Source organism: Cryptomeria japonica, chromosome 5, assembly GCF_030272615.1.
Source record: "Cryptomeria japonica chromosome 5, Sugi_1.0, whole genome shotgun sequence".
Taxonomy (NCBI): domain Eukaryota; kingdom Viridiplantae; phylum Streptophyta; class Pinopsida; order Cupressales; family Cupressaceae; genus Cryptomeria; species Cryptomeria japonica.
The window spans coordinates 648936286-649080464 of NC_081409.1; positions in this window are offsets into that span (position 1 = coordinate 648936286).

A 144179-nucleotide genomic window follows, 5' to 3' on the forward strand; every position below is an offset into this window, starting at 1 on the left:
TGAATTCAACCACAAAACCCTAGCCTAACAACAACAAAGATCCACCATAACATATGAAGATTACCTAAGACAATGCAAATCAAAAGAAATCACAAAGATTAATGTCCAATAGGGTTTGGATCTCCATTCTTCCTATCTCCATTGATCTTGCTGGATATATTTGCTCTCAGATTTTATGTGCACAAGAGCTCAACAAAGAATGAAATGTGGTTGCAAGTAGGATCACATATGCCAAGTAGTCAATTGATCAAGTAGTTAGAATGATCCATTAGGGTTGATAATGAAGGAAGCATCTCCTTCTATAGAAGATACTATATGAAATGGAGGGATAAGATTGAGAGGTGTAAAAGGAGGTCGGCTATGATTAGAGGGTAGATAAAAGAAATAATAAAATAATGAAATGGGTAGGTAGTGTATGAATTAAGAGATGAATGACATGTGTCATGGGTAGAAAGGGTTAATGAATTAATTAAATAAATAAAGATTTATTTAATTAATAGAAGAAGTGGGATCAATTAAATAAATAAAATAAATAAATGTATTTATTTAAATAAGAAATAAGGCTAGCAGAGGATAAATGAATTAATTAAATAAATAAAGATTTATTTAATTAATAGATGAATTAGGCTAAAATAATTAAATAAATAAAATATTTATTTAATTAGACATGACAATTTTAGGTGTCTACATTTTACCCCTCTTTGAGACAATGCGACTTATCACGTTGTTTCAAAGAATATAAGATGAATTGATACAGAGTTGCCCCAAGATGGGAATGATATGCCCCCTCGAGAGATTGGATGAAAAAAAAATGTCTGAAAAGATCGCAGACAATCTCTCGATAAGAAAGAAATGCTAGAATGGACTGACTAGGTAGAATAGAGTGACAGAGTCACGGGATAAAGAAGATCGAATCGGAAAACGAGGGCTAGGGCTAGGGTAGTCTATAAGATAGACCACGAGGGAAAATACATCCTCATTATCATCTACACATTCACGAGAGTAGAGTGTAGAGTGAAAATAGAGCAGGAGCAGTCAGCAGCGATGTCAATGGCTCATAGATTCGATCGCATTCGCCGATTTCAGAGGCTAGCAGAGGCAGGAGAGCCGGTAAGTACCACAAAACCTCCTCATACTTTATTGCATTTACTGTTCTCATTAATGCATGCTAGGCAGAGTAATAAATGCACTTATAATAGGGTCCAAAAATATGTCAAAAATGCCCAGGCGCATCTGTGTTGGTGCCAAGCGCGTCCATGCTCGCTAGGCGCGTCTGTGTTTGTGCGAGGTGCGTCTATGTTGAAAAACACGTCTATGTCAAATGCGGCTGCGTCTTTGCTATGTAGGCACGTCTATGCCAAAAAGGCATGTCTGTGTCACCCAGGTGCGTCTGTGCAAAGCATAGGCATGTCTGTGTGTTTCAGGCACGTTTGTGTAAAACAGGCGCATTTATGCAGTCTTCAAGCGCGTTTATGTTAGGAAAGTGCATTTGTGTCCAAAAAAATGTAAATTTGTGTCTTCTAGGTCAAATCGACAGTTCTGTGATGAACATACACTGTCAATTGGATAAGATACTGAGAGGATACACTCAAGCAGATCCTCTAGGGATGACTAGGATAACAAATAGGGCTAGGATTGACAATTCTATGATAGAACATACATTGCCAATTAGGAAACTACTCAAGAGGATTCACTCAAGTAGAGGCCCTAGGATAAGATAGATCAAGGCACTTTGTGATGAACAGTGAGTACCAAGATATAGTACTTTGTGATGAATAGGGAGTACTAAAATATGAACAACACTTTGTGATGAACAGTGAGTGCAAATGTGAGCAGCACTTAGTGATGAATAGGGAGTGCAAATGTGAGCAGCACTTAGTGATGAATAGGGAGTGCAAATGTGAGTAGCACTTTGTGATGAACAGGGAGTGCATAACACATAGTACTTTGTGATGAACAGGGAGTACCACTAGAATAAATAGCAACACTTTGTGATGAATAGTGAGTGTCACTAGGATAGATAGCAACACTTTGTGATGAACAGTGAGTGTCACTAGAATAGAATGCCATATGCACGTAGATAAAAAGTAGCATTTTGTGATTAACAGTGAACGCCACTATGACTAACATGATTGATTTGCTTGACTGTAAGAGTATTTGCCTATGCTGGAGTCACGAGAGAGATTCCTGTTGACATAGAGATTGTGACCTGAGCTGACCTTTGAGGACCGAGTGGTTATTGAGGCTATGGGTCTAAGACATATTCTGTATGTGCCTGAGTTTCGGGCGAACATGGGACTGCTAACTGCACTGGCGGAGAGATGGCACTCTGAGACTTGTACTTTTCATTTGTCGATGGGGGAGATGACAGTCACCTTGGAGGATGTATACAGGATACTGAGGATACCGATCGATGGGGAGCTAATTCCCTACGATCGAGATGGAGACAGGGAGGCTCTGAGATGAGTGTTATGGGACCCGGGACTGGAGATGAGGGCAGGACATGTGGCTTGGGACACCATGATAGCTATAGGATTAGTGTTGCCAGTAGTGATAGGAGGAGTGATCAGTGGGTTCTTGTGTCCTAATAGAGTGACACGAGGGTTGGTTGTGGGTTGGGGAGGTGCATTGGAGACATTGGTGACACAACACACCAGATATGCCTGGGGATCATGTGTGCTAGCACACCTGTATTACGAGCTGCATTAGTTTGTGTACCATGGGTCGATGGGATTAGGCTGCAGGGTCACATTGTTATAGGTGTGGGCCTATGAGCATCTGCCAGTGACGAGACCGATACATTTAAGGGGTAGAGGTCATGAACGTAGTTTCATACACTTGTACGACATGATCACTTCGCAGCCATGGATTGGCAGGTTAGAGCACTGGCGATGGGTGATTGATGACATTGATATGGTGATATGGAGGCCATACCTGGGATGTGAGCAGTGGGAGGATAATGCAGTAGAGCTGCCCTACACCTTCCGAAGAAGGTATCTGATTGGGCGGATGCTCTATGTACTAGAGAGGCAACTAGTGGACAGGGTGGGCAGGCAGTTTGACAGGATCCAGCGGATGCCATAGAGTTCAGGCATGTATGCATGGACTGTCAGAGATCAAGCATAGTTTGAGCCTTTATTATCATATGATCAGGCTATTACATAGCTAGTGGAGATGATGCCCTTACCCTAGGATATGTGGTTAGAGATTGAGAATGCCAGCATGGATGCCAAGTATACAACATACTGGGCCGAGCATCCATTCCCATGCCTGATGGATCTAGGAGAGATACTAGATGGAGATGGTGGTGGGGATGGTGATGATGATGGAGATGATGGTGGCAGAGGTCGATGGAGGAGGAGGGGGATAGTTGGAGAGAGGAGGGTGGCACCGCGGAGAGAGGGTGGAGAGGATAGGTAGGCTCAGGTGGTGAGGGGTCATGGTGGATTACTGCTACAGGTGCCAGTAGCATAGGGTCCCAGACAAGTGTAGGTATAGGGATAGATACAGGGATAGGCACTAGTATAGGCACCAGTATAGGCACAGGAACAGGGGCAAGCACCCGTACAAGGGGAGCCACAGGCAAAGCCACAGGGGGTTGAGGTAGAGGAGGATGAGCTGACATAGCTGAGGGAGATCTACCAGGGATAGGCAGATGAGATCCAGGACCTGGAGAGGGAGAGGGATAGGCTTAGGAGGCAGCTCAAAGATATTAAGGGGGAGCGGGATCAGGCCATTCAGTGCTACATAGAGGCTAAGACAGCACTGAGGGCTAGGAGGTAGGTGATAGAGGACACAGGGGCCAGATATGCCTACGTCTTGCGGGCAGGAGAGGAGATTGCCTACTGGTGGGATCTCTATTATGGTGTGGTGCCAGCGGATCAGTGGGCGAGGAGCTTCCATATACCATCATAGACAGTGACAGCTATGGGAGGGAGCCGGAGGAGACAAGCATCTAGTGGTGGGGTTATCGGTCCTCCACCACCACCAGATAGAGGGGATAGGAGGGATGATCCTGGGGCGGGTCCTTCGAGGGCTCAGATTCCATCGAGGCTAGGTGGCTCTGAGGGAGGGAGTTCATCATAGCCGTAGAGGGCTCCCTATGTATGAGTATTGTATCATTTTTGTATGATGATGTAGACACCTTCGGGTGATTGTAGCCATATGTATTTTGACATCATTGTATCATGACACTTTATATATATATATGAGATGATTCATCTTTATGGTAGCTATATGCATGTGTACCTATGTGATGAGATGTTCTTATGTGATGCTTATGATATGGATGCAAATATGTATATGATGCAATGCAATATTTTTGTTCTTTTATGTTTTTATATGTCATGCTAATGCAAATGTGAATGTATGTAATGTAGATGAATATGATAATGCAAATGTAAATTGTGCTAACATGTGTTGTGTGTAGGATGTGATGCAATTGTGATATCTATATGTATGTATAAAATGCTTATATGTGGTAATGCAGGTGCAACTACATGAAATGCAAATGTTTTTGGTGTGTCATTATACTCAATCATGTGATAGCAGGCTACACGGACTCGAGAAGGATGATGGAAGGCAATCAAGAAAGGGGGATGGAAGATAGAAGATATGAAAGTGAAAGAGCTTCTTGTGCATTATCATCATTGAGCTTTATTATGGCAAGTAGGTTATGACAATCTAGGCATATGTTCGACCCAAAAAGTCATTGTACTTGTTTGCATGGAGATAAAACAGTCACCAACAAGGAATGCCCCAGTTCACACTAGACTCTCAGTGTCCTCATATCCTTGGACAAGTCATAGCATTACTAAGAGACAATCCACAGATAGCAAATAAAAATAGGTGACGATACCCCATCCTTGCCTTTCTAGTCAAAGACATCCTGGAGATAAAATCTCTAATCAGAGACATCCTTAAAAAGCTAAAAGACATGTCACCAAAAGATAAAATCAAAAGAAAACCAAGACTCGACACCAACATCCACTGTAGTCCTCAAGTTTAGTGTCTCTTGTCACTTGTATAAGTCTTATCTGATTGTGGTCACAATGTTACTTTCACAAAAAGGATAGATAGCACTGAACCATATGTTGTCTGAGTCTGTTGAAAGATTTGATTTTGTTGAAGCCCATTGTTGCTGCCGTGTTTCATCTGAAACTGACTGAATCCATGAAACTGATACTTTATTGTGAAGAGGATGGAACTTTATTGCGGATTGGTGATGCAAATGCTTCATTATTGTGGATTGTGCACAAATAGATTGAAGAAAGTTGTAAGAAACTATACTCCTTGAAAGTGTACGCCATAGATAGGATCTGATTTATTATGGATGGAAAGGGAGGTCAAAAGAGAGGTTTATTATGAATGGCTAACCAATCTTGGGTAGATCAATAACAAGCCATGATGGGAATGGGTAAGTTTATTATGAACAAATAGGTTGTGAGTGTGTGCAAAGTGAAAGGATGAAAGTGAATCTTGAAGGAGGGATGAGCAATGTCTCTATGCATGGCGTTGGTGACCCAGTTTTCACCATGGTACTTGCCCAGGGCGCCACTGAAGTGGTTTTCACTATTGGATGAAATTATTTCTCTTTACTTTTTTGATCTTTTGATATTTTTTGTTTTTGTTTTTTTTTGTTTTATAATTTTTTTTTGTATTTTTGTATTTTTGAATTTTTTTTATTTTTTTGTATTTTTGAAATTTTTGATTTTTTTTGTATTTTTGAATTAGGATATTCCAAAGAGCTATGTGTAGAACCTACAAAGGTGCATGCTATTAATAGGATCCTCCAAAGGTTCACCTTCTGTAGTTGAGAGCTGATATGCCCCAGATCCATATGTTGTCGTAATGATGTAAGGACCAAGCCAATTTGGTTCGAACTTGCCCTTCTTCTCTCTGCCTTGCTGATTTTTGGGGTTTTCTCTGAGAACCAAATCACCTACCTCAAATGTGTGAGGCTTGAGCTTGTGATTGTAGTTGCAACTCATTCATTGTTGGTAATCCTTGAGATGATTAAAAGCAGTTTGTCTTCATTCATCCAGTAGTTCAAGCTCTTGTAAGCGAGAGACCCTATAGTCTTCATCACCGATGATGTTTTGCAAAGAGACCCATAAAGAGGGTAGCTCGACCTCAATAAGCAAGATAGCTTCAGCACCATAGACAAGTGAATAGGGTGTAGACCCTGTAGGTGTGTGGACACTTGTGCGGTAGGCCCAAAGTGCAGGATTAAGTTGGATATGCCAATTACGGCCAGCATTGTCGACTGTCTTCTTTAGGATTTTAAGGATTGTTTTATTAGACGCCTCAGCTTGGCCATTACCTTGGGGGTAATATGGTGTGGAGAAATGATGGGAAATATGGAAGCGGTCACAGAGTTCATGAACATCCTAATTTTTGAAGGGATGCCCGTTATCAGTGATAATGGAAACAGGAATACCGTATCGGCAAATGATATAGTTGAGGATGAACGTAGCAATCTATTTTCCAGTGACTTGTGTGAGAGGCACAGCTTCAATCCATTTTGTGAAATACTCTGTGGCAGTGATAATGAGTTTATGACCATTGGAAGAAGGAGGGTGAATCCTGCCTACGAGATCGAGTCCCCACTGACAAAAGGGCCAAGGAGATGCAATTGGTTGAAGTTCTTGTGCTGGCGCATGTATGAGGTCTCCATGAATTTGACATTGCTTACATTTCCTGACAAACTAATATGAGTCCTTTTCTATATTGGGCCAGTAATATCTAGTCCTGATGAGTTTCTTGGCCAAGGTAGGACCACTAGCATGTGGACCACATATCCCTTCATGTACTTCACGTAACACAATCTGAGCTTCATTGCTTTCTAAACATCTAAGAAGAGTGCCATCTAGACCTCACTGGTATAGGATATTAGCTAAAATGACATATCGAGAGAATTGGCGAATGAAAGTGCGACGTTGGTTATTTGATAGATTAGGAGGTAGGGTATTGTCATGAAGGTATGTGAAAATGGAACCATATAATTGGGACTCAGGACTAACAACACATATCATCTCAGTAGGAATGATCTCATATGAAGGGACCAAAAGGTTATCCACCAAGAACTCATAGTGGGTCTCATTTGGAGGTAGATCAATCAGTGAAGCAATTGTAGCCATGGCATCTACGACACGATTCTGCTCTCTTGGTATCTGCTTAAAATCTATCTTTGTGAAGTGTTGTTTCAGGTCATCCACCATTTGTTTATAAGGCATTAATTTTTTATCTTTTGTTTGGTAATCATCAGTTGCTTGATGAATGGCAAGTTGAGATTCCTCAAAAACATGAAGTTCCTGGATCTTCCATTGAACTGTGATCCGTAATCCAGTTGTTAATGCCTCATATTCTGCTATATTGTTAGTGCAAGGAAATGATAAGCGATATGATTTTGGTATAGAATCCCCTTGAGGAGTTATAAAGAGGATGCCAGCTCCTGCCCCATGCTGTGTGTATGAGTCGTCGAAGTACAGTTGCCATGGCTTCGCATGTGACATTGTTAAAATGGATTCATCTGGAAATTCTAAATTTAAAGGAACATCATCTATCATAGGGGCATCTGCTAATTGATCTGCAATGGCTTGTCCTTTTATTGCTTTTCTGTCCACATACTCCTTGTCGAATTCACTCAGGATCATTACCCATTTGGCTAGTCGCCCAGTAAGTGTCACTTTATTTAGAAGGTATTTCAACAGATCTATCCTTGCAACCAGCTTAGTCTTATGAGTGAGCATGTAATGTCATAATTTCTATGAAGAAAAGACCAAGACGAGACATGCACGCTCAATTGGTGTGTAGTTTAGCTCATATCCCACCAATGTGCGACTGATATAGTACACTGCTTTTTCTTTGCCCTCGGCAATTTGTTGTGCTAAGAGCACCCCCAGTGCTGTTGGAGTAGCAGATATGTATAGTAACAAAGGCTGATCTGGAACTGGTGGCATAAAAACTGGTGGATTCAAAAGATAATCTTTGAGTGTTTGGAAAGCCTGTTGATAGTTATCATCCCATTTCAATTTGATGTTTTTATGAAGCAAGTGCTGAAAAGGATTACACTTATCTGCAAGTTGCACTATGAATCTTCGTATGGATTGGAGTTTGCCTTGTAAAGACCGAAGTTGACTGATATTTCTTGGTGGTTGCATCTCCAAGATGGCCTTGACTTTTGTTGGATCAGCTTTGATTCCTCTTTTGGATACAATGAATCCTAGGAGCTTCCTGGAGGTTACTCCAAAGACACATTTCTTGGGGTTTAATCTTACTTTGTATTTTTCCAACTGATCAAAGATGACTGAAAGTATATCCAAATGTGTATTTCTGTCTATTGATTTTCCGAAGAGGTCATCAACATAATCTTCCATAGTTATGTGCATGAGATCATGAAAGATAGTAGTCATGGCTCTTTGATCTGTAGCACCTGCATTTTTTAGCCTGAAGGGCATGACATTCTAGCAAAAAGTTCCCCAAGGGCAAGTGAATGATGTTTTGTGTTGATCCTCAGGCATGATCCTTATTTGATTATAACCAGAGAATCCATCCATCAATGATAACATTTCATGACCTGCTGTGAGATCAACAATCAAGTCAATATTTGGTAATGGGAAGTCATCCTTTGGACAAGCTTTGTTGATGTCTCTGAAATCTGTACATATTCTGATGTTGCGATCTAGTTTACTAATAGGTACTAAGTTGGAGATCCATTCAGGATAATCAATTGGGCGTATGAATCTGACATCCAATAATTTCTCAAGTTCTACTTTGACTAGTAATGCCACTTGTGGATGCATCTTTCTTAATTTCTGTTTCACTGGTTTTGCCCCTAGTTTAACTGTCAAATGATGCATTACCAAATCCGGATCTAATCTAGGCATATTAGCGTATGACCATGCAAAGTTGATTTGTCATTCTTTGAAGAAACTTATGAATTTTGACCTTTCTGACTCCATCAATGATTGAGCCAAGAATATGTTGTGTGGAACCTCTTCTGTACCAATGTTTGTTTTGATAGTTTCTTCTACCAACATGGATGACTTTTCCTCATATGATGCTGGGAGAATGTCGAGCCTTCCATCTTCGAGTGCCTCAGAGAGGTTTTCGCCCTCAAATACGTCCTTTCTTTTTACTTTTTTGGGGTCAGACAGCGCCACAGTGTGGTTTTCGCCATAAGACCCTTGGTTTGTTCTTATTTTCACAATTTTGTGACTGGAAGGTCTGACACCCTCACCAAAATATGCCATGCTATTAATTTTTATAGTGTATCCCGCTTTATGGTCCCCAAGGGGAAGATCATCTCCTATGCTAAGATAGTCAATAACAGCTTCATCATTTTGCAATGTGTCAAACTGTGCAGGTCCTTCATGATCCCAGTCAATGAGTTGGTGGTGAACAAGGGGAAGGCCTTTAATGTCTTCGAAGTTGGCGGGGCTAAGAGTGAAGATGCAGTTATATTCAGGTATATCAAGGTAATTATCGAGGTCATCGATGGCACTCTCCTCATCAATCTCGATCGCGAGCGAATCCAAATTATCATCACTAGTAGCGCATTCTGGGACAGGTGTTCTCATCCTATGTGATTTCAACCTAGGACCTTGAGACAAGGACTATGTGGAATCCTCATGGGTTGTTTCTTGACCAACTTTGAACTTTTTATAAAATTCCTCTTGTTCTGTGGGTTCATCTGGCTCTCTGAATGTCTTGGTGAGCTTGTAGTCACTGGAGGATTTATCTGAACCCCATTCCCATTCGTTGGAGTCTATGGAATAGTGATCCTCCTGTTGAATTTTGGCAGCTTTGATTTGTAAGGCTTCTTCTATCCTTTGAGTGTGGACCTTGGAAGTCAAGAAATCAAGTCCCTTTGAGTGTTCCTTTTTGAATGTCAATTCAGGTTGTAAAGGTTCAATGATGCCTTCCTTTCGTAACCCAAGAGGGCTTTTTCCATCATACCCAGATTTTTGTAGAATCTTGAAGCCTTTGCCATATTTCTCACATGGTAGACTGATGTGATCTTGTGTGTCATCTTCAATGTCTTTGTAAAGCATTTGTATAAGTCTTCCTCTTCCAGTTCACCCCATCTTTGAAAGGTAGTAGGGTCCCATTTGAGTACCATGATGGATACTTGCTTGTTTGGATGTGGTCTTCCATATTCTTTTGGGGAACTCATGACTTGTTGTAAGTACATGGTCTGATTTAAAGTGTATTCCCCCACGCCCTTGTCTTGGAATTTTCCTTTAAGCTCACCTTGTTTTGATGTCGAAGGTCTTAATGACTTAGGATCAATGTATGCCGAAGAAGGAACAGCTTCGTGATTACTGGGAATGATGGTCTCAGTTTTTGATCTCAGGTTATTGCAGTATATGAACAGATTAGGATCACCATTAACTGTTACCTCTACTCCATTGTGAGGAAACTTAATGCATTGGTGATATGTAGATGGGATTGCCCTCATTTCATGAATCCAAGGACATCCTAGAAATATGTTATAACTGAGATCTAGATCTAGGACTTGACAAACCACATCCTTCATAACTGGCCCCACTTTGAGAGGTAAGGTGACTGTGCCCTTGGATGAATGCTCTTCATCATCATATGCCTTGATGGTGATTTGATTTGTAGAATTCACAACTTTATCTGAATATCCCAATTGTTTAATTGTGCTCAATGTACAAATGTTTAGACCTGCTCCTCCATCTATCAGGACTCATTTTATTCGATGTTTGTGTATGAAGGCTTCAATGTGTAGTGGTGCATTATGTGGCTGACTTACGGAGGCGTCACCGGCTTCTATGAATGTAAGGGAGTGTGGAATGGAAAGGTATCCCACCATGGCTTGAAACTAGTTCACATTTAGATCAGTAGGAACGACAGTGTATCTCAAGATTTTGTCAAGAATAGCTTTATGTGCGGGGGATATGCGTAAGAGCTCAAGGATGGAAATGAGTGTGGGTGTCTTCCCTAACTGTTCTATAAGGTCATACTCAGGTTTAGTTGATGAGGAAGCAGTGTTTTTGGTCGGAGCACCTTGCAAAGTGATTTTACCTCGATGAGTTGTGACATGACATTTAGAGGTAGGTTCAGTTGAAGATCTAACACCTTTTAGGACAATCTTGGGTCTCTGGGTAGAATTCTCAAGGGTTTTGTCCTTGATGATAATAGTAGAGACATAATTGTCCATCGAGATGTGATTGATAGTTGAATCATAGTTGTAGGATGCTCTAGTATAGTTAGTTTGATCCTTCGTGGCTTTAGCTTTTCCCTTGTCATGCTTTGGGAACGGTTCCCTAAACATCTCATGTTCTTGGTTGGATGAGTGTCCTTCAATCTCAATGTCACCTCTATCAATGAGATCTTGTATGATGTTCTTCAGTCTATGACAATTTCCTATCTTAAGACCCTTGCTCTTATGAAATTCACAATACTCATCATCATTCCACCAATTTGGTTTAACCTTTGGTTCATATGGAGGAAAATCTGGAACTGTGATTACCTTGTTTGCCACTAGCTTCTTGAAGACTAGCTCAAGAGGTTCTCCCAATGGAGTGTACTTCCTTCATGATTTAGAAGTTGTTTGAGTATTCACCTGATTGTTTGTAGAGCTTGATCCAGAAAAAATGAATTTGGGTCGCACTGTATTGGCATCAACAACACCATCATTGACTGTGTTCTCATTTTTATTCCAAAATCTCAGCTTGTCTTTTCCCTTAAAGTCATCTTTGTTTTCCTTGAATATCTTAATGACTCCTTGTTCAATTAGGACCTTCTTTATTGCTAAGCCTTTTTCAATGACGTCCTTGAAGGTGGACAAACAAGCTTTTCTTAGATCATAGCCAATGTCTTTGTTAACATTCTGTGTGAACATCTCTACCATTTGCTTTTGTGGAATTTCACAAGAGCATTTTCTGGCTAGATTTCTCTATCTTTGTAAAAATGATGCAAAAAATTCTCCATCCCTTTGCTTGGTGTTGCACAAAGTAGTGACTGATATGTCTGTCTCTATGTTGTAGGAGAAATGTTGGATAAATGCCTCTGCTAAGTCACCCCATGACTTAATACCAGGTGGAAGTTGGGGTGAACCATTCCATAGCTTGATCACCTAGGCTTTGTGGGAATAATCTCATCAAATATGTCTCTTCTGCTGCTACCTCAATGCAAGCTATGAAAAACTATCTTATGTGTTCCTTAGGATCCCCTTTTCCTCTGTACTTATCAAACTTAGGTGTCACAAAGTGTGTAGGAATGGAGGCATTGGAATGCTTTTGTCAAATGGATAGGGACATATGTCTCTCATTGTGTATGTTGGCTTTGGTGTATTTATGTCCTCAATTTTCTTTTGTAAGTCCCTGATTTGTTGCTCCAAATTTCTCTTAGGTGGAGATCGACTTCTTGGACCATACCCCATGCTTGAGGCACCAATTGGAGGAGAACCATGTTGCATATATGGATGATATTGATCATACACATGTTCATATGGAGGAGGTCTATAGTGATGATGTGTATATGGACCACTTCACATAGAGTCATGTTGAGGAACGAAATATCTACTTTGTCCATGTATACCATACTCTACAGGCATGTCATGTTCTAATGTGTTGCCCCCAAATTTGACACAGGGTTTCCTTGTGTCCAAATTTTGAGCATGCCTTTGAATTTCCAATTGCTTTGGTGGTTGATCCTTAGCATTGATATGTGATTGAGCAATTTTCTCTGCATAAGACTTCCATAATGGTCTGCGAAGGTGAGTATCATATGCTTGACCATGTATATGTGGGACCTCTGGTTTTTGAAGCAAAGATGATGGTGATTCAGGTACCATATGTGGTCCTCTATTGCCTCCACTATTAGGCCTTCTTTGATCCATGTTGGAGTGAGTTTGTTGCAAAGGTTGAGTTTCCATTATTTGAGACATGTCAAAATCATGAGGTATCTTGGCTCCACTTTGTGCCATCATTTGTAAGAAGTATTGTCCATCGCTCCTCATTATTTTCTCAACCAATCGATTGAAATGGGGATTCATAATGGATTCTTCCACATCTACTAAATGTACTGACAAGTTGTCCATATTGTCATTGTGTGTATCATTGTTGTTTGTAGTGTCCATGTTCTCAACATTTGGAATGTTTCTATAGGCATCCATGTTAGGTAATGTGTTATGTTCAGTATTGAAAAAGACATCATTGTCATACTCATAGACACTCATGTTTGTAGACTCTTGAGCCTCTTTAGTTTCTCTTGTAGATTTTTGAAGATAGGTTTCAACCATGAACTAGGTATTGACCAAGATGTGTGAGACTAGATGAAAATGGAAAGAGTATGGAAGACCAAGAGTTGGATGGGATGTAAATGAATCTGAAGTGTACTCGCAATGTCCAAAGTGTAAGACCAAGTATGTATGTAGTAGAGTAGGTGTGACTTCCAAAGAGAGGATAGTTTTTCTTGATGAGGTAAGTTGACCTTGACTCTAAGTAAGACCAAATGAGACCCAAAGGTGATAGACCTTGATGAGGGACCACTTAGCAAAGTGTTGTTGTATGTAGTGTGTTGACAAAGTATGATGAGGACAAGCAAGTGACCTTTTGACTCAAGTTTAGACAAATGTGAATGTAATGTGAGATGTGAAGCAATAATGGAATTTGTGAGACCCAAAGACAGGTTGAATGTTAAATGAAACCTAGAGAAATAACCTAGGAAGCTCAAGAATTCCAAAACTGACTGTGTTTGCTTGTTGGACTGTAACAGTTTTTTTTGTTTCAATTTTGATCACAGACATGATTTCCTAACAGAGACACGGTTCTGTTCGACACAGATGTGCTTCTGAGATTTTTGCAAAGTGCACTGTTGATTCTAGAAACACAGACGCATTTTTGCTGTTCACAGACACGGTTATACAACATAGATGCTATTATGTCAGACACAGATGCGTTTTTGCAAAATTTGTGCAATTTTTTCCAATGTGTGAAGTCGTTTTGTTGTGACCAAATCTGACTATTTGACTATTTTGCATGACAATAGGACATAGTGTTGATGAAGACCCAATGTTTGTAAGTGTCTAGACTCCAAAATGACTCCAAAAAAGCGTGTTGTTTGATGTAAAAATGTTTTGCATGCACTTGAAGACACAAAAGACACAATGTTTTGTTGTTTGGTCTTGACTGTTTTGAATGTTCAAAATAAGTCAAGCACAATTCTTATGGCTGGCCAAGACAATAGTTATTGATCCCACATGAGGTTTTACCCCCGAGGCTACGCTATTCAAAGCAGATACTTAGATGCTTGACCTCACTGGCTCCACCCTCGGCACTCACTTCTCAGGTCAGCCAAGCATCAGTCCCCATGAAAACTCCCCGTGGTAAACTTTGTATCTCTACTAAGAACTGTATGTGTATGGGTTGCTACCAGAGGTCTGACCTCCTGCCTCAACAACTAGAAGGATTTGGGCTTCTAAAACAAAAAGGTGCTAGTAAGGGCATCCACTCGTGTGGCCATACATGTGGCACTTTTAGCTCTGTAAATACAGAAGGCTCCCAGCCAGTTGGGGTTACACCCTACAACTGATCAAATAAATTTGATCAAACAGGTTTATGGGGAGACATAGTGTCGGTATGAACTAATTAGCACATGTTATTCATAGTTTTCACCATGAATATAGTTATTTATAGTGGTTTGGAAGAAGATGACTTTTCTTTTGCTACCACTTGGGTCATTCTCTTCTCACTAATAGTCCTAATGACCACACAGGAAGACAAGCCCTCTAAAGATTAAACAAAAAGAGCCTATTGCTCAAGACACAAAAGACAATGATTCAATTTTAGTGCACCAATTGAAGTGTTTGCTAGTCTATGAAAATAAGACACACAATAAAAATCCAAAAACCCTTGCCAAGGACCTGCAACAAAGAGGTTAGTAGTTTGGATTGTTTCAAATAATCACCCCTTCCTGCAAGCACACAAGTTAGGTAAATTTTAAACCCAAAAGACTTTGTGAAAATAGGGGCTTTCGACAAAACGTTTTGCTTTCAAGACAAGTTGCACCGATTTCGTTAGCTGGATCTGAAAATGTTAGCTCAAAATAAACCAGATCTAAAACCTTAAATGCAAAACCCAAAATCAAATCAATAAACCCCCCAAAAAAGTGAAACCGATGCACACAGATGCGGTTACCTTCGACATAGACATGGTTTTGTGAGACACAGACGTGGCTCCAGAACCCAGACGCAACTTCTGGACACAGATGCGTCTAAAAACACCTCAGACGTGATTGCAGAACACAAACACGATTTTTAAAATCTACAAAATAAAATACTATCGATAACATAGACGCGGTTCCAGATGTCGCAGACACGCCAGAAAATCAAAAACGCAATACAAAAGTACGCAAACGCGAAAATATCAAAATGTTGTCGAAAATGTCAGATCTGCAACTTCAAAACACAAAATCTACAACAAGGACATTAAATACGAAAAGGGACAAAAGTCCCACTGGGCATGCCAAAATGTATATGGTGAAAATGGATAACAATATTAAAAGGCTAAATGAATTCAACCACAAAACCTTAGCCTAACAACAACAAAGATCCACCATAACATATGAAGATTACCTAAGATAATGCAAATCAAATGAAATCACAAAGATTATACCATCACATGTCCAATAGGGTTTGGATCTCCATTCTTCCTATCTCCATTGATCTTGCTTGATATATTTGCTCTTAGATTTTATGTGCACAAGAGCTCAACAAAGAACGAAATGTGGTTGCAAGTAGGATCGCATATGCCAAGTAGTCAATTGATCAAGTAGTTAGAATGATCCATTAGGGTTGATAATGAAGGAAGCATCTCCTTATATAGAAGATACTATATGAAATGGAGGGATAAGATTGAGAGGTGTAAAAGGAGGTCGGCTATGATTAGAGGGTAGGTAAAAGAAATAATAAAATAATGAAAGGGGTAGGTAGTTTATGAATTAAGAGATGAATGACATGTGTCATGGATAGAAAAGGTTAATGAATTAATTAAATAAATAAAGATTTATTTAATTAATAAAAGAAGTGGGATCAATTAAATAAATAAAATATTTATTCAATTTAGGAAAAAAGGGTAATTTAAATAAATAAATGTATTTATTTAAATGAGAAATAAGGCTAGCAGAGGATAAATGAATTAATTAAATAAATAAAGATTTATTTAATTAATAGATGAATTAGGCTAAAATAATTAAATAAATAAAATATTTATTTAATTAGACATGACAATTTTAGGTGTCTACAAGGACAAACTGGAGAAGTTCAAAAAGTTCAAAGGAGGAAATAGGAGAAACTGTCTTGTTGTAGTTGATGAATGTGTCACTGATGATGAATCAGAAGATGAAGAAAGTGAAAACATAGTGTTTGTAGCCGTTAAGGAAGATGTGTCAGACAAGAAGGCTCTTGTCTCCCGCTTTGATAATTCTAATGAGTGTATTATTGACAGTGGTTGTTCTCACCACGTGATTGGTGACCAAAGAAAGTTTCTGTCTCTGGAAGAGTATGATGGAGGTGTAGTCTAATTTGGTAATGATGCATCATGTATGGTAAAAGGCGAAGGGTCCATCTCTCTAAATGGAAAAAGAAGTGTTGATAATGTGTATTGGGTAGAAGGTCTCAGGCATAACCTTTTGAGTGTTGCTTAGCTGAATGATAAAGGGCTCACTCTGGAATTCAAAGATGGAGTATGCAAAATAAAAGGAAAGAGTGGTGAACTGATGGCCACCGGTATGTAGACCAAAGGTAACTTATTTCAGTTAAATACAAATATCAGTCAATGTCTAATGGCTAAGTTTGATGATAGTTGGATATGGCATAGGAGACTCTGCCATGTAAATTTTGATAATATTGTGAAGGCTAGTAAGATCAAGAAAATTAGAGGATTGTCTGTGCTGAACAAACCAGAGAATCCTTTGTGCAGAGAATGTCAACTGGGGAAAATGTCTTCCTCAACTTTTGAAGGTAAATCTTTCACAGTAGATAATTTATTTGATCTTGTGCATACTGATTTGTGTGGTCCTATGAAAACTAGGAGTGTTTAGGGAGATAGGTACTTTATGATTCTTACTGATGATTGCTCAAGAATGATGTGGGTCACATTCTTGAAAGACAAGTCTGAAGCTTTTGGAATGTTCAAAGCCTTCAGAGCACTAGTTGAAAAGGAAAGCGGTAAGAGGATCAAATGCCTTAGAACCAATCAAGGAGGTGAGTTCACCTCTGGATAATTCAATAAGTACTGTGAAGAAAATGGCATCAAGAGGCAACTGTCTGCCCCCCGAACTGCATAGCAGAATGACCTAGCAAAAAGGAACAACCAAACTGTAGTTGAAGTAGCCAGAACAATGCTGATTCAAGGGAAGGTTGCTCACACTTTTTGGAGAGAAGCGGTGAGCACTGTAGTCTACACCATGAACCGAGTATTCATCAAGAAAGGTAAGGATAAAACTCCTTATGAGTATTAGACTAGTAAGACTCTAGTAGTAAGATACTTTAGAGTGTTTGGTAGCAAGTGTTATATCAAGAGAAGTGAATACCAAAGCAAGTTTGATGCAAAATGTGATGAAGGAATATTCCTAAGGTATTCCACCAAGAGAAAAGCTCTTAAGTGTTTTAACAATAGGACTCAGAGAATTGTTGAAAGTATCAATGTTAGAGTTGATGAAACCTCTGAGAAACCTAAGGAAACTGATAGTGAGCAAGGAGTAGATGAACCGGTTGTAACCTTCTGGGAACTCATTGCAAAATAACCAAGTACCAGTAACAGTGCTCCTATACCAGTAGATGTTGATGAAGATGAGGATGAAGAGGAAAAGTAAGAGAAATAAGCCAAGATCATTCCTAAGTATGTAAAGCTACATCATGATCCAAAGAAGATCATAGGAGATAAGGATGCAGGAATTCTTACAAGAAGAAAGGTTAGAAAAATTATTGCATGATTTTTGAATTTGAGCCCAAAACATTTAAAGAGGCACACAAAGATGAAGACTGGATTAAGGCTATAGAAGAGGAACTTGACCAGATAGAAAAGAATGGTACATGGTCTTTGGTACCTAGACCTGACCATAAAAATGTTATTGGCACCAAATGGGCTTTTAGAAACAAGCTGAATGAAGATGGCACAGTGGTAAGGAACAAAGAAAGATTGGTATGTAAGGGATATGCTCAAGAAGAAGGAGAAGACTATGGAAAAACCTTGCTCCAGTAGCTAGATTGGAAGGAGTTCAAATGCTTCTTGCATATGCAACCTTCAAGGGATTCAAAGTGTATTAGATGGATGTGAAATCTGTATTCCTAAATGGAATACTTGAAGAGGAAGTGTATATAGAGCAACCAAATCAGTTTGCCCTATCAAAAGACAGTGATATGGTGTGTAGGCTACATAAAGCCTTGTATGGATTGAAGCAAGCACCTAGAGCATGGTATGAATGTTTACACTCTCATCTTGTGAAGATTAGAATTGAAATAACAAGTGAAGATAGCAATATCTATCTGAAGTTAGAAGGAGATCAGATTCTAATCTATGAAGTGTTTGTTGATGACATAATTTTTGGTGGAAATGACAAGATGAGCCATGCGTTTGTAGATGAAATGAAGAAGGAATTTGAGATGTCACTAATCAGAGAGATTAAGTTCTTCATTGGACTACATATTCAATATATGAAAGATTGTATATTTATCACTCAGTCCAAGTATGTCAAAGAGGTGTTGAAGACCTTTGGCATGGAAGACAGTAAACAAATTGGTACATCGATGATGACCGGTTGTAAATTGTCAAAAGAAGATGACTCGGCGTTGGTGAATGAGAAGGAATATCGGTCAATGATTGGTAAGTTTCACTATGTAGTACACAGCAGATCGGACATTGCACATGCAGTGGGCATTGCTACATGTTTTCAGAAAAGTCCAAGAGAAACCCACTTGGTAGCAGTCAAGTGAATTCTTAGATATCTGAAGGGAACTATAGATTATGGATTATGGTATCCATATAGTAATGATTTCAATCTCAAAGTGTTTACTGATGTCAATTGGGCTGGTAATGTGGATGACCGGTGGTGCATTCTTTCTTGGTGGTAGACTAGTCTCATGGATGAGTAAGAAGCAAAGTTGTATCTCTTAGTCTACAGCAAAAGCATAATATGTAGCAGCATTTATGAACTACACTCAGATAATTTGGATGAAGCATATATTAAGTGGTTTCAAAGTCCTTGTATCTAAACCGGTGAGTATATTTTGTGACAACACAAATGCAATTAATATTTCTAAGAATCCGGTATTCCAAGCACTTCAAGCTCAAGTATCATTTCTTGAGGGAGAAAGTTCAGGACAAAGAGGTTGTATTGGAACATGTTTCCAGTAAGGAGTTGTTAGCAGATATATTCACCAAGCCTCTACCGAAGGCTACATTTACCTATTTAAGAGGTGAATTAGGGGTGTTGCCCCTTCAAGAGGTGAACTAAAGGTATGTGCTCCACATCAGTCAGGTATTGCATTGTCAAATCTTTCCAGCATTGATGTGTTGAAGGATGCTACTCCTTAGGGGGAGCAACATAGTAGATAATGGATGTTTGTGCCTCCACTTTGGCATTGTTGTCAAAGAGGGAGAAGATGTGAAGTAGAGAAGATATATGTAGTTTTGAAGACATAATATGGAAGAGATTGGGGAGAAGATGTGAAGCAGAGAGATATCTTTGTATATTACCATCAATGCCAAAGGGGGAGATTGTTGGCATATATGTAGAGTTTGATGACATAATATTGTATATTGTCATTGATGTCAATATGCTGAAGTATGAACTAGTATATTGAAGTAATCAAACTAGCAGGTGAACCAGTATGATGGTATGAAGTGAACCGGTATGATGGTATGAACTGGTATATGCGAAAAGGTGAACCGATATGTTGGTATATTGAACCGGTATATGCAAAGTTTGTATCGGGGTTTCATTTGGTATGAATACCGGTTGGTAGTCTCAACTTCAAGGTTTCTGGTTGATGCATTTCAAGTCTATGTGATTCGATCGATGACATCCTGTGATGGGTTAGCATTGAAATGAAGATCAGATCATGTTGCCACATTAGCCTTATGCGTGTGAAGAATTTCCTTGAGGATCTTGCATGAAGAAGATTGATTCTATCTACCTCGAGAATGTGCAAAGTCTTAGTAAATGGTGGAGAGCGCATGATGGGTTATTAGCTTCCAGAAGAAGCAAAGAACAAACGATGCAGAATGTCTTGAGATTTGTTCAAGATCATCTTACTCTATGTAATGTGATTTAACAATCAGGATTGGACTAACTGTATTGTTAACATAGATGCTTAGGGTTTTAGGTTTTGGCTACCGACCTAGTTGTTGTCTATAAGGTCGATGATGATTTGCATTGTGAAGTTGGCAAATGTTATGTGTGTATCCAAGTGAAGAGATACTTGTTTCTTGCCAAACCAGAGCAGTGAGTAGACATCTACAGAGTGTGATTGTAGATGAAAAGGAATTAAAGTGGATCTACCTTGGCATTGAGTGCTATTATCATATCAATGTATTACTTGTTGACTTCTAACCATTTCAGCAGTTGGAAATCCCTTTGTCAACTAGCTTTAATAGGATTTTTGTAAATCCATTAATAGGGTGACTCAAAATCATTGAGTTCTTTAAATCCTCTGACAAGGTAACCTTTAACAGGGTTTTAACCTCTAACCGAGTATTTAGCCATCCCTTAATCGGGTGATCCCTAGCAGGATTGGTTCCTAGCAGAACCTGTTGTAAAGTCCTTAACTGGACTAGGTTCCTAACAGAGCGGACTTTAGAAGAGTTCAAGAACAATTTTTGGGTATTCAACCCCACCGTGGTTTTTCCCAGTTGGTTTTCCACATGAAAAATAAGTGTGTCATGTGTGATGCTTTTTCATGTGATGATTAGTGTTTTATGTTAAGCGGTAAAGCATGTTGATCCAGTGGTCATTATATTTTTGATGATGTATTACCTGTTTAAGCATATGGGTGAAGTGGAAATGAGATATTAGGTTTTGTGATGATCTAGATGTTACTAGTTTATGTCTTTCATAGTCTCACTATGTTTTACCAGTAGTGTCCTGATTTAGATCGGTGATATTGTTTACCAGTTAGTGTAGTCTTTGCAGTTTAAGTTGTTAAAGAAGCTTTGTCTATACTAATTCACCCCCCCTCTGAGTATCTGTTGAGTATTTAATGTTCATCATTATTCATCAGAAGGTAGATATCCTTGTTCTTATTTTCTTAAGATATAAACATCAACCTATGTTGACATCTTAAGGGGGGGCACCCACACTGCTCCTTTGTACCATACTTCTCTCATACATTGTACAGTGGGACATTCTTGGAACTAGAGGGTGACCTCTTAGAGAAAGATGTCATCACTTTTCTTGTACAGTGGGACATTCTTGGAACCAAAGGGAAGCCTCTTAGAGAAAGATGTCGTTACTTTTCTCTTGTATAGTGGGTCATTCTCAGAACTAGAGCATAGACTCTTAGAGCGAGATATCTTCACTTCATCTTTTCTTGTACAATGGATAATTCTCAGAACCAGAGCACAAACTCTTAGAGCGAGATGATGCCACTTTTCTCTTATGCCAAGTGATTTTCAGAACCAGAGCATAGACTCTTAGAGTGAGATATCATGCCTTTCTTGACACTTGTACTATACATTTTATACAGGTTTTAGCGTACTCAGGCATAGACTCCTATGAGGTGCTTGGAACCTTACTTGCACACACACACTTGAGGTTGAGTAGAACTAATGGTGTTCTCACTCTCCTCCCTTACATGGATCACCCAAATAGGCTCTAGGGGCTATATTTCCATGTCCTTCTCTCCATGGATCACCTAGTTTTAGGGGCGCGATGTCCATGGTTTCTCTCTTGTTCACCTTTCTTCTCATGGATCACCAAAGTGTGTATTCATGTCCTCTCTCTCCTTTTTCTCATGAACCCATAGTTTTGCTATTGATGGTTCATGGATGATGTCATCTTTGCTCTTTTATGTGATCGCTTGTGTTTATGTGATGGCATTAGTCTTTGTGTCCTAATTAGTTGTTGAGACATTTGACTATTGAGGTCTCTTCAACTAGTTGGTTTGTCATCTTATGTCTTATTTTTGTCGGGTATCTTTTGTGCTTTGTTTTTATTTTGTGTGTCTTATTCCCTTTTGTTTTGTGTGCTCTTTGATATGTTTGAGTGAGTTAAGATCTTAGGATTGGGGGCTTCTATTCCTCAAGATTAGTGATGACTTATACTCCTTGTAGTATTTCTATGCATCTCTCATCTTCATCTCTATTTCTTCTACTTTACCAGTAGTAGTGGCATAAGCCATACTCCTGCTAAAGTGGGGGCTAAATGTAGTGTCAAAAAATTGTGATCCTAGCAATTTTAACCATATTTGAGGTCCTCACCTTGGTGACGAAATCCTCCTTCTGAACTGAGACCTCTTTTAGCATTTTCACCCGTTGACCCCTTTCCTGTTTGAGCCTTGAGATAGCCTCAGGATTTTGTTTGGGCCCCATGATATGGAAGGATAGGGGCGTGGTGCTCCTATCCCCCCTAGGATGCCCCTATCCCACCCTCTTAGGGTGGCCCCAAGATAGGTCCCCCAGTCCTATCTGCACTATGGCATCCCAAATCTCCTCGATGTTGGCCTTTGGTGAGATGAATTAATCTTCTGAGGTGTTATTACTATTTAAAAATGGGTTTTCCTTTCCCATAAGTTGGATATTATTTTTGAAATTTTGAATTAGACTTGTTGTCAGTTGGTTCAGCTCTGTGTTAAGTCTTAGGGCTTTTAGGGTTTTAATTTCAAATTCTCCAATATTTTTGCAAAAAATTGAAAGCCCCTGGTTTCTAATTCCTCGTTACTTTATCCACTTAAGTAATGGGTCTCAGGTTCGTAAGAAGTGTCCCCCCTTGTCATTTGCCTAGGCAGTCTTGTGAATTAATCATAAATTTTTACGCTTTTTACTTATTTTCCTCCTAGTGTTGTCGGGCCCATTAAGTCGTGCACATTTTTCAGGAAAATCTATGGCTTTCGCTATTTCGCAAGGCAAAGTTGTGCGTGGTTTAAAACCCATGAAATGGCGAAAAGGAATTGTGTTCAAAACAGCTAAAAGGGTCTCACATAAAAGATGGTCATCTTTGATTTCATCCGACAGTTCACTCTATTTCGCAAGATAAAAGGGCTCGACAGTTAAACTTTGCGAAATGGTGAAATGATGTGGCATTCCAAGCAGATAGTCGAGCTGGTCTAGAAGGCGAGTAAGATGATGGCATGTGGCAGAAAATGCAACAGTCAGCGAGGCAGGTCTAAGAGTTTAAAAGAAGGCAGGTCCCAGAAGTGAGTCATGCCACGGGATAAAAGGTGTTCTGACAGATACAAGTGGCAAAAATGCAGAGGAACCTAATGTTTGTCTCTCAGCAAATGAAATATTGACATGTCAGCTTGGAAAATGACTAGATGCCAGCTGTTTGGAGTTGAGTCAGAGGGCCCACATTTGCCGGAGTCAGTTCAGAATGTAAAGATCGATCAAGTCTCATTTGATCGAATGGCCTGCGCTATTTCACAAAGGTAAAGTGCTCGCACTTTAAGCCCTGTGAAATGGCGATAAGGTTGTGCGTTCCCAAAGGCAAATAAAATAGGAAGTTAAAGGAAGATCAACTTTGTCTTGATCTAACGGCTAGCGTTATTTCGTGAAGCAAAATTGTCAAGAAGTTAGGCCTTGCAAAATAGTGAAAAGAGAAAATACATAGGCGTTGTGACCCATTGGAGTGAAAATTTTGACTTCTTTCATGAATTAAATTGTGAAGGGATGGCCAAAGCATGTGGAGTCAATGTCACAGTTAAGAGCCCAGCTGCCATATATGATCTCATATCAATTAAACCAAGGTATCATTATAAAGAGTATTTGCAAAGAAGCAGTTGTAGAGTGGTTTTTCTTCAGTTGCAGAGCTAATTCCTTCGAGTAAAAGTAGGTTTTTCTATACTCTTGTTCGGCCATCATTTTTAACTGTGTGTGCTTTAAATTGAGGTTTTGATTTGTTGTAGAACAATTGAGGGTGATTGCTAGATTTCTTGTTTAGTTTTAAGAGATGCAACCTAAGAAGGAATTCTCAGGGAAGGTCAATTACCAAGAGAGGGCCATTTGTGATGATTTCCTTGAACAGTTGACATTGTCAACTAATGTGGCTTCCAAAATGAAAGAATTGGTGCCAAGAGCTCCTCGCTTGAAAATAGGAGAAGGTTTATATGATAAGGGTAATTGGTTAAGAGACCCTCAAATAGGGATGTCTGGGTTGGGATTATTCAAGGTTGGATCCAGCATGAGAAAATCTCCAGCCCCTCAGAATAGTACATGGGAGTTGGATGTTGGAAAATTGGTGGTCCCTGGGGTTTTCTTTGATGTAGATCTTTTGACCCAAATTGCACATAATTATGACCCAATTTCAAGAAGTGTTAAGGATATCAATGGGAAGACCCTCATTGAGATTAATGATGAGGAATTCAGGAATGCCTTTGGGTTAAGTGAATACACTAATTATCTAGAGCCTATTGATTTTAAATCATTAGCTTAGGTGTATAGTGTGCAAAGGAACCACCTTAGGAATGGGCCTCTCAAAGAATTCTTTGTGAAGATAGGCGGGTTGACAATTGTGGGACCTAACACTAAAGAGTCTTTTTCTTTGAATTTGTTTACCCTTAGGGCTAAAGGATTATACTGGTCACTCTACCAAATTCTAGGGGAGGATGCTGAGGCAAGTATGCCTACTCACTACATGCTAGTGGTTGCTTAGATTTTGAATCCTTCTGTGGCAATAACTTTTGATTATGCTTATTTTATAACTAATGCTATCCATAATGGATTGGTAGGGATCAAGAATGGGAAAGTAGATAGGCCTTTTGGGTGGTATTCCCTTCTTATGCATTTGTTTTTTTCAAGGGTGGTGATTACTTTGCAAGTGGGATGGATCTTGTGAAAGAGAAGGATGGAGAAAAGGTGCCAGTGCAACTATGGAGCATAGTGCTATCATGGGACAGAGAAGATGCAAGTTTTCTAAGGTTTGACAAATGTTTTGCATCAAAAATTAGGACCCTTATCTGTTCGGAGAATCCAAGAATTCCTAAGGTTCTTTTGGAATTCATTAGGCCACAAGAATTTGCAGAGGACATAAAAATTGTCCACAATTGGGGTGATATCTACTTATACCCTGTTTCCATAGTTTTCAGAATATATGGTTTCCAAGGTACCCCATTTTTGTTACCTTATCAAGTCCCCCTTAAAGTGGGAATTGCAGAGATTCTTAGGCAGATTGGTGTTGTGCAGGAGGTAGAATTGATAGGAAGAGGTAAGGGGACCATTTTCCCTACAATTACTGTGGCACACCATTTTGTGATAACCAAAGGAGGTTGGAAATTTTTTGAAGATTTCCTTCAGCCATATCATTTATCAACTGCAGTCTCCCGGTGTGCTGACCCTAAAGACTTCTTCAATGGAATGTTTAGGGAGAGGGCAATATGCAAGGCTAAACCCCACCAATTTTAGTTTCCTGAAGACCTCATTAGAAATGAGTTTGATTTAAATGAACAAGAGTTGAGAAAGGAAAAGTGGGTGGCTTATAAAAAGGCCTCTAACTTGGTGCACCATTTTGACATAAGCTATGACCCTTTGTTTAGCTTTCACCCCTTTGTAAAGAAGATGAAGTTTTTGATTCTTAGTTTTGAGGAGGTGATGCAAACACTAAAATAAAAGAGGGAGGTTGTAATCAAGAACAACCCTGAGAAAGCAAGACTCATTTTGAGTAGGTCTGCATCTGCTAGAACAATCCCTCCCAGTGATTATATGTTGCATAAGAAATCTAATTACAGTGTGCTTATACCCACTTCAGGGGAGCCCTCTACCTCTAAAGGAAAGAGGAAGATACATGATGTCATCAACATCCCTAATAGCCCAAAGAAACAAAGAGTGGGAAAAGAGGTACAACCTGAAGAACCTTTGTACTCCCAATCTCAATCACCTATCCATATAGGAGATGAATAGGCAGCAACTGAGCAACTATTGTAGTTAGGTAGTTTAGGAGAAATTGCCTACACTTATGATGAAGTAGAGGAAGGAATGCCAGAAGAGCCCTTATCTGCTGAAATGAATATCACCATCAGTGAATTCAAAGGCCAAGAATGGGATCTTGAGATCAAATGAGCCAGTGAAGATTTCTTGGTTGATGACAAGTTCATCACATCAGAAGAATTCATGCAATTTGTGTGGAAGCAGAGCATTGACAAATACAATGCAAGGTGTGAGAAAAGGAAGGGTGAGCAACCTCATAAAGACCCAACTACAGTTGAGGAAGAAATAAAGCAAGAAATGGTTGAAGAATTTAAGACCATCACTCCTCAGCAAGAAAGAGACATGGTGGCTCAGGCTGGGGTACTCATTCTCCTTGAATGGGACATAGTAGATGCTTTAGTCCTGGAAGAAGTAAGAAAGGAGACAAAACCTATGGAGGGAGTTACTTTCAGTAAAGACAATGTTGCATTAGTCATGTGGTCTCTAGAAAGAGATGAAAATAAGAAGAAGAAGGACAACTTGGGGTCAGGTTATCTTGGAGGAATGATGGTGAAGAGAGTGCAAACAACTAGGGTAGTGGAAGCCACCGACACTGTACTAGAAACTGCAAAATTTAGTGTTGCAGTAGCGGAAAGGGAGGCTAAGGAAAAGGCAAATCTCCAGGTTAAACTAGAGATAGTTTTAAAAGCCTACACTAATGCCCAAGAAGAGGTAAGGAATAGAGATAGCATCATTGCTAAATTATAGAAGCAACTAGCAGGATAGTATCATCAAGGTGAATCCTCAACACTAATGATCTCCTCTTCTCTTACCAGACCTCCACCTACTAGCCCTATCATTGAATTCCCACCATCTCCAGCACCTTCTAGCTCTCAAATGATTGAGATTACTCCTCAAGAGTTAGAGAATTTAAAACGGGCTCAAGCCCTATATGCAAAGAAGTATGAGGATAGGGTAAAGGCCACTATCACTAGTTTTGCAGGTACCATGAATGCCTCATTTCTATACAATAATGTAGGTAAAATTTTGGATATATGGAATGAGCTTAGGGGAGATAAGGCCATTTTGACACCTATTTTTGACAAGTGGAGGCCTAGAGAGCAAGATTTAGAGTTTATGTGTGCATCTTATGATGAAGCAAGGGCCAATCCTATCATTAAATCCACTTGTGACATCACTAAAGATTTAGTACAATTAGTAGTAGGGGTGGATAATGTTGATAGGAAAGTTAACTTGTGCAAAAAGGAATATGTTGATCAGGTTTTTGAGTTGCTCTCGGGAGTTTTTGTTAGCCCAGATCAACTGAATGACAAACAAATATGGCTTAAGGAGGTAGAAGCCAAACTGTTAGCAAGAATTAAAGGAATTATTGATCTAGATGATGCTTCCTTGTTTGTTGTGACAATATAGGAGATAGAGAAAATTAAGTCACATTATGGTTTTCTCAATTCAGAAGTCAACAAGATGAGAAACTCCTGGAAAAGGTTGACCAAGGCCAAGGTTAAAGTGATTAATTTCTTGTGGCCAACCAATGATGTGTATGATGAGTGGACAACAAAATATGCCACCCATGATCTGGAACAGTTAGAGAGTGCCCCTGAAGAGGTAGAAGAGGTTGCAACCGAACAACCTGTTGAAGAAGCTGCAAAGGCCAAAAAGAACTTGTAACTATTTTTGTGAAAGGCTTTGTAACTTCTTTTTTTTTTGAAAGAAATGATTGTAACAAACTCTCCTCGGAAACTCCAAAGCTTTGTGCATCCATATTGTTATAAATGGATACCAGGACTAGAGAGAGGGGAGATCGCAAAAAAGAATTGCAAGAAAACGCTGCAGAAATTCATATCTGAGCTTTTCTAAGTGTAATGGAGAAAATTCTAAAGTTTTTGTAGTACTTTCTTGAAGAATATATCAATATACAGACCATAGGCTTTTGAGTAAACTTTGTGTTGTCTTCAAGTGTGTTTGCATTTTGTTTACTATTTTCATTCTGAATAATCTAGGGTTATTTTGTTTGAATGGGGTCGCAAGGCAATTTTCAGTAGATGTGTTGCTAGCTTTTCTCTTTAGGAGGGAAATTAAAGATGCGGGGATCACTCCTACCAGTAAATTCTTTGTAGGGAACTTTGAATCTTGATGATCATAGTTTAATTTGATATGCATAAATTCTTATAAGTGTTAGGCACGTATAAGGATTAATAGAAGCTGAGCCAATGGGATGTGTAAAGATATTTTGTTTGGGGAGTATTGTCTAAATTTAGATGACTCTGTGACCTTGGATAAGGCACTGGTATTGATTGAAGTTGTCTATTACATGTTTTGTTGGTCACAATACTGAATATGAGTATAATTTGCATTCTTTTGTTTCAGTTGGTTTCAAGGTGATTAAATCCACAGGTTTTCTGGACTGGTTTGCTATGGATTTAATTTTTGAAAGTGTGAAGTTAGTTCACAAAGGTATACCCACCTGGACTCTGAACAAGTCCAAAGTGTAGAAGGTTTAATCAAACCTTGTCATATGTTGTCCTAAGAATTTCCTTACCTTTGATATCTCTTCTGCACAAAGTTCAGTCATATTATATTAAGGATGTCAGAGAGAATCAGATTTTGAAGACAACACGAGGCATGTATAAAAAGGGAAATTTGTAGGATGCAAATTTGAAGCAGGAATTAGATAAGCAATCATAGGAAAAGATATACATCATCAAGCATTCAAGCATTCAAGTCTTCTTCATTCATCATTTGGAGCAATATTTCAACATTCATTTGCAAGCATGTATGTGTTTTAGGGTTTTGTCGTGTTACATGCCATTCCATGCAACACTTGTGATTACATTCAAGAAGCAAAGAAATCATCATGAAAAAGTTGTAGATCTACAAGGTATACATTTCTATTATTTACATTCAAGCATTTGCAATTACTTTTTTTCAGGGTTGATATCTCAACTGGGGTTTGAATAAGGCAAAACCCTATCCACAACCCCTTTTCCTCTCTTTTATGTGTGTAGGTTGCAGATACGTAGCTGTAATTTCAGGTTTGGGCTTCATTTGCAGAGACAAAAGAACCCTTTTCATTTTACAGATTTTATGGAGGACCATGTACACTCCCGCCACGGTCCTAACGAATTTTCTCCAAATTTGCAAGGTAGATCCGTATCAATCTAGTTAGCGGGTATGTGCACAGAGATGGTGGTTAGAAAAGTGGACACCACCCAAAAAAAACATGGAAAAATAAGCACCGCGTACGTGGTTCTAAAATTTGAAATTCTCGCGTACACACTTAGGTTTGTTCTTCCCAAGCCTAGAGAAGGTAGCCCGTGCACGCTACTTGTAGGAAAATGAGTGTGTATGCACTACGCCTAGGAAAATGAGTGCATACGCACTACTCATAGGAAAATGAGTGCGTATGCACTAATAATCCAAATATAAGTGTGTATGCGATGCCTATTAAAAAAAGTTTTTAAAAAAAAAACTAGGTCTCATTTACCCATGGATAACGTGTTTTTACTTCTTTTTTTTTCATTTCCTCTCCTAAACTGCCAACGGGGTGCTAGATTTGTCCTTCAAGCTATGGATCAAGGTTAGTTTTTGTTTATTTTTGTCTTTCTTTTTGGTTTGTTCAGTTTGTTTTACATTTTGAATTTAATTTCATTAATTTTAATTAGGTTTTTTCATTTTTTGTTTTAAAAACCAGATTCTTCTAATCCACAACAAGAACAACCAAATGCACCTCCTAAAAATACACAAGAACAACCAAATGCACCTCCTAAAAACCCACAAGAACAACCAAATGCACCTCCTAAAAACACACAAGAACAACCCCCAATTCCTCCTTTTGAACGCACACTCGGAACATAAGAGAAATTAATTAATCAGTTAGGACAAAATACATCTAAAATCAATAGACTAATTGTTAAATTGAAAACTTCTAAACTTGAGCATCATCAGTCCCTCGCTACTAGCCTAGAAACATTAGCTAGTGGTGCCATAGTTGTTTCCACACAAATTACCAAATGGGGAAGCTTTAGAGATAGGTGTCATCAATTCTATGCTGATGGGCTATCATACGATGGAGTAAAAAACAAAAATATTACTAAACAACAAATATGTGCCCTTTTCATTGATCCCAAAACTAGTCAATCATTACCTCTTAATGTAAAGAGGTTTCCCATACATTGGTGTACGAATGTGCAAATGAAGAATCTTTTTTGGCAAAGGTGGTGGATGGTCTTTAATGATCCACCTTGTAATAATTATGAGGTGCCATTATATTTTTTGAGAAAAGTTTATTATGAGTTTGTTCTCAATGTGTGCCCAAACTATTTTGACATGAGAGAGTTCCATGGTAGAGGTGGTGGCTCTGCCCAAGATAGACCTGGAGCCTGTAGGTGATTACCTGCAAAGAGTCACCGTCCCCTAGCACCCAAACCCAAGGTGCATCAGGTTGTCCCAGTAGAGATGAAAGAGTTGATGGAGCTACAGACTCTTCATGCGGCCACAGCATTGTCTGGTGCCATCTGTTGGCAAATGTGCAGAATATGTTGACATGATGATATTGTGTTGTCATTGATGTCAATATGCTCAAAGAGAACCGGTATGATGTTGTGAACTGGCATATGTGAAAAAGTGAAGCGGTATGCTTGTTCAAGTGAACCGGTATGATGTTGTGAACCGGAACCAATATGTCAGACCGAGAACCGGTATAAGGAATGTTTTGTATCTAGGGTTCATATGGCATAACTTTCGGTTGGTAGTCTTAGCTTTAGGGTTTCTGGTTGAAGTGTTTCGAGCCTGTGTGTTTCAACTGATGGCATTGTGTCTTGAGTTAGCATTGTAATAGAGATTAGATTATTATTGCCACGTCAGCCTCGTGCACATGAAGGATCTTGCATGAAAGAGATTGATCCTATCTACCTTAGGAATGTGTGAAGTCTCTGCAAATGGTAAGAACGCATGATGGGTTATCACCTCCAAGAAGCAGCAAAGAATGAATGATGGAGAATGTCTTGAGATCTGTTCAAGACTGTTGTATTCAAATGAATAGGGTTCAATGGTCAGGATTGAACCGACTAAATTTCTCAACCTAAGTGTGTAGGGTTTAGGGTTTATGCTACCGACCTATCTGTTTCCTATAAGGTCGATGTGATGTTTCATGCTGAGGTTGTTGGCAAATTTTATGTGTGTATCTATGTGCAAAGATACGTGATTCTTACCAGACCCGTTGAGAGGATTGATACCTACATAGTGTGTGTGCAGAAGGAAGGAACTAAAGTGGATCTACTTTGGCACTGAGTGTTATTACCAAATCATTGTAATACTTGTTGATCTCTAATCACTTCAATAGTTGAAAAATCCCTTAACAGGGTAGCTTTAACTAGCTTGTTGTAAATCCTTTAACAGGGTGACTCAAAGCCATTGAGTTCATAAAATTCTCTAACAAGGTAACCTCTAACAGGGTTTAACCCTTAACCGGGTATTCTAGCCATGCCTTAACCGAGTGATCCCTAACAGGATCAGTTCCTAACAGAACCTATTGTAACAGTCTTTAACCGGACTAGGCTTCTAACATAGTGGACTTCTAAAGAGTTCAAAACAACTTGTGGGTACTCATCCCCGCCATGGTTTTTCCCAGTTGGGTTTCTACATGAAAAATATGTGTTTCATATGTGATGTCTTTTTCATGTGATGCTTTGTTGTTTTCTGTCAAGCGGTGAATCATGTTGATCTAGCTAGTTATTGTATCTCTGATGATAGATTGTCTGTTTATACATAAGGACAAAGTGGAAATGAGGGAGTAGGTTGTATGAATAGTTAAGAAGATTGACTAGTTCATGTCTTTCATAGTTACACCATGTTTAACCTGTAGTAATCTAGTTTGGACTGGTGTTAAGGATTGCTAGTAGTTTTTAGTCTGCAATCAAACCGGTTCAGGAAAAGTTTTTGTTCATGTACTAATTCACCCCCCTCCTCTCAGTACCAGCTTGGTACTCACTTTTCATCATTGAGTTATCACCGTCATCTAGCATGGGACGTCATTATCACACCCTATTGTATTGGATGATGAGCCATTAGGTGGCGACAAAGAGCCCAATTAGCATAGGTGTGTTAGTTGCTCGGGGATAGATGATGCAGCCAGTGCAGATGGATCCTCATCTCATCTGTGCACAATGTGCGGGAGTAGATGTCAGACCCGCACGGCTGAGGATTTCACGCTAACAGATGAGTTGATGGACATGATGTTTGCCCATGAGTGACAAAAACAGGTGTGTTGATTTGAATTCATAGCATTTTATTTATCAGTCACTTTAAATTTTTAATTACATAAATGAATTTTCATTTATACATCGATTTAAATTGAGACAAATAATATGCATTTCAGGATGCAGCAACTATATCCCATACTCCTCCCCTGGTTACTATAGCTGCAACTTCGATGCCTGAGGTATAAATTTTGTAACATGTTAAAATAGAATAGTACACTTTGAATTCAAAAAAATACAAGATATACTAACTATCTTTAATGCTTGGTCCAATTTTTGGTTTGTAGGTGTTGACAGGGGGACGAAATGTCCTAGATTGATGACATCACGCTCTCATCGATCGATTTTGGCCTACAAGGCTATACGGTATCATATTTTGTACAACCCTTTTTATGTATTGTTTTGATGGAATATGCAAGTCATTTCATTTTAGATTTTTAAAATTATGTTTAATTATTATCTGTACTAATATCTCATGTTAATTTTGTTTTTAGGGTACCCCCTCCACATCTAGGGCTCATCCTAAGAAAAATAATTCCTCAAAGATGCCAAAACGTGGGAAGAAGGTAATTGAACACATTTTTAGCTATACAATTGTTTGAAAATCTTGAAATCAAGTATTAGTTGGGGTTTTTAGATTGATTAGTGTTTTTTGTCTATTTTACATGTACAATGACCATTGAGCTATGTGGATTTGTTGAATGCACCTGATTCACCCGTGGATCAAGAGAGGGCGGAGGTATGTATCTCTACTTTATTTTCTTGATTTCATGATTATATGCACGTGTACATGTGAACTTGTGATATATTATAATCTTATAATTTTTTCATACAGGAAATATCCATACCTATTTCATCAATGGTGAACCGTCCTCTGTGCACTAGAGAAGCATCTCAGGATCCAGTACACTTTTGTTTGATATGTAAAATTAATAGTTTTTTACCTTCAATACTTATCATTATATTAATTGTATTTAATATTTGAATATTTTTTGTATAGGTAATAGCGACAGTTTCTACATTGATGGTGAGCCATCCTCAGTCCATTGGAGAAGCATCTCAGGCACAGGTACGCCATTGTTCTCATATTATAGCTTTAAAGTGTTTTTGATATATTTATTTTAGTACATTGTATTAATTGTACATTTAATCTACAATAGACCCCTTCACGGTATGGCCATAATGTGGATCCATTTAAGTATGTCTTCAAGAAAACTCCTAAGAGTGACAAGGAGAGGAGAGGAGAGCGAAGACATTAGCTCCTAGATCAGCCAATGAGGTAATCTACATTTCAATTGCAAAGGAATTAAAGTTAAATGCATAGTTATGTTGTTAATTGTGAATTATTTTCTACAAAAGAATTCTAACTTGTCTTTTGAATTATGGTTTTGCAGCCATCTACAAAGCTGCGTACTACATCGAAGAGGCTTGATTTTGATGATCCACCCCAATTTTAGGATCATGTAGTGTTAGTTTTGGTCATAGAATGACCAATACATGTAGATATATTCTAGATTTTTATTGTATATCGATTTGGACATGGCATATGCCACATTTTTGTAATACTTGTATTGACTTAGGAGACATGCCTTTTTTTATATATATAAATATCGATATTCGATCCAATAAATGTGTACTGAGTTCATTATTTTGTATTCGTTGTATTTTGTGGTTGTCCTTTTATAAATTTAAATGAATATTTGCATATGTAACTAACAATATGAATATAAACAACAAAAATATATGATATAAATATTGCAATCGTGGAATATGATTTGATAAAATTTCTAAAATGTTGAATTAACCCTACAAAACTCCTTGTATTCAGTTCATTATTGTGTATTCGATGTATTTGGTGGCTGCCCTTTTATAAATTTAAATGAATATTTACATATGTAATCAACAATATGAATATAAACAACAAAAATCATCAATATGAATATAAACAACAATATGTGTTTGGTGCAAGAGCACACTCACGCTCACAATGGTCAAATTTTGTTTGTTGTGTGCACAAACCGATGTCGTGAGCGCGTCCGGGTAGGTAGGTTTATGCTAGGCATACCCCTGTCGTGCATCCCAAAGCGCCAGAATGTCAAGAGTCATACCATACCAGTGTGATCTCTCAAGTGCCCTGAGTCCAAAGGGTGGAGGGAGGGAGAGAGGGAGAGAAGAGGGAGGAGGGTGGAGGGTGGGAGAGAAGAAGGGGTATGGAGGAAGGGAGAGGGAGAGTAGGGTGGAGGGAGAGAGGAGGGAAGGAGGGAGAGGGAGAGAGAGAGGGAGAGAGAGAGAGAGAGAGAGAGAGAGAGAGAGAGGGGAGGGAAGGTAGAGAGAGGGAGAGAGGTAGAGGGAGGGAGAGAGGGAGAGAAGAAGGGGTATGGAGGAAGGGAGAGGGAGAGTAGGGTGGAGGGAGAGAGGAGGGAAGGAGGGAGAGGGAGAGAGGGAGAGAGAGAGAGAGAGAGAGAGAGAGAGAGAATCATATGGCTGATCTCGATTGTGACTATAGGAATTACAGAAGAAGAGAAAGAGGGAGGGAGAGAAGAAGAGAAAGAGGGATGGGGTATGGAGGAAGGGAGAAGGGGAGAGAGAGAGAGAGAGAGAGAGAGAGGGATGGGGTATGGAGGAAGGGAGAAGGGTGGAGAGAGAGAGAGAGGGAGAGGGAGAGGGAGAGAGGGAGAGAAGAAGGAGTGGGGAGGGAGAGGAAGAGATATAGAATCCAGGACACAATATGACCCTTAGAACACAATATGACCCCTAACAACATCTAAGGGGTCATATGACACTATATTATCCCTTAGCACACCACAGGACCTATAACGACACCAAATAGTGTCCTAAGGGGTCATAGAACACCATATGACCCTTTAGAACACCATATGGTGTTGTTATGGGTCATTGGTGTCTCGTGAGGTCATATGACATCCTATGACCCCTTAGGACACCATATGGTGTTGTTATGGGTTGTATGGTGTATTAAGGGGTCATATGGTGTCTTAAGGGGTCACAGGACACCATATGACCTCTTAGGAAACAATATGACCTCTAATGACACCTAAGGGGTCATATGGTGGGCTAATAAAATGATATATTAAATTTAAAGTTATGAATAGAACATCATACAATGAGACTCCAAGTGAACAAACAACGAGGCTTCGCTAAAAATCAAGTGTAAGAGATTGACCTAATCCTAAGAGTGTTGCCTAAGTTCTAAAACATATGATGCTATTAAATTTGTAAGGTTATAAGACTGATCTTGATTGTGACTTAAGGAATTACACACTTGATTTCTTTCATGGGTATGTACCATTCCAAGCCGTTTGACAAGTGATCATCATCATATACTACCACTGCCATGCATACAACAAACTTTAATTTCTTTAGGTGATAGGCATTGTGTAACAACATGGGAACTCTCACAAACCCACCACTATCATTCTCTAGGACATCATCTATGTTACTCTCTCTCTTTCTCTTCCTACCTATTGTTTCCTTCTAAAAAACATATTGCAGGTACTTTGACTCATCATGTTGCTTTGTTGACACTATTTTCCACATCTGCTTTGCTCATTAAAAACACATTCGAGAAGAATATTGCTGCAAGTTTCCTTGTTTGTCATGGTAATACACCCATGGTTTAATTTCAAACCTTATTCCTCCTATTTAATATACACACACAAATCCATCAGTCAATTTTCTTAGGAGAACATACATGATAAAAATCAAAGAGGAAGTTGCAGACAAGAAATAAATTCACTTACTTCTATAGAAGTGCAAACATAGTTGTAGTGGGGTATGGAGGGAGGGAGGGAGAGAAGAAGAGAAAGAGGGATGGGGTATGGAGGAAGGGAGAAGGGGAGATAGTGAGAAAGAGGGATGGGGTATGGAGGAAGGGATAAGGGGAGAGAGGGAGGGATGGGGTATGGAGAGCGAGCGAGAGAGAGAGAGAGAGAGAGACCTTGTATGCATTTGAGAGGGGGAGACAATACACTTACATGTGTATATATATACTTAATATATTATATATATATAAATATTATATATTATATGTATATACACATATTATATATAGAATATCATATTATATAATAGCATGTACGCGTTGTTTATAGTAAAAAGAACGCGTACACGCTGCTTACATCATAAGTACCCCGTACGCGCTTTTGACTGTTTAGGCTTGGAAATGGGCCTAGATGACAAAGCTACGGTTTGAAAGTTTGATTTCCCTCCATTTCTCTCATTTTTAACGTGTTTTATTTTATCAACTTGGTTTACCGACTTTGTCATCATTTGGTTTACACTTCATCAAGTGGGTATTTCCAAAATTGCCACCATATTCTCACCCATCTTCTGAGATTTCTAACCATATAATTTTTTTTCAATTTGAACAACAATAACATATTATTATTGAATTTCTTTTACCAGTGTCTCCATAGTTCTCACAGACATAGGTGCACCATTTTTTGAATAACTTTTGATATACTTATCCAAATTTAAAAAAACTTTATATATTATTGTAATGTACTTGAATCTTTACAATTTAAAAAAAAAATTGTATTTCGAGTGCAACTTATGCTTCGTGCACGTAAAGGTTCCTAATTTTTAGGATGCGCTCGATTGGAAAAATCATAAAAAACAAAATACACATTTTCTAGTGCTCACTCTTAGCTATCTTTCTGCTAAAGGATTTGTCAAAATAATAAATCTAACTATGACTTTTTTGATGTGTACGTCAGACACAGTGTTATCTTTTTTAGAAAAAATCAAGGTTAGTTTTTTGTGCGCAAAGGATTTGACCCCCTTTATCTTATCCAATTTTGAAAAATTTTAGTATTTTGGAAACTAGATTTAGAGTAATACAATATTTGTTCTTTGATTATCTTCATATCTTGAGTGGATGACTTTGAAATTTTGTCTCCAAGTTCAGGTTCACCTGATTTCAGAAAAAAAGTGTCCACTTATATCCCCCTTTTTGACCACCATCTTTGTGTACTTACCTCAATGCAGATCTAAAGTTACCATGTGATTCTGAACTGGTAGCTCCTCATTTCACTCATTTTCTCTCTCTTTTCCACATAGTCAACAAGTCAACTTTCTCATTTACAAAAGACGGTAAATCATAGTTCAACCCTTGCAATCCACTTGGGATTCACATCCTTGTTTCCCTTGGATTTGGATCTAGTGGATTAAGCCCCTCTTTTGAATGTAAAGTTCCTCCAAGTTAAAATCATCCTAGTGACTTCCTTTCTCTCTCCTAGGCAGGAAGTCACTAGGGTTCAATTTTCCACTTTACACCTTTAATCTGCAACAACTCATCTACAACACACTAGCCAAACCAACTCACTCAATCTAACTGCAATACTGCAACACATAGAGGAATATGTTAACAACATTGACAACACATCACTTGGCCAATCCAAACAAACATTTGCACATTATCCCAACAATCTCCAATAGCTATGAGTTAGAATCATAATCCGATTGGAGAAAATAAGATGAATTATAACTTTCATGGATATTTTCATGCATTCAATGGTTATGGTCATAAAGCTAATTAGTGAAGATCTAGAACTCTTCTGGTAATTCAATGGAAAAGAACATCAGTTATTTCAAGTGCAAGCAGTCTAGACATTATGCTAATCAATATAGTAATGGAAATATGGAGAAATCTGCTACGAAGAATGTTGGATCGAAGAAGAAAGAAAATTTGGCTTGGAGAAAGAAGGAGTTGAACAAAGGAAGCGAACCTAGTGTAGGCACCTCTTCCTCTTACCTAACTGAGCATATTGTTTTAGCTCAGGGGGGATTTTCTTTTAAAGAAAATTATCTTATTCCTCCCTGTCTAACCGAATCATGTGGTTGATCGAGAAATGTGATAGTACATTTTGAGACTCATTCTGCATCATCATGTCTTTATTGTTATCTTGCCAGATGTATCAATCAGATCTTCAAAGATTTCCAATTGTTTGATTAATTTGTATGTATAGAGGTTTAGTCTAGATTCACCATCTATAAGGACTCTTTATTTTGTGCTTATGTACAATAGATTCAATTTGAAAGGGTTTATTATGTGATGGATTAGTAGATGGAGCGGCTTTGGAGGTGAAAACCAGGTGATGTTGTGCAGTGAAATTTCCTATCAAGGCTTGGAATTGAGTGGCATTTATATTGCCAGGGACACGCGATTCTAGGAGGACCTAATCAAGGATGTCTTTATGGATGGGTGAGCTCTTGAGAAGCTTAAGGATGGGCATATATGCATAAATTTTTTGGAGGTGGTCGAGGATGTCACACCGATTGGCTAGTAATGAGGTGGTAGCAACAAAAAGAGGAGGAGCTCCTTGGATAGTAACTCTCCCTTGGTGGGTGGTGGTGTTGCAATCATTTTGGGGAGATGAATTGGAGGGTGAAGCACCTTAGATGACTATCTTAGCATGATTAAGCTGACTGAATGACTAAGGAGGAGGGGCACCCTAAATGGTTACCCTAGGTCTACGAAGTGTTGATCATGTGGAGTTAGCTCCTTTGATAGTGATGGTGTTAACATAATTATCGATATTTTCAATATGACTGACCAAGGAGTCAAATCCAGTAATATTGTTGGTGTAGTCATAAGGGACTAAATGAGATGATGAAACTTTGTCCTTACCATGCTTGGGAAAGGGGTCCTAATACATCTTAAGCTTATCATTGAAATTATTGGCTTAGGAATCGCAACCTCAACATCACATTTGTCAATAAGGTCTTGAATGTAGTTCTTGAGTTTCATATACTTTCGAGTATCATGGCCTAAACATGATGGTATTCATAGTATTCATTCTCATTATACCACCAGGGTTTTGGTTGATTCACTTCATATGGTCGGATTATGGGAAAGATAATGACACCATCCTTGACAAGCTTCCAAAAGACAAATTCAATGGGTTCAATAAGTGGAGTGTACTCGTGTTGAGGCTGATTGTTGGAATGAGATGATTGGACTGGAATAGAAATATTGTTGCGAGCTTTGGATTGGTTGTGCGAATCAGATTTGTTGTTGGATTGATTATTGGTGGTGGTAGGCTTGGTTGGGATGGTCACAACCTAGATACATTTGGCGTCAATGACTCCATCATTGATAACATTCTTATTCTTAGACGAATACCTAGGTTTGTTGTTAGACGAGGGAGACCCATGGGAATCTTTCTAATAAGGCTTGAGGACACCCTTCTCTAGGAGAACTCACTATAATTCTAGGCCTTTATTATTATGGTCAGTCCTCTTCTTATAAAACTTCTTATGAGGCTATTAGAACACATAATCGACAACTTGAGAGGAAAAGAGGTAAAAGAGAAAGTGGGTAGCAATCTTGAGACCAAGACACTCTACAATTAATTTTTGCATCACTCTCAGACGCTTAATTAAACATATTTAGGACACCCAAGGAGGAGAAGCCATCTGTTCCTTTGTTGATTTTAAAAGAGCATTTGACATAGTATCCAAGGACAAAATTTGGATCAAGATTGGGGAAACTAAGATTATAGACAAGTATAGAGCAATTGAGCATAAGTTTTATGAGCAATTTAGAGAAAAAATTACAACAGGGAGGGTAAATTTAAATGCTCCCCTAGTGATACCAAATTCAAATAATAATTCCATCTATCCCAAATGTATTTGGTTAATATATTGATAAAATTAAGGAATGGTCAAATAAATCCATTAGAGGGGTATCCAACTAGTGGGTTATGTCGTGACATTACTTTTGTATTGGATCAAATCTTATTCAAGCTATAAAAAGATCTCGTGATTTGAGAAAGCATTTAAAGACTTAAGAACTCCTTTCCAATAGCTCAAGATGTAAGTGAACACTAGCCAAACAAAAATATTTTTTTCATTGAAAAGGAAGAAGCGATAAGTTCATTTTATTTTTGAGAGAAGCACATTGTATATAATGGAAGAATACAAGTATGTATGAATTTATTTTCACAATAAAATCTAATGGGAGACATGTAGAACGAAAATGATATGAGGATAGAGAGAATATTGCCTTCTTTATAATGGGTGTAGGAAAGTTGAACTATGGGATTGAAAAACCAAGAAAAACCTATATGTTTGTTGGTCACATCAATCATCCTCTATGGATGTGAGGATTAAGGGAGTAGCATGTAGAATCATAAGTGAAGATAACTAAAAAGTATATATATAATCACTAGTTCAAAACAATATTCCCCTATCAGATCCTTTTGGCTGAAGGAGGAATGTCTCTAATGGTGGCATCAACAATAATTCAACTCCTAAGTTATTTAGAAAAAAGTTGAAAATACGGATTAGCATCAATGGCCCAAAGCAGTTGTTGAAGAGGAATTGGGTCATAGGAAGAAGAAATGGATGAAATAGAACCAAAAGTGGATGAAAAAATAGGACATTCATTTGCAAGAAAGATCTAATACTAAGGAAGAAATAAAAAGTTTATGTTAGAAAATTTCAGGACTGCCATGTGGACAAAATAAATTGGCCGAAAAAATTGTACTATATGTCAAAGAGTTTAACTCCACGTGGGAACATGATATAAAAGCCTATCTACGAGATGCATTTAAGAGAAAGGCTAAGCTATTAGTTGTGTAATTGAAGATCGGTTCACATCAATTTAGGTGTGATATTGATAGATAGACAGTTCCAAAGGAAAATTGGACAGAAAAAACATGTATTTTTATGCAGCTGTTGAAATTGAATGACATTTCATCATTAGTTATTTGAAGAGGCAAAAATTCACAAAATGATAAATCTACTAATCAAGATTCATAATATAAAAGCCCACATGCAGCTCTTGATCCCTTAGACACTTGGTCTGATAGAGATCAGTAGAATACATTTGGTCTAAGATAAACGGAGAACAGATTAAAAAATTGGACCTAAGTACTAAATGATTTTTCATGTTTAAATGTTTTTTACTTCGTCGAAAAATTTAAATCACGAGAACAACGTTAGGCGTCTTATCGAGAAACTTGTGTTACTTATCGGGTGTTCATTAAATATGTCGATCTACAAGTTTGTGTATGAGGTACTTGTAAGTTGCAGGAAGGCCATGTGAACGCCTGAAAGACTAACACAACTTGATCTCAATTGTAAGCCATCGTTTCATTGAAAGCATCACACTGACTTTGTTTATTACCCTATATTTTGTACCATTTATAGCTTTTGGCCATGTGAATGGCGGTACAATACAATACAACGTGCATTTTTCTAAAATGCAACTTGTATTTCGATTTCATTTTCAACTGTAAATCCAACGATTTATAATGTTTTTGTTTGCTTGGTACTGCAGTTAGAGAGTGCACGACGTGAACAGTGACGGACTGTAAAAAAGATTCCCTGCTATCTGAGGATCGAAATCAATAAAGCCCAAATGAAATGGTGTTCGTACCCATGAGGTAGCGATTAGATAAAATGGGCATATTTGATTGGAGTAATGTTAACTCCAACTAATAATGACTTAGCACATGCAACTTTCTGTTTGACTGGCTATTGTTCAGTTCTAACCGTTATTTACAGTGCTCATGAAAGCTATTCGTAATAAGCTAACCTAAGAGAACTACTGTTAGCGCGTGTGCTTCCTCAGATCTGCCTTCATTTTTTCAGATCTGTCTTCGTTTCTTCCATAATTTCTTCCTTGAAAGCGGTGGTTAACTTTGTATAAGTCATGCATTCCACATAATGTAAAGACACAATGAATTAATATAATTTCATTCTTGCAGCTCTGTTTTTTTTCTTTGTTTTCTGGAAATTTTGTTTCTTACTTCCTAGCTAGGTTTGTATTCTACTATGCAGAAAATTTAACATGGTATCAGAGCCTGAGAGCTAGGAGGAAGGACAAATCATTTCAGTCGACCTGTCTTGTTTCTCCTTTGTCATATTATGAGAGAGATTTTATACTGTTAGTGCTAATGCTTCTTGGTTTTGTTTCAAGTTTGATCAGTTCATTGTTGGCACCTGTATTTTCGACTAGCGGCTTCTTCTTGCATGGTCGAGTAGTGTCGTTGGGGTCACTCGTGTAGATTCATGTGCTACTTGCATCTTCGAATGTCAGATGTTTTGCTTTTGTTTGCCATCTGATTATTGTTCGAGTAGTGTCGTCAGGGGCACTCATGCAGATTCTTGATCATGATCATGATCTTGGCTTTTGAGGAGGTTCTTCATTTAGCACTCTGGCGGTCATCATTTGACAGTTGTTCACACTTTTCTTGTATCTCAAAGGATTTTCTTCTGCACTTCCTATAATTGCATCTTTGTAATTTTGAGGGGGGGGGAGTGGGGTTGTTCCCATTGTTTTTTCCTCTTTCCTCTTTCCTCTTTCTTTTCTTTTCCTTCTCTCCTTAGTTGGAATTAAGGGGGGTGTTGGAGTAATGTTAACTCCAACTAATACTGACTTAGCACATGCAACTTTCTATTTAACTGGCTATTGTTTAGTTCTACCCGTTATTTATGAAACAATGCTCATGAAAGCTATTTGTAATAAGCTAACCTAAGAGAACTATTGTTAGCGCGTGTGCTTCCTCAGATCTGCCTTCATTTCTTCATATCTGTCTTCATTTCATCCGCAATTTTTTCCTTGAAAGCAGTGGTTAACTTTGTATAAATCATGCATTCCACATAATGTAAATACACTATGAATTAATATAATTTCATTCTTGTAGCTCTGTTTTTCTTCTTTGTTTTCTGGAAATTTTGTTTCTTACTTCCTAGCTAGGTCCCTATTCTGCTATGCAAAAAATTTAACAATATTAACAAGTTTGCCCATCTTTGGCAATAGAAGTATCATTTCTCATCCACAAAAATTAAAATAAATACAAATAATCAATTTAAATAGAGCAATTTGTTGGTAATGTTATGTTCTCGAGCAACTGTTATTCTATGACTTTATTCTAACATATTTTTTCAGGTGGCTTCCCTTTTCTCACAATTCAAGGTTTTGTGTTAAAAGAATGTGGATGTCATGAACAAGCTTCAGCAGATTACTTCATTTTAGACTTTGTTTGCCCTTGATCAGAATCAAAAAAATTTGCAAGCTATGAGCTGATTTGTATCTCTCTTTCAGTCACTTTTTGATGGATTGTAAATTGTATTGTCTTTTCTTATTTCATCTACCTATTGTTAGCTTTATTTTTATTATTGCATTGTTTAAATAAATTAGTTTTTGTCTGTAATTACGGTCAATCTAAATCCACATCAACATTTAGTTTCAACCTTTCATCTAATTAAATCAATCTTAACCATTCATCCATCAAACGCTATTGGAGGTGTAGCTACATATAGAGTAGGAAACTTATTTTAGCATTGTTTCTTATTATTTTCCTCTAGATTTTTCGTTTACACATGGTTAAAGAATAATTATGTTTTAATGTGCTTTAGTGACCATATTTTCCACTATAAATTTTTTTCCAAGATATGTCTTGTATTTACTATCATTATACAATAGAAATTATTTAGATCTAATTTACATGCATTATTTTGATATTTAGATTTCTTAAGAATTAATTGTATACATATTTTAGAACATGGACATTTAAATGAGTATTGCATAATTATTGCCAAAACCAATGAGTACAAATGATTCGTGTTCTAGTTATATGAATTTTTGCCCTTATCTATGAGTGTATTATATTGAAATTCTTATGTTCTTATGCAATGTATATGCAAGTAAAATATTATTAGGAATTTTGGAACAATTATTGAACATCTTGGAAAATTTGGAAAATTCAATATATAAAGTTGTCTAATATTTGACCCTGTTACAATAGGGTGGCATCCTTGGAGAAATTTTGAAATATATTGGATAAAACATTATACTCCTTGGAAGCTTTATTATGATCAACGCAAGTGAGAAATAAATTCATACAATACATGTAAACTTGTTGGAGAATCTTTATATGACCATTTATAGCCATGTGTAAGAGAGTTATTGTTCATGTATTTTATTGTACTTGTGTTTATTTTATTAGTATTGTGTATTATAGGTATCTAGTTAGGATTAGATCACTTTGGGGCTTGTGTCAATCAATTTGTTCCCTTGATCTAGGCCCTTGAGTGAAACTTAGCTAGTCTAGGCCCATCATAAAAGAATTAATGAATACATCATTTAACCTCCTCTATTAAGATATTTATAATATTATGGCTAGGGAATATGGTTATGTAAGTTAAATTTTGTTTCATTTTGGTAATCTTGTCACATGCAACAAGCTTCAGTGTAGATATCACATCATAAAAAAATTCCACTTAAGTTTAATGATATATCATTGTTGAATTATGTTTTCATACATGAGGAAAGTGTATTAAATATTTGAAGTTGTAAGTCCAATATAAGTCCAACTATCTTATTTACATATAACATCTATGGATTGATTTTTTTCCTCGGATCATTTATAACTTACTTTGTTGAAAATCGTAGTAGCCTATGAACTATGGATACAAATTTTGAGATTACTCTATAGCTTAAATTATTTTTCCCTAAATAATTCAATCACATATGTGATATTCATAAGTGCTTCACAAAAGATAAGTAATATTTTTTTAAACAAGACACATGGAAGAATAATGTAAGAACAAAAATATTTCCTCTAGAGAAGACCTAAAAAGGCTAAGAAATTCCAACAAGAGAATGCTCCCGACACCTCATTCATTATTACTTAATTCATTATTGTAAGGCTTTGTGACCTTTCCCATTTTACTTAATTAGACCACCTCATTCATTATTCAATATTTATTACATGAACAAATCAATGAAACATATGTCTTCTTATATTTACATTGTAAGATATAAAATTACATTCTTTGCAATTTAATCTTCCGTATTTGCACCCATTTTGTTGAAAAGGAAGTAAATGTCATGGATATAAATATGCATTGATCTACAAAATCCACTAAATTAAATACTCATTAAAATACAAAACCTCACAACAGTTCTAAACAAAAATGTGTCTCCAATAATTGTAGGCTCTAGAACCAAATGTTGATTAAATAGATAATCAAATGCATTGATAGTATAAAATTAAGTATTAAATAATGTTTGTACATCATGCAATAAACCATAACAACTCTTAAATAGAACTTGATGAAGCATGTAAGAATGCAAATCCATAAATTAAAACATACAAACATATGATAAGTGAACACATAACTATAGATATATGTAGAAAAACTCTTTCAAACAAACTTTACAATAAAAGAGAGGATAAGAGTGAATTTTTATCCAATATAAATTTTGCATCAATAAATCCAATTTTTCCCTTTTAATATAACAACATTCTAGTAACATATCATTGCTTAAATATTCAATAGAACTATAAAAATAGCCATGGAATATTATTTATTAAAAAGAAAAGAAGTCCCCATTTTATAAATATTTAGTAGTTCATTTAATAACAAACATAACAAAATCATCTTTAACCAATGTGAAGAGGGAAAATATTTCCAAGTTTGGTGTCCCAAAAGAAAGTAGACAATTAATGTGCACTCCACTCAACTCACTAAAATACGTTCCAAATTCTCCTCCGGCGTCTAGAATAAAGAAGGTAGAGTAAATTCATTCTAATAAATTTGTAACACCATTGTCATAATCAACCTCCTTTATTAATGCCATTGTAACCAATGCTCACATCAATTGAAATAAAATAAGTAATGAATAATTTATTTGATACCCATCAAACATCCATGTACCCATTCCCAATGTGTGAGAGACATATGAAGCACATGGATTTGTATAATTATTATCCTCTTAGTCTAACATGAGCCACACTAAAAAAATTATTAGCATATTAACTATATAAAATTGAGTTCACTATTGTAGTCATGACCAATGATAAATACGAGTTTAGAATTAAGATCTACAATTATACTATATGTAGATGATCAAGATGTACAACCCTTCAATCTATAAAATTACATGTATTATAATGTAACAACATCCTAAGTCCTATGAATGGAATGAACTAGAATCATTATAGAAGCATTCATTTGAAGGAGATCATGCACTTGTAACCGCTATAGGTTTTGACCTATAATCCCTAGTTAAAGGATCACCATAATGAATAGATACTAGCAAAAAAATATGGCTTCTTGTACCTAGAAGATACAACAAATGAGAGAGATGAGTGTTGGATTAGTTGTAGCAATAAGAAGTTGAAATAAGGAAGTTACCCATAATAACTAGAAGTTTTCCCAATGAATGATGAAAAATTATAGTAAAAGAAAATGAGGCACTTAAGATTAGGTAAACTTGTAGCAATATAGAGGTTATCGAGATTATGAGTGTAACGAGGTCTATGGTATCACACTTGTATGTACAACAAGGGAGCATATTGATGATTTCTTATGTGGTGAGGGAGAAATTATAAGACCAATAAGTAAGCATAATATTTTATGAAGGAGACTACAAAGCTGCTGATATAGTCACGCAAATATAAAGAGGTAGCAATAGAAGGTAGATTCACTAAAATTACATTAACAAATCACTTGAGTGAAAAATAACTATTTTGTAATAAATCAATAAATATAACATAAATAGTCTTAATTAAAAGTTTTACTAATTTAGCATTCTAGTTTGCCATGAAAACAAAATAAATAGATTTACTATCAAAACTGTCATAGAGAATTCAAATAGTGGCAAGATCCGATCTTATGAAATAGAACATGAAGATTAATAAAAAAAAATATAAAGCCACAAAACATCATCTAAAATTGATTTTCAATGCAAAATTATACACCATGACAAACAACCAAATTCAAATTAAAACTCTTAATAAAATTTCTAGCTATTTTATAGCTTTTTATAACTAAACTTCCTTCTAAAAGAAGCTTAACATGCCCAAGAGATACTTCCATAAATATTCTTACTATTGAAACCAAAATATAATGCACTTGGGTGATCTTTTATTTAGACAATTATACTCATGCCTCAAGGCGTTAGATTGCATTTATCTGTAATATCTGACGTTTTAAGACTTTAGTCCGCTTTAGCCCTACATGAAAACAAAATGAGAGCAATTAGTGACAAATAACACAAGTAACATCACAAAGGAAACACAAAATTAGTGACACAGAACATATATACTTGTTTGCGGTACGGGGCTTTTGTAACTCACAGGTCTTTCATCATTTTGCAAATAAAGTAAAATCGCAAAAGAAAAGTTTCAGCTTAAGAGGATATAAAACCCTGTAAATCCTCAGGTTACTTTCTCCAAGTGCAAAATCGGACTGTTGAAAAAGGCCAGCAAACTCTCTCTTCTCTAAGATGTTAAAGATGTTTTTCAACATTTTCTTCCAAATCTTACAAAAAAGAGAGAAGTCGCTGGCCTTTTCACACAGTCCTACTTTGCATATGCAGAAAATAATCCAACAATCTAAAGAGTTTTGTATCATCTTTAACTGTCATTTTCTTCTCACAAATCTCATAAATTTTTTGATACTACAATTAGATGAGAGTGAGAGAAAAACAAAAAAACTATTGTTGTAGATTGAAAGAGGACCCTCAAGAGATACAACTACCAGCATGCATATCGACTATTATATTCACACTTGCTACCTTTATATTATTATATCTATTAAGAAGAAAGGTGCTTGCGTACACTAGCAAGTGTACCATTTTATCTTTTTGTAGTTGCAGGCAACCCACTAGGTTAAATTCAGATTAGAGGGAACAAGATCTATGTACCGTGTACGCTAAATCTATTTTTCCAGGGCTGGGTAGCATATTAGGTGTACAAAGTTAACATAACAAGGCGGGAGCGATGCATTTACGTTAACACAAAAACATGTTATGTATGCTGATTTTTTCGAGGAGAATGTTTAATCATTTATAAAGTTTTATGGTTAAGGGTAAGGATTGGGGGTATCCATTTCATCAAATTAGTTTGGGGTATTATCTTGATTTCATTTTTTATGAAGTTGAAGTCTTGTATTCATCGAGAATTGATCTTGATGGACTTATTAAGAACCATTCAACTTCATCAACAAACAAAAATATACATATTTTTTCAGAATAGAAAGATCATAACTTATGTAACATGTAAGACAGTGAACAATAACTGACTGTGAAATAAATCCCCTCATCTTTGAAATAAATCCCCTCATCTTTGAGTGTTGAATCAGTAAAACCCAAATAAAGAGGTGTGCATACCCATGAGGTAGTTGCCATAAAATGATCATCCTAATTTCTATTATTTCCCTTAAATAATTAAAACTCATGGAAGGCTGTACCACACAAAAGAATATATGTTGTGTAAAAGAAAAAAAGAAATAATCAAGGCTTATTCATTTTGAAAAAAAAGATTACTCTTTTCTAGCTCTAGAAGAGACTCCCTAGTATGTTGAACTTTAGGAAGATCTTTTAAAATGAGATAAAATCATTGAGATACATTGTGATGAGATAAATTGATTAAGATATATTGTTCTTCAGAGGTTTGGATCCTCTTAGATCAAATGATCTTTATATTAAGTAGTGTATTAAAACATTTATAAACATTTGAAATTGATCAGATTTTAATGATATATCTAAAATCACCACTTTTGACATCATATTAATCTTGTTGTAACTACATTCACATCATTTATTAGTAATTAATTAGATGCCTTGGACTTATTTAATTAGTTGGGTTTTAGCCTCTAATATAACCTTCGTATTAATGAAATAAATAATATAAATTATTTTATTTAATTTTTTTTTTATATCTATTCTCACGAATTATTTCAATAATCTTATTATTTGATAAGTAAACCTCTACCCCATGTCCTTATCTAATCTCCACTACTATAACAATCATGTGCCATCCATAATTAAAAAAAAATGTTATCAATCCAAAATAGAATCAATATTAAATCCTAGTCACCAAGTTATTCAAAAAAATCCGAGCCATTGGTTTACAACTACCTTCAACTCAAATTTGAACCAATATATAATCCCAACCATTCACCTAATCAAGTCAATCCTAGACCTCCATCCAACATCTACTATTAGTAAAGTAGCCAAGTCTCTGTTGCAAACCTTATTTTAGCCTAGTTTCTTATTGTTTTCCTCTACATTTTGATGTACAACATATTTGAAGAGAAATACATTCTGATGCATTGTATAGAAATTTTTTGAGAGGTGACATGGAAAGTGTCAAGGACACATTTATCCCTATATGGAATTCCAGGCATCCCTTTATGGTAGAGATTCCTTTTCATGTGTCAACATCTTGACATATGTCCAAATCACTAATTCATGATAGACTCTTATGATAGGTTATGACATATAAGAGTCAACCTCTATGATAGGTTGGATAATTGTTGCAAAACATCTTGCATGAGGAATGTGAGCACTCAAGTTGAGTTATGACAAACTATAAGAGAATTGGTTATTCTTAGTTATGACACAATCTCTTTATAACAATATGTGTTATGAGTTGTGACATATTCAATGGCATTTGTAAGATGTGTAAGAGCATATATCATACCTACTTTAAGAAAATGTGGAGTGACAAGTTTGGAGTATTGTAAGAGGTGAAAGAGAATCTTGTACAAGTTTTTCTTGAACGTAAATAGATGTTGAAAATTATGGAATGGATTTAGATGCTGGTCACTTATCTCTAAATCTATAAGCTTCCTTCATGCTTTGTATTCTCTATATATTGGATACTTGAGGAGTAGTTTGTATGATTTATTTTCAAGTATTCTTATGTTTTTGAGATATTGTTGATTTTGCTCCAAAAATCAACATTGTAAACTCCTAGAAGTTACTTTGCATGTGTTTGTAATCATTCATTGATTTGTAATACATTGATCAAGCTTTTGGAGTGTGGTATTTTTCTCCCATAATGGTCTTCTCCACATATATTTTCTCCTGTGTGGTTTAATATTTGCATGTAATTTAGTTTTATCTTTTAGAAGTATTAATGGTCTTTATCACTATGTTTATTAAAAACCAAAAAAATTGTACAACTCTCTTCATTAAATTGGTGTTAGAAGTGTGTACTCCTTATCTTCATTCCTTGATTTATTTTATCTCAATAAATCTATAAATAACCTCATTCCTTCGTCATTTTCAGACAATCACTCTTTATAGAAATTTCCTCTATTGAAGTGCATTATCGATAAAATATAGTACTATGCTGCTAAGTTGCATCCACATCCATAGAAAGAAATTCAACATAACAAGATTGATTTGAGTTGTGTAGAGAAATTATTAAATAGAAATAAAATTTCTTAATATTAGTTTGTTTGTATTTTCAATTTTTTTTCCTTTTTTAATCAAATTCTCAATTAAAAATAGCCTTGATTTTCTCCCATCAATATTAACAAATGCTATATATGTTTGAGGCACTAAGAAGCTTCATCTAATAATTAGTTGAGGCTCACAAGATTGTGCCATGTAGGCACATGCTTCACTATTGAAAGGGACCTACAAATTCAACCAACTATATCATTCCAACATGAGATTTTTACACTATTTTCCTAATAAGGATCATGGATGTGAACTTCTATTTGGAAATGACTTCACCTTGGACCTTCCAATGTTGATGATATTGACTATTTCAATAGATTAGTATATGGATAAAGTACTCACCAAGATAGGCTACTAAAATAGAGAAGACCGATACCTAATCACTAAACAAACAAGAATCAATTAATTAAGTGAAAAACAACTATTGATAATATGACAACAATATTGTAGCTAAAATTCTTACTAATTTAACAAAAAAGAAAATTATCATTTAAGATTCTTTAGATTTATATTATAGTTTACCTTGAGTAGAATATATAGAGATTTACTAAGATAACACAAATGAAGAATTCATATAGTGGCAAGAATCAATTTCATGAATTATAATATGAAGGTTAATTAACAAAAATATAAAGACATAAAATATCATCTAAGACTAATCATTAACAAAAATCATACATCAAGACATATTATTAATTTAAATTAAAAAATTTGATGAAATTTCGACAAATGTTATACATCTCAATGGCAATATTTTATAGATAAATTTACATTCTAAAAGAACCATAAAAATATTAAAGATGCTTCAATAGTTGTTCTTATTATTGATAATTGCAATAAAATATACCATCATTTTTTAACCTTCCTTGCATACTCACAACATCTACAAATAAACTTTAATTTACATATCATTCTTTTATCGTTATTTTTTTATATAATTAGCTTAAACAATCAGGTGCACATCCTACTTTTAATGCGTAATTTAGCTCAAATTTTCTCTCATTTTTTTTAGTCTTTTTTTAAAAATCATCTACACAAAATATTCCATAAGGCTTTAATATTTTCTTAAAAAGATTGAATTATTTAAAATCTTTAAAAGAAGATTTTATATGATTTCTATGTATATTTTATTTAGTAGTCATTTTAAAAATATATATAATTTTTTTTTAAATTATCATTTTTCTAGATGTGTATAATCATTATAAGTTATTTATACTATTCATTCAATCATATTTGCATTCAATTACCTTTCCCTTATCTCCAACTGCACTCCCAAATCCTGAATTGCACAGCCCTGCACTCCTGCTACTTGTGCCCGACAATCTAGTAAAATAAGATATACATACAAGTTACTACATAATCTAATTAATGCCAATATAAATGATGAGCATGTATGTACAATAAAATACAAATGACTAGGTGCAGTAATATATGTACCGTAAAGCTATCAACGCCAAATGAAATGACCGTCAAGGTGCCCTCTTGGATCTGTGTCAACTCCTCCTATGTCATCTACTATTAATTAGACCATGTAAATAAACATTAGTACTTATATTATCTATATTATAAATATTCATTTAAAATATAGAATGGATTATGAAAATACAAATCTTACCACTACATCATCAACGTATGATGAAGGTGCCTCCTCACCTCTAGCATGCGAAGACTCTCTAGGGTATCCTCCAGTCCCTCTCATAACCTCTTGTGCATTGTGCATCTCATGCACCTCATAATCTGCAGTGTGCGCGGGAGGATCAACAGATTGTCCAATTGGACCCAAGCATTGGTGCCCACACATGACACAAATATGGGGCACATAAATGTGTGGAGTCAAGGAGGACGTGTCAGTGCCACCGGATGCACCGCCACCATCAAAAGAAGGCCGAGTTGCTGCCCTAGCCTGAGAAATCAAAAGGCTACTCAAAGAGTGAATAGTCGATATGGTCTGTGACACTGCCTCACAGATGATATCTAGATGCTACATTGGAGGTGGGGGATCAACATGAGGAGGGGGGACATATGGGCCCTAGACTACTCTGACTGCCCCAGGTCTATCTTGGGGCATACCTAAACCCACACCCTAGAAAGGTTGGATGTCAAAGTAGTTCACATGTTTTCCTTAAACAAACTCAACATACAATTTTTTGATGAAGTATAAGGGGACATCAATATAGTTGTTAGGTGGTTTATAGAAAATAGTCCACCAATGATCCCAAAAATTTTTCATAATATTATCATTTGTGCACCATTTAATAGAAAGTTTTATTTTTTGGGGGTCTATGGGTTGACTAGTGTGGGGATTCACAAACAATGCGGCGATATCGGCTTTGGATATCTCGAGATCTTTGATCTCCTTATAGGAAAATCCATCCGCATATTTTTTCCTCATAGAATCTCACCACAAAAGAGCTGCATTGTGCTCCTCAATGAAGGTTTATATACTCTTTATGATGGACGTGAGGGGATCAAACATTGGGTTCAAGCGAGGGATCCTACGATAGACATCTATAATCCCCCTCAATTGGTTCAGATTTTGTGCAATTAAATCCTGAATTGAGGGGGGGTTTGGCAAAGGAGGGTTTGGTTATTGCGGCTATGGTTGATCAATGTTTTCACTGTTATCCCCCATTTTTAACCTAATTAAATGTAAACAATTGAATTTAGTTAACAAATTTGAACATTTTTTTATTTAAGTTAAAAAAAACCTAGTTTTCATGAAAAAAAACATATTTTGAATGAAAAAATAAATAAACATTTTTAAAAAAGCAAAAATTTGAATGAAAATGATGAAAAACAATAAAAATCCTACCTTTTATTGGATTTTTTTGTAAATTTGGGTCACAAAATCGGATATCGGGACCAACCGGATATCGAATTTGCTTGAATTCGTGCAACCCGTGGGTAAAAAATAAGCCACGGACTGTCACAGTCCTCTTTTATTGTCTCAGAGAAATTGGATAATTGATTTTTATAATTAAATTATTTTAAAATAACAATATATTATATAATATATTATTTTCTATTATAATATAATCTAATATTATATATTATGTATTATATAATATAATATAACAATATATTATATATTATATATTATATATTATATATTATATATTATATATTATACATTATATAATATAATATAGTAATACATATTATATAATATATAATATATAATATTATATTTAATAATATATTATATAATATATAATTTATTTTTTAATTTAAAATTACCTATAAAAATTGGATATTCGGTTTGCCTAGGTGTTTACCATGCCAAGGTGTACTGACACCGAGGCCAAGCAAAAAGTCAGCACGAATTTTCGCATTTTTAGACAAGTAAAAAAGGCTATTTTTTCACATTGCCACTTTTTGGCCCCAATGATCCTGCACTAACCCATAACATTTTAGATTATCAAAGAAGTATCGCTCATAATTTAGCACTGTAATTGAAATTTGAATAATAAAGTGTTTTTTGGCAATGTATATGTAATTTGTAAATTTTATTTTCCTTCCTTTATAACCTTACAAGGATATCCTATCAATGGGTAATTTTTACTAGGGGTTATTTTTTCCCTAGGTCATATTGATGTGGGGTTGTTTTTACGTGGGTTATTTTGAATGGGTTATTGTGTCACAAGATATTTTAACTAGGCTATTTTGTTGTGCAACATTGCAGAAGGGGTTAGAATAAGTGGAAATGTATAGTACATCAAGGATAAAAGTGAAAGCAAATGTTTTCTAACATAGAGTAATAAATGTTGGTTGTGGCACAGAAGGATGGGACATGTCAATTTTGATATTGTGATTAAGATTTGTAAATCTGAAATAGTTAGAGAATTACCTAGACTTGTGAAGCCTACTAATACAATGTGCAAACAATTCCAATTGGGGAAGCAAATAAACAGATTATTCAATAATGAGTATTCTACTATGAAACCACTAGAGTTGATTTATACAAATTTGTGTGGACCTACAAGGACAAGAGGGTTAAATGCAGAGAGGTATTTCATGATACTTATTGATGATTTCTCTAGAATGACTTTGGTTACATTTCTAAAAGATAAATCTGAGGATTTTGATAGATTCAAAGTTTTCAAATCCATGGTTGAAAATCAAGTAGATGCTAAGATTAAGTGCTTAATATCATATAGAGGAGGAGAATTTACTTCATGGGAGTTTGATATTTTTTGTGAAATACATGCCAATGTTGTGGAAAGAAAGAATAGGATAGTTATAGAGATGGCTAGGAATTTGTCAAAAGATGTTAATTTGGCTAATGTGTATTGGAAAGAGGCAGTGCATAATTTTGTATTTCTTCTTGATAGGGTACAGATTAGGGTAAATCATACTAAAAAACCTTATGAATTGTGGAATGGAAGATTGCCTATTGTGAAATGCTTCAAAATTCTGAAAGCAAATGTTGTATCAGAAGAGATGAGGATTATATTGAGAAGTTTGGCATTGGAGTAGATGAAGGGATCATTTTGGGATATGATACAAATAGAAAGGCTTACAATGTTTCAACAAAAGGCTGAACAATATAGTATAAAGTACAAATGTGAACGTGTGTGAAGAATGGAATCAAATTGAACCTAACATTGAGACTGAGGTTGGGATTGTTCCAATAATTATAGAGAAGACAAGTGATCTAGAAGAGAACAAGGATAAGGAAATAAATGAAGAAGAAGAAGAAGAGGAAGAAACAACAAAAATTCTTGCTAAGTATGTTCTGAAGTATCATTCAGAAAATCAGATAATTGGAGATAAGACAAAAGGTGTTCAAACAAGAAGGAAAATTTCAGAAGTGCAAGAACAAGCCAACTACTATTTTCTATCGATGACTAAGCCGAAGACTTATGGAAGTAAAGATGAAAGCTAGGTAAAAGCAATGGAAGAATAACTAAACCAGATACAAAAGAACAAGAATTGGGAGCTCGTACCTAGACTGATGGAAAAGAATGTGATAGGAACCAAATGGTATTCAGGAAAAAATAAATGGGCAAGGACAGGTCACAAGAAATATAGCAAGACTGGTATGTATAGGTTATTCACAAATGGAAGGTATAGATTTTTAAGAAACTTTTACTCCGGTAGCAAGGATGAAAGCTATATGTATGTTTCTTGCATTTTCTACTTACAATAACTTTAAAGTTTATCAGATGGATGTCAGGTCAACATTTTTAAATGGAGACCTAGAAGAAGAAATATACTTTTAGCAATCGGATGGGTTCATACTGTTAGAAGATCCAGATATGGTGTGCAAACTGAAGAAAGCATTGTGTAGACTCAAATAGACACCTAGGGCCTAGTATGCAAGATTGGACAGGTATGGTACAACAAAATTTGAGGAAAGATATGATAAACAATAATCTTCATTTGGAGATTGATGGAGATACGTTACTAATTGTTAGAGTTTGTGTTGATGACATTATATTCAGAGGAAATGATAACTTATGTAAAGAATTTGCTAAAATAATGCAGAAAGAGTTTGAAATGTCAATGATTGGTGAGTTATCTTTCTTTCTTGGGTTACAAACTATTCAATCTAAAAATAGAATTTTTATCTCCCAAAGCAAATATGTGAAGTAAATGCTGAATAAATTTGAGTTTGATGTTTGTAAACCTCTTAGAACTCCTTTGACCATTGGATGCAAGATAAGAAAAGATGATGAGTCTCCAGAGGTTGATCAGAAGAAGTATAGATTAAAGATTGGTGGATTAGTATGTTTGACAACGTCTAGACTAGATATCATGCAGTTTGTTTGTTTGGTGGCTAGATTTCAGGCTAATCCAAAGGTGACACATGAGAAAGCTATGAAAATAATTTTCAGATATTTGAAAGGTACTATGAATTTTGGACTTTGGTACAAAAAGGGTGAATATTTTATGTTGAAATCTTATACTAATGTAGATTGAGTTGGAAGTGTTGATGATTGAAAGAGTACTAGTGGTGGTTCTCTCTTTTTGGGAGACACATTGGTCTCCTGGTTTAGTAAAAATAAGATTCAATTTCTCTATCTACCTCTGAAGTAGAGTATAGTATAACAACATCTTGTACTCAAGTAACATGGATGAGACATACTCTTAAAGATATCAAAGTAACATATGATGAAGCAATTCCTATTATGTGTTAAATACAAGTGCAATAAATATTTCAAAACATCCGATAATGTATTCAAGAACAAAACACATTTCAGTCAGATATCACTACTTAATGGAGAAGGTTGCTAAGAAGGAAGTGCAGTTGGAATACATTTCTACAAAATAATAGGTTGCAAATATTTTCACTAAGGCATTGGGAAAGCATACATTTGAGTTCCTTTGAGAGAAGCTTGGGGTTATTATACCTCCTTCTGACTAGGTGCATTATGAGGGTGCATCTTTCCAGGGGGGCTATCATGACTATTTTTTTCCCTGGAGTGATGTTGTGGTTTCTCTTAGGGGGAGTTGTGGAGTCTATGTTGGTGTTGTGGCCTTTGTCTTTGATGGAAAAGGGGGAGATAAAGAGGAAATTTAATTTAGAGTGAAAGAGAATGAAATTCTAATAGAGTAGTATATTTTGTAGATTGTTTGAGTGTTTAGATTGGTCAAGTGTTGACATCAATGATAAAGGGGGAGATTGTTGGAAGTATGTATTGTGGTTGTCATCGATGTCAAACTTGTTTTTCTAGATAGTTGTTGGTATAGAAAGTCTATGGTGTAGATATATCTTACTATATTGGTGTTGCAAATATTCTATTGGTTGTTCTAAAAGTGTTCGGGTCTTGGATGTGTTGCTGATGTTGCTTGGTGTTGCTATCTTATTTGGTTATATTTTCAGCATTATGAATATGTTAGTTTTATGGTCCAAAAATATCTTTGTGTTCTCCAAATATTGTAGTATGTTTCATTGTCAGATGTGATATTTTGTGTTAAGCCTACCATTTCGGTTTGAATATAATTTATGGAAAGTAATTCGATGTGTTATGGGTCTTACCGTAGCATGTGGAGATCTAGATAAGAGTAATTTGCATTGGAGAATATGTTTTAGGCCACTAATAATCTATATGGACATGTTACATATTGGAATTTTATGGTTTATGTTTTGGTGTTTGTGGATCAATTTATTGAACTTAGGAAGATGTGTTTGGTCCCATCTTTTTCCTAGAGTGGAGCAATGCATGTGTTTTTGGCCTAGAAGGTGTATTTTGTTTCAAGTTGACTTGGTTTAGGTTTTGATGATATATCTTTTATATAAATAATGTATGTGATTGAGTTGAAGAAGTATGGCATAAAGTGTGATGTGAAGATAGTTGGTGAAATTCAATGAAGAGCAAAGAAGAAGAGTTGTGTTCGAATGATATGCAAGTTGTTTAAGACTATGGAAAAAGTATGAGACATGTATTGATAGATGAGGTTTGATTTGTGTGTGTTGATGTTGGTTTTTTGATGCAGAGTTCAAGGACAACTCCATGATTAGGAGATCCTTCTTTTCAAATCAATTTGTTGTATATTTCCCTGTTGTAGTTAGCATCAAGTTTGTAAGTCACTTTTGTATCCTTCTCCAAGAGAAATTAGCCTTATTTTGCAAGTTTGGAGTGGTGAGATCTTTCAATGTACTATGATATACATAGTGGATATATTTTATGGGCAGGTTCTCACTGTGCTTTTTCCCTGTTTTGGGTTTTCCATGTATAAAATTTTGGTGTTAATGTGTGGATTATGTGTTGTTGTTTAAGTGTTGTGAGTTACTACATTATTTTTGGTCTAGACCGATTCACTCCCCCTCTCAGTCCTTGGGTTTGTAACATCCTAAAATTGCACCCCTTGCAATTTTCAACTGCATTTGGGTCTTTGCCTTAGTTTTTGTGCTCCTTGGACTGATCGGAGACCTGAATATGCTCATGCACATCAAAAATATATTGTAATTCAATCCTGCACTTTGCCTGCACCTTGATCCTACCACAAAATAGGGAAACATTAGGGCAAGGCACCCTAGGATCCACTGGGACCAGGGCGTGGCACCCTAGGATCCATTATTTGGGACCTATCTTGGGGTCCCTCCCTTGTGCTCATCTCAAATTAGAGTGGGGAAATCCCCCTATGTCGGCCTAAGTTGGAAAATTAGTCAATTAAACCCACTAGCAAGTATACAAGAGGGATCTCCCCTCTCATTTGAATATACATGACATTCAATCAAGCATTTGAGCATCCAAGAGATCAAGCATTCAAGCATTCAAGAGAAATTGAGCATTTTTTAGTCTTCCTTCAAGCTTTGGAGCAGCAATAGAGATAATATTTTAAGCATTGAAGAGGAGATCAACATTCTACTTCATGAAACCCTAATTCCATGTGGAGGCAAGAAAAAATTCGCAAGGAGGTATAAGTGTTTCTATTTCATTCAATTCAACATCCCCTCAAAGAGGAGGATTTCTACTTTTCAGTCATTTCATTTACATTATTTCAACCACTTGGTTAATTCCAAAAATGGGGTTTGATATGAAGACAAACCCCTATTCCCAACACATCTCCCTTTCTTTCTGTGTGCAGGAAATAGGTGTGCAACTGTACTTTTGGAATTAATCTTTATTCACAGAGATAGACAAACCCTTTTCGATGCACTGAAAGTTCAGAGGACCGATAAGAAGGCGCCCCTATCCGAACACACAGTTCCTGCAACTTTTGTCAGATTTCACAGAGCGGCTTTGAATCATCTCAAACTTCTCATATCTAGGTGCACGACTAAATCCCGAACCTGTAGCTCATTGTTATGACATACTTTGTCTCCATTTTCAACACTTTGTCTTAATTTCAATCAATCAACTTCCAAAAGAGGGTTAATTCCATTCTAATCTGCTTAGTTTTAATCCTTGCATCCTCTAGGATAGGATCTAGTAGATTCATCCCCCTCTTTTGAATGTAAAGTCTCCCCAAGTGAAAATTGAACCTTAGTTAAGCTCCCATCTTTCTTCCATGTGGAGAATTGGCTAAGGTTCCCAATTTTCCACTTTACATTTTGGTGAACCTGAGATGTCTTATGCTTTCTTTTGATTTTTGTTTTTAGATTTGAGTACATGAAATTTAAAATTCAAATTTTCAACTATAAGCTTAATTTGTTTGCACTTTTCAAAAATTTAGAGGTTAAATGGACAAAAACTCTACTTTTTAGATTCAAAATTGAGCTTGTCATTTGTCTAAATTTGATTGATTGTTTTAGATCTAAGAATTCAATTTTTGCAATTCAAGTTTTCATTTACACCTTCAATTTTTAATTTTTTAAAAAATTAAGTGGTTAAATCACAAAACCCTAATTTGTAATTTTAAGATTGACCTTGTGGATTGTGTAGATCTTGAATTAATTTTCATATTTGGGTATTTGATTTAATTTCAAAATTCATTTCCCCTCCTTCCAACATTCAAATTTTTCAATTTAAATTTTTAAAATTAAGTGGTTTATGCAACAAATCCTAATTTTTAAAACTAAATTAATCTTATGCAAATTCAAATTTCCCTTTAAGCCTTTAATTGATTCAATTAAATCCAAAGCTTCTCATTGTTTTTTTAAACAAATCATAAAAGCTGGCCCTTAAGTGCCCTTTTTGTTGTTCTTTCAATTAGCCCTTTTATCAAACATTCTAAGTGTGTCCTATTTCGACCTTCAAGGCTTAATTGTGCATATCTCAACATCTCCAATTTCCATATCCTTTTGGAACTTGCATTAAAATCATAGTATCTTGCTTCCTCGAAAATTTGAAAAACATTTGGTCGGACCATGTGCTCGGACCAAGTCGCTACCTACTTGGTACCTATTTTTTCTTCTCAAATTTTGGGAGCTTGTTTTGATTGTATTTTACTTCAAAATTCCACAAATTTGTGAAATTTTATTGATTTTAGGTCACCCTAAGGTCGAAAACAAATATGAATTTCAACATTTCCATTGTCAATTTGAATTTTTAAATTAAGTGGTTCACTACACATGCCCTAATTTTTAAAAATTAAATCTCTTCAATATTTCAACATTCCAAAATTTTAAAATTTTAATTAAAAGGTTAAATTTGGACAACCCTAATTTTAATTTTGATTTTCTCTCCTTTAAAACTTTTAAAATTAAGAGGTCATTTTCAAGCCCTAATTTTAAAATTTCAAATTCCTAGAAGATTGCACTATTTTTTCCAATTTCTCTTCTCTAGTGCATGAGTTTTACTACTATTATTCCTACCTATAATATCCATGTTAGGAGAAGTTGTAGAATTAAGGCTTCCCAAGGCTTAATTACCAAGTAAATTGAGCCTAATTTGGCTAGCTTTTTCAATGAGGATATTACTACTTCTTCCCATCCCTCATATATTCCTATTTATCCTCTTGATAATTCTCACAATGTGGAGGAATCACTAACTAGAATACCCATTGATCAATTGGCAAAGATGGACAATCAATTTGAAAATATTCAACAATGGATGAGTCAAGAATATCTGGATAGTGAAGCTCTCCCATTCATTGAAGGATTAAATAGAATCATTCAAAGTGATAAATATTGTATTGGTATCTTGTGTGGTATTACTCATATTTTTTATTCTAATATCATGCCTATGAAGAGTTGTGTTGAAAACCAAGGTTATACACAACCTCCTAGTCAAATTAATCATTCTATTCCTTTGACAACTTCCATGACCAGTGTTCCTACCTTCACATCAAACATCATGGCTACTTCTACACAAAATGTCATACCTATAAATGTTAGTCATGGGGGAAATACCTCTTCTTTCATTCCTCCTACCATGAGTGTTCCCCTTGTTACCCAATCACATTCACCACATATAAATGTTAGTCAAGAGGGGAACTCCTTTAATCACAATTCTTTCATTCCTCCCATGAGTCTTCTATGTGCTACTCAATCTTCTCCATTACCTACTTATCATAGTGTTCCACCCCCTTTATTCTTAATCTCTTCATTCAACAATGCTACTCCTCCCTCTCAATCAAACATGTCTAATTTCAATCATTCTATCAAAGCTACAATGAATAGCCTTGCCCAAATAGTATCTTCCTTAAACCACAACAAATAGGTTCTATGAATCAATAAAAGTATAATGTGCCCACATTTAATTTAGCTAGTGTTGGACACAATGGTTCACTAAGAGGGGGGTGAATCAGTGATTTAAACTCTTTTTCTTCAAAAAGGGATACCGGTAAAGTAGAGAACAAAATAAGTGCTAACCAATAACTTAAACAATACAAGTATAGTATGTGAAAGGACTTGATAAAACATTAACATATCAAATGCACAACAATACATCGCACAACACTAGATATATACGAGAAAAACCCAATATGGGAAAAACCTCGGTGAGAATAGCTGCTAGAGATCTTCTACTCCAATCTAGCCTCACAATGAAACTCTGATTACAATATTTAGGGCACCAACCCAAGGAGCACCAACCCCTGATTTATGATCACCAACTCAAAGGAGCACCAACCCCTCCACTAAGCTACAACTTAGTGAAAACAATATAAAACTCAGATATACAAATGGAATCACTATTGCAAGTGAAGTTTTGCAACCTTACAAAATTCTCCTCTGCTGGTTTCACCCTTACTAGTCTGTATTCTCTCCACCCACTTTGCAACTTGACTTTACTGATCACCTTTCTCAATCCTCTCTCACAATGTCTTCCTCCTCTTAACTCACAATCAATCACTCTTAATCAAACACAGCTTCTGTCGGTTTGTCACCTTTGTGTACAATGCACTCTCCACCGGTTGTTCCTTATACCGGTTTTCTTTGCTTCTCCTTGTAGGTCAATACTTCGCTCATAAACACTTAAAGTGTTTTTCTTTTTGGCTCTTAGACAACAATTTTACACTTGTCTTCTTATTGAAATAGCAACAATCACAATCTCAAGTCATCATATTTAAACTTGAGCTTTCTCGCCAAGAATCAATTCAAACTTGGGGTGGTTAGGGTTTCCTTTACCCGACAAGATCAGCATGTGATCCGATCTAGCCTATCTTGGATTGATCTCCTGTACTCAAGGAATGCATCTGTACATGTTTTTCATTATCCAATGCATACTTGCTAAAGATAGCAATCTTGTACATGATTTTCTACCTTGAAATTTGTCCTCTAATAAAAAGCTTAGTTGTTTACTTCTTGAGATTTTCTTGTAGTCTGATTTATTTGCTTCGATTGAGGCGCCAACTACTCACTAATCTTTCTTTGTCATTCTTTCTTCCTCAAGCCACATCAGTCAATTACCATCTAGTGATTTGTGCCAATTTCATTAATGTCGACTAGTTGTTTCAACAACCATGTCAATGGAGGCTTCACCGACCTCTGCATGTTTGCCACCTTAGCTCCACATGGCATCACAATTGTCAATCACTCAACTCACCGACCCAAGGTCATTTTTTACTTGATAATTCAACAAACTCATACTAGTACATGCCTTTACTGGTGAGACCTTCTTCTCTTACTAACTAGTAGTGCCCACTACACCAGTAGCACATCTTCACCTCTGGTGGTTTGTGATTACTTTAACATTTTGCATCTTCATCATAAACATGCAGCCAAACTTCAGACTGACAAACTCCAGAGTAGTTTATACTCTACCAGTTATCACTCAACATGCTAACACACACATTCATCTCACCTCATACTGGTGAAGTCACTTAGAGTCTCAGTAACTACTTGTCTTCCACCATACTTGTAAACTCTTCTTCATGCTGGATGACAATCCTCTATCGGTAGCCTGCCTGCAATACAGGTTGACATCAATGACAACTCAATGCCAACAATCTCCCCCTTTGGCATCAATGTCAACATCTTCTTTTCTGGTTTCTCTCCCCCTTTGACAACAATGGCAAAGGTAACTTTAGTCTGACACCAATAATCTCTCGCTTTATTACTTTTGGTTAAGACACTCTCCCTCTGTGTCCATGCTTCATGATTCAAAAGTCATAGGATAGTAGAAATGGTTGACTCCTCTTGAATTATGCAAACTCTTATGCGTTTAAGTGTTACTAGATGGCTGGACAACTCCCATCTTTTATCTCAAGTACTCAAAAGGACCCAATGGAAGTGTCTTGGTAAATATGCCAGGAATCTACTCACTAGTGGGAACATATTTTACTATTACCTCCTTGTCTGCTACCTTCTCCCTCAAGAAGTGATACTTGATTGCAATGTGTTTTTTTCTTGAGTGCATTGTTGGATTCTTGGAGATGTTGATTGCACTTGAATTATTACACCGGATTAAAATGGGTTCTGGTATCTCCACCTGTATGTCTTTCACTATCTTCTTCATCCATAGAACTCGTGAACAACATTTAATAGCTTCTATATACTCTGCCTCCACAGTAGATAATGACACTAAATCTTGTTTCTTGCTATGCCATGATACTAACCAATCTCCTAAGTAGAAAGCACCTCCACTTGCACTTTTTCAGTCATCTATACTTCCTGCCCAATCTACATTAGCATAAACCTGCAAAGGGAAGTCTTTTCTCTTTGAATACCATAGGTCATAGCTGATAGTTACTTGTAGATACCTAAAGATCCTTCTGAATGCATTTAGGTGAGACTATTTAGGAGCAGCTTGGAATATTGCTACCATCCAAACAACTTCTTCAATATCCAGTCTAGATGTTGTTAAATATAATAGACTACTGATCATAGACCTATACAATGTTTTCTCAACTTCTAGTGATTCATCTAGTTTTCCCAACTTATAGCTGGTAACCATGGGAGTACTGACCGAATTTCTATCCTCCATTTGAAATTTATTCAGCATGTATTTTGCATACTTGGTTTGGGAGATGAAAATTCCTTTCTCCTTTTGTGAGATCTACAAACCAAGAAAATAGGACAACTCTCGGGCAACATAGACATCTCAATCTCTATTTTCATTTATTCTGCAAATTCTTTGCACATGATGTCCTTATCTCCACCAAAGATAATATCATCCACATATATATCAACTATAAGTATGTGATCTCTATTTACCTTGATATACAATTTGTTGTTTGCACTGCCTTTTTGGAATCCTTTCTCCTTCAAGTAATTGTCTAATCGGGAATACCATGCTCTGGGAGCCTGCTTCAAGCCATACAAGGATTTCTTCAATCAGCATACAAAGCTCTCATCTTCATGCAGCGAGTACCCTTCTGACTATTCCACATACACCTCTTCTTCAAGATTACCATTGTGAAAAGCAGATTTTACATCCATCTAATATACCTTATATCCCTTATAGGCTGAGAAGGCTAAAAACATTCTTATTGCGTCTAACCTAGAAATCGATGCAAAGGTTTCTTCAAAGTCAATACCTTCAACTTGAGCATACCCTTTGCAAACTAACCTATCTTTATGTCAGACTATCTTACCTTCTTCATTCATCTTGTTTTGGTAGACCCATTTGGTACCTATGACATTCTTGCCTGCTGGTCTAGGAACAAGTTCCCAAGTTCGCTTTTTCTCATATTGTCTCGGTTCTTCATTCATGGCACCTACCCACTTCTCACTTTTGCTAGCATCATCAAAAATTTTGGCCTCTACTTCACTCATGAGATAGAAATTTACCTGCTCACCTTCCTAGGCTAATCTCCTTTTGGTTTGCACACCTTCATTCCTATCTCCTATGATATGTTCTTTCGGATGATTCTTCTACACATATCGGTTTAGAATCTTGTCTGGTACATCTTCTACTAGTCCATTTTCAGATTGTTCTTCATATTCAACATCTGACTCATCAATGTAGGGTGCAAGTGCAGATTGTCCTTTGTGTGTCTTCATCTATTCTCACATTTACACTCTCAACCACTCTTCTCAATCTCTTGTTGTATCATTTGTAGGCTTTATTGTTGGTTGAGTATCCCAATAAAAAAATTTCATCACTCCTGGAATCAAAACTTCCCAATCCATCAATATCTCTCTTGATGAAGCACTTCCTTCCAAACACTCTCAAGTGTTTGAGTGATGGTTTTCTTTCATTCCATAACTCATAAGAGGTCATTCTACTGTTCACTCTTAGCTGTACCCAGTTTAAAGTGTAGACAATAGTATGAACGACTTCCTTCTAGTATATATCTAGTATGTTGGCATCATTTAACATTGTCCTAGCCATCTCCTTCACTATCTTATTTTTCCTCTCTACCACCCCATTTTGTTGAGGTGTCCTTGCAACTAAGTATTATCTTCGGATTCCATGTCTCTCATAGTAGTCAACAAACTCATTTGAAGAGAATTCTCCACCCTGGTCTGATCTTAAGAATTTATCCAGTATCCACTTTCATTTTCCACCATCTTCCTAAAAATATGTAACCTCTCAAATGATTGTGACTTATCATGCAGGAAGGTTACCCAAGTCTTTCTTGAGTAATCATCTATAAGTAGCATTGAATACCTTTCATCGGCCAATGCTCTTGTCCTTGTTGGCCCACATAAGTTTGTATGTATCAACTCTAAAGGTATTGAGGTGTTATATTCCTTATTTTAAAACTGACCTTTTCTTGCTTACCTCTGACACATTCATCACAAAATGTACTTGCTAGTTTTATGATCTGAGGTATGTTTCGCACACACAAAGTCTTTCTTATCTTAACCAGATTATCAAAATTCACATGTCCTAATCTCCAGTTCCACAACTATCTTTCATCAACCTATTCCATCCTACATTGGGACTCATAGCATTTCTTTAGATTATAGACATTTCCCTCTGTTCTCTTTCCTTCTGCTACCACCTGACCGGTACTCTTCTTTATTATCAAACAACTAGTAGAGTCAAATGAGAACTTGTACCCTTTGTCACACATGTGACTTATGCTCAGTAGGTTATGTTTCAAACCTTCCACATAGTACACATCATGAGCCTTGAGCTTTCCATCAATATTCAATGTACCTCGGCCTTTGATCTTAATGGAGGAGTTGTCACCAAACCAGACTGAACCACCATTCCAATCATCAAGCTTGATGAAATTTTTCTTATCTCCAATCATGTGATTTGAGAAACCACTATCAACTACCCATAAGTTCCTCCTTTCAGCATGTAGAGTAGTCTACATAATGAGGCTGGACTTTATCTTGTTTTTCTCCTTCTCTACCCAAACTGGTTTCTCTTCTTTCTTTTCCTTGTCTGTCACTTTGTGTTCCAGTTTTATTTCCAACTTCTCATCTGGTACAACTCTCTCTTTCTTATCAGTTCCTAGCTGGCAGTTCCTTGTTATGTGACCAAAATTTTGACACTTATAGCATTTCACATTAGCACCATAAGATGTACTCAATACATTCTTCCTAGAAATTTGCATATTACTCCTACATTCATAACTCTTGTGACCAAGCTCATTGTAATTATAACATATGACATTTGTACTTTGTAATGCAGCAAATGAGTTTCTATTCTCAAAACTAGGGTTGACATTCATTTTCCTACAATTTGCCATTCTATGACCAAAGTTATTGCACCAGTGATGATAACCATGAAAATTTGCAACATACCGGTTAGGTTGTCTTGAACCTGCAAACGACTGCCTCACCGAAGGTCTTCCTTTCATGCTGCTAACCCTTGTGAATCCTTCATGATCAGTACTTGCATTTCTCCTTGGATCTGCATGTCGATGCATTGAGTATGGTCTCTGGTTCATTGATTGAGCATACTAGTTTGTGTAGCGGTTTCTAGCAACATTTGCATATGTCTTCTTGCCAATATCCTTGCCCATCGTGAATGTCTTCTTCTCTTCACCTTCATTTGAAGAAGTGAATTCTATTTCCTTATCAGATGTGTCTTCGCTGTTTGAACTTTCACCTTCTTGAAAACCTAAGCCACTAGTATCTTTGGATTGCTACTGTTTGCTCAACATCTTGTCCAGAGCTTCAGTGTTGCCTTCATATTTGCTTCTCACTTTCATTTCTTCTTGACTTCTCTAAGTCCTTCTAGAGTTTCACTATTTCTGCTTCTAGATTCTGAGGTTCCTTTTCCTTTTCACTCAGACCAGTACTAGTGACTTCACACATCCTCTTGGCCTCTTCCAACTAGAGTTTTAGATCATCAATAGTTTTCTTGGACTCTTCAAGAGATTGTTCCAACAACTCTTGTTCTTCAGTTGCAACCCTTTTTACCTTCTTCAAATATCTCCTTGTTTTCTTTAGCTCATCTAAGGCACTAATGAGTTTTGTTTCAAGATCTACTTCACTTTCTTTCTCTTCCTCTTCTCCTTCTTCAGGTACCAGAAGCTCTTAGGCCATGAACATGTTTGCTTTGACTTCATCTCCACTATAATAGTCATCTAAGGCACTTTCCTCATCTATGGTATCATTTTCATGTGTGTAAAGACTGCTCTACTTCCAATAGCCTCTTCTATCATGCCGGTAGACATTCGTATTCCTATTCTTACCATTTGATCTGCTACCACTTGTTTGATCATCTTCATTCTTATCACCATAAGGACATTTAGTAGAAAAATGTCCAATCTTTCCATAATTGACACATTTCAAAGGCAGCTTGCCTTTGTATTTGCCTGAACCTATCTTGAGTTTTGTGACAAAATTTTCCATGATGTCATCAGAGTCTTCACCGGTTGCATTATGAGAAGATTCTTCTTTTCCTTTTCTTGATGCCTTGAATGCAATTTCTTTCTTTACAGCATCAGTATTGACAGTCCTCATCTCATAAGTAGTTAGGGAGCCATGTAACTCATCCATTGTGAAGACTTTTAGATCTTTTTCTTCTTCTATTGCTAAGACCTTTGTATCATACTTAAATGTAAGAGATCTAAGTACTTTCTTCACTACCATCTCATCTTTTATTTCTTATCCAAGCCCTCTAGTGGTGTTAGTTGTTTCATCAACCCTTTGGAGATAGTCAGTAATCTTCTCTTCATCTCCCATCTTCAAACCCTCAAGTTCTACTCTCAAAGTCTGTAACTTGGCTTCCTTGACTTTAACATCACCTTCAAATATCTTCTGCAACTTATCCCAAGTCTCCTTGGTAGAAGAGCAGTGCATAACTTTGACAAACTCATTATCAACCAACCCACTAAGAATGGCATTCTTAGCTTTAGCATTGTTCTCATATTCCCTCTTAGCATATGGATCAATAGGGGGATTATTAGGGACTATATACCCATTCACAACCGACATCCATACATCACAAGCTAGAGAGGACAAATAGGTTTCCATTCTTCTACTCCAAAAGGCATAGTTGAGACCATCAAACATAGGAGCTTTTGAGGAGGTTGATTCATTTCTTGCCGTTGTGAACACTTGACAGGATCAACCCAAGCTAGAGAATGCTTTTGACAAAAATAGGGTACCTAGGATCTGATACCAATTGTTGGACACAATGGTTCACTAAGAGGGGGGTGAATAAGTGATTTAAACTTTTTTTCTTGAAAAAGGGATATTGGTAAAGTAGAGAACAAACTAAGTGCTAACCGGTAACTTAAACAATGCAAGTAGAGTATGTGAAAGGACCTACTAAAACACAAACATATCAAATGCACAAGAATACATCACACACCACTAGATATATACTAGGAAAACCTAATACGGGAAAACCCATGGTGAGAATAGTTGTTGGAGATCTTCTGATACAATTCAACCTAATAATGAAACTCTAATTACAATATTTAGGGCACCAACTCAAGGAGCACCAACCCCTGATTTATGAGTGCCAACTCAAAGGAGCACCAACCCCTACACTAAGCTACAACTTAGTGAAAACAATATAAAACTCAGATATACAAATGGAAACACTGTTGCAAATGAAGTTTTGCAACCTTACAAATTCTCCTCTATTGGTTTCACCCTTACCAGTCTGTATTCTCTCCACCCACTCTGCAACTTGACTTTGCTGATCACCTTTCTCAAACCTCTCTCACAATGTCTTCCTCCTCTCAACTCACAATCAATCACTCTTAATCAGACACAGCTTCTATCAATTTGTCATCTCTATGTAAATGCACTCTCCACCGATTGTTCCTTATACCGGTTTGCTCTGCTTCTCCTTGTAGGTCAATACTTTTCTCATAAACACTTCAAGTGTTTTTCTCTTCAGCTCTTAGACAAAAATTCCACATTTGTCTTCTTACTGCAGCAACAACAATCATAGTCTCAAGTCATCATATTTAAACTTGAGCTTTCCCGCCAAGAATCAATTCAAACTTGGGGTGGTTAGGGTTTCCTTCACCCAACAAGATCAGCATGAGATTCGATCCAGTCTATCTTGGATCAATCACTTGTACTCGAGGAATGCATCTGTACACATTTTTCATTATCTAATACATACTTGCTAAAGATAGCAATCTCATACATGATTTTCTACCTTGAAATTTGTCAACTCATAAAAAGATCAAATGTTTCCTTCTCGAGATCTTCTTGCAGTTTGATTTATTTGCTTCGATCGAGGAGCCAACTACTCCCTGATATTTCTCTATCAATCTTTATTCCTCGAGTCATATCAGTTAGATACCATCCAGTGATTTGTGGTTGTTTTATTAATGTCAACTAGTTGTTTCAATAACCATGTCGATGGAGGCTTCACCGACCTGTGCATGTTTGCCACCTCAGCTCCACATGGCATCACAATGGTCAATCACTCAACTCACTGACCCAAGGTCAGTTTATACTTGATCATTCATAAAACTCATACCAGTACACGCCTTTACCGGTGAGACCTTCTTCTCCTACTAACTGGTAGTGCACATTACACAGGTAGCACATCTTCACCTCCGGTGGTTTGTGATTACTTTAACATTCCACCTCTTCATCATAAACGAGAAGCCAAACTCCAAACCAACAAACTCCAGACCGGTTTATGCTCTACCGATTATCACTCAACATGCTAACACACACATGCATCTCACCTCATATCGGTGAAGTCATTGATAGTCTCAGTAACTACTTGTCTTCCACCATATCGGTAAACTCTTCTTCATACCGGATGACATACCTCTATCAATAGCCTACCTGCAATATTGGTTGATATTAATGATAACTCAATGCCAACATCCATCTCATTATCTCATGACATTGTTAGATCCATCTTGCCTAAACATGTAGAAGTCCCTAAATTGGGACTTTATGATGGAAAAGGTGATCCCTTAACTCATGTTAAAACATTCTAAACTTTGTGTAGTGACTTTTCACATGATCAAAGGTTGCTAGCAAAATTGTTTACTATAACATTAAGGGATAGAGATTTGCAATGGTATTGTTCTTTGCCTCCTTATTCTATTGCTTCTTTTCAAAAACTGGCTAATGCTTTCATTCAACAATTTCACAATAACATTGGTCCTAAAGCTACTTTGACTAATTTAACACATTATAAACAAGGTGTTAAAGAAAAAGTGATTGATTTCATTGGTAGATATAAGCATTTGTATTATTATATTTCTTTTCTTTTGCGTGATCAAGACATTCAAAAGATTTTCATTGCTAATTTACAAAAAGACATTAGGGATAAATTTCTTTTAACTGATTTTACTTCCTATTCGTAGTTGTGTGGGTGAACTCACAATATTGGTTCCCACTTTTTGACCAACTTTAACACTTATATGAATATTTAGAAAAAAACCTTCACTTTCTGACACCTATAACTTTTAAACCGTTAAGAATTTGAAGATGATATAAACTAGTGATTTTTAACATCTTGTTTGTATATTCTAAATATATTTTTTTCAAAATTGTTTGAATAAAATTTTATTGTTTTTTCCATCTCCCTCAAAAAGTAATTTTTTACAACAAACAACATTTTTTAAGAGTGATGTGTATCCCGAAACGCATAATTTTTTTTCTATAAATGATAGAAACTTAATTCTTTTGAATTTTGGTTTTTAACATCAATACCCAGGGCATGCAGTTGGTTTGATAGTGATATGTTGAATATTTTTCATTTTATTAAGTTTTGAAGTTTGACTAATTATAATTTAGATATAGGTGTACATTTGAGCACATAACTTGTTCTATATATATCAAAATTCAACTTTCTTTTTTTTGTTAGAAAGAAAACATCAATACCTAGTGCATAGATATTTTTCAGAATTTTTTTGAATTAGTTTACTATTTTTCCCAATGCATTGAACAAAGAAGTTCATGTTTGGTGAAAAACCTACAGTCATAAGAAATAAAATAAAAATATATTAATGAAATTAAATATATTAAAAGCTATACTATTTGGAAAGCTTATAATAACGACTAAATACTTTAAAAAAAAAAATTTTAAATGAATTAATTTGACCCCCCAAAAGCTAATGTAAAATTGGTATTTTATCAGCATTTGATAGATGCAAAGGAGACTCCATTGCATGTATGATTTAGAAGTAGAGAGGTTCTATCCAAGAAATTTTGATCTAAGAGCCTTTGATTTAACTCTCTTCAATTAATTACTTAAAATGAGACCTCTTAAAGCTTAAATCATTATATTTTCTAAAAAATGTATGATTTCAGCAAAAATCAGGACGTACCAAAAAGTGGGAACTAGCTTTGTGAGTTCACCCGTGTGCAATACTTCACAATTATCAATTGGCTTTGAGTCAATTGGAATAATCATCTCCTTCCATGGCTCTGAGTGATAAGGGTGATAGTGCTCAACAACCATTTGTGAAGTTCAAACCAAACAAATGATTCATCAAATTCAATAACAACAACAATCAAACAATCAATTTGTAGGTGCTATAGGTGTGCTTCCTTTGTCTAAATTATTTAAAAGAGAAAAAGAGTTTACTCGAAATAAATCTTTGCATAGAATTATGTCTCAATTAATACAAAAGAATATCTTACAACTTCCCCAAATCAAACCAATTGATCCATCTAAAACAACTTCCCCTTACTTTGATGCTAAATCTTTTTTTGAATATCATCGTCAGCTTGGTCATGATACTGAAAAATGTTTTTCATTGAGAAGTAAGATTCAATAATTGATTGATAACAATACTATATATGTGGCAAGTGTGAATAATAAAGGAAACAAATCCACATCTCCTCCTAATTATAACCTTCAAATTTTCACTGATCCTTTACCATCCCATTTCATTAATGTGACTGAGTCTGATCATCTTGCTTTCTCTCGCAATGACGTGACCATTGAATCTAATAACATGGTGAACCTTGTAGATCAACAAGAACCTCCTAAGGATTTGCGCATAACATTTGATCCTAGTGATACCATTAAGGCACCTGATGGCCCATTATATATAAGTGCAAAAATTAAAGGTATTCTCGTTAGAGGAGTTCTTATTGATCCTACTTGCATGGTTAATATGATAGTTGAAGAATTTCTTTATACTTTGCAATTGAATCAAGTGATATATGATGATACTGATGTGATAATTAAAGTATTTGATGGCTTCTCTTGTCCTGCTATTGGTTCTATAACACTTCCTATTGATGTTAGCACTAAATGTTTAGATGTTAAATTTTCTCATTCCTACATCTGATCGATTTAGTATGAAGCTGGGACAGCCTTGGCTCTCTTCCATGAAAGCAATCGCTTCTACTGTTCATAAGTGTTTAAAATTTCCTCATAATGACAAAATAATAACTGTTAATCATATCATATTTCAACCTACACTATTGTGTGGAGATGTTTGTCTTGATTATTTTTGGTCTGAACAATTCAAGCCTCTTGAAACTAGAAGTGATGCTCTTTTAGTATTATATTTAAAATTGAAAAAATTAAATGATTTTATCCTTGAGAAAACCTATAAATCCAACACTCAGCATTCCTTCTAATGATCATATACCCCCTTGTGAGGATAAGAAGATTAAGATTATTCTTCCTCCTAAGGAAAGAAATAATCTTCTTCCTAAAGAGGCACTTATTCCTTCTCCTAAAAAGAAGAGTATCCTTTCACCCAAGAAAAGAGATATCCCTCTTCCTACCAAAGAATCCATTCCTTCTCTTATGGATGAGTCTCCTCTTCTTCCTAAAGGTAGAAAAACTCTTCCTCCTAAAAAAAAAACTATCCCTCCTAAGGTTAGACCTATTCCTCCTCCTCATGATAGACCTGGTATCCTTCCTACACCTCACATTCCTCCTTTGTATGGTGTGGTTCCTCCTCCTCCATCTTATAGAGAGAAGGGACCGGCCTCTCCCATTGTTCAACCTAAAAGACCTCAACCCATTCATCCTTCCCTAAAAGAAGAGACAAAGACTAATGAACCTAAACCTACCCAACCTTCACCCAAGGCTAGACAAAACCATTGTGCGAGAGAATACTAATAAAAATGTCGTGTTAGAGATCATGAGGTTTCTTACCAAACCATTTCTTCTCTTAAAACACCAACTGTTGACATGATTCCATTTTCTCCTAAACAGGATATTCAATCTAATTCTCCAAGATGCAAAATGCTTAAAACAAATGATGGTTCAAGTTATATTCCTCTTAGAGATCCTATTATTCTTAATCTTGATGAAGAAATAGGTGAAAATGTTCTTAATTGTGAAAATGTTAATCCTAATATTTCTAATGATGAATATGAATATGTTGACATTGACAATGACTTAACTGCAAAATTTTCAAAAGCATTAATCCGAGCTCCTAGTAATGAACAAAGTCACTTATCATTAGAGAATTGTTCTTGTTTGGTACTTGTGATACCTCCATCCACTGTGCTCGATGTGGCTCCTCTTGTGTGTTGTCCACCTTCCCGAAAGAATGATCAGCAAGATTAAGGGGAGGATGACGTGCTTGATTAGCTTCATTAATAGTGTAGACTCTATCTCTCTCTACTCTCTTTCTTGTTTGTGACATTCTTCTATTTGTTCTCCTTATTCTTCTTTATGTTGTCCCTAATGTTGTCTACTTGAGGACAATGCAAGGAGTTGATATCTGTTTTGGTCTCTCCCATGTTGACTCAAAAAACACGTGTTCACTTTTTCCATGGTGGTTTCCTCTCCTTGGAGGATGAGGATGATTCTATGTATTTATATACATGATAAACATGAGTTATCATAAAAATCATACTAACTCCAAATTTAGGTGAAACCACCTCATTCTTTGTGTTTTGTGTTCATTATCCTTTGATATATTGAAGTAGTCACCAACTAGAAGGGACGTCAAAGAGATTAGTCCAGACCAATCAGCAAGAGTAAACACAATAGAAACACAAGAACATGATGGAGGCAATGCAGAATAGTTGAATTATGCCATGAAAACTATTTACAACCAACTGATAACAACCAGGTTATATAAACTGGCTCACACGCCTACTAAAACATGCTCAAAATACAAAACATGTCACAACTGGGACCTCAAATCTTAAGATCTATCTTCTATGCTTAGTCTAACTTCTTCATTACATTATAATGCTCAATTAAAATGATTTATATGATCCAAGAGGATTTGGTCGGCCCAAAAAGGGATCAAAAACCCGAAGAACAAGACTTAACATGTAGAAACAACAAGGTCGGCCTCCGCCAAAGAAATTCCTTTGAAAACTCAAAAGGATGAAGTGTATATCATGGGGAAAGGTCAGCCACATGCTATGGAACATCAGAATCAATTCTTAAGGCTCCACAAACTACGAAAGGGGATCTGGTAGATCACCAATGCAAATAGGTCCAGGCAATCGGTAATAGAAAACTATCTCAGAAACTAGTAGCGATAACTTGTCAGAAAATGATCCAAATGCTCCACGGTTTGGGAATAAGGAAGATGATCAAGTCTTCAATTAAAATCCAACTCCACAGGTTTTGGTGAGCCAAATCCAAGACACAAAAAGAAATTTTGAAACTGCAAACAAAAAGAAAAACATAAAGGAAATATTTTTGGTTGATGCCAAATTGTTGTGAATTGGGGATGCTCTTGCATCAAACATCCAGGGTTGTTGAAAAAAAATTGAGTCTCTCACTTTCCTAGGGTTAGAGGAAAACCAAGGTGGTCTACGTTTTCTTGAGAAATCCAAGATGAATCTTCAACTGGTCTTTCCTTCCACTTCACAAGATACTCCTTATACTGATTGCTTCGAGTAGTGTACACCCAATCCTACTATCCAAAAGGTATTCAAACTAATCTGGTTACTTCAGGGGCAACTGTTTCTCCAAGTCTACAATACTGTCTTCACTGAATTATAGTTCATGATACTGATGAAGATATGCAATGTTAAACACAGGTGATATACTCGGTCTATCTGATAACTCCACTTCATATGCATTCCCAAAACTGAACTTCCTCAAGATCTTGCAAGGTCCAAACTTTCTCATCTGCAATTTGTTATAAGTTCCAACTGGGAATCTTTCTTTTCTCAGATACACCATCACTTCATTGCCAACTCTAAATTACTTATGTCTCCTCTTCTCATCTTCCCTCTCCTTATACTTCCTATTCATGTCCTCCAAATGTTGCTTAACTTGAATATGTAAGTCCTTCATGTGATATGCAAATTCTTCTACTTCTAAACTTCTCTGGTCTTCACTGCTAATATCTATTAATTCTAATATACCTCTAGGGTGTGCTTTGGTAACAATCTCATCAAATGTTCTTCTAGTAATCCCTCTTACTGAATTATTGTAGGCAAACTTTGCTTGTGCAAGAATGAAATTCCAACTTTTGGTTTTATCTCCAACTAAACATCTCAAAAAATATCCCAAGCTCTGGTTAACTACCTCTATCTTTCCATCAGTCTATGGATGAAAAGTAGAACTGAACTTCAAATCTATTTTCATCTTCTTCCAAAGTGTTCTCCAAAAATAGCCAACAAACTTTGTGTCTCTGTCTGAAACTATGCTCTTAGGTAATCCATGCAATCTCACTACTTCCTTGAAAAATAGGTATGCTACATGTAATGCATCTAATGTCTTCTTATAAGGTATGAAATGAGCCATCTTCAAGAATCTATCCACTACCACAAATATAAAATCATTCCCTCTCAATGTTTTAGGTAATCCAAGTATAAAATTCATGCTTATATCCTCCCAAGGTCTTATCGGTATTGTCAAAGGTTTATACAATCCCACATTTTGACTACTACCCTATGTAACTTGACAAACTCTACAACTTTGTAGATATTTCCTAACATCCTTATGAATCTAGGGCCAAAAGTAATGCTCACTCACTGATGCTACTATTTTGTCAATACCAAAATGTCTGGCTAATCCTCTACTATGTTTCTCCTTTATCAGATTTTCCCTCATAGAACTCTTAGGTATGCACAACTAAACTCCTATGAATAACATTCCATCCTGAATGAAGTAATCCAACCACTTGCTTCTATCTACCGTAATGGGTTCTCTACATGCTCTCCAAGGTTTTGCAAAATCTAGGTCATCATCATACAAGGTCTTCAATTCCTCAAATCCTAATACTGTCACTCTCATCTCTATTAGCAAATTCCTTCTCCTACTCAGTGCATCAACAACTTTGTTAGATTTCTCACTTCTATGCTTCAACAAAAAGGTGTAACCCTACAAAAATTCTACCCCTCATATGTCTCTGATTCAACTTACTCTGACTATTCAAATACTACAAAGCTTGATGATCCCTATACAACACAAACTCCTTAAGCAACATGTAATGTCTCTACTTCTTCAAGGCTTGAACTATGGCATAAAACTCATGATCATACATTGAATATCTCCTTCGAGCATCATTCAATTTCTCACTAAAATAAGATAGTGCTCTCCCTTCTTGAATCAAGATTGCTCCTATTGTTGTTCCACTTGCATCATAATCCACTTTAAATACTTTATTGAAATTGGGTAAAGGTAACATGGGTTTCTCATCCACTTTCTATTTCAACAACTCAAAACTTTTATTTTCTCCGGTGGTCCACTTGAATTCATTCTGATCTCCCCTCATGGTCTCAGTCATAGGGTTACAAACTAAACTAAAATTTCTGATGAACTTCCTGTAGAAACTAAGTAATCCATGAAATGATCTTACCTCTCCAATGCTTTCTGGTGTAGGCCACTCAACAATTTATTTTACTTTCTCAGGGTCCATCTTCAAACCATCCTCAAATATCACAAATCCCAAATAGACTAATTCATCTTTCATGAAAGTACACTTAAGATTTATCAACAACTTTTCTTCTCTCAACCTCTCCAAAACTTGTTTCAAATGTAACAAATTCTCATCTTTTATCTTATTGAAAATCAGAATGTCATCCAAATATACAATAATAAACTTACCCAAGAATTTCTTCAATACCTCATTCATTAGCCTCATGAAAGTACTCAGTGCATTAGTTAACCCAAAATGCATCACCAACCATTCATACAGTCCTTCATTTGTCTTGAATGTTGTCTTCCACTCATCTCCTTCTCTTATCCTAATCTGATGGTATCCACTCTTCAAATCTATCTTTGTAAAGCATTTGGCTCCGCTCAAATAGTTTATTATGGCATCCATCCTAGGCAAAGGAAACCAATATTTCACTGTGCTCTTGTTTATTGCTCTGGAATCGGTACACATTCTCCACTCTCCATTCTTCTTAGGTGCTAATACTAATGGTACTGCACAAGGGCTCAGACTTTCTCTGATCAAACCTTTCTTCAATAGCTCCTGCACTTGTCTATTCATCTCTTTATTCTCTGTCGGTGTCATCCTATGTGCAACTTTGTTAGGCAAACTAGCTTCGGGAACTAGGTCCATGCAATGACTGATACTTCTCACAGGTGGTAATCCATCAGGCAGATTATCTAAAATGATGTCTTCATATTGTGTCAGAAAATATTTTATCTCTTCTGGTTGTTCCTCTTCATGCTCTGGATTCGTAGTCTTCTTAGGAACTAAGGCAATTACACATTCTCATGTCTCAATCCATCCAGGAATTTCCTTCCATCCACCAAAGAGATTCTAGCATTCGTACAAAATTCATTCTTTAAAGGTTCCTCCAAGGGCAACAAGGTTTTCTTCATCCCATTGGCCACAATAGTGTATGTATTCTTCCTCCCATGATGTATTGCATGTCTATGAAACTATCAAGGTCTACCCAACAAAAGATGACAAATATCCATAGGCATAATATCACACAAGACTTCATCATGATAATTCCCAATTTTTAATTTCACCAAACATTGGTCACTTACTAACAACTTATGCTCATCCTGAATCCATGCTATCTGATAAGGCTTAGAGGGTTTCAACCTTTTCAAATTCAAATTATTCACCATCTCTTCTGAAACAAGATTATTTGAACTACCACTATCAATAACAACTTTACAGCACTTACTGAAGACCTTACATATGGTCTTGAACAAATTCTTCCTCTGCAAGGGCTCTTTATCTCTCCCAGTATGACACAAAGCTCTTCTCATCATCAAAAGTTCTCCATCTTTTGATTTATTATCTGATCCGATGGGTTTTTCCTCCACCAATGTTTCTCTTCCGGTATTATCTATCTTCTTACACTTGAAAGCACGATGTCCTTATCCCCCACACTTATAGTAAGTTCCTCTAAACACTCTCCTATCTTGTCTTCCAAAATTCTCATTCTGGTAGTCATTTGATTCTCTCCTGTAGTAGAAATTTCTATCATCTTTCCGGTATGAATTACCTTCTTTGTTCACTTATTTTTCCTTGTTCTCATCTATACAGGTTCCTATACCTCTGGTATATCCTCTTACTCCTTGAAATCTTCCTCTGAAAAACCTTCCACCTCTACCTTTGCTCATGTCTTTTGTTTAGTTTCTCTTCTTCCTTCAGGGCATACTGGTAAGCCTCTTCAACACTTTGTAATTTGATAAAAATGAGTGAAATATTGTATAGCCACCTGTAATTCATTCAAATATCTTGCAACATGTTCAACTTTATCATCAACATGTCCAAATCTGATATTCAACTTGTAAAATGCTTCAATGTATTCCTTCACACTAGATTCTTTCTGTCTCAAATTCTACAACTTCCAAAATAGATTCACTTGATAATCAGCTGGCATAAATTTTGACTTCAACTTCACAATCATGCGATCCTATGTCTTGATCTTTTGTTTACCTCTTGTATGTCTATCAACCTGCAAATTATCCCACCAAAGAGATGCATGACCTTTCAACTGGGTACAGGCATTTTCACCTTCCTTTCTTCTACAGTATTTTCAAAATAGAAAAAAATTCTGCAAAAACATGCTCAAAATACATAACAGATCACAACTGGGACCTCAAATCTTAAGATCTATCTTCTATGCTCAGTCTAACTTCTTCATTACATTCTAATGCTCAATTACAATTATTTATATGATCCAAGAGGATCTAGTTAGTCTAAAAAGGGATAAAAAACCCGAAGAAAAAGACCTAACATGTAGAAACAAAAAGGTTGGCCTCCACCAAAGAAATTCCTCTAGAAAATCCAAAGGATGAAGTGTAGATCATAGGGAAAGGTTGGCCACATGTTAAGGAACATCATAATCAATGTTCAATGCTTCACAAGCTATGGAAGGGGATCCACTAGATCACTAATGCAAATAGGTCCAGGCAATTGGTAACAAAAAACTGTCTCAAAAACTGATAGCAATAACTTGTTGGAAAATGATCCAAATGCTCCATCGTTTGGGAATAAGGAAGATGATCAAGTCTTCAAGTAAAATCGAACTCCACAGGTTCCGGTGAGCCAAATCCGGGACACACAAAAAGAAATGCTGAAATTGCAAACATAAAGAAAAATAGGAAGGAAATATATTTGGTTGATGCAAGATTGCTATGAACTGGGGATGCTCTTGCATCATTTATCCCCTCTTGGGGGCTAAATTATTGTGATAACATACTTGTATTCTTTGGATGTATCCTACCTTAAAGAAATTACTCCCGATAAGGCGTACACAATCACTTTAATGTGAGGGAATACACTTCGCTCATAATTCTCTCTTTTGATACTTAAAGTTACTTAGCAAACTTTGTCTTTGCTTTGTAATTTTTGGTATTCTTTTCTTCACTCATAGTAAAAGAACCTTACTAGTTGTAGTCATGGTTCTCTCTCTCTCATGATCTTCCTTTTTACCTTATCATTGAAGTCATAAGATCTTAAATTCCACTGGGGGCTTGGTGAATCTTGCCTCTTTGACGTGGTGAAATTCTTTGAATCTAAATTCCTTGTACTTTACCGACAGTATTTGTGTAAGCTCATACTCCCGCTAAAGTGGGAGCTAAATGTAATGTCCTAAAATTACACCCCTTGCAATTTTTGACTCATGCACATAAAAACTACATTACAATTCAACCCTGAACTCTTCCTGCACCTTGATCCTGCCCCAAAATAGGGAAGGACTAGGGCTGGTGCCCTAGAATCTACTAGAACTAGGGCATGGCACCTTGGGATCCCCCTATTTTGGATGTATTTTGGGGTCCCTCCCTTGTGCTCATCTCAAATTAGAATGGAAAAATCCCCCCTATGTCAGTCTAAGTTAGAAAATCAGTCAATTACACCCACTCGCAAGTATATAAGTGGGATTTCCCCTCTCATTTGAACATACATGACATTCAATCAAGCATTTGAGCATCCAAGAGATCAAGCATTCAAGTATTGAAGCATTCAAGAGAAATTGAGTATTTTTTGTCTTCCTTCAAGCTTTGGAGTAGCAATAGAGACAAGATTTCATGCATTGAAGAGGAGATCAACATTCTACTTCATGAAACCCTAATTCCATGTGGAGGCAAGCAAAACTTCACAAGGAGGTATAATCATTTCTATTTAACTCAATTCAACATCCCCTCAAAGAGGAGTATTTCTACTTTCAGTCATTTCATTTAATTTATTTCAACCACTTGGTTAATTCCAAAATCAAGGTTTGATTTGAAGACAAACCCCTATTCCCAAAATATTTCCCTTTCTTTCTATGTGCGGGAAAAAGGTGTGTAGTTGTACTTTTGTAATTAAGCTTTATTTGCAAAGATGGGAAAACCCTTTTCGATGCGTGAAATGTTCGAGGATCGATAGGAGGGCGCCCCCATTCGGACACATGGTCCCTACAATTTTTGCCAAATTTCGCAGAGCAGCTCCGAATCATCTCAAACTTCACAGATCCAAGTGCATAGATGAATCCTAAATTTGTAGCTCACTATTTTCGCATACTTTGTCTCAATTTTTAGCACTTTGTCTTAATTCAATCAATCAACTTACAATAGAGGGTTAATTTCATTCTAATTTGCTTAGTATTTAATCCTTGCATCCTCTAGGATTGGATCTAGTATATTCATCCCCCTCTTTTGAATTTAAAGTCTCCCCAAGTGAAAATTGAACCTTGGTTAAGTTCCCATCTTTCTTCCATATGGAGAATTGGCTAAGGTTCCCAATTTTCCACTTTACAGGGTTCAACACACTATAGGATGTATGGGAGAGAATGGGTCAGGAAGCCAAGGGTTTGATCAGACTTTGTCTAGCTAATTTTGCGCTCTTCAATGTCCATGAAGAGAAGACTACAACTAAGATTTGGAAGAAGTTGGGTGATATTGATTTTAAGGAAAATCAACCAAATCCATCTAACAATTAAAGAACTCAAAGTGCACATCATGAGCTCCCAAAAGCTAAAGTAACCATGATCCTCAACTAAGAAGACACACTTTCATAACAAATAAATAATCAAATCAAATCATCACCAATTAAAGCACCTTTAAATCCAATCATGTGATTCCAAAGTCCCTAAACATAAGGAATATCTATGATATCATGATAACCTCCCTAAAATACACATCTAACTTTGAATGTGTCCAACCTGTAAGCATCACATTGTCAAGACTATAGTTTCTCCACCATGATTGTACTTGGTAACAACATATCTCATCCTCAACATGACAACAAAATTAGCAAACTATGTGACTAAACCAAGCCACCACATTGAATATGCATCAACAATGGAAGGTTTATGGGCATAGACAACCCATATCCAAGTTGTAAATGCAATCCTATAAGTCTATATTACCTACAACACTGCACAATTTGTAGAGACAACAATGCAACATACATACCCAAACAAAATACTGATAACCATGTCAACATGAGAGAAATCTAAGATACAATACTAAGTGTACAATGACATAAATTCCAAATATTCAATATGTAACATGTCATAAACTCACAATATCACCATAGTCAAAGGAATCCGTAAACGAAATTAGATCAATATAAATCATGTCAAACTTGCTTCAAACATGATCCACTATGTAGTGCTCTTAACAAAAATTTTGTCAATTGTTTGAAGTCCAAAAGCTGACTCCGTATGCTTAAGTTATGACCTCTCAAATTTAAAAGGGAACTAGTGACTTCTAGCTAGTATTTTACTACCCAAACAACAAAATCTAGAAAAAATAATTACACATACATAGTGCACCAAGTTACCTTTCCAATGACTATAAGATGTCAAAAAATTGACACCATACGCCCAAGTTATGTTCTGTGGGAAAAAAGTCGCTTATTAGGCTATACTTGCAATAATATGGACCCCAAGAAAATATTTCTCCAATATGCCATAATATGAATTTTGAAGTTTTTAAAAATAAAATATATCAAGTTGGTCCAAAACTTGGGCCTGACCACACTATAGAACCTAGCAAATTAAATTTTATTCTTTGGCAACAATAATTTTTATTGGGTGACAAAAGTTTTTACTAAAAAACATTATAAAAAAATAAAATGGCCAACAGTTTTAATAAAGTTTAAAAACATTTATTATAAATTATTTTGGTTTTTAAAGTTCTTTAAGCACTGGTTGGTAGTGGGACCGCTGCCTCAACAACCCACAGACGGGCAGTATTGCGATACTATTGCCGTAGTATACAGTACTACTCCATGCAATAAGGGGCTCGTGGGGTAGGGTCAAATCCCCCTAAAAAATAATTATTTTGTAATGATTATCACATTGAAGTGTCTATGCTAGGGAAAGGAAGGGAAAGCTTTGTGACCTCTCACGAGGAAGAAAGATGAAGGATAGGACAGATTTGTGACCTCTCATGAGAAAGAGAGATGAGTAAACGGGTACTGGAATTCTAGAAGAAGTGTACTAAATGGTCTGTAAGACTAGATGGATTGAACTATTGCATAGTGAGTTGCAAAGAGTTGGATTTTGCCACATTAAGTTATCTTGTACTAGCAAGACCACGTTGAGTTGCAAAGGTTCAATTTTGAAATATTCAAGACAGATTGTGAATCTCAGCATCAAGGGGGGGAGTGTGTTGACAGGTGATGCTCAAGTCTTGTTGTCGTTTAACTAAATATTATTATCATGCACTGCCATGCTACAATTCTAATTTTAGACTGTTAGTTTAGAGTTTAGTTTCCTTTTTATTTGGTTTAACTAAAAATTAACATAGCTTTGTTTTCATCGTTATTTTGTCTTCTTCAAGTCATGAATAATACATGCTTTGTTTTGGGTTGTGTATGCCCTATTTTTAGGAGCTATAAATTGAGGCTACAACCTCTATAAAAACTACCAATTATAATGTTTTGAATGTGGCTTGCAAAAATGTAATCAACTTCCCAAAGTTGAATACAAGAATTCCTTTCATGTGTTTAAATAATCCTCTATTTTCTCCTCTATTTTTCCATAGTTGTGTTTACTGTTGCAATATAAAATCTACAGGGTGGATTGAGCTTCCTTGATATGCAATTTGTAGAGCCTCTCATGCAACCTTTAATTTTGTCATACCAGCAATTCAAGGGAAAATTGAAACATCCAATGCATATTGAATGGTGAAAAGAGCTTTGTTGTCCTTCTCATTGTCTTCTTTTGATTGACTTTATCTTTTATGGTGTCAGTGCATTCTAATATGTAGAATCTGTGCATCCCACTTCCACTAATTCCCAAAGTTCTTGGGATAATAATAAAGTCTTTATTTTAATACTCCAATAATCATAATTCTCTCTAAAAACAACGGAAACGAAAATGATAAATTGTTACTATTAGTCATCTGAAGATAACTATATCTCTAATCTTACTATATGCACAAAAAGAAATCCTACAACCTGCTCATACCAATTGAAAGATTATAAGAATTAAAACAACACTAACAGAAAAAGAAATAAAACAAAATCTGCTCTTAACTGAGTGAATAACCAAAATTAAAATCTATGCAAATTGTATTCATACACTGATATAAACAATAACATTAAACTATATTTTAAAGACTATAAATAGGAAAAACAAAAAACTTACAACTAAAAAACTAAAACTGTTTTTCTTACCGCGTAGACAAGAGTTAACCAAAAACTTAAAAACAAAGCTAGCATAGCAGCAGTTAAACTGTTTTTTTCATTGTTTCCGTCTTCTTGCACAAATTATTTTCTTTACTGTGGTACAGCCTTCCATGGTTTCTGATTGATGTGCACTAAAAATCGACGAATACGAGAATGCACCCATCAAATCTAATCACCACCTCGTTCGTATGCTCTTGTTTTACTAGCTTTTGAGTATACAGCTCTGCAAATTAGATTAATGCTTCACGATACATAGATCATGTTCCCTCAAATCTGAATTTAAAATTTCATATTCCGTCCTGCAACAACAAAAGGAGAAAATAGTACAGTTTAGTCATGGCTAGCACAATTTGGTCCGTGTTGATCATGAAAATTTCCAAACGTCAAAGTTAAGATTAAATATGCACAGTCCCTGTGACAGCAAATTTGCGTCCCTAATAAATATAGTATTTATATGAAGATAAGAAGTGTGAATAGTGCAACACATGATGATTTGAGAGTTGAGGACAAATCTCTTTCAATCTACATTATCTTATTTCACTCTGCAACTGCAGTACAAGGGGATGGCGAGGGGGGAAAGTGCAGATTTGCAGATGCTGTAGATGAAAGCCACCAAGCTATCACGTCTTTGGGTTGCTTAAGTTAAGCTCCCTGTTTACTTAAGTCATGGAAATTTCTAATCGCAAGTTACATTTTAGAGCAAGTTGTAATTGAAATCAAGCGGCTAGTGTAGCAAGGTTTGTACCGCCATACACATGGCCCTCCTATACAAGTTGCTAACGCTATTCACATGTTCTAGGAAATCACCATATTTTTGAGTTGTTGGATGACTTATGAGCATCATTTTAAAAATAGGCAGCAGTTGTGGCTGCATAGCACAGGATAGATCTAGCTAAGAAAAAAGAAAGAGAAACTTGAGATCCAATGGACAGAAGATAAAACAGAGCAAGGAAGGAAAGGAATTATATTAACATATTATGTCTTTTACATTATGCAAAGGCATGCATTTATACAATAGTAACCACCGCATGATCACATAATATATGGTGGAAACAAAGGCATAACAACCATATCAAACTTAGCGGTGAAAGGGGCGAAGATTACAAGTGTAGTTCTCTGTAGTTAACTTACATGCAAGCATGCAATCCGCAGATCACAGAGATGACTGTGTTGCATGACTGACTGTTTTGCATGTGCTAACACCCCCCCTTAAGTCTAACTAAGGAGAGATAAACCTAATGAAAGGAAAGAGGGAAGAGGGAAAACCCAATGGGAACAAAACCCCCCCTCAAAATAAACACTAACTCTACATGACACTTAATATGCTACAATGTCTTGCAACCAAAGAAGGTCTTGCAAAAAGTGGCTATTTGTGCCTTCACAAAGAAGAGAAAGAATGTCAATACACAATGTAGCAAAGCGAATGCTGTAGTAGGTTCCCTTGCAACAAATGATGTCTCTTCCTTTTGGAAGATAGAAACCTTGAGTTGTCAAACTGCCGAATTCCCACTCAAGAGAAATGTATGAAGGAATCAAGATGAATGGTTCTGAAAAATACCTATGTTTCTCCAACCTGATGGTGAACTGCAACTCTGCCATACAAGATTCTAGAACAGTGACCACTGAAGTGTGATATTTGTTCGGATATGAATTAGGATGTGTCAAGATAGTAGCATGGAGTGGTTGAGAGGAAACAAGAGAATCCAAACCAAAAGAAGATGCAACTTGATGTGAGCCCACGTCAGAGAGAGGACATGTGTCCTCAAAATTGTCATCATGATCAAAGAGAGCTTCAACAAACAAATGATAAATGTCTGATAGGATGATATCTCACTCATCAAGAGGACAAGAGTGAATCTGCTGAAGAGAATCTGAAGTAGCATTCAAAGAAGCCAAGATCTCTATCAAACTCGCAGGTGAAGGTGAAGGTACATCAACTATTTTTGTAGGTGGAGAAGGAGTAGCTTGCAATTTTGATGCATTCCCAAAAAAGAGTAGAAAGGCATTATGTGAGAAATGGAGACACCATTCATGCCCATTTTGATTGCTCCCACAATACATGCATTTGCAATCCTTATATATATACATCATTCACTCCTTTAAAATATCTCCAAAAAGATACAAAAACAAAACCTTCAATACAATGGTTATTCCAATCTAAAACAACTCTTTCTGCAGTACCTGCAAATAAAAGTGTTTAGCTTTTTCTTCCAAGCAACCTTGCTCTGATACCATGTAGAATTTAGCAGTTGTGGCTACATAGCACAGGATAGATCTAGCTAAGAAAAAAGAAAGACAAACTTGCAGATCTAATGGACAAAAGATAAAACAGAGCAGCTGAGAAAGGAAAGGAATTATATTAACCCATTATGTCTTTTACATTATGCAAAGGCATGCATTTATACAATAGTAACCACCGCATGATCACATAATATATGGTGGAAACAAAGGCATAACAACCATATCAAACTTAGTGGTGAAAGGGGTGAAGATAACAAGTGTAGTTCTCGGTAGTTAACCTACATGCAAGCATGCAATCCGTAGATCACAGAGATGATTGTGTTGCATGACTGACTATTTTGCATGTGCTAACAATTCTGATTTCAAAAATGTCAAATCGTACATCATATTATTGACAGTCATTGTTAATATCTGACTAGCTTATATGTTATATATGTTATGCACACCTTACTGCCATTTTGAAACCAGAATAACTTATTCCATGTTACTTTTTAAATTGATTGGGATAAATGCATCAATAGGATGGTTCTAACTTTTCATACTTATAATGGTAGAACACCTATGTAAACATATTTCATTCCTAACTAGCTAACGTAAAAATCTCACGTATTAATCACACGCATTGATTTAGGCAACATGATTAATTGGATATACGTGAAAAACAAATGAAATATTCACAATCAAATTAGAAGAGGAAAATACCAAAACATAGAAGACATGTATAAATCACATAAACCCAATGAAGATATTGTTGGAAAGTCTAAGAAAGACAAAAGTTAAATGGAGTATTCTTGAAGAGATAAAGGATGAACTAGAACTAACTGAAATTATCTAAAGAAGAGTAACTCTCACCTAATTATTAATTAAATCTAACACAAAATTATTAAAATAATCTTATTATAAAACTTAAACCTTAATTTTTCCAATAGACCTAATAAACCTATGTTCTAAAATAGTCTTTGTAATTTCAAAAGACCTCTATATAAAACACATTTGTAATGAGTTCTTCAACATTAGGAGTTCTAATTGATTAAGTGATCATGTAATCAATTGAAAAGAGTAATGTCAATTTTGTAGAATTCAAGCTGTACAAATTTGTTTAGAGAATCCTTAATGTAAGATTGTGTTGTAAGATTTAAGCAATATGTGTTTTTGCACATAGATTTTTGAATTTGTGAGTTGTTGGTGTTTTGAGTCTGCGTATTCATTTATATCGTTCACCCCAACAAATATTAGATGAATAGAGAAAGGAATTCAAGATAGTTGGGGAATGGTAAGTGAACCATTATAATAGTTAATTAATCATTCTCTGGTGCATGAAGTTACGAGGTTTGGGTTCTCTCTCTTTTGCAGTGATGGGTGTAACAATTATTGTATCAGATGTTTAGGTGGGACCAAGGAGTCAAATAGAAATCATTCTTTCTTTTGATTAATGCTTATAGGAAAAAAAAAAAAGGGAAAACAAATTAAAAAAATTGGAATATTTAATACATGTTTTTGATCTATTGTGTGAGTCATTGATTCAAAGTCATCAAGTATCTAATGATTACTTTGAAAAAATTGTGAACAATTGATTACAAAATTTTATGAATTGTTTTTTAATAAATTCAATATGAATTTTTTTGGCAAGTATTTGGGAATTAACTGAATCCACTAACTATGCTATAGACATCCAAAACATATAAAATAAAGTTAAAATACTTATTCATGCATGTTATTTTTGTTTATTATTGCCAATCACATCCTAACTCATACAATGAAGCAATTATTTCTTTAATGTTGCAAAGAATAATCATAAAAATATCTTATTGGGTGTTATATATCTCAAGAGTTACAAGAAAGTTGAATAGAAGAAACCAAAAACCTTGCAAAACACCATTAGACTGAATTCTAAACACACAAAATTCACCTTTGTTTGGTTTGATTAAGAAAATTGAGATTCACCTTTGTTTTTGGACTCTTTCATTTGTTCTCATTCATAATGGTTTTCATAGGGTCTCATTTATGTATAGTTTAATCGGTAATAAAAAGTTTGGTTACATAGAAATGATTTATAAACAAGAAATTTTTAGTAGCTATATGCTAACATTTGGGTATTTTTGGTATCTGTACAAGAATAGAATGTTGAACCAGTTATCTCGGTAGTATCGGAAAGATCAACTGTAATTGAAGATTAGAGCAGAGAAGCAGAAAGTCAAAAGACTCCTAGGTATGTAAGGTTGAATCATTCAAAAGATCAGATAATTGGACAAGATGATGGTTGGCAACTGATGAGGTATGTTTAATTTCTCAAGTTGAATCGACATTAGTTATTGAAGCTTGTAAGGATGAATGCTAGATGAAAGCTATGCAAGATGAATTAGATCAGATAGAAAAGAACAATACTTGGACTTTGGTTCCCTGACCTAAAAATAAGAATTTAACTGGAACTAAATGGGTTTTTAGAAACAAACTGAATGAGGATGGACAAGTTGTAAGAAAGTAGGCTTGATTGGTCTACAAAGTATACTCTCAGAAGGAAGGAATTGATTATGTTGAATCTTTGCTCCGGTAGCTAGGATTTTCAGATATTTTCAAGGTTTTTCAAGTATGGTTTTTGGTTTATGAGGACTTTACGCTATGAGCATATTCAAATCCAGATTAGGCAGGTGATGTTAATAACCGAATAGGCTCATCCAGTGGAGAATTCTTCCTTGGGAAGGAGTTGGTTTCATGGATCAACAAGAAGCAGTCATGCATCTCTTTATCTACTGCTAAAGCTTAGTATGTTGCGACTAATTGCACTCAAGTTCTATGGATGAAGCAAATATTGGAGGATATACAAGTGAGTTGTAATGATCTGGTAGTTATTCACTGTGATAACTCTACAACTATTGACATATCAAAAGATCCGATATTTCACTCCAAGACTAAGAAAATATCAATCAAGTATAACTTTTTGAAGGAAAAGGTGGAAGCAAATGAAGTCAGATTAGTTTGAGAAATCATTTGAGTATTTGAGAGACAGATTGGGAGTTTCTGCCCTTTCGGTAGAGACTTGAGTGTTGTGGATTGGCATAAGTCTGATATACATTTACAGAGGTTCTATTCTTCCCGGATTGATGAGTTGGTGCTAGTACTTAGGGGGAGTAGTCAGCGGTGTGGTTCAGAGGCACTGTAGTGTTTTTCTTTGGTGTTTATGTCAAATTTCTAACATTGATGTCAAAGGGAGAGATATATATATGTGAAAAGCAGAGCTTAACAAGATATCAGTCTAAGGGGAAGATTGTTGGCACAAGAAGGAGAAACATAATTTCAGATTGGTTGTATCCCATTGGGGGAGTTTGGTTCAAGTCTATGGATGATTAATTAGTACAAAGATATTTGGTTCAGAGCTTCATTTCTATATCTTTTTATGGGAGATTGTTGACTGTGTTCCATAGGAGAAGACTTGTTTGGCATTTCTTGAAACTTGGATGTTTTTCACATCTAGTGTTTCCATCAATTCCAAATGGGGAGATTGTTGGCAATATGAAGGAATTGATTATGTGTTGCATTGATATTTTGTCATTGATGGCAACACCGACTATTTTGGTTGTTTATCAGTTTCCAGTTGGTTCTGATAGAGTGGTTAGATTATAATATTGATTTGGTATACTTCAGTATGCTTTGGTTGGTGGAATTTGTTTGGATTGGTTATTCTTGTGTTCTAATGTGTATCACATTCAGGTTGTATTTCCTTGATGATTGGATGCTATCTTATGTTCTAGTAAGCCTACTTTGTTGATCCGATAAGGGTTTCATCGACAGAGATTTATTGAACATCTTTGATGTAATGGATAAGTAGTGTTGGTGCAACTTCTAGAAGGGATTCACGATGCTAATGGTGATTGTGTTTGTGCCTCGACTGATTGGTGTCAATACTTTGGCATGTGTGGATCTCCTTTAGGTCGGGTACTATCTAGGTTTATGGACCGGTTTGCATGTAATGTGTTGGTGGATCCTCCGATACACTTCCAAGATGTTTTATTGATTGGATGATGTTTGTTTGGCCGTAGGCCGACATGTGTTATGATTTTATTTCAGGATTATTTAATGGATTTATTGAATTATCATTTGTGTGGCCGACCTAATTGGTTAGGTCTTGGGTTGGTATAAAGTGATGTAAGATCTCATTGTAGATCGTATGTATGCATGTATGGGCAAGAAGCAAATAATGTAATAATAATTTGTGCAAAGGATTTGGTCGATCATAGGTGATCGAGTTGGGTTTATGTAAGAGGTTTTAGACCTCCGACATTGAGATTAACCGGAACTGTAATCTGGCACGTTTGATGCTATCACATACAGTTCTTCTTTCTAGATTGTTGTCTGAATATTATGAGGTGGTTAACCTCTTTGTAGTCAGTGAGACTCCATTGTGATGAGAAGTGCGCTCTAGGTAGTGTGCCTTCATGCATGTGGAGGCCCCTTATTGCAATATTTATTCATTTGATATGTGGATAGATATTGTGGGTCTCCAATCCCGTCGTGGTTTTTCCTCCTTGAGGTTTTCTATGTATAAATCTATGGTGTTATGGTGTTCAACTTTGTGGTTGCATTGTTGCTTATTTTTATATGCTTTTATGTTTACCGGTTGTTGAGTTGTCATATTAAAAAGGTTAAATTTCTCCATTCTGGTAGAACATTGATTCACCCCCCCTCTCAGTGTTCTTGGATTCCAACAAACAATTGGCTATTCAATATTAGATTATCAACAGGAAATGAAGTATGATTGGGTTGTTTTGGATTCAGGGTAATTTAATATAGGGTTATTGTGAAGATAGCATATTATTACCCTGGGATGTTTTGTCATTGGGTTATTGTGACTAGTTTATTATGTTGTGGGTTATTTTGGCTCGGTTGTTTTGAATAGATACCCATTTGCAACCCTTTTTCTACTCTTTTCCTTTTTTGATCATACATCTAATACTATTGAACAAATATTCATAGCCTTTTCTACACATCTAACTAACACTTAACAAACTATGTCTTAATCCTTTAACATAATAAAAATCATTAGTTTTATGCTTACCATCAATAGAAACACTTCCAATACCACTGATAGTTGCACCATCTTCTCTAACAAATTTCACTGATCCACTATCATATCCCTTGAGATTAATAAACCTATCTTTGTCACTGGTTATATGGTTTGGACATTCAGAGTCAATGATCCATGTATTTGGTTCTATTTTTGCATGCAATGTAGTCTTTACTATTTTCTCCTCTTTCGCATTCTTTTTTTTTTCAATTGCCAAAACACAAGGATTCCTCATTTGAGTCATCATCAAGTTCATCTTTAGATGATTTTTCTTTAATATAACATAAGCCTTTTTTCTCTCTTATGTTAAAGTTGCATCTTCTAGTTTTATTTTTCTTCTCCTCATCATCTGATCTCTTATAGTCCTCCCTGTAAATGCAATGAGAATCATAATGTCCAATTCTACCACAAGAAAAAAAAATTAGAGGTAACTTAATTTTGTATCTTCCAATGCCTTACTACAATATTCTCACAAAATTTTCCTCTACTTCATCCATGTCTCTACTAAATTTCAAATCATCATGTCTTGAAACATTAAATGTTGTCTCTATTTTTTCTCTTTTCTCTTCCTCTATTTCTGAAATTTCAAAGGCTGTTAAGGTATTGGTAAGCTGATCAATGGTATACTTTCTTAAATAATTTCTTTCTTTAATTCCACACCTTGTTTCTTTATAAGATTTTGGCAGGTTCAACCAGATCTTTTGAATGACATCACCTTCATCCAAAAGTCACTCTATGTATATAGTTCTCAACACCTTCATCTTCAAGTCACTATTTTCATCATTAGACAAAGTGTTGGAGTCCTTATATTTATTGACATTATCAACTTGTATAGGAATGATAAATGTTTCATCATTTGAATCATCACATTCTTCTTCTTTAGATTAATAACTACTTTCTTTGGAATAAAAATAACTTTTAGGCTTGTCCCATCTATTTTTATCATCTCCTCCTCTATTTATATCTTCTTTGAAAGTATATTTAGTTGCATATTGAGCAATTCTTCCACAATTAAAGCATTTGAAGCATAACTTACCTTTATATTTTTCTATGCCTTTCTTCAATATTCTTACAATGTTTGCTTCTACATTGTCAAATTCATCATCAGGATCAACATTGTCTTCCACTTTCTTACTAGCTTTGAATACAAATTCTTTCTTAGGATTATCCAATTCAAATTCTCTCATCTCAAAATTAGTAAGTGCACCATAGAGTCAATCTATTATATATTTGTCCAGATCCCTACTTTCCTCAATAGTAGACACCTCAAGAGTACATGTTTTAATAGGAAGAGTTTTGAGTAACATCTTCACTACTTCATCTTCATCTAGTTTACCACTAATGCTTCTAATTTCATTTACCACTTCAATTACTTGATGTATGCAGATATCAATATTTTATTCTTCTGACATCATTAGGTTCTAAGAAAAAAATGAATTTATGCAACTTGACATGTTTTATTTTCTAATCTCCTTCATATATACTGCAAAGTTTCCCCCAAACATATTTTGGAAACTTGTACTTCATCACCTTCAAGGGTTCTAAATCATCCAGACCACTTATGATTGCATTTCTTGTCTTTCCATTGTTCTCATGCATTTTGATCTCATTTGAAGTAGTTGGATTAGTAGAATGCAAAGTATAACCATTTACAATAGAGTTGCATATACAAAACCCTCTAGAAATCAAATATGATTCCATCCTTATCTTTTAGAAGGAGTGATATGTGACATCAATCTTAGGTATCTTGTAAGGTCCATCTTGTACCATCTTAAACCTTTCTCAATCAGTTAAGCCTCTTCTAGAGGAACTTGGATCTGATACTAATTGTCAAACTCACCCCAAGACTAAGACAAGGTTGGGAGAGGGGGCGACAAGAGCGGGGAGGGGGAGAATCAATCTTAATTAAGCACTTAAACTTTATTCCACAAATAAATGTTAACTTATCCTTAATCTTATTAGCAGTAATTAAAGACAAAATAATGAAACACCAAGCACAAGAGAACACCCAATTTACATGGAAAAACCAAAGGGTAAAAGTACAAAAATGTGTCATGTTTTAGGCCAACTTATCAGCACAAACAAATTTAAGTATTTATAATTAAAATTTAATTTAAGTCAAACATATGGTCTATATAGATTCATATTCATTATAACTAATTTATATATGCGCCACAACTTTTCCAAGTGGAAGTGCCTACTAAATGTATATTTTATACCACTTTAGGTCCAATTACCAATTTTATTTTTTTTAAACTCAATGTTTATGCTAGATATTGTTGAGAAGTTTGTTGGAATGATGTGTTGTCATTGGTGTCAAGATATTCGTCTGTGTGTTCTAGTGTTGCAGTCAGATTAAGTGAGTTGCTTTGGACAATGTGTTTCAGATGAGTTGTTGTGGATTAAAGGTTTTTGAGATAAGTCTCTCTTGTTGATTCATATCAGGTTTTAGAGGTTCGCATGAAGATTTGATCGGGTTATGAGATTTGGTATTGTGGTTGTTTTTTCAGTTGTTCGGTGTTTTGGATTTTGCTCCACATTGCAATATCTTGGTTTGCGGATTTGATAGAGTGTTTGGGAAATTTTGGTGTGTCCTCATTTTAGATGGTTCATGATTTAGAGGTCTGTACGTGAATCTTTTAGTTTGACAGTCATTTCAATTAGTGTTCTTGAAGTTTGATATAATGGTGATGAAGAATTCTAGTAAGTGGTGTTGGTGTGGATTGTTAAATTTAGTTGTAAAGCCACCCAAGATCAATGTGATTGAAGGAAAGCAAGACAAGAATCCAAATATGAACAAAACTTAGCACTCTCATAGCACTGAACTTGACTCACAATCTGAGCTAGTGTTTTGATACTTATTACTTAGCATAGGGAGAGGTGAGGGTTGTATATATCGCAAAATATGAGCATATAAAACCAAGAGGAATAATAACTCCTTGTAGCCCAAAATAGGAGGTAATTTTACCTACTTGGTAAATGCCAAATACATGGTTATGCAAACTCAAGTAAAGGCAAGAAATGGTTATGGGGAGGTGGCAAATAAATCCAAAAGAGGGTGTGAAATTCAACCACTCAAATGTGGGTGTGAATGTAGGATTCTACCACATGTCCTCACCCTAACCATTATATTATAAAATAAGGAAGCTTAATAATGTGTAGGAAAAATAAATATTCCCTAACATAAGATAAAATAAATACCTACACTAACATGAATGTTGTTGTGGTAATTTATGATGCTTGTGGATGTTTCTAGATCATTTCATATTTGTGTTGATGGTTTGTATTGATCGTTGTGCTCATTATTGATGATTTTCCTTGATCTAGTGGTGTTCTTCATGTTCTTAGTTGACATGTTGATTGTAGCATGTTGTCAATGTTCAAGGCATAATTATTGGAGGTGTTTCATGTTTGAGGTGGTGATTTAGGTCCATACTATATCTTAGCTGATATTGTTTTGCTTTGCATGTAATGTTGTAGAGTGTATGGTTATATCTTTTTAATTTTTGATGTGTGTTGATCCAACCTTGAAAGATAGCTTGATGACATGTATAAATAAATATAATACTCATGTGAGAAAGGTATCTGTGTGTGTGAATAATCCATTAATCATTTGGCAGTAGATAATAAGTGTGAAGAAGTGTGAAAGGGTAGAGTATGTGATATGTGCTTAACCAAAACTATAACCAAGCATGAGAAGATGTTGTTTTTTCAGTTCATGATCTTCTAGATGTAATTTCAATATGTTTCTAAGAAAATGAGTCTTCCCAAGGGTTGTAGCCCTCTTTGTTATGCATTTTGAGAAGAGAGCTCTAGGGAGTGTCCCTGAATGCATGTGCATTCCCCATTGTAATATTTCATATACTTCTGACAATTAGTTATCCATGTGCATTTCCCATTGTAATTTGCTACAAGTACTTATCCAACCTAGCATACCAAGCCCTGGGGGCTTACTTGATTCCATACAATGTCTTCTTTAATTTGCAAACTATATTTGAAATTTTTGATAACTTAAACCTATCTAATTGTTTAATATAAACTTCTTCGTTCAAGCTCCCCATTTAAAAAGGCTAATTTGAAATCCATCCAATACACATTAAAAAAATTATAAGCATAAAATGCAAGAAACATTCTTGTGGTTTCCATCCTAGCTACAGGAGCAAATGTCTCCTCAAAATCTATACCTTCTACTTGTGAATAACCTTTACATACTAGTCTTGACTTATTCCTTTTGACTTGTCCATTCTCATTTAACTTATTTTGAAACACCCACTTAGTTCCTATCACATTTGTCTCCACTAGTCTAGGTAATAGTTACCATGTTTGATTATTCTCTATTTGATTCAGTTACTCTTCCATTTTCTTTATCCAACTTTCATCTTTCCTTGCTTCCTCATAAGACTTTAGTTCCACCTAAGATAAGAAATAATAATTTTCCTACTCATTGACTTCAACAACTTTCATTCTATTCTAAACACCTTTATTTTTCTCTCTAATGATCAGAAATTTTGAGTGGTTCTTTCACACATACTTAGTTGGTTTTTTGAGTACTTGATTAGGTTCTTCTTCTTCAACACTTGTCTCTTCTTTGTCTTTAACTTCTAGATCATTCTTCTCTTCTCTAACAATTAGAACAACTTCAATTTTAGTCTTAGAATCAAATTCTAGAGAAGTCTAACTCCATTCTTCACACACTTTTACATTTGTCCTTTCTACCATCTTGTTTAGTCTTTTGTTGAAACATTAGTAATATTTTCTATTTGTAATATATCCCTAAAATATACCTTCATCTACTCTAGCATCAAACTTTCCTAGGTCTTCTTCATCTCACTTCATATAGCACTTGCTTACAAATATTTAAAATACTTCATAGTGGGGGGTTTATCATTCCAAAGCTCATAGGGTTTCTTAGTATGATTTACTCTCACTTATACCTTGTTAAGAATGTAAACAATAGTTTGCACAACTCCTTTCCAATATACATTAGTTAGTCTAGCATCTTTAAACATAGTTTTAGCCATCTCAATAATAGTCATATTCTTTCTTTCTACAACTCCATTCTGTTGTGGGGTCATTATAGCAGAAAAATGCCTTCTAATACCATGTTCCTCAAAAAAATTGTCAAACTTACTTGAAGTAAAATCTCCTCCTCTATTAGATCTCAAACATTTGATCCTAGCATCTACTTGATTCTCAACCATTGATTTGAACACTTTAAACCTTTCAAAAACCTCAAACTTTTCCTTTAAGAATGTAACCCATATCATCCTAAAGAAATCATCAATAAGAAACATAAAGTACCTTTCTTCGTTGAGTCCTCTTGTCCAAGTGGGTCCACAAAGGCATGTGTGAACCAACTCCAAAGGTTTTGAAGTAGAATATTCTTTCTTCTTGAACCTCCTTTTCTTCTATTTTCCTAGTTTAGATTTCGTGCACACATCATTCGTAGGTTTGATGATCCTCGATAAATCTCTCACATATTTAGTAGTACTAATCTTCATAATATTGTCAAAATTGATATGTCCCATTCTCTTGTGCTGTATCCAACATTCATTATTATGTTCTAATAAACAATTTCCCCCACTCTTGTCTTTCATATAGTATAAATTTTCATTTGTCTAACATCATTTGAAACCAATCTTCTAGAATAACCTTTTTTTAATCACACATCTAGACTCTTTCAATATAACCTCATAACCTTTATTGCACATCTGACTTACACTTCAACAAATTATGTCTCAAACCTTTGACATAGTTGTAACGTCCTAAAATTGCACCCCTTGCAATTTTTGACTACATTTTGGTTTTTGCCTTAGCATTTGTGCCCCTCAGCCTGATCGGAGACCTAATTATGCTCACACATATCAAAAACTTCATGCAACTCAATAATTCACCCTTCCTGCACCTTGATCCTACTCCAAAATTAGGGCAGGACAGAGCATGGCACCCTAGTCCTCCTTAATGGGGACCTATCTTGGACCCCTCTCCCTGACCTATCTCAAATTCACAATGGGAAAATCCCCCCTACGTCGGTTCATGTCAGAAAATTAGTAAATTAATCCTACGGGAAAGTGTATAAGAGGTAGTTCCCCTCTCATTTGACATAACATGAGAACCATCTATCTATCATGCACACACAAGAGATCAAGAATTCAAGCATTCAAGAGCAATTGACTATTTTCAATCTTCCTTCAAGATTTGGAGCAGCAATAGAGTTAATATTTCAAGCATTGAAAAGGAGATCATCATTCTACTTTATGAAATGATAATTCCATGTGGAGGCAAGAAAAACTTTACAAGGAGGTATAAGCATTTCATTTTCATGCAATTCAACATCCCCTCAAAGAGGAGGATTTTTACTTTCAGTAATTTCAATTACATTACTTCAATGACTTGGTTAATTCCAAAACTGGGGTTTGACCTGAAGGAAAAACCCTATTCCCAACATATTTCCCTTTCCCTTTGTGTGTAGAAAGTAGGTGCACAACTGTACTTCTATAATTAAGCTTTATTTATAGAGATAGAAAAACCCTTTTCGGTGCACAGAACATTCGGAGGATTGAGAGGAGGGTGACGTGGTCAAGACACACAGTCCCCACAACTTTTGGCAAATTTTGCAAAGTAGCTCTGAATCATCTCAAACTTCTCAGATCCAAGTGCATGACTGAATCCCAAATCTATAGCTCATTGTTTCCTCATACTTTGTCTTCATTTCTAGCACTTAGTATTAATTCAACTAGTCAACTTTTAAAAGAGGGTCAGTTACATTCTAATCACAACCAATCTACTTAGTATCCAATCCTCACATCATTTACGATTGGATCTAGTAGTTTCATTCCCCTCTTTTGAATTCAAAGTCTACCTCAAGCAAAAATTGAGCTTAGATCCTCCTTTCCCCGTGATGGATTTGATAAGCTCCCAATTTTCCACTTTACATTTTGGTGAACTTGGTCCATGAACACCCTTAATTCTGATTTTTTATTTTCAGATGTGAGTGTATTCAATTTAAAATTCAAATTTTCAATTACAAGTTTAATTTCCTTGCAATTTTAAAAAATTAAGAGGTTAAATTCACAAAAACCCTAAGTTTTAGATTCAAGATTGAGCTTGTCATTTATCTAAATTGGATTAATTGTTTTAGATCTGAGAACTCTTCAATTTTACAATTCAAGTTTTCATTTGCAAGTTCAATTTTCAAAAAAAAATTTAAAAAATTTAAGTGGTTAAATCACAAAGCCCTTAATTTAAAAATTGAACTTGTGGATTGTGTAGATCTTGAATGAATTTGAGTCTTTGATTAAATTTCACAATTTACTTTCCCTCCTTGCAACATTCAAATTTTTAAATTTAAAAAAATTAAGCGGTTTATGCAACAAACCCTAAATTTTAAAATTAAATTAAGGTTGTGCGAATTCAAATTTTTATTTAAGCATTTAATTGACCCAATTAAATCTAAAGCCTCTTGTCTTACTTCTAAACATCATAAAAGTTGGCCCTTAAGTGTGCCCTTTATGTTGTTCTTTCAATTAATCATTTTATCAAACATCCTAAGTGTGTCCTATTTTGACCTTTAAGGCTTACTTTCGCATATCTTGACATCTCCAATTCCCATATCCTTTTGGAATTCGCATTAAAATTATAATATCTTTCATCCTTGAAAATTTGATAAAAAGTTGGTCGGACTGTGTGTTCGGACCAAGTCACTACCTACTTGGTCCCGACTTTTTCTCCTCAAATTTCGGGACCTTGTTTTGACTATATTTTACTACACAATTCCTGAGATTTATGAAATTTTATTGATTTTAGGTCACTGTAAGGTCGAAAACAAATTTGAATTTCAACATTTCATTTTTTATTTTCAAAATTAAGTGGTTAATTACATAGACACTAATTTTTAAAATTAAAGTGATTCCTTCAATACTTCAACATTCCAAAAATTTCAAATCTTAAAATTAAGAGGTTAGATTTGGAAAACCCTAATTTTAAATTTAATCTTCCCTCCTTTAAAATTTTTAAAATTAAGAGGTCGTTTTCAGCCCTAATTTTGAATTTCTACCTTCTAAGGGATAATTTCAAATTTAAATTAAGAGGTTATTTTGGCAAAGCCCTAATTTTAAATTTTAAATTCCTAGGAAATTGCATTATTCTTTCAATCATTTTGCATTCAAATTTCAAATTTACCTCCCTTAGTGCATGAATTTTACTACTATTAGTCCTACCTATAGTATCCCCATTAGAAGAAGTTATAGAATTAAGACTACCCAAGGTTTAATTATCGAGGAGATGGATCCTAATTTGGCTAGCCTTTTCAATGAGGATATTGGCAATTCTTCCAATCCTACAGATATTCCCATTTATCCTCTTGATAATTCTCGTGATGTGGAGGAATCACTAACTAGGGTATCCATTGATCAATTGTCAAAGATGAACAATCAATTTGACAATCTTCAATAATTGATGAGTCAAGAATACTCAAAAAGTGAATCTCTCCCATTGATTGAAGGATTAAAAAGAATGATTCAAAATTATAAACATGGTGTTGATATCTTTCATGGTATTGCTCACATTGTTGATTCTAATATCATGCCTATGAAGAGTTGTGCTAAAAACCTAGGTTATACATGTTGGTATTATGGATGTGTTGCGTTGGTTTTGTCATTGATGTCAACACCTATCAACACTTGTGAACACTTATCAGCACTAAAGATCTTTGGTTATGTTCACTGGCATGTTCAGTGACTTATGCACAATCACCGGTATCTGGTTCACCGGCAAGTTATATTGTTCACCGACACTGAGGATGATCTGTTATCTTTTGGAGATTACTTGGGTATGTCGAAGACATTGTTTGGACACTTTGTTTTGGTGATTTAGTTATTGTTCTAATCAAGTTTGCATATTTGTTGTTACCGGCAAATAGGTCTAGGTTATGGATCGACATGCATTATCTATTCCAGATCAACACGACACATTATGGAGATGTTTTATTGATTGGTTATTATTGTAAATGCATTAAGCTGACATGATACATCACATATTGATTCATTTGTAATTGACTTAATTGTAAAATTCTTAGTGAGTCAACCTACAAATTTGGTCTTAGGTTTTGGTATATATGTAAGATCTCATTTCTGAGATTATAGAGAAGGTGTGAAAAAGGAATGTAATAAGGTATATGTGAATATAAGAAGAGCTATACATGTAGACATCATTTGAAGATTCAAGGAAGGTATGACGAAGACAATCGGAGCTTAACTAGTACTGAATCTAGCATATGAAGATGCTATTTTGAGCATTACATTATCATTGGATCTAACCATCCAATTATAGTCAGTGTGACTCTCATTTTGTGATTGAGTAGTGAGCTCTAGGCAGTTGGCCTTTCTGCATGTGTAGACCCCATTTGTACACACACACTATCCGCAGTAGTATCATTTGATTGTGGGTAAGGTTTCCCACCATGGATTTTCCCCTTATAGGGTTTCCACGTACAAATATCTATGTTATGTGTTGTGGATGTTATTTGTCTTTCTATTTCATGCATCAAACTTTACCGGTACTGTTATTAACTGTTAAACTATCTACCGGCATTAAGTTTGGTTTACCAGTATTATGCATTAAGTTTGGTTAAGTTACATTTGGGTTGAAATTAATAGACAATTGATTCACCCCTCCCCCCTCAGTTGCCTCCAGGTCCTAACAATACACAACCTCCTAGTCAAGTTAATCATTCCATTCCTTTGATAGCTCCTATGAATAGTGTTCCTACCTTCACATAAAACATCATGGCTACTTCTACACAAAATTTCATACCTACAAATGTTAGTCATGGTGGAAATACCTCTTCTTTCATTTCTCCTAGCATGAGTGTTCCCCTTGTTACCCAATCACACCCACCACCTATAAATGTTAGTCAAGGGGGAAACTCCTTCAACCACAATTCCATCATTCCTCCTATGAGCCTTCCATGTGTTACCAAACCTTCTCCATTGCCTACTTATCATAGTGTCCCACCTCCTTATTCTCAATCTCTTCCTTCATTTGAACAATGTTACTCCTCCCTCTCAATCCAACATGTCTAATTTCAACCCTTCTATCGAAGCTACAATTAATAGTCTATCACAAACAATGTCTTCCTTACAACAACAAATAGCTTCTATGAATCAATCCAAGTATAATTTGCCCATATTTGATGTAGCAATCCCATTATCCAATGATACTGTTAGAGCCATTCCTCCTAAACATGTAGAAGTTTCTCAATTAGAACTTTATAATGGAAAAGGTGATCCCTTAACTCATGTTAAAACATTCCAAACTTTGTGTAGTGACTTTGCTCATGATAAAAGATTGTTAGCAAAATTGTTTACTAGAACATTAAGGGATAGAGCTTTGCAATGGTATTTTTCTTTGCCTCCTTCTTCTATTACTTCTTTTCAACAATTGGCTACTTCTTTTATTCAACAATTTCACAATAACATTGGTCCTAAAGTTACTTTGACTGGTTTAATGCATTGTAAATAAGGTGTTCCAGAAAAAGTGACTGGTTTTATTAGTAGATATAAGTATTTTTATTCTCAGTTTTTTTTTTCCTGTGCCTGATCAAGATATTCAAAATATTTTTATTGCTAATTTACAAAAATATATTAGGGATAAAATTCTCTTAACTGAGTTTACTTCCTTTCTGCAATTGTGTGCAGTACTTCACAATTATCAACTGACTATGAGTCAATTGGAACAATCATCTCCTTCCATGGCTCTGAGTGATAAGGATGATAGTGCTCACCAACCATTTGCGAAGTTTAAACTAAACAAAGGATTCATAAAATTCAATGACAACAACAATAACAATCACTTGGTAGGTGCTACAAGTGTAACCCCTTTGTTTAAATACTTTAAAAGAGAAAAATAATTTACTCCTTTGAATGAATCTTTGCATAGCATTATGTCTCCGTTAATACAAAGGAATGTGTTAAAACTTCCTGAAATCAAACCAATTGATCCATCTAAGACAAATTCACCTTACTTTGATACTAAATCTTTTTGTCAATACCATCGTCAGTCTCGTCATGATACTAAAAAAATATTTTTCATTGAGAAGTAAGATTCAAGAACTGATTTATAAAAATACCACATTTGTGGCAAGTGTGAATGATAATGGAAACAAATCCATAGCTGCTCCTACCCAAAACCTTCATATTTTCACTGATCCTTTACCATCCCATTCCACTAATGTGATTGAGATTGATCATCTTGCTTTCTCTCCCAATGATGTTGGCCTTGGATCTAATAATGTGGTGAACCTTGTAGATCAACAAGAACCTCCTAAGGATTTGTGCATCACTTTTGATCCTAGTGAGTGATGGAACATTATATATAAGTGAAAAAATCAAAGGTATACATGCTAGAGGAGTGCTTATTGATCTTGCTTGCATGGTTAATGTGTTAACTGAAGAATTTGTTTATACTTTGCAATTGCATCAAGTGATATATGATGACATTGATGTGATAGTTAAAGTTTTTGATGGTTTATCTTGTCATGCTATTACTTATATAACACTTCCTATTGATGTTGGCACTAAATGCTTAGATGTTCAATTTTCTATCATTCCTACATCCAAACAATTTTGTGTGAAAATGGTGTAGGACATTGCTACTACTAAGATATGTTGTCATTGATGTCAACATATTCCTATCATTTATTGCTCCTATGGTTGCAGATTAGTTTATTGAGATCATGGTTCGGTATATGGAGTAGTTCTAGTATCATTACATCTTTCCGTATTGGTTTTAGTGGTCTATGAGCTTAATTGATAATATCATATGATCTGGTTTACAGTTTGTTTTTCTGATCAGTGCTTTGTAGAGTTCAATATTTCCTCCAGTATATTCCGGTGTGATCAGATCTTCAGTTGATATTTTGGGAGATTATTTGGGAGGTTCTTGCATATCTTCATTTAAGATAGATCATGATTTTGTGCTTTCCAAGTTATCTTTCCTTGTGGTAGTTGTTGTTGTTTGAGTGTTCTTGAGTTTCAGATGTTGATTGATGAAGATTTGATAAGTGGTGTTGGTGTGTTGCTACAGATGATTCTAACGTGCTTGTTGGTGTTTCATAATTATGTCCTATTTATTTTGCTGATCTACATTTATTATTGTATGATTTTTTGGTGATTTTCATGATCCGGTGATGTTATTCATGTTATGCGGTATTTTGGTGGTGTAGCATGTTGCAGTTGATCTTGCCGTGATTTCCAGTGATGTTGTGTGTCTGAGCATTTGGTTTAGGTCCATTTTATGTCATGTATATCATTATATTGGTTTGTTGCTCAATCTTTGTATCATGTGATGTAATTTTGTAATTGTGAGTTGAGGGTTTGGCCGACCTTGTAGTCATGATGAATTGTATAAATAGGTGATATAGTCATATAGATTGGGTATCAGTACCGTGTCTGCATTAATAGAGAATGGTAAAGGTGTGAACAAGAAAATACATCCTTCAGAATTATGATTAAGTAGAGATTGGAGTATTGCAAAGAAGACATATATGCTTAACTGGAACTGTCATCAGGCATTTGTAGATGCTATTCTTTTAGTTCATTTGATTTTGGATTATAGTCTCAATAGTTTGTATGTCAATGAGACTTCCTTGTAAGGTAGTGAACATTCCCTAAGGGTTGTAGCCTTCCAGGTTATTGTATTTTGAGTAGTGAGCTCTAGGAAATGAGCTTGAATGCATGTGCATCCCTTATTGTAGTTATTTTCACATACTACTGTAGAGTATCATCTTATTGTGGGTAGGTTCCCACCGTGGTTTTTCCCTTAACTGGGTTTTTCATATCAAAATCTTGGTGTTGTGTGTTGTGATATCTATTTGCTTATCTTTGTTGTTGCTGCAGTTAATCTGATTTGTATTTGAGGTTAAGTTTGTTTATCTGGTGAGAACTAATTCACCCCTCCCTCTCAGTTTTCTTTCATTGTTGTTGCCAACAATTGGTATTAGAGCTAGATCCTCTGAAAGAAGCTTGACCTCTTGAGGTGATCCAATATGCCAACTAGAGGTGTTATTTTAAAAAGGAGAGTATGATATTTGATGGAAGTAACTATGTTATATGAAAGAACCTAATGGAGGTGCACTGTTGGCATTTTTAGTTTGTTGACATTTTGTATATAGATTGCATTAATGATATGTTGTCATTGATGTCAACTGAATCGATAATGGTATTCATGTTATTGTTGATATTGTTGTTTTTTGTTATTGGCGAGTAATTGGTAGGAAGAGCTTTGTGGAAGATGTTGTAAATCGGTATGTTAAGTTTGTGAGTTGAACTGGTAAACCCTTGTAAACGGTTAAACCTTTCTATGCAATGTAACCGGTAAACCCTATCAGTTGTTAAACCCTAACCGATCAAGTTTGTTGGTTTATTATCTAATGGGCGGTAATGATGGAGACACGTGTGATCATTGTATGAGGATTAGTTCATATTGTTTTTGGTGCGTTTGTTTGTTGACTAGGGAAGGAGAAAAGTGGATTGCATCTAATGCATAGCATGTGATGAGTTACAAAGTCCGATGAAGTGGTGATCATGGAGCAGTTGGAATTTTCTTAAAGAATGTGAAGAGATTGTTATGATTTTTAAACGGTCAAGATTGTACCGACTTGTTTGTAATCTCGATGATGAGAATTAGGTTTTTGTTGTGTTACCGACCTAGTTGATTTGTATTTAAAGTCGATGAAGTTGTTTGTAAAAGTTGTTGGCAAGATTGGTAGAAACCTGTTGAGTGTGTAGTTTCCTAACCAGTGAATGGATCTACACTTTGAGTAAAGGCAGATTGAAGCTTAAAAGGGTCTAATCAAGCAAATGTAGTGCTATTCAGACAGATCAAGAAAACCTGTTGTTTTCTAACAATTACAGTAGAAGGGAAATCCCTTAACTGGGTAAGCTCTAACAAGCTTGGTTACTTATTAAATCCTCTAACAAGGTGTTCCATTAGCTTGGATTCTTAAATCCTCCAGCGAGGTTACTCCTAATAGGGTATTGTGCTTTTCATCAAGGCATATTTGTAAATCCCTTAATCGGGTGATTCCTAACTAGAATTAATTCTTAACAGGACTTATTGTAAAGTTTTAACAGGCTTGGCTCCTAATAGGGCGAACTTCAGAAGATTTTAGATAGCTATCCTTGTGAGTCTCATCTCACCGTGGTTTTTACCTATTTAGGTTTTACACGTATAAACATTTGTGTCAAGTGGTGAATGTTTTTGTGGTTATGATCTTATTTGTTTATTTGATTAACTTCTGATAAGGCATGATAACTAGAAGCATTGAGAGATGAATATGTTGAGATATGATTAAACATTATTGATTTTTACAAGATTGGAGGTGTTTACTGTTAATTTGTCATAATAGTCAAACCGGTTGATGTCAAGTATTCTTATGAATATTGATCTTGACTATGATATGTTTACTTTGTGTGATTGAATTTGAGTTTGGGAACTTTGTATCAGTTTTTTAGTATACTAATTCACCCCCTTGCTCTTAGTATTATACCAGATACTTATTCTTTCATCATACCATCAATTGGTATCAGAGCATCTCAAGTCCTATTTAATATAAAAGCCTAACAACTTGAGGAAAAGATCTTCTAGATCATGATGAAGAAAGAAGGTCTGAAGTTCAACAAAGATAACTATAGAATATGGAGTGACAGAATGAAGATTTACATTAAGAGTCTTGGTAGTCAGTATTGGGATCATATAGAAAATTAGTATATTACACTGACTGGAACCCTAACTGATGATCAAAAGAAAGAGCAACAAGAAAATCATCAAGCATTAGAGGCTACTATCAGTTCCCTGTCTGATGTTGAATATGTAGATGTTCATGGTCTTGAAACTGCATATCAAGTTTGGAAAAAAATTGAAGAGATTTATAGTGGTGATGAACATGTTAAGATTGCTAAAGAGGAGAGTCTAAGAGGAAAGTTTGATGACATGAGAATCTCTGAAGGTGAGAATATCCAGCAGTATGGTCAAAGAATAAAAGAGATAGTTGGTGAAATAAAGAGTGCACGAGAGAAATTGGAAGATGCCATAGTGATCAATAAGGTACTGAGAACCCTTCTACCGGTCTATGCTATCTGAGTTGCAGCTATTTAGGAGCTGAAATCTATTGACAAGACAAAGGTATCTCTTGACTCTATTATTGGCAAACTTATTGAATTAAATGGTTATGATGGTAGTGTACAAAAATCAAAATCTGCATTCAGAGCTTCTGTCTCTAACCCATCTGTGAGAAGAAGTAGAGATATCAGCCATAGATATGAATCTAGATCCTGCAGAGATGTTGATGATGAAGACAACTTAGTGGAACTTGAAGCATTGTTGGCAAAATAACTGCCTAGAGGCACTGGTAAATATAGAGGTAAGCTACCTTTAAAATGTTTTGCATGCAACAAGATTGGTCATATGGCAACTAATTGTCCTAATGGTGAAAATGAACACAAGAGAGACAAATTTAAGAAGTATAAGGGTAAACGCAAGAGAGACTATCTTGTGGCTATTAACAATGGTATTACTGATGAAGAATCTGATGATGATGCTAGTGAAGATATTTTGTTTGTAGCTATAAAAGAAGAAATATTAGATCAGAAGGCATTAGCATCTAGGATGGATAACTCTAATGATTGGACCATTGATAGTGGTTGTTCACATCACATGACCGGTGATCAGAGAAAATTTATTTCCTTGAAGGAATTTGATGGTGGTGTTGTCAGATTTGGCAGTGACTCACCATGTATGGCTAAAGGCAAGGGAGTTATTTCTCTTAATGGGAAGAGCTATGCTGACGATGTCTATTGGGTTGAAGGCCTAAATCACAATCTTTTGAGTGTGGCACAACTTAATGACAGAGGATACCCACTGGAGTTTAGAAATGGAATGTGCAAAATCTTTGACAACAAAGGTGAATTGATTGCAACTGGGAAATAAACCAGAGATAATCTATTTCATCTTAATCCTAAAGTTAGCAACTGTTTGATTGCAAATATAGATGATAGTTGGATTTGGCATAGGATATTTTGTCATATAAATTTTGACCATATTGTTAAAGTAAGCAAGTCTAAGACAATAAGAGGTCTACCTCAGCTAGACAAACCGATTACTGCTCTTTGTAAAGAATGTTAGTTAGGAAAGATGACTTCTTCAACTTTCAAGAGCAAGTCCTTCTCAGCAAAGCACTTGTTAGATTTAGTTCATATAGATCTATTTGGACCAATAAGAACAAGAAGCATTCAAGGTGACATATATTTCATAATGTTCACTGATGATTGTTCAAGGATGATGTGGGTCACATTCTTAAAGAATAAGAATGAAGCTTTTGGTAAATTCAAGGAATTCGAGGCCTTAGCTGAGAAAGAGAGTGGCAAAAAGATAAAATGTCTGAGAACAGATCAAGGTGGTGAATTTACTTCTGAGGAATTCACTAAGTACTATGATGAGAATGGTATCAAGTGGCAACTTTCTGCACCAAGGACACCACAACAAAATGGTATAATGGAGAGAAACAACTGGTTAGTGGTTGAAACTACTAGGACTATGTTGATAAAAGGAGGTGTAGTGAAAACATTTTGGAAAGAAGCTGTAAGTACAACTATCTACACAATGAACCGAGTTCTGGTGAAAAGAGGTAAGGACAAGACCCCTTATGAATACTGGTATGGGAGATCACCTGATGTTAGTTATTTTAAGATATTTGGAAGCAAATGTTTTATTAAAACAGGTGATTAAATAAGCAAGTTTGAAGCTAAGAGTGATGAAGGCATATTTCTTGGCTATTCCACCAAGAGTAAGGCCTATAAATGCTTCAACAACTAGACACAAAGAATTCTTGAGAGTGTTGATGTTCATGTAGATGAGTGTCTTGAAGTCTCTGAAGGAACCAGTTCAGAGAAAAAGATGAAGATCCTTGCATTTTTCTTTTGGAGCCTAAAACTGTTAAATCAGAAACTGGTAAAGAAAATCCTGATGTACTTGTTCAACCAGAATAAATAAATTTAGAAGAAGATGATAATGAAGAAACTAAACTTGAAAAGAATGACCATGTTATTCCTAGGTATGTGAGACTGAATCATAGTCCTGAACAGATTATTAGGGATAAGGATGTTGGAGTACTAACTAGAAGGAGAATAAGAGAGAACTCTTGCATGATCTCCACATTTGAACCTAGAAGTGCTAAGGAGGCATTTGGTGATGATCATTGGGTTAAAGCTATGGAGGAGGAATCAGATCAAATTGAGAAGAACAACACTTGGACCCTGGTACCCCGACTAGTAAACAAGAATGTTATAGTTACTAAATGGGTGTTCATAAATAAGTTAAATGAACATGATGTTGTATTTCACAACAAGGCAAGATTAGTCTGCAAAGGTTATGTGCAAGAAGGAGAAGATTATGGAGAAACTTTTGCACCAGTAGCAAGACTGGAAGGTGTCAGAACTTTACTTGCATTTGCAGCTCATAAGAAGTTCAAGGTATACCGGATGGATGTTAAGTCTACATTTTTGAATGGGATATTGGAAGAAGAGGTTTATATAGAGAAACCTTATGGTTATGCATTAACAGAGAAGGAAGACATGGTATGCAAATTGCATAAAGATTTGTATGGATTAAAGCACGAACCCAGAGCATGGTATGAACGGATTCATATACATCTGATGAAGCTAGGATTTACTAGAACCAGTGATGACATCAACATTTATCTAAAATTTGAAGGAGATGAAATACTAGTCAGTGAAGTATTTGTTGATGACATTATATTTGGAGGTAATGATGACATGAGAAATAGTTTTGCAGATGAAATGAAGAATGAGTTTGAGATGTCATTAATAGGAGAAATAAAAAATTTCATAAGCTTGTAGATACAACAAATGAAGAATGGTATTTTCATTACTCAATCTAAGTATGTGAAAGAGGTTTTGAAGACTTTTGGTATGAGTGGTTGTAAATTAGTTGGAACCCCAATGGTTACAGGTTGTATGTTGTCCAAGGAAGATGCATCTAAGTCTGTAGATGAAAAGGAATACAAGTGAATGATTGGAAAATTACACTATGTTGTTCATAGTCGACCGGATATTGCCCATGCAATTGGTATTATTGCTAGATTTCAGAAGAATCCAAAGGAAGCACATCTGATGGCAACCAAGAGAATTTTTAGATATCTAAAAGGTACTGTTGACTATGGGTTATGGTATCCATATGGTGGAAATTTTGATTTGAAGGCATACATGAATGTTGATTGGGTAGGAAACATTGATGACCAGAAGAGTAATACCTATGGAGCATTCTTTCTAGGAGGAAGGGTAGTTTCATGGAGTAGTAAAAAGTAGAGTTGTACTTCACAATCTATTGTTGAAGTTGAGCATGTAGCAACTTATATGAATTGTACACAAGCTATTTGGATGAGACACATTTTGGAAGGTTTTAAGATGAAAATATCATAACCAATAAAGATTTTGTGTGATAATAAAAGTGCAATAAACATTTCTAAAAATCTTGTTTTGCATGCAAGGAGTAAGCCCATTGAATTGAAGTATCACTTCTTGAGGGATAAAGTTCAAAGTAAAGATGTTATCTTGGAGCATGTTTCTACCAAGGAGCAGCTTGGAAATATCTTTACCAAACCTCTGCCTAAGACCACTTTTGAGTATCTTAGAAGTCAATTAGGGGTTGTCCCTCTTCATGAAGTTAATTGAGCATGATGTTGATTGCATCAATCCCTGAATTACTTGTAGAATCTTACATGGATTGATGAAGAAGTAGATGTATTCCACAGGGGGAGCATGAAGTTGCAGTATGTAGTTGATGCACAGTGAGAGCAAAATTACATGTTTTTACTTTCACTTTGGCATTGCTGTCAAAGGGGGAGAAGAATTATGCGATTGAGGAGAAGAATTATGTGTCTGATTAGGTGAACCAGTGGCAGGCTGAAGACAGACAGAGCAAGGTGAATACTTGGTAATGTAAACCAGGATTCCTATTCACCAATCTCAGCAACAATCAAAGACGTTGATATTTGTATTGACATCAATGCCAAAGGGGGAGATTGTTGGCATCTTCCATATAAATTGCATTAATGATATGTTGTCATTGATGTCAATCGAATTGGTAATGGTATTCATGCTATTGTTGATATTGTTGTTTTTTGATATTGGCTAGTAACCGGTAGGAAGAGCTTTATGGAAGATGTTGTAAACCGGTATGTTAAGTTTGTGAGTTGAAACGGTAGACCGGTGTAAAGGGTTAAACCTTTCTATGCAATGTAACCAGTAAACCCTATCAGTTGTTAAACCCTAACTGATCAAGTTTGTTGGTTTATTATCTGATGAGCGATAATGATGGAGACATGTGTGATCATTATATGAGGATTAGTTCAGATTGTTTTGGCACATTTGTTTGTTGACTAGGGAAGTAGCAAAGTGGATTGCGTCTAATGCATAGCGTGTGATGAGTTATAAAGTCCGATGAAGCGGTGATCATGGAGCGATTGAAATTTTCTTGAAGAATGTGAAGAGATTGTTATGATTTCTAAACAGTCAAGATTGTACCGACTTGTTTATAATCTCGATGATGAGAATTAGGTTTTTGTTGTGTTACCAACCTAATTGATTTGTATTTAAGGTTGATGAAGTTGTTTGTAAAAGTTATTGGCAAGATTGGTAGAAACCTGTTGAGTGTGTAGTTGCTTAACCGATGAATGGATCTGCACTTTTAGTAAAGGCAGATTGAAGCTTAAAAGGATTTGATTGAGCAAATGTAGTGCTATTCAAACAGATCAAGAAAGCCTATTGTTTTCCAACAATTATAGCAGAAGTGAAATCCCTTAACTGGGTAAGCTCCAACAAGCTTGGTTACTTATTAAATCCTGTAAAAAGGTGGTCCATTAGCTTGGATTCTTAAATCCTCCAATGAGGTTACTCCTAATAGGTTATTGTGCTTTTCATCAAGGCATATTTGTAAATCCCTTAACTGGGTGATTCCTAACCAGAATTAGTTCTTAACAGGACTTATTGTTATAAATATTGGTCTTGACTATGATATGTTTACTTTGTGTGATTGAATTTGAGTTTGGGAACTTTGTATCAGTTTTTCAGTATACCATTTCACTCCCCCCTCCCCCTCTTAGTATTCTACTGGATACTTATTCTTTCATCATATGATCAATTGGTATCAGAGTATCTAGGTCCTCTTTAATCTAAAATCCTAACAGCTTGAGGAAAAAATCTTGTAGATCATGATGAAGAAAGAAGGTCTGAAGTTCAACAAAGATAAGCTTGATAGAAATGATAGATATAAGAAGCATGAGAAGTATGATAAGCCTTAAAAGTCTGACGAGAAGTATAAACATTCGAAGACTTGTTATTATGCTGATGATGAAGGAGTTATAGATGAAGAATCAGAAGGAGATGAAATTATGTTTATTTCTATTAAAGAAGTTGGACCGGTACCTATTGATTCCACAAGCTGCACTATTGAGGAGAAAGCTTTAGCTGCTAAATTTGAAGAGAAAGATGAATGGGTCATTGACAGCGGTTGTTCACATAATATGAATAGTGATAAAATAAAATTTGTGAATATGGAGAGGTATGATGGTGGAATATTAAGATTTGGAGATGACAAATCCTGTGTGATCTGTGGTAGAGGTTCTATTTTATTTGATGGTAAGCATAACACTGATGATGTCTTGTATGTTGAAGGATTCAAGCATAATATTTTAAGTGTTGTACAAATGGTTGACAAAGGTAATTATTTACAATTCAAGAATAGAAAATGCAAGATCCAAAATGCCTCCAGTATAGAAATTGCATCAGGAAATAAGACTGAAGGTAATATCCTTCATTTGAATGCTAGTGAGAAAAGTTGCTTGATTGCTCAGATTGATGAAAGCTGGTTGTGGCATAGGAGAATGTGTCATGTTAATTTTGACTCTATGATTAAGATCTGTTCTACTCAAGCTATTGGAGATTTGCCTAAAATTGTTAAGCCTACTAATCTGGTATGTAAGGAATGTCAAATGGGAAAGGCAACAAGAATTTCTTTCAAGACTAAGCAATATACATCTGATGGACTGCTAGAGATCTTGTGCATATTGTTGGCATATGCACACTCTAATGAGACATTGTAGGTGATTGAAGGTTTTTTCATTGATGGCAACCTTACAATCCTATGGCACCGGCAAGGCATTACACCAGCAAGATAGTTCACCAGCATCAATGATCAGACTCTACACCGACACTCAGGACACCGACATCGGCACAAAAAAAGGAAGTATACCGGCACAGAGGCTGACAGGATTTTGTTATATTATATTTTGTTTATTATTGTAAAAACTTTGTAAGCCGACTTGGCATGTTGTAAAATGACTCTTATATATAAGAAAGATCATTGTAGACATTTTATAAGAAAAATGAAAGTTATGTAAGCAAAAGGGAAAAATATTAAGGCAAACCTATTATGCGAAATATAGGTTAAAGGGTTTATGTAAGAAATAGAGCAGCAACCGGTACTGAATCAGGCATTATAGATGCTATTGTAAAGCAGTACAAGACATTGGATTTGTTTAAATCCACATTGTAAGTCAATGAGACTTCCCATTGAGCAGTGAGCTCTAGACAATTGGCCTTCCTGCATGTGCAGGCCCCTCTTGTAAGTAGTAATATTCTCTTATTGGCCAGTAAGTGGATATTGTGGGTCACAAATCCCACCGAGGTTTTTCCCACACCGGGTTTCCTTGTTAAATCCTTGTGTCATGGTGTTCTTTCAATGTGGATGTTTTTAATTCTAATTATTGCATTATTTCTTGCTTATCAGTACACTGCTATAATATCTTCTACATGTTTTAAGATAAGAAATTCTACTCATCAGTTAGATACTGATTCACCCCCCCTCTCAGTATCTGTGGGAATCCTAACCATTGGTATCAGAGTGTGGTCCTCTATTTTCAGAAGCCTAACAGCTTGAGGAAGATCTTGACACTGGTAAAGATGGAAAATCTGATGAAGCAACTTGAAGTAGCTCTCTCAGACTATGATACAAAAAAATTGAAAAATATCAAACTAGAAGATGATCTAAAGGCAGCTCAGGATATCATTCAGGCACTTCAAGAGAATCTTACTGTTGCAAGAAATAAGAGAAGAGAACTTTGTGAAAAGATGCAAAATGAGGATGATGAAAAAGAATCACTTAATGATCTGATAAGCAAGATGAAACTGGAGAACATGACAACAAAGAATGAGATGTAGGATATGACTATGAGATTTTGTAAAGAGATTGAAGATAGGAAGAAGAATGAAGAAGAATTGACCAGAAGACTAAGTGATGTAGCAAATGAGAACACAAGACTTAGCTATGAAAATGATTTATTGAAGACAGATCTGATGCACACTTAGAATGACTCAAATGAACTGATGAGACAAAAAGAAGTCTTAGAAAGAGAACTAGAAACTGCAAATCAACATAAAGAAAAATTCAAGAAAAGCTCAGAGGAACTTGGCACCTTGCCGAAGAATCAAAAACCTAAAGGTGACACTTCTGGAATTGGCTTTGAAGTTGGTGAAAGCTCTAGTACTGCAAATACTCAGGATCACAGCAAACCGGTAAGACAAGCTAATGCTTATAAATTCAATGGAAAATGCTTTAACTATAATAAGTATGGTCATAGAGAAAATGAATGTAGATCTAGAAATTATCAAAATATCAACACACCCACCAGTCAATGTTCTAAATGCAACAAAGTTGGTCACAACTCTGAAATTATAGAATGAATGTGAGATGTTATGTTTGTGGAAGATTTGGACATTTATCTAATCAATGCAGAATACAAATCGGCATAGGTTATGGGAAAGCAATTCAGAAGAATAATGTAACTTGTTATGCATGTAACAAGATTGGGCATATTGCAAAATCCTGTAGAAGTAAAGGATCACCGGCAGATAACAAAAGTTCTAGCTTGAAGGGTAAAGAAAAAGTTGAAGAGGTTAAGAAATAATTCTCAAAACAATGGATTAGAAAAGTTGATCTAAATATTGGGAATACTCCTCCACCAGTAGAACCAGTCAATGCTTCACTGATAGGATAGAGTGATGCTTCACCGGCAGGATAGAGTAGTGCTCCACTGGTAGGAAGTTCGTCATCGAATTGAAGAAAGTTTCCTTGAGGGTTTGGCAATCTAATGACACATGTGCTATTATTCCCTCAGTTAGAGATGAGAAATTGAAATTACTTATTACCAGCAGACAATGTTAAGTGAATACTTAACTGACATGCATTTAATGTGGTAGATGGCAAAAAGGCACTATAAATTTGAGGTTTTGGCTCCATTTCATTTCACCAAGATTTCAAACCTACGAAAAGTGCGAAGATTCTGAGCTAAGGCATTTTCGAGAAAAAGGCAAGAACACTTCAAGCAATCATCCATCCTAAAGGCAATAAAAGGTATTTTATCATGGCATCCACCTCTGCACTTGAATATATAGCAAACCCTACTATTGTCAAAGTTATAAAAATACCTAGGCCTGTATTTCAATTAGTTCCAGAAGTAGCAAAGAAAGATGATACTTTAGGTGCTTTTTCTCAAATTCCTAAGGGAGTTGTTTATGCTGAAGATCCCAGAATTTACATTCATTGCAACATTGAGGAACTAGGAGATGAAGAGATTAAAACCATGTTTAAATCTGTCATATGTGATGAATTTGGTAATGTAAAAGATGAACATAAGATCATTGAAACCCTAGGATTTATAGAGATCCTTAGCATTCTTGAATTCCCCAAGGATGTGATTAGGATAGTCTTAAGCAGGGTACATGGTGAGTTTTTTGGTTAGATACAATTCACAAAATCACCAAGGAAGTTGTGAAAGATATCACAGGGCTACCAACCATCGGTAAAAGGCTAGACAAGACTAAAAAGGTCTCCAATGACCTAGTTATGAACCTAACTGGTGCCACATCTGACAGAAGGTCCTTAAGAGTCAATGATGTAAAAGATACTAATGTAAGATTTATCAGCATGATATTAGGATATAAAGCTACTCATGCAAATAGTCTCAATTCAGTTTTAAGTCTATGCATTAAGAGTGCTTACGACATGGTCATAGATAATGCAAAGATTGATGTATGTGAGTGGTTGAAGAACAAATTAATTGACAACTTAGGCAACATTAAGAAGGACAAGAAAGGAACTTTTAAATTTGGAAATCTGCTAGTATGTCTGATACTACATATAACCAAACAGGTTCCTAGTATAGGCTACAAAGAACTTGGATATGATATACCGGTAGGTAAACAACTAACAGGACTATTCAATAATATAGGAGAAGATAAGGAAAACAATATCCATGATTTCTTTCAAGCACTTAAGGCCAAAATGAAGAAAAGAATCAGATTATCACAAAAGATTGTTGACAAATATAAGGATGAAATATGCTTTGTAATAAAGAAGGATGAGATCTGGATGGAAGCAGTCATCCCTAGGACAGTTTGGGTAATACAGATGGGCTACGAAATAGATGATCATATAATTGAAACTATTTAGGGGAAAAAGCGAGACTAGGCTAACATACCCTAATCCTACCTTTTGACACACATTGTGGAATACGAAAGAGCCTAGAGGTATCACACAATTGGCTACTTCTTTTTGTGAAAGAGAGAGCCATGAGCTACCTATTAGGGTTTCTATTCCTTTGTTGTAATTGAAAGATAAAATGATGCAAGTTCGATTCCTAAAGTGCAAGTATGAACTAATAACAAGATTGCAGAATTGAAATTAAACAATGGAAAGCTATAAACACAAGGACAAGACAAGAATGCAGATGCATACCTGGAGTTAAAATCTGAGTGAAAATGTTTGGGACGGGGACGCGAGCGCCAGTGTCCTGATACTGCTCCTGAAACTATTGTTTTGCAACCTGAAAAGTTGTTGGAAATGCTGAAACTTGTTGTCTGATAGAGGGACCAAGGCGCCTAGTGCCACTGTCCCAGGGACCAGGGCGCCCAGTACCCCTGTCCTGGCAGGACCAGGGCACCCCACACCTTTGTCCTGGCTTTTTGGGTTGGAATTTGGTGTGAAGTTCTGTCTCGGTCTGCTTCTTCCAAATCTGCAACTTGCGGCGTCGTCTGAATCCCAAAATCTGCACTTATATCTAAAAAGGTATGGTGGGTGGCTATATAGGGTTTTGCCTTAGTCAAACCCCCGATTTGGTGATTTCCACCTCCACGAATAGCCAAGTTGTACTGTAAAAGTAATGTGTGTGTAGACCTTGTGTGTGTGCAAGATCCTAAAATGCAAGTAAGCAAACTAGAGCAACCTAGAAAGTAAACCCTAATTGCTTGTAAATGATAATGTAAATGCTCCAAATCAAGATGCAAAGTGATCTAAAGCATGAATACAAATGATATAATGAGGCTTATGCAAATACATGAAAACAACATGAAATCATACCCAACCCCAAGGGAGGGGTACAAGCTAATCTTCAGTCGGTGATCCCTTATTGCTCTTCAATGCCTTCAAAGCCCTAAATGGATGAATGAAATTGATGAATGCTTGATAGATGGATGTTGAATGTTATTGAAGTCTTCAAAGATCTGCTCTTTCGTTGCATAGAAAGTCCCTAAAACCAAAATTCCCATCCTTTCAAATGAAGAAAGAGAGCTCTTATATATGAAACCCTAGGTCTTAATTTCAACTTTTGGCTGACCTAGAATTTGAATCTCCCACCAATTTCTTGGGGTTAAGCTTTATTTTATGATTGGATCGCGCTCCTAAAATTTTGGGAAAAATATTTGGGACCGTGTGCACTTCAGGCGCCATGGTCCCGACAACTTTTCACCAAATTTTCAGGGCCGTCAGATATGATGATTTTAGAGAGAATCCTGAAGTTACAGGTGATTTTGAGATGTTTTGACCCCCAAAATCAAGCCCCCAAGTTCAAAATAGGACCTAATTAGGGTTTTTGATTAAATTATGTATTGGAGGAATAAAATGAAAAGGGCACACTTTAATGAAAGGGCCCAACTTTATGACGTGGAAGATGATGAAATAGAACCTTAGACCTAATTAATTTAATTAATTAAGTGCTAAAGGGAAAATGCGATGCAAAGTGCAAGATGCGCCAAGGCGAGAGCTAAACCAAGTGTGAAATTGTATCCCTTTAGCAAGTGCATACAATTTATGATGCTACATTTAGCCCCCACTTTAGCGGTCATATGAGTACTATATGCATATGAAAGCTAAAGTACAGGAAAGTAAACATTATTTGAAAAAGGATATATCCATAAGTTTGTCGAACGAAGCCCCCAGCGGTATCTGCAGTACACAGTTAGGAACCACACCCTGAAAAGCACACGTTAGATCACAAAATCACCTAATGCTTACTAAGGAAAGTGATGAAATTTGTGAGTAGCTATATGCCCCCCTGTTTCGGCTTGCTTATTAGGGAGGTGAAACAGGATAGCATGTTTACTTACGACAAATTGTGTGAGAGATTATTGATGAGAGATGTTCACTAAAGAGGCTTCATCAAAGCACATTTTGGAACATCCTAGGAGTAAGGGAATGAAAATATGATTTCGACACAACAAACGGTTCAAAAATCGCATCTCCCAAACTAAAGTTATGATGAAATGAGTGGTAGAAGAAAACTAGGATTTTGAAATTAAAGGTAAAGGAATGAAAATATATACCTTGAAAGTGACTATTGCATTTGTCACTTTGTTGATTTCTGAGTATTGTTCATTGTAGCGGAGCCCACATAGCCATCATCATGCCTTCACGATGACCGGAGCATCCCACAAGGATGGAGATCATGCGACAGGTCGTGATCAGTGATGAGCCACTGGACGAGGTGAGTTGACTAAACTTTGACTTTGACTTTCTACATTTCTGTTGACTTTGAGTTTCTGTGATCGAATACGGGCCCTTGAATCTAACCCTGGGTCCCACCCAGGGCACCATGGTCCTATCAGGGCACCATGGTCCTTGTGGGGCACCATGGTCCTCTCAGGGCACCATGGTCCCTGAAGGGCACCATGGTCCTCTCAGGGCACCATAGTCCCTGAAGGGCGCCATGGTCCCAATCAAGACTTGGCAAGGGGTGTCAGGGTTAGCTTTCGATGTTCGATAGTTTTCATTTTTTGCGTAGATGATTTTGATGATTGAGTACTGATTTCACTGATGTTTTTGCATTGCAGGGTCTCCCGTACATGAGAGAGAACATGGCAGGATAGATTCTTCGCAGTCTGCGAGATCAGATTCCCCGGCTGACTCAGGCAGAGAGGGATACTTTATTGATAGTGGGTTTATGGTATGCGATCCTCATGCCGGCCATTCGATTCCATCCTGTGATGTTGATGGCACTTATGGAGCGATGGGATCCTAACACATGTACATTCCATCTCCCAGTAGGAGAGATGATGGTTACACTTGAGGATGTGTACCGCATACTTCGCCTACCTATTAGAGGAGCCACCATGACATACACGACCGATCGATCAATGGAGGACTATCAGAGGGAGCAAGTATACTGCATAGGGAGAGTCATGTCGAGTGAGACTAGAGGTCACATCATGATCAGTTGGCTCTTACATCCTATAGGAGAGGTGCCCCTTGTGAGACGTCTTATGATTGCCATCATTGCACTAGCCATCTGCCCTAATGGGCGAGGTACGCACATGCATGGGGGTCTCACATGGTGCATCAGGGCTATGAAGAGACATAGGAGAGTATATGCTTGGGGTCAGAGTATGCTTGCACATCTCTATCACAACCTCGAGGAGTATGTGTTTGGACAATGTTGTAGCTTGATGACATGTACACTTCTGCAGGTGTGGATATTTGAGCACTTTACATGCACCAGGCCCGTCAGCTATCCGATGAGTACAGCTAGCGAGAAACCTAGGGTGTTTGCCTATCCACTTACCAGTGAGTGGAGATTTGGAGATCTACTATATTGGAGAGTGACATTCGATAGATTGACAGCTGAGGTGACAATATGGAGACCATATCTGCGGATGCATAGATGAGATGGAATGGAGATGCATAGATGAGTCCTTCCCAGACCCAGAGCAGCAGCGAGACCTACGATAGATGATATCGAGATTACAGATATAGAGGGGTCCGATCAGGATGTGGTCACTGATTACTCCGCAGATCCCGAAGCACAGCGCAGGTATCTCTCATGGTTTGTGAGGACATACCTAGGGCCTATCTTTCCACCAGATTACCCGATAGGCCATCCAGGGCCATGGAGACATGGAGACCGAGATGAGGATTAGGGATCCAGATTGGAGGAGGCAGGAGATCCTGATCCACCCGTAGGAGATCAGCCTAGTGCCGAGGAGGAGGAGGAGGGAGAGGAGGATGACACAGATAGAGATGATGATGAGGAGAACGAGGATGCGGGTGATAGAGATGATGAGGAGGAGTCAGATATAGCTCCCCACCATTCAGGAGATGATACCATAGCCTTAGATCCTCCTCTTATTCCCTAAAAGGGGGAACATGAGGCGATACAGAGACCTATACCCATTGTGCACAGATCATCTGAGCGTGGGGAGCCTAGTGGTTCCTAGTCACAGATGCTACCATATCATGATCCCTACTAGCGCAAGGGAGATCCAGGTATAGTAGGTTTATATTGATTGATTAATGTTTTGATAATATAGAATGGTACTAATACAAAATTTGTTCTACTACTACAGCTAATGTGCAGGAGTGGCGTTCCTTGATCCAGCAAATAGTGACAGATATTTCCATGATAGCATAAATCCCTAGTTCCTCACAGGTTGCTTATAGGCCTCAGGGGAATGCGGGTCAGCATGAGGACTTGTTTTCCCCATTTCGAGTACAGGTGGAAATATGGAGGGAGAGAGAGAGAGTTCTATCAGAGAACCTTCAGTGGGCATAGCATGACCTAGCAGCAGCTCAAGCCGAGGCTACCTCATATTGCGTGATCCTTATGGATAGGGATCATAGGAGTTCCTCTCAGAGTCACTCACGGTCTATATCACGCTATACACCTATGGGTCCACCTTCATGGCCGGATCAGGAGAGAGTGTCTAGTCATCACTCTCCAGCCACTAGCCCTAGGGATAGGAGATGATCTCATAATGTAGGATAGGTCACATTTTGGATGTATAGTGACCTACTTTTGTATATGAAAACATGATCCACACACACACACACACACACACACACACACACACATATATATATATACATGCTTCTTCTTTATCTCAAACATGTTATCTTTAATGTCTAAAACAATGTATATTTTTTATTAAAGTTAGTACATTTGGTAGATGTACATGTATGTTCTGAATTTAATTTCCATGTGATTGATTTCTCAATGCCCCATGATTAAATTGATACGTGTGTGACTTAATTAAAATAAAATACTTAATCAAGTACTAAAGTGATGATAGAGAAGAAATATGCGTTAAGCCTAAGAATCATATAACTAATGTGTTTTAATTTTAAACTTAAACACAACATGATACGATTCTACTTAACACATAAAGACATTGTATAATATGCCAGCATAATGGAAATGTAAATTTTTTTGCAATTTACATAATGAATTCAAGACAAACTATAAAGTAAAGAAAACACTTGTCAAGAACAAAGCAATATAGATTAAACACAATATCATTTAATTCTATTTTCTCTAACCAGGATATGCTAACATATTACCCAATTTTGAAGAACTGAAAAGAAGATAGATGAAATGAAAGATAAGGAATGAGGAATTAAGCATAGTATCTACACAAGTGCATAGCATTTATAGGTTCTTTAAGAGGCGTACCATCTACATCCGCTATTTTGTAAGCACTTGATCCATAATCTTCAATAACAATATACGGTCCAAGCCAATTAGGACTAAATTTCCCCTTTTCTTCAGGTAAGGTATTCACATTGCGTTGATTCTCATAGAGAACTAAGTCACCTACTAAGAAGGAACATTGAATAACCTTATCATTATAGCTTCGTTGTAGAGTTTTGTGATATGCTTGAATATGCTCAAGAGCATTTATACGATGTTCATCAAGCATCTCAAGTTGTTGAAGTCTTTGTTCTCTATAAGAGTCATCATCTACTATACCTTTGAGAGAAACTCTAAGTGATGGAATCTCTAATTCTAAAGGTATAATAGCATCAGCACCATAAACAAGATTATAAGGGGTAGTTCCTATAGCAATTTGTACACTCATTCGGTAGGCCCAAAGAGCATAGATTAGCTGAGTACTCCAATCCTTACCATGCTTATTCACGGTTTTGCGAAGAATTTGTTCAATTATCTTATTGGATGATTCGGCTTGATCATTTGATTGAGGATAGTATGGTGTAGAAAATCGATGTTTGATATGATATTTCTCGAGGAATTTCTTCACGTCCTTGTTTTTAAATGATGTCCCATTATCTGAGATTACAGTGGAAGGTATCCCGAATCGAGAAATAATGTTTTCTAGAAGAAATTGACAAATCACTTCAGCAGTAGTAGAGCGAAGGGGAACAACTTCTACCCACTTTGTAAAGTAATTTGTTGCAGTTATAATGAAAGTGTGTCCTTGAGATGAAGGAGGAGAGATTTTACCGATGAGATCCAACCCCCATGCAGAGAAAGGCCAAGAAGCTACATGAGAACGAAGTTCTTGGACAGGAGCATGAATCAGATTATTGTGTTGTTGACATTGATGACATTTCTTAACAAATGAAAAAGAATCCTTCTGCATAGTTTGCCAATAGTATCCCATACAAAGTAATCTTTGAACCAAGGATTTGCCTCCAAAATGCCCTCCACAGGCACCTGAATGTGCCTCTTCAAGAGCAATAGGGATTTCCAATTTGTTAAGACAGCGAAGGAGAAGACCGTTATAACCCCTTCGGTAAAAAACATTAGAATGATATATCTAGCAGACAGCTTGCGGATTCTAGCCCTAGTGTTCCTATTGGCAGAATCAGGAAAGGTACCATCGGTCAAGTATCTTACGATATGCGAATACCATTCATCTGAGTCTATAAAGTCACAACATGTCACCAAGATAGAATCATCTACAATAGCTGGAGAAATAAGGTTGTGAATAACAAATTTAAGATCAACCACAGGGTCCTCTAAAGATACAAGAGAAGTGACACATGCCATTGTGTCTGCATGTCGATTATCTTTTCGAGGAACAGGTTCCATGGTATAAGAATCAAATTTTTGTAACAAAGAGATAGCAAGGTCTTTATATTGTGATAATTTGTCTTGTTTTGCTTGATACAATCCTGTTACTTGTCTTATAATCAATTGCGAATCTCCATAGATATGTATGTGCTTTACATTCAAAGCCAAGGCTGCCTTTATTCCTGCTGTAAGAGCCTCATACTCAGCAATGTTATTGGTACATAGGAAATTGAGACGATAAGATAAGGGAATGGATTTCTTTGTAGGAGTAATTAGAACAACACCTGCCCCCGATCCCGTATGACACTTAGAGCCATCAAAGTATAACTCCCAAGTTTCATCTTTCTTTATACAAAGAATGAAGTCATCAGGAAAAGACTCAAGGTTAGGGAAGGAGAAAGGTGAAGGGGCCTCAACTAACTGATCGGTCAATGCTTGCCCTTTAATTGCTCTTTGTGAAACAAATTTAAGGTCAAATTCAGTTAACATCATAACCCACTTAGCTAGGCATCCTGATAAGTCAGTTTTAGAGAAAAGATGCTTCAAAGGATCAAACTTTACCATGACGTGGACTTCTGAATTTAAAAGATAATGTTTCAATTTCTGAGTCGCAAACACCAAGGCCAAGCATTGTCTTTCTATCGCAGAATATCGGTTCTCATAATCGAGTAAGGTACGACTTATATAGTAAACCGAGCATTCCTTACCATCTTTATCATGTTGTGCCAATAATGTTGCGAGAGCATGAGAGGAAGCAGCTGTATAAAGAAGAAAGGGTTTAGAAGGTTCGACAGGTTGAAGGATAGGAGGATTAGCCAAATATACTTTTAAATCTTCAAATGCTTGCTGACAATCTTCATTCCATTGAAAAGTGATATTCTTTTTGAGAAGTTGAGTAAAAGGAAAAGTATGATCCACAAGTTGAGATACGAACCTACGAATAGCTTGAATCTTTCCTTGTAAGCTTTTGAGTTGAGACATATTTCTAGGAGGTGGCATGTTGACAATAGCATCTATTTTCTTAGTGTCCACCTCAATCCCATGATGCGAAACTATGAATCCTAATAGTTTTCCACTATCCACACCAAAAACACATTTTCGGGGATTCAAGCGCATGTGATATTTACAAATTCTTTCAAATATTTGACGAAGGATCTTAATATGATCTATACGAAGAATGGATTTGGCTAAAATATCATCAACATAATCTTCTAGAATCTTATGCATATAATCATGAAAGATAAGGGTCATCGCTCATTGATAAGTTGCGTCGGCATTTTTAAGTCCAAAAGGCATCATCACCCAACAAAACGTACCCCAAGGAGTGGTGAAAGGAGTTTTGAATTGATCTTGAGGATTAATGAAAATTTGATTGTATCCTAAAAAACCATCCATGAAGGATAACAAAGCATGTCCTGCTGTAGAATCAACTATCATGTCAATGTTTGGGAGAGGGAAATCATCTTTTAAAGAAGCCTTATTTAAATCTTGAAAGTTGGTACACATTCTTATTTTATTACCTGGTTTAGCCACAGCGACAATATTTGAAATCCACAGGGAATAATCAAGAGGGCGGATAAATCTAGCCTCTAATAATTTTTCAATCTCAGCTTTAACAAGCAGAGCTACCTTAGGATTCATTTTTCGAATCTTTTGTTTCACAGGCTTAGCATTAGGCACCAAGACAATATTATGAGTAAAAATCTTAGGATCTATACTAGGCATGTCAGAGTATGTCCAAGAAAAGATCTTAGGGAATTCATGCAATAAATCTGTATATTGTTTTCGTTCTTCTTCATCCAAACACTTTCCAATTTTAATAACTTTTTCTTCATTGCAAGGATCCATCTTAACATCAATAGTGTCACTTATAAGAAGATTACTTTGTTGAGGAATATCCTTTAACTGAGGGAATTCTTCCACAATCTCATCATTATCAATCTCTTCTCCAAAATAAGCTTCAGTGTTCAAACAATAAGGAAATCCCCTATTGTGATGATAACGAGGAAGGGTGTCATATGCTCCCAAAAACTTAGCTAAAGCATCATCAATAGAAAAGACATCCAAAGCATAGGCACATGAAGGATCCCCATCAATATACTCAAGGTGTCTCATTAGTAAAGATGTAGAAATAACATTAACACTAATGCATGGTCTCTTAGAAGTTTTAGTGTGCTTGTAAGGATTATAACTAAGTACAAAGGTCTCGTCATAAAGATTATTCCCTAGAGGAACCTTTATCCCTTTCTCGTGAGCGCCACAACCATTTCCATTATACCCATGCTTAGCTAAAATATGAAAACCATGACCATAATGATTAGCCATTTCAGAAAGAGAAGGTGGTTTCTCATAAGACAAAGAATCAAATTCTTCAGAATTAGAGGTGTGAGGAGAAGAAGTTTGAGAAGCGGCCACAAAATTATTGTTCATAGTTTCAGGTAAGGTTGATTGATCTTTAGTTTCTTCCTTCTTTTCAACTTTAAGCTCTCTAGGAGGAACCCTATACTCACCTACAAAGGTGGGATTAAAGTCAAGAGACCCCCAATTGTCTTCTACGAGAGCTTTCTCAGAATCAAAAGCCTTTTCATGTGTAGATTCAAGTTGAGAAGAATCTTCTTCAAGAACTTCAGACTCATCCAAAGAATTTTGATCATTAGAGGGTGATGATTCATCCATAGGTATCTCGTTCAAAGAATCATCACTAGAAGAGGAGGGTTTTGAAGAACTCCCTTTGGAAGTATATGTTTGCAAACAAGCTTGAAACTTAGTATCACCTATCAAGGTATATGTCTTGTTGTTATAAATAAATTTAACTTGTCTATGCAATGTAGAGGGGACAACTTGCATACTGTGAATCCAAGGTCTCCCTAATAGCAAGTTGTATGTTAGATTTCCCGACATAACCTGGATAGGAGTAGGCAAAGTAACAGGTCCCACTATGATGGGTAAGGTGATAATACCTAATGAAGACTTAGCCACATTATCAAAGCCTCGAATGGGACGAGAGTCAGGCTCAATAAGGGATGTATCCACATTCATCTTATGCAATAGATTAATGCTACACACATTAAGGCTAGAGCCATTATCTACTAGTGTTCACCTTATAGCAGTGTCATTTATGATAACCACAATCATCAAGGGATCATATTGATGTTGAATTTCACTAGTAGGCAATTCATCTTGAGTAAACACAATTTGAGCTTTAGGATTCATCATAGAGTTAATCAAAGACACAATATTACTAGATGTATTAGGTGGAGGAACATTCAAATCTTTCAAGGCATCTTGTAACATTCCATGATGAGCAGAAGAAGTTTGGATCAAATCCCAAAGGGATATCTTAGCAGGGGTAGCTTTAAGTTGCTCTATGAGATTATATTCCTTACCCATAACTTGTGAAATACGTGGAGCTTGTGGAAGAATTGGTTGAGGATTAGAAAGAGAAACTGGAGTAACAGGAGGAGGATTAGGTTGCCTATTATTTCTAGTATTATAAGTATGGGAAACCACATGATAACTCTCTCTAGTTAATTGCTTGACATAACTATAAGGACTTATAGGTTTTCTTCCTTGCACAGTGATGATAGGTTTATTTGGAGTAAGAAAGGAACCATGACCATACCCTCCTTGGACAGTAAGGAGAGGTGATTTAGGAACATGAAAGGTGGGAGAAGGATAAGCACCTTGGACTTCAAAGAGAGGCTTATTATACTCACTTTGGTTTATCATGTTAACTGATTTAGAAGTTTTGTTCTTGTTTAAAGATTTTGATAAAGCCACAAAGTCATCAAGAGCATCATCCAACAAAGCATGATCATATCTATTAAAAGGTTTATCTTTTGATTCAAAAGGAGACATCTCTTCATAGAGGGTATCATTGAAAACAACCATATTACTAGATTTAGTGGAAGAGTTGATAGGAATGTACCCTTGAGAGGAATCATTCGACTTATCTTTCTCATCACACCGAAATGGCATAGTAACAAGGTTTATGATTTTTTGGTAAAATGAAGGTTTGGTATCTTTAGGGTTCAAAAACTCATCTAAAGCTTCATCTAATTCATCTTGGCTATACTCATGATCAACATAATTGCATACATCATCATAAATATGAACATCTTGCAAATAAAAATCTGACATTTTGAAATAAAAATTGCATAAAACTTAAACACACAATGCAAAGAAACAAAGAAACACACTCTTTTTTTTTTTTTTCTTCCTTTTTAAGGGAAATGAAACTTAAATGAAACATGCTAAATCTAGATATAGATCTAACAAATGCAATGCAAGAGAAAGCAATAATAGATTCACGTGGGGTTCACCAAAATGTGTAGGGGAAAAAGCGAGACTAGGCTAACATACCCTAGTCCTACCTTTTGACACACATTGTGGAATACGAAAGAGCCTAGAGGTATCACACAATTGGCTACTTCTTTTTGTGAAAGAGAGAGCCACGAGCTACCTATTAGGGTTTCTATTCCTTTGTTGTAATTGAAAGATAAAATGATGCAAGTTCGATTCCTAAAGTGCAAGTATGAACTAATAACAAGATTGCAGAATTGAAATTAAACAATGGAAAGCTGTAAACACAAGGACAAGACAAGAATGCAGATGCATACCCAGAGTTAAAATCTGAGTGAAAATGTTTGGGATGGGGATGCGGGTGCCACTATCCTGATACTGCTCCTGAAACTGTTGTTTTGCAACCTGAAAAGTTGTCGGAAATGCTGAAACTTGCTGTCTGACAGAGGGACCAGGGCACCCAGCGCCACTGTCCTAGGGACCAGGGTGCCCAGCACCCCTGTCCTGGCATGGCTAGGGTGCCCCACGCCTCTGTCCTAGCTTTCTGGGTTGGAATTTGGTGTGAAGTTTTGTCTTGGTCTGCTTCTTTCGGATCTGCAACTTGCGGTGTCGTCCGAATCCTAAAATATGCACTTATATCTGAAAAGGTATGGTGGGCGGCTATATAGGGTTTTGCCTTAGTCAAACCCTCACTTTGGTGATTTCCACCTCCACGAATAGCCAAGTTGTACTGTAAAAGTAATGTGTGTGCAGACCTTGTGTGTGTGCAAGATCCTAAAATGCAAGTAAGCAAACTAGAGCAACCTAGAAAGTAAACCCTAATTGCTTGTAAATGATAATGTAAATGCTCCAAATCAAGATGCAAAGTGATCTAAAGCATGAATACAAATGATATAATGAGGCTTATGCAAAGACATGAAAACAACATGAAATCATACCCAACCCCAAGGGAGGGGTACAAGCCAATCTTCAGTCGGTGATCCCTTATTGCTCTTCAATGCCTTCAAAGCCCTAAATGGATGAATGAAATTGATGAATGCTTGATAGATGGATGTTGAATGTTATTGAAGTCTTCAAAGATTTTCTCTTTCGCTGCATAGAAAGTCCCTGAAACCAAAATTCCCATCCTTTCAAATGAAGAAAGAGAGCTCTTATATATGAAACCCTAGGTCTTAATTTCAACTTTTGGCCAACCTAGAATTTGAATCTCCCACCAATTTCTTGGGGTTAAGCTTTATTTTATGATTGGATAGCGCTCCTAAAATTTTGGGAAAAATGTCCAGGATCGTGTGCACTTCGGGCGCCATGGTCCTGACAACTTTTCACCAAATTTTTAGGGTCGTCGGATATGATGATTTTAGAGAGAATCCTGAAGTTACAGGTGATTTCGAGATGTTTTGACCCCTGAAATCAAGCCCCCAAGTTCAAAATAGGACCTAATTAGGGTTTTTGATTAAATGATGTATTGGAGGAATAAAATGAAAAGGGCACACTTTAATGAAAGGGTCCAACTTTATGACATGGAAGATGATGAAATAGAACCTTAGACCTAATTAATTTAATTAATTAAGTGCTAAAGGGAAAATGCGATTCAAAGTGCAAGATGCACCAAGGTGGGAGCTAAACCAAGTGTGAAATTGTACCCCTTTAGCAAGTGTGTACAATTTATGATGCTACAGAAACTTATGCTAAAGCACTTCTAGAAGCTCTTAAAGAACCTAAGGAAGAAGTATTTGGTAGTGCAGAAACTATTGAAAGTCAAATACAATCTAAGAAAAGAGTGAAAAAGGTTGAGGCAGTTGTAAGAAAAGGTTCTAGGCAAGCAAAGGAAATAAAGGATAAAGTAATGGAACAAACCGGTATAACAGAGGATGAGTTAGCAGCTCCACAACCTGAAACTCACCTTTCATTAGTAGGTACTTCTTTAGAGAATGACATGCTTGCAACTTTCAAAAGAGTTGTAAGGAAAAGAGATCCCTTTGCGGCAACCACACCCTCACCTAGGAGGACAAGACAAAAACAACAAGCAGTGAGATCTCTGGTAAGAAAGGCTACACCAAAGAAGAAGAAAAGGACAAATAAGGACTTGGCCCCTCTTGACATACTGTTGAATGAAATTACAGAGGAAGGGAAATTGAAGAATATAGAGAAACTATATGACACTCTGATAGCTGATGAAAAAGAACAAGTAGAAAATAGTTTTATATTGCATATGGATATGTATAAGAATTTCTGATGGAAGTAGTAGATGAAGTACCAGATGAACTATTTAAGAGACTGGAAGCAAGGAGACAAGCAATAATAGAACTTGACAAGAAAATGAAGATAGAAAAGCTACTTGTTGTATAATTCACCCAAAGAAATTGATGGCTTAATTGCTGAAGCCAACCGGTCAGTATTTTCTACTGCACACTGGCACATTGCTTTAATGGTTGGTAGTGTTAATGAGGTGACTGAGGAGACAGAAAATGCATGGGACATTTTCCTAGTAGAAAAAGAAAAATAGGAGGAATACTGGAACCCCAAACCAATAAAGGTATATCAGAAGGAAAGAGACAAGGGTAAAGGAAAGGTTGGTGGACCTCCGAGTATAAAAGGTAAAGATAACTTATCCCCACTACCTCCTTCTACATCACTGGTAAAAACTATAGAAGATCAACTGGTAGTTGAAAGTATGGATGTAGAGGATGTCAATCCTAATCCTGAAGTCTTATATACAGTGGATGTTGATACTCAAAAGCTCAACATTGTGGTAGACAAAGATACAACTGATAAGACTGAAATGGCTAGTGAGCCACTGGTGGCTGTGCAAATTGATAACACACAGGAGAAACCGCTAGATGACAAAGAGCAATAGGTAGAAACTTAGACTCAGACAGAGACAATGCAGCAAATAGAGAAACAAACAGAGCAAAAGGCTCTTGAACAGGAACAACAACAGAAACATGAATAGGTTCATAAGGAAACAGTGCCACCGGCAACTGGAGAAATAGAAAAACCATAGCTTAAGGAAATGCAAACACAAACAGACCTACCAGAGGTCAATACAAGCTTGGTTACTTCCACTAGTGGTACTCAGAATGTAGGTTCATCATTAGGCTACAAATCAACTAATGTGACTGAAGTACTATTAGATTCAATTAAAAAGATAACAGATTGCAGCTCACAAGCTTATAAGGCAATAGATGACACAATGCCAATTTTGAAGGTAATTGCTCCTAACTGTAATATAGACAATAAAGATTCTTTAGGACAACTTGATACCTTGTGTAAATATATCACAGAAAACATTGAGAAATTAAAAGAAGAGACATTGAAGGACAAATTGGAAATTGAAAAGAAAAGATTCTTTGATGAGCAAATAAAGAAGTATACCAGAGATTTTGACATACTTCTACCGAAACTGTGTAACTTATTAAAAGAGTACAAAACTCTGTATAAAGACACCTGTAAGACAAACTTTTTGACTGTAGATATAAATAAGAATATGAGAAAGGTATAGGATGAAATCAATAAACTTGCAGATAATTTTGTTAACTCACCTGATACATTATCAGTTTTTGAACAAAAGATAACAAATTTTGAGGAAGGATTACTTAAAATGGAAAGAGAAAAGGAGATAATAGTGAATAAGGCAAAGCATCTGAGATTAAAACTGAGTCCAAAACTGGACTATCTAGCATCATTACGAAAGAAAATATCTGAGGCACTGATACATGGACATAAAACACCGGCAGAGCATTTGTAGCATCTCACTGGTATAGTTAAAAGAACAGAGACAACAATAAGAGATAGTAAAAAGTTTATGGAGAGTATAAACTTGATTTTGGTGGATCTATTTCAAATTGTAACTACCTAGTTACAAGGTTGAAACTACAAACTCTACTGACATCTTAACAACCTTTGTCATTGATGCCAAAGGGGGAGTAGTTGGATGAGAAAATTCAACATCATAGGAATCATATGCTCAAGGGGAGCACACAATTTTTGGTAACATTTTTTTTGGACTTCACATTTTTGGATACACTTTTGAAATTTCTAATGAGTTTTGCCATCAATGGCAAAGGGGGAGACTGTTGGCATATGCACACTCCAATGAGACATTGTAGGTGATTGAAGGTTTTGTCATTGATGGCAACCTTACAATCCTATGGTACCGGCAAGATAGTTCACCGGCATCAATGATTAGACTCTACATCGGCACTCAGGACACCGGCACCAGCACAAAGAAAGGAAGTATACCGACATAGAGGCCAACATGATTTTGTTATATTATATTTTGTTTATTATTGTAAAAACTTTGTAAGCCGACTTGGCATGTTGTAAAATGACTCTTATATATAAGAAAGATCATTGTAGACATTTTATAAGAAAAAAGAAAGTCATGTAAGTGAAAGGGAAAAATATTAAGGCAGACCTATTATGTGAAATATAGGTTAAAGGGTTTATGTAAGAAACGGAGCAGCAACTAGTACTAAATCAGACATTATAGATGCTATTGTAAAGCAGTACAAGATATTGGATTTGTTTAAATCCACATTCTAAGTCAGAGAGACTTCCCATTGAGTAGTGAGCTCTAAGCAATTGGCCTTCCTGCATGTGCAAGCCCCTCTTGTAAGTAATATTCTCTTATTGGTCAGTAAGTGGATATTATGGGTCACAAATCCCATTGAGGTTTTTCCCACACCGGGTTTCCTCATTAAATCCTTGTGTCATGGTGTGCTTTTCATGTGGATGTTTTTAATTCTGTTTATTGCATTATTTCTTGCTTACCAATACACTGTTATAATATGTTTTGCACGTTTTAAGATAAGAAATTCTACTCACTGGTTAGATACTGATTCACCCCCCCCCTCTTAGTATCTGTGGGAATCCTAACACATACTGAATAATGTGGACCTACAAGTGTTAGGCCCAATATAGAAAGCTAATGTACTGAGAGGGGAGGGGTGAATCAGTACTCCAAAACTTTTCCTTTGTAATAACCTTACTGTTATGCATAAATAGAATAGTGCAGTAACATAAAATAAAACTATAATCAACAGATAACAATCATACATGATTCACTCCATAACACATATATTTTGGTCACACAGAAACTCTTGGTTAGAGAGAAAAACTGTGGTGGGGATGGCACCCACAACTTCACTACTACAATAATAAAGAATGCTTGGTTAGAGCTACATTTAGCTATTTCTGATAGCTTACCCTGTTAGGAGTATTAAGATCAGTTAGATCTACCTTACTAAAGGATTTTTACAACACTATATAAGTGTAGCACCTAGTTAAAGGATTTACAATTTATAGACCTGGTTATCTTTTACCCTGTTAAAGGTTTCTCTTACAACTTCAAAATATTACAATATAATCATTACAAATATCTGCAACTTTACATTTGAAATGCTAAAGTAGATTCTATGTGCTTTGAATAAGATTACCTAGCTTGTAGCATACCTCGGTAACCCATAATGAAACTCGGTAAACCCTTCTGTTTACTCTGTTCTTCGACCGTTCACTAATAACCTTCTCGGTGACCTCTCTATGTCTCTGTAACAGTCTTCCTTCATGTATACACACTGCTATCTCATTGCATCTCATACCATATATATCTAACCCTAGAATCATGTTGTATATATAGATCTCTTACAGCGGTGATCTGATTCATTGCTTCAATCTTACAAAAAGTTTCTTTGAATGAATAACTAAACAAAATATCTCATAGGTTAGATTGGCCTTGTAATCATACATAATCTCATAGTGCAATTTCCAATGCAAAAATGGTTAGATGTGCCTTGATCTTATAACACATTTTCATGTCCATGTCTAGGTTCAATGTATCTAGTAAAATGTTTCACTTGGTGAATATCAACTCGGTGAGTTAACTTTACCACTTGGTAGCTATGAACCTTTACTCGATAAACAGCTCAGTGAATACTGTGGTCTGTGACTGCTTTCTTCAGTAACCGACTAGACTGTTCATACCGACTTCTCTGTGTGTACCGACTGCATGATTCGGTAATACTAACTGACTAGAATATAGTATGACTTTGGATATGAAATTAATGGCAATTTGATAAGTAGTAACAATCTCCCCTTTTGACATTAGTTGAGATGTTTGACAAAAACTACTTATAGAGTCATAACTCAAAAAAAAAAAACTATATACTTGACAAAATGACTATACTTGACAATATGTACAATAGTCAATAGTATATGCAAATATACTCCCCTTATCATTATCCTGTACATAACTTTAAATTTTGCATGTTCGGTTTTGTTCTGTACTTGTGTGCTCTGAATGCTCTGTATATTCTGCTTGGTATACTCCCCTTGTATACAATACTCAAAATTGTCTTATCAAAATTGTACTACTCTCCAAGTGTAGAATTACTCCCCCTTTGCTGGGCTTTCCTCTATGTAGTAACATAATATTACTCCCCCTTTTTGACAAACATTAAAAACTTAATTTGCATCTGGAGGCGGTAACTAATCAAAAATAGTTTTATACTTGGTCTGGGTGTCAGTGAGGGCAACTGAGAGTGAGTCCTTGAGACTTTCCATTAATGAGTTATGTGCTTGAATATCAGATAAGAGTGATATCAAGCCATCAAGAGTGCTTCCCTCTTGGGTAGTTGATAAGCTTCTAGCTCACTTGAGCTACTCTTGAACTGATGAGAGATGAGGAAGGAATAATGTTTGAAGGGTCATTATATCCATCCTAATTTTATACTCTTTATTCCTCAGTTCTAACTATTGAGCCATGAGCTGTTGTAGCTTTTTGTAAAAATTCTGAACTGAATTAGGCTTAGTGGTCAACTTGGATGAGAGATCAATGATCTCTTTCTCAATTGCATCAGTTTTATTTTTGATGTCTTTAATAAATAATGAAAATGTACACAATTTCTGGAATAAATAAAGAATGTGCTTGAGTTGAGAGGACAACTCAGCAATGAATTTGACAAGTTTTACCTTGCCAAGAGCAATTGATTTTTGGACTTCCTCTATCATTTTTGCTGTGATCTCTTTATCCTTGAGCTTGCTTAGGTATTCGGATGCATCAACTCCAGATGTTTCAATCTGATTAAGGAGTTCATCCAAATGAATATGGATGGCTGCATCGGTTGACATTGTGGCTGATGGTAGCATTTCTATGAGCAGTGTCCTAACCTTTTGAAGTACCTTGTTCTTTTTCTGTATGGCTAGTTGTTTCTCCTGTTCAGCCTTTGCTTTGCATAGTTCACCAAATTCAGTGAGTGCTTGCCCTTTTAATTTGGAGATGTCGACATTGGGCAACATGATCGGTTTAGATATGTCAAATTTAAAACCATGCTTTCTCACCTTCTTCTCTTTTCTTTTTTTCTGGGGCACTAAGACAAGTGCTTGTGAGGCTTGTTATCCCTTGGTAGGTTGCTCGGTAGATGCAACACTTTGCACTATTCCTGTAGCAGTTGTAGTGTCTTTGGATGGCTCAGTGCTAGGGATCTCTATTGTAATGTTTGATGTGCTTGTCTATCCCTAAGATGATTGATCTCTTGTTGTGTCTGTTGCAGCTTCAGACTTATTACTTGTATCTTCTGCAGCTTCAGATTTGTTACCTTTGGTAACTTGTTCAGTGTCCTTGGGGGCTTTGGTTGGTACTATTGGCTTCACCGACAAATAAGGTTGAACTTGTTCTAAGACAGATTCACTAGACACAAGTTTTGCATAAGTGGTGCCTTCAATCATTTCTTGCTCTGGTGCGGCTTCATCAATTTGTATTGTGTCAACTAGGTCTAGACCTTGCTCGGTGACATTTGGATCTTGCTCGGTGACATCAATAATTTCAGTTTGAGATTGTTCACCGACATCCTTTTGTTTGAAGATCTCCTGCCACTTGGCCGTAGTCTCATTCTCCACATCAATATATAGCCCATTCATCAATTTTAAGGCTCTCTGTTTCACAAGAAATTTTGAATTGTATGTGGACAAATGCTCCTTGATTTTAGCTATAGACATGTCAAGAAATAAGTGGACAAGACTTCTTTCTCTTATTTGCCTCTCTGAATGCATTGCATATTTCCATCTATTATCAATATGTGAGTAGAGTTCACTTGGAAGTGACTTTGCTAGTTCCAATGGTGCTAACCGAAACTTCAGAAGTGTACATATGACAGCTTCTTCAATCTTTTGTTTCTCATCATTGTTCCTACACTCATACTTAACATATCTGAATCCTGCAAATCCACCGTATTCCTTAAGATTAGCACAAAAGTTTTCAACACTGTGAATGTTTGCCTTTTTGCTCTTCACAATTTGGAATTTGTTAGCATCATCAAAATCTGTATCACTCGACTCTTTTGCCAAGATGAGTCTCCGAGTAGATTTCTTGTAAGTCTTTTTTACCTTAGGAATGACAACAGTCTTTTGTTTCTTGCTCGGTGATGCAGCTGATGCTCTGGTGTTGGGTCTCTTTATTGGTGGAGTCAGCAAGGCCTTTGTGATGTCCTGTTTCTTTCTTTTTAGAACTTTTCCCTTTGGCAACTCTGTGCTTAATGTTATTGCAGCCTCCTATGCTTCTGATTCTTCCTTGGTAATGGCAAGATTGCCTTTGATAGGTGTAGATGAGGATTCTTCTCCGAATTTCTCAAATAAAGCTTTTATCATCTTTGTAGCTTTCCTTGTAGCCTTAGGAACTACAATGCTCATTTTTAGTTTCTCCTTTACCTCTTCATAGGTTCCATACCTTAGTTCAGTTGCATGCCTTGGCAATGATAGGTAGGAATCATTTTGTTACTGTGTGATGTCATAATCAATTTCATAACCCATTGGTTGCAATGACTGAATCCTCAATTCAATAGCTTTTATATAGCAATAATCAGTGTCGACTTCAAAACAAATATTGTCCTTGTATTTTTTGACTAGTTGTGGTGGGATCTTGTACTTGTTGTCCATTTTCTCTTGGAATTTTCTAAAGTAATCATCCATGACATCATTAAAGTTATCTCCTAACTTCTTGATGTAATCATTGATCTGATGGGTTATAGGTCAGTGTAGCTCCCATACTACATTACTGACTGAGGGAAAGAACTTTTCAAAATAGAAAAACATACAAACAAGTAGTGAACTGAACTTAAGTGTGTTTGCCGAGTTGTTCTTCTTCGGTTTCCTTATTGTGTTCAAGTTCTCAAATAAGTTCTTTAGTAGTACTTCACACAAGTCTACTTTCATTCCCTTCTTTACTATTTTGTAGGCCAGGTCCACTACAGCACATGGTACACTGTTTTCCCTTGCAGATTGGAAGAAATAGTAACCAATGACTTTGATTGCAAATTTTAGTTCAACATCAGTGACATTATTCAATTTTAGTTCTCAGTAATTGGATTCTACTCCGGTTAGACTGATTAGCTCCTTTTGTGATATCATTTTCTGCGCACGAGCATGATCGTAGATGGGATATCCGATGATCAGGTGAATGACTTCCTTTGTGATCTTAAACGGTTGCTCTTGTAGCCACATGAAATCATCATGTACTCTACTCAATACAAACTTAACCCATTGGGGTTTGAACACACGAGGATAAACTAGGGCTTTAGTTAATCCCTTGATTATGATATGTTCAAATTTACTATCCAGTTTTCTGTCAATGCATAGTTCATCATATGTGTCACTAATCTCTACATGACCGAGTTCCTCAATACGACACTTGGTAAAGAATCTAACATCTTCTACCAATAAGACTCGATCCGGGATGAGTGAAAATGTAGTTTTATCATCCAATTCTGAGGTGACTTTAGGAGTTAGGGAATACTTCAGAGATGGATTTTCCACATTTTGGACAACTACAGGGTCTTGGATCTTGGGTGCCATGGTAGATCTCAAGTAAAATTTGACAGGCTATCCTTAGGGTTTACAAGTAGCTTACTCTTCACACTCAGTAGACACTAGCAATTTGACTAGATCAAAAACTAGCTAAACAGTGTGAATAGATTGATGTAAATGCCTTAAAATTTGCTCTGAATGAAGTTTGGTCACTTTGATTCACTCTGCTCTGCTTCTCAAAAACTTGGGTGAATGATAATGACCATGAAAACACTTTTAAGTACTCAAAAATACCGGGCTCCATGCAAGTTAGGTCAAGATATTAAATGCACTTGGTTCATCTTTTACCATTTTACTTCATTTTCTATTTTCACTGAGTACCCAACTTTGCTTTGTTAACCGACTTGACAGGTTTCCTGTATAGTATGTAAACTGACTAATTGCATCTTAACTATGCAGATTTTGAATTCTGTTCATAATAAAATAGGAACTGTTATGATTTAACTTTTAAAGAATGCAGTCCCTTCATACCTTTTCTTGGCTAATTTGAAATAGGTGCACCTAACTCGGTAGGTAAGGTGCTTTCATCATCAGACATAATTTCTTTCTTTTTCCAGATCATCTTGAATTTTTCTTTTATCTCCTCAGTGTCTCTTTTCAGTTGATCTCTGCAATCTCCAGCTAAATGTCCAGCTTTGTGACAATGAAAACATGCCATATCAGGATTTCTCCATGATCTCCGCATGTTCATTCCAAACCTTATAAAATAGTTGGCACTTATATGTCCATATCTCCCACAACATTCACACCATATCCTTGTATTGTAATCCCATGGTACTGCTGCATATTGTCGGTAAGAATCTGTGTGAGTTCGGTAACCTCCAGTGTTTTCTCGGTGTGGATACTTCATGTAATTCTTTTGCTTAAACCAGCACTTCTTAGTACTATGTCCATATCTATTGCAATTTTTACAAAACCCTTTGAATTTTACCTTTTGATGGTTGTTAATAGACTTTGTCCTACATTGATTAGGTATGTGACCATATTTTTTGCAATTATAACAATATCCATTGGACTTAGAGATATTCGGTTGCTTACCTTTTCTGATCTGGCATATGTTGGTAGTATGACCTTGATTTCCATAGTAGTAGCAAATAGGCTTCTTCCTTTTGATGTTATTTCTTTTTCCAGCTTGTTTTGATGATTCTCCTCTCTTGGTAGTATTAATTCCTTTCTCAGTAGAGTCTTTTCCTTTGTAACTGAGTCCTCCATCTTTGTAGAGTCTTCTTGTATTCAGTTGCTCATCCAACATCTTTGATGCTTCATAACTTTTCTCCAATGATTCTTTGGATTTCTTTTCTATTTCAAGTTCACTAGTCAACCTTGATACTTCAAGTTTCAATGATTGATTTTCATCATTCTTCATAATTGCTTCATGATGAGCATAACCTAGTTGATCTGTCATATTTTGTTGAATGCCAGTTAACCTTATTATTTCATCATCCTTATCAGATACTAGAGCTTCAAGTTGTTGTTTCTCTCTTTGTAGATCTCTTGCTTTATCCTCAACTCTCCTTAATGCATCTATATTTTCAATCATTTATGTACTGAAATGTTCATGTTCTCTTTTCATTGCTTTTAGTTGATCAGCCAATGCTTTGTTCTTTTCTTTCAACATTCCAATCATTTCTTCAGTTTCTTCAGAAATATTGTTCTCAGATGATGTCTCGATTTGTTCCACTAGCTCTTGAGAATCCTACAATTCATCAGATAATCTTCTCCTTACTTTCAGAGATTTTTGCATTTGCCTCTGCATGTCTGCAATCACTTGATTTGCATTATCTAGCTCTTCTTGAAGATGCATAATCCTCCGAGATTGTTTGTAGCCTTCCATTGCTAAGATCTTTCTCTTTAGGTGGTTAAACCCTTTTCCAAGATTCAAGCTCTGATACCAATTGTTAGGACCAATATAGAAAGCTAATGTACTGAGAGGGGAGGGGTGAATCAGTACTCCAAAACATTTCCTTTGTAATAACCTTACTGTTATGCATAAACAGAATAGTGTAGTAACATAAAATAAAACTATAATCAATAGATAACAATCATACATGATTCACTCCATAACACATATATTTTGGTCATGCAGAAACTCTTGGTTAGAGAGAAAAACTACGGTGGGGATGGCACCCACAACTTCACTGCTGTAATAATAAAGAATGCTCAGTTAGAGCTACATTTAGCTATTTCTGATAGCTTACCCTATTAGGAGTATTAAGATCAATTAGATCTACCTTACTAAAGGATTTTTACAACAATATATAAGTGTAGCACCTGGTTAAAGGATTTACAATTTATAGACTTGGTTAGAGTCTTTTACCTTGTTAAAGGTTTCTCTTACAACTTCAAAATATTACAATATAATCATTGCAAATATCTGCAACTTTACATCTAAAATGCTAAAGTAGATTCTATGTGCTTTGAATAAGATTACCTAGCTTGTAGCATACCTCGGTAACCCATAATGAAACTCGGTAAACCCTTTTGTTTACTCCGTTCTTCGACTGTTCACTAATAACCTTCTCGGTGACCTCTTTGTGTCTCTGTAATAGTCTTCCTTCATGTATACACACTGCTATCTCATTGCATCTCATACCATATATATCTAACCCTAGAATCATGCTGTATATATAGATCTCTTGCAGTGGTGATTTGATTCATTGCTTCGATCTTACAAAAAGATTCTTTGAATGAATAACTAAACAAAATATCTCATAGGTTAGATTGGCCTTGTAATCATACATAATCTCATAGTGCAATTTCCAATGCAAAAATGGTTAGATGTGCCTCGATCTTGTAACACATTTTCATGTGCATGTCTAGGGTCAATGTATCTAGTAAAACATTTCACTCAGTGTATATCTAATCAATGAGTTAACTTTACCACTCAGTAGCTATGAACCTTTACCCGGTAAACAACTTGATGAATACTATGTTCTGTGACTGCTTTCTTTAGTAACCAACTAGACTGTTCATACCGACTTCTCTGTGTGTACTGACTGCATGATTCAGTAATACTAACCAACTAGAATATGGTATGACTTTGGATATGAAACTAATGGCAATTTGATAAGTAGTAACAACAAGTATAAGAATTGTGCAGGGTGATAGATGTTTCATGTTACTGATTGATGTTTATTCCAAGACAATATGGGTTGCCTTTTTGAGGGAAAAATCAAAAGCATTGGACAAATTCAAGATATTCAAAGTGAAAGTTGAGACTGAGACAGGATTGGAGCTGAAATATCTGAGATCAGACAGAGGAGAGGAATTTTCTTCCAGTGAGTTTGACTCATTTTGTGAGAAGCATGGAATTAGAAGAAAATTTTCTACTTATAGAACCCCACAACAGAATGGATTTGTTAAAAGGAAGAACAAAACTATATTGGATGTTACAAGGACTATGTTGATTGAAGGGAATATTCTGAATATCTATTGGAGAGAAGCTGATAGCACTGGTGTTTACACATTGAATCGAGTGCATATGAAAGATGATACTAGTAATACTCCCTATGAGCTATGGTCTGGTCATGTTCCTACTGTGAGATATTTTAGAATTTTGGGAAGGAAGTGCTATATCAAGAGAGATGAGAATATAGGAAATTTTGATACAAGAAGTGATGAAGGAATTTTCTTGGGATATTCAACAAAGAGAAAATCCTACTGGTGCTACAATAAGAGATTGGTAAAGATAGTAGAAAGTGTAAATGTGAAGATTGATGAGAAGTGTGGAAAAGAAATCAGAGCATGTGGATATGATGATGATCAGAATGTTGTCTTAATGCAAATTCAGACTAAAGAATTGAAATAGAATGATCTGGTAGTTGCAGTTAATCTAGATCTTGTTGTTGTTGGTGAAGAGGTGCAGGAACCTGAAAATTAGAATAATTAGAAGACTTGGAGGTATGTAAGATTGAATCATTCTAAAAAATCAGATCATTGGTGACAAAAAAAAGGTGTGATGAGTAAAAGAAGGCTAGCTACTGAAGAGGTGTGTTTGCTATCTAAAATTGAACCTAAAGATGTTGTTCAACATTGCAAAGATGAAAATTGGATGAAGGATATGGAAGAATAATTGAATTTAGATTGAAAGGAATAACGAACTTGTGCCTAAACCTAAAAACAAGAATGTTATTGGTACTAAATGGGTATTCAAGAATAAATTGAATGAAGTCGGTGAAGTTGTCAGAAATAAGCAAGATAGGTATGCAAAAGATATTCACAAAAGGAAGGGATTGATTATGATGAGACTTTTGCTCCAATAGCTAGACCTGAAGTTGTTAGACTATTGCTTGTATATGCTGCTTATAAAGATTTCAAATTATATCCAATGGATATCAAGTAAGCCTTTTTGAATGGTTATCTTGAGGATGAAGTGTACATTGAGCAACCTGATGGATTCTCATTATCAAATGATGGAGATATGGTATGCAAACTGAAGAAAGCTCTTTATGGATTGAAGCAAGCCCCTAGAGCCCGGTATGCTAGTTTGGATAAGTATTTTCTGAAATTAAGATTTAATAAAGATACTATTGATAGCAGTCTATATTTCAAGATTGAGAATAATAACATTTTGATTTTTGAATTTTTTGTTTATGACATTATCTTTGGAAGTGATGATGAATTGAGTATGAAGTTTGTTGGTGATATGCAAAAAGAATTTGAGAAGTCTATGATAGGATAAATGAAATTTTTCTTAGGCTTGAAGATTTCACAGACTGGAAAAGGTATTTTTATATCTCAAACTAAATATGTGACAGAATTATTGAAGAAGTTTGGGCTAGAAGATTCTAAATAGGTTGGAACCTCTATGGTGTCTATCTGTAAATTATCAAAGAATGATGAATCTCTGAAAGCTAATCAGACCTTGTATGGATCTATGGTTGGTGGTTTGCTATACCTGACTCAAACTAGACCTGACATTATGCATGTTGTGTTGGCAATAGACATTCATCTGGTGGCTTCTAATTGTTGATTATTGGTTTAGGGTTGTCATTGATGGAAAATCTTCATGAGATTCCCATCTAGTAAACATAAATCTTGATTTTCAGAAGAGGATGCTAGCTAGTAGCCAATTAACCGATATTTCAGAATGAACTGAGCAGTTTTGGTCTAGAAGATTTTTGTTGATTGTAGAGCTATGAATTGTGTATGGGTTGATTGAGCTGACATAGAGATGTCATTTTATTGTTGTTTTGGTGATCTGCATTTATCTTTGTTGATCCAGTCAAGCTGATATATGACTACATGTTACATTAGCAAGTTGACATGATAGATGATCTATTTTGTGATTGTGGATATATAAGTCCAATGTAGATGATCTTTTGATGGATGATATAATTGTATGTGAGCAAGTGGTGATCAGGAATCTATTTTGGCACAATTTCACATGCACATTCTTGATTCGGTACCTGACTAAGACAATGTATAGGGAAGAATAGAGTAGAACAACAAAGATGATTCAGTCAGTGTATTTATCACTTAATCAGAACTCATCCAAGCATTCTAGATGCTATTTTGGAGTTCATTTATTGTAATTCATCATTGTAATTAATCAGTAAGGAAATGAGCCTTCCGAGGTTGTAATCCTTATTGTATTTGAGTAGTGAGCCTTCTGAGGTTGTAACCCTTATTATATTTGAGTAGTGAGATCTAGGCAGTGTTCCTAAATTCTTGTGTATTCCCCATATTGTAATTGTTAGACACAATGTGTCACTGAGAGGGGGGGGTGAATCTGTGGTTTTTAAATTTTTTGTTGAACACAAAGTACCTCTGAGAGGGGGGGTGAATCAGTAGTTCCTAAACTTTTGGACTTTTAAAACAACTTTAGAATACTCGTTATTATCTTAAGAACCAAACAATCAAACCGGTACCCACAACACCAGATACATGAGGAAAACCCAACATGGGAAAACCTCGGTGAGAAATGCTGCTAGAGACTACTGATCCAATCCAGCCTCACAAGTAAAATACTAGATTACAAAGATTTAGGGCACCAACCCAAGGAGCACCAACCCCTTCTATTTCAGGACACCAACCCTTGCACCAAGCTCCAATTTGGTGATGTATATAATGAAATACAATTTAGATACAGTTAAGGCTTCTTGTTGCAAATGAATTCTACAACTCTTGATCAAATGGCTTACTATCGGTTGACAGTCTTTTCTTCTCCACTAGATCTCACACTACCGGTTGTGAGATCACTCTCTCTAATTCTTGGCCTCTCTTTTCTCTCTCTCAGAGTCTCACAACTTACTGTGTCACACTTGGATGTTGTCTTTCTCTACCACACCTCACCAGTTTTCTTTCTCATTCACTCTCCAACTTTCTTAGAATAAATTCTAAGGCAAAATGAACCTTCTCTGCACTTAAGCTCTCGTTTCTCTTTTTCTTTTTTACAAGCATCAATCTTCTCTATTTCGAGCTCATGTATTTATATTCATAATTTCCCATCAAGAATGCATTCAAACATGGTCATGTTAGGTTTTCCTTTTTCAACTCAATCTAAATCCCTTCTGATATGATCTTCTTTTCAAGGATATGGTCTTTATGACAACGTTCAATCACCAACTAAACTTCACATTCCAATGTGTGTTTTCTAAATTTGGAGTTCTATACCATGCTTTTCTTCTTTCCTCCATTACTCACCATTAATGGATGTGTTTTTTCCTTCACCTAATAGGTATGAAGATCAAATATTCTTGTGAGATCAATGTATTTTTCTTTTCCATCTTGCCTTCCTTGAGCTGCAATCTTCTTGCATCCTCCATGACTTGTGGGTTCCTCATAAAAACCAACCTTCCTATAGATT